At 43.7% G+C, this 144,040-nt stretch overlaps 3 protein-coding genes across 6 annotated transcripts; 2 read left to right on the top strand and 1 right to left on the bottom strand.

Moving 5' to 3' along the window:
* The first annotated feature begins 24,029 nt into the window (after positions 1-24,029).
* Positions 24,030-44,733, top strand: LOC310997917 (glutamate dehydrogenase, mitochondrial-like). Its single transcript, XM_083987758.1, has 13 exons — positions 24,030-24,590; positions 31,850-31,930; positions 32,035-32,090; positions 36,097-36,160; positions 37,167-37,261; positions 38,011-38,190; positions 39,012-39,149; positions 40,505-40,642; positions 40,752-40,832; positions 41,524-41,647; positions 42,498-42,589; positions 43,896-43,958; positions 44,464-44,733. Exons 1-13 carry the CDS (start codon positions 24,170-24,172, stop codon positions 44,581-44,583), a joined length of 1,653 nt encoding a protein of 550 aa, XP_083843884.1. The 5' UTR covers positions 24,030-24,169; the 3' UTR covers positions 44,584-44,733.
* A 4,882-nt stretch (positions 44,734-49,615) lies between these two features.
* On the top strand, positions 49,616-83,910 carry nfkb2 (nuclear factor of kappa light polypeptide gene enhancer in B-cells 2 (p49/p100)). 4 transcript variants are annotated; one of them, XM_083987745.1, is made up of 24 exons: positions 49,616-49,678; positions 50,923-51,014; positions 57,554-57,587; positions 58,379-58,454; positions 61,808-61,848; positions 64,160-64,258; positions 65,242-65,393; positions 66,411-66,523; positions 67,071-67,229; positions 67,924-68,028; positions 69,113-69,201; positions 69,340-69,478; positions 70,646-70,759; positions 71,595-71,816; positions 72,600-72,741; positions 73,612-73,726; positions 74,832-75,039; positions 75,741-75,910; positions 76,598-76,700; positions 77,752-78,038; positions 78,553-78,634; positions 79,274-79,446; positions 80,462-80,573; positions 83,164-83,910. In XM_083987745.1, exons 2-24 carry the CDS (start codon positions 50,998-51,000, stop codon positions 83,238-83,240), a joined length of 2,829 nt encoding a protein of 942 aa, XP_083843871.1. In that variant the 5' UTR covers positions 49,616-49,678; positions 50,923-50,997; the 3' UTR covers positions 83,241-83,910. The 4 variants fall into 4 exon arrangements, with proteins under 4 accessions (XP_083843871.1, XP_083843872.1, XP_083843873.1 ...); XM_083987746.1 differs by lacking the exons at positions 49,616-49,678; positions 50,923-51,014 and adding an exon at positions 57,281-57,441 and having other exon boundaries at positions 77,752-77,843; positions 77,901-78,038; XM_083987747.1 differs by lacking the exons at positions 49,616-49,678; positions 50,923-51,014 and adding an exon at positions 57,281-57,441 and having other exon boundaries at positions 77,752-77,870; positions 77,961-78,038.
* Positions 83,911-89,310: 5,400 nt separating this feature from the next.
* Positions 89,311-138,897, bottom strand: LOC310997910 (PH and SEC7 domain-containing protein 1-like). Its single transcript, XM_083987750.1, has 18 exons — positions 138,741-138,897; positions 138,107-138,215; positions 134,694-134,956; positions 132,881-133,188; positions 130,923-131,163; positions 122,255-122,514; positions 107,139-107,318; positions 106,104-106,184; positions 104,919-105,031; positions 104,142-104,200; positions 103,927-104,016; positions 97,466-97,509; positions 95,189-95,379; positions 94,203-94,273; positions 93,951-94,108; positions 93,156-93,300; positions 92,522-92,665; positions 89,311-90,265 (listed from the first exon to the last, which is right to left on the bottom strand). The coding sequence occupies exons 4-18, from the start codon at positions 133,183-133,185 to the stop codon at positions 89,921-89,923; spliced, it is 2,427 nt and encodes an 808-aa protein (XP_083843876.1). The 5' UTR covers positions 133,186-133,188; positions 134,694-134,956; positions 138,107-138,215; positions 138,741-138,897; the 3' UTR covers positions 89,311-89,920.
* Positions 138,898-144,040: the final 5,143 nt, after the last annotated feature.

The raw sequence follows: 144,040 nt of genomic DNA, 5'->3' as shown, positions 1-144,040 counted from the left end.
AGAAGTCAGTAAAAAGTTGTAAACCAATCGGAGAAGAGACAGAACACAGCTCATCGTCATCTTACAACAGATGTTAACGGTAGAAATGTGGACGTAACATTTGTTTTAACCATTAAAAACAAATCTGTTCCTCTGCAAACGAGTGTCTGTTGCTGTGGTGTGTTGTTCTAAAAACTAAATATTAACTTTTTTTTAAAGGGATAGTTCAACATTTAGTCAAACTGGCCCATTGCCATAATCCCTATAGTCATAGCAGTAGGTTCGTTACCTTTAATTGTCGGTGCAAGCTATTTTTAGAACGGCGGAGCAGAGCCGTGAGCTGCTCAGAGCTACGCTACGGAGGCTCATTATGGGATTTCTTGGTTTCCCTCATCAAACTCATCAAATACACAATCCAACAACTCCACAACGCTCTGGTGGACAAGTTGTGCGCTGCACATTCACCACGCTATGAGATAATAACACAACGTTACCACACAGAGTTGTTTTAGAGGGAAATACAGAGACTGTTGATGAAAAACTGTCCCTGAAGGCAACGTGCATCAGAGGTTTTACATGAATTTCCCTCTAAAACAACTCTGTGTGGTAACGTTGTGTTATTATCTCATAGCGTGGTGAATGTGCAGCTCACAACTTGTCCACCAGAGCGTTGTGGAGTTGTTGGATTGTGTATTTGATGAGTTTGATGAGGGAAACCAAGAAATCCCATAATGAGCCTCCGTAGCGTAGCTCTGAGCAGCTCACGGCTCTGCTCCGCCGTTCTAAAAGTAGCTTGCACCGACAATTAAAGGTAACGAACCTACTGCTATGACTATAGGGATTATGGTGATGGGCCAATTTGACAAAATGTTGAACTATCCCTTTAAAGAACACAGTGTTTTCCCATCCAGCTCTGTTATGTGTGTTTGGGGCGATCACAGTGTTTCTCTGTGTCTCTGCCAGCGAGGTTACTATGGTGACCAATGTGACAATAAAGCTGATTAGCCAGATGTGCTAACGTTAGCTAGCTCCCATCCAAAGTCAAAAAGTCTCTTTATCCTGCAAAAACCCAACATCTTTCCAAGAATATTTGTCTTATTTCTTGTCAAAATGTCTCATTTCTAGTCAAAACTAATCTCTTTCCACTTAAAATAAGAATCATCACCTAAAAATTAACTTGTTTTTAGATCATTTTCACTTGTTTCAAACTAATTTTCACTTGAAATAAGTAGAAAAATCTGCCAGTGAAAGGAGGTTTTTTGTGTTTGTAATAAGAAAGAAAAACTTGCTCCACTATCAGATTTTTCTACTTATTTCAAGTGAAAATCAGCTTGAAAGAAGTAAAAAGTGTCTAAAAACAAGCTGCTTTTAATGTGATGAGTCTTATTTTAAGTAGAATGAGATTTGTTTTGACTAGAAATAAGACAAATATTCTTGGTAAAATTTTGAGTTTTTGCAGTGTTGCTATGGAGCTCAGGCCTCGGTGACCCGGTCAACGGCCGGGAACTGGACGTCCAGCAGAGTGAAGTCCTGGAACAGGGGGACGCTGTTCTCGTCACACAGGAAGTGGCTGCGGACGGTGATGGTGAAGGTTTTCCTGGGGAGGGACAGGAGCGTCTGAATCCTCTCTGCTGCCACACGGATCAGCTTCACCTGGGAACCTGGAGCTGACGGCACAGTAATAATAATAATAATAATAATAATTTTATTTATATAGCATCTTTCATACATGAAATGCATCTCAAGGTGCTTTAAACAAATCAAACAATTAAAAACAATATTAATCAACAATCAGGCAGTAAAAATACACAGTGACAATAAAACAGTAGCAGTGATAAAACAAAACAATCATACAAATAAAATTAGGCCAAGTTAAAAACAAATCAATTTGAGGAAAAAATAAAAAGATAAAAGATACCATAGTCGGATCCCTAATTATATGCTCTATTAAAAAGGAATGTTTTAATAAATCAGAGTTGTTTTAGAGGCAAATTCATGTAAAACCACTGATGCACGTTGCCTTCAGGGACAGTTTTTCATCAACAGTCTCTGTATTTCCCTCTAAAACAACTCTGTGTGGTAACGTTGTGTTATTATCTCATAGCGTGGTGAATGTGCAGCTCACAACTTGTCCACCAGAGCGTTGTGGAGTTGTTGGATTGTGTATTTGATGAGTTTGATGAGGGAAACCAACTGAGAAATCCCATAATGAGCCTCCGTAGCGTAGCTCTGAGCAGCTCACGGCTCTGCTCCGCTGTTCTTAAAAACAGCTTGCACCGACAATTAAAGGTAACGAACCTACTGCTATGACTATAGGGACTATGGTGATGGGCCAATTTGACTAAATGTTGAACTATCCCTTTAACTGATCAGATCAATATGTTCTGTCGTCTCACCTGAGGTCCGGTGCAGTTTATCCGGCGGAGCGTCGAGGATCTTCAGCACAGCGAGAGGAGGAACCTGCACACACACCTGACTGTGGCTCCGCCCACTCACCGTCAGCACCGCCGCTCTGAAGCGCACACACACACACACACACACACACACACACACACACACACACACACACACACACACACACACACACACACACACACACACACACACACACACACACACCAAATTGATTGACAGGTGCTCGGTTGCATCAGCAGAATCATTGAACCATTATTACCTGATCGATCAATGTCCCATTGATGATCGCCATGATCGCCTCACCTTTGTATAGTACACTGCAAAAACTCAAAATCTTTCCAAGAATATTTGTCTTATTTCTTATCAAAATGTCTTATTTCTAGTCAAAACCAATCTCTTTCCACTTAAAATAAGACTCATCACCTAAACATGAACTTGTTTTTAGATCATTTTCACTTGTTTCAAACTAATTTTCAATTGAAATAAGTAGAAAAATGCCAGTGAAACAAGTTATTTGTGCTTGTAACAAGGAAGAAAAACTTGCTCCACTATCAGATTTTTCTACTTATTTCAAGTGAAAATCTGCTTGAAAGAAGTAAAAAGTGTCTAAAAACAAGCTACTTTTTAATGTGATGAGTCTTATTTTAAGTATAATTAGATTTATTTTGACTAGAAATAAGACAAATATTCTTGGTAAGATTTAGAATTTTTTGCAGTGTAGCTTGTATTCTGTGTATTTTATCACTTTTATGTTATGTGTAGAGGGACTACAGATGGAAATTAGCTGGGAGCTAAATCTGGTGCAACCATCTTTTCATTTTTTTTTTCCTTTAAAGGCCCCATGGCATGAAAAATGTGATTGTGGTTATTTTTTGGTGCTTGGGGAGGTCTCTGGGCCACGTATATAGATGATATAGATGTATATAGATAGACGTATAAACTGCCCCATGCATCAAACTGGTCATAAACGGAGAAACACACACCGCCCATTTGTAGGAACTGTCCCTTTAAGACGAGCAGATAGCTCTTCCTGCTTTCTGTGATGTCACACACAAGGTAACTCCGCCCACCGCAACCTTTTTTTTAAAAAATTTGATGAATGCAGCCTAGGTTTCAGTTACTTGCCTGTGATTGGCCCGACCACATGCCACTCAAAAACAGTGAGCCAATCAGAGGAGAGGTTCTCATTCTCTCTTCTGATTGGCCAAATGACCTGTGGCTGCTAGAGCTCCAGAAAGAGGCAACGGGAAGGGGCAGTATGAACGATATTAACCCTCTATGGTTACGCTGCATTATGATGCCAGTGGGGAAAAAATGTTTGGAGTGTTTTTATGTCTCAAAATAGACTAAATAAACATAATCTAAAGACATTTTTTTTTAATTATTTATTTTTGGAAGTTTTGGGGATTTGTTGCCTGTAGGCAACATTGTACCATTACGGTTCGTCATATACTGTATTAGAAACACCAGTCTCTGTAGACTTTCACCTTCACTGGCCTCATCCTCATCTTCCTCATCATAACAGCCTGATGTTTACTTTACTGCATCCAAAATCACATTTATTAAGGATAAAAAACAAAATTATGATGAATTATATGTTTTTGAACATTATATTTACACCTAAACACACACCACCATAGTCTCATAATGCAATATTGATTCCATAATGGTCCACTGTTGCCTCAAGGCAACATTGCAATTTTCTATAATGGTACGTTGTTGCTTTGGGGCAACAGGTGCATTTTAACAAGTTTCCATTATTTAATAAGTAAATAAATTGCATGGAACTATTAAAAATTAAACTTTACTAATCTATTAGTGTAAATATATTTTTTTCCAGATGAAAAAGGGCCAGGAAGTTACTGTATGTTTTCAGACCGTTTTAGTGGAGCAAAATGGCAAACCTGTTTCCTTTGAAAAAGTCTGCAGAAAAGGGTTTCAGTGGCTTCTTGAAAGTCATGTGATAAATTAAAGCATTGTTATTGGTTCTCTAAGGTCTCCTCTCTTTTTTAAAGTATTACAGCATTAAATGGGATGAATTGTGGAGATGTGACAGGCCAAAAAGTGGTATGTTGCCTGAGGACAACATGGTACCATAGAGGGTTAAACAGATCACAGGTACTCAAAACCAATGATACATCTTGTTAGGGAAATAAACCCAGAGAAAAGTGCACAGCATGGGCCTTTAAATGATTAATGTAATTGCACACTGTCCCTTGTTAAACTAATAAACTAAACTAAACGGTGAGGTCATCACCTGTAGTAGCGGCGGACGGCGGTGTGGGGCAGACAGGGGTAACAGGGGCCGTAGATCCCGTTGGCGTCGGTCTCCAGCTCGGCGCCGCAGCGGGCGCAGCCGCTGTAGGTGATGTCACCGCTCAGCGTCTCCATGACGACGTCCAGCGGGGCCGAGCCGTCCAGGACCGCCGGCCGAGGTGCATTCTGGGAGGACGGAGCGTCCCGGAAGTGGAAGGAGGTGACGTGGACTCGGAGCTCCACCTCACCTGGAGGAGGAGGAAGGAAGCACACGTGATGTCACCGTGATGTCACTGTGATGTCATCATGACATCAGAGACCAGGTGGGACATTAAAGGGTAATTACTGGGTTTTTTTTACAATCTGGACCTTATTTCTAGGATAAACTCCGATCATTTCCTCCCCCAGATAACTTTGGTGTCATTCCAAGTGGTTGTGATGAAATGAGCTCCAGCCGAGAGGCGCGTATATCCGTATAATGGAGTCTACAGGGCAGCAGAATGCAGCCTCTAAATAACACATTATCTGCAGAGAAACTCCTTCATTTCACCAAGATTTAGTTGTGATAGGCTAGTGCTATTCCCCTCTGAGTCCGGGGTTAGCTGTTATCAACATCCGGGGTCTGTAGGTTGACCTACTGACCTCTGACCTGGATGATGTCATCTCTGAGCTTGTTGCTACCGCTAATGCTACGGTCCGTTTCTACGTGTTTCTGACTTGTCAGAACAAAATGAGCAGCTGGATGAAGTTCAGCTTCCACACACTGCAAAAACTCTAAATCTTACCAAGAATATTTGTCTTATTTCTAGTCAAAACAAATCTCATTCTACTTAAAATAAGACTCAAAACATTAAAAAGCAGCTTGTTTTTAGACACTTTTTACTTCTTTCAAGCAGATTTTCACTTGAAATCATCTGATAGTGGAGCAAGTTTTTCTTTCTTATTACAAGCACAAAAAACTTTCTTTCACTGGCAGATTTTTCTACTTATTTCAAGTGAAAATTTGTTTGAAACAAGTGAAAATGATCTAAAAACAAGTTAATTTTTAGGTGATGAGTCTTATTTTAAGTGGAAAGAGATTAGTTTTGACTAGAAATGAGACATTTTGACAAGAAATGAGACAAATATTCTTGGAAAGCTAAAGCTCCGGCTGGTTGAGATAAAAATGGACCCGAATGCCGAAGCAGAATGATTATTATCAGAATGAGCCGCGCGGCGCTCAGAGATGACATCATCCAGGTCAGAGGTCAGTAGGTCAACCTACAGACCCCGGATGTTGATAACAGCTAACCCCGGACTCAGAGGGGAATAGCACTAGCCTATCAGAACTAAATATTGGTGAAATGAAGGAGTTTCTCTGCAGATAATGTGTTATTTAGAGGCTGCATTCTGCTGCCCTGTAGACTCCATTATACGGATATACGCGCCTCTCGGCTGGAGCTCATTTCATCACAACCACTTGGAATGACACCAAAGTTATCTGGGGGAGGAAATGATCGGATTTTATGCTAGAAATAAGGTCCAGATTGTAAAAAGATGGTAATTCTCCTTTAAAGAGGAGGTGACTCACCGCTGTGTCTCTGTGACAGCAGCGTGTCCAGGTCCAGCTCCACGCTGCTGCTGCTGCTGCTGCTTCCTGTTGGGCGGCGTGTTGCCGTGGTGATGAAGGCGAGCGCGCGGCGGTCGGAGCGGTCGAGGGGGCGGAGCCGAGTCCAGGGGGTGGAGTGAAGCTCCGGCTGCTCGGGGGTTAACCCCTCCCTCACCAGGAGCACACGGACGTCCCAGACCAGCGCTGAGGGAGACAGGTCAGTGTGTGTGTGTGTGTGTGTGTGTGTGTGTGTGTGTGTGTGTGTGTGTGTGTGTGTGTGTGTGTGTGTGTGTGTGTGTGTGTGTTACCTCTGCCTGTGTGTAGCCGTGGTAACCAGTCCACCGCCGCCCCCCACAGCAGCAGCGCCCCCTGCTGACCCCCCGGCTGCTCCACCGTCACCACGGCGACCGGCTGGCGAGCCGACCTGCAGCGAGACTCCGCCCCGCTGCGCCACGCTGACACACACACACACACACACACACACACACACACACACACACACAGACACACACACACACACACAGCAAGGTTATTATAGTTTTAAAATGTTCATTGGTTTTTTTTCATTTTGCTTTTTTGTTTCAGTTTAGTTTTGATGAAGCAGTTTTAGATTTTTTATTTTATTTTAGAGGAGTTTTTATTTAGTCTTACGGGGTGTTCCCACCAAACGCGATGACGCTTCATCGCGCGTCGAGATTACATGTAAAGTCAATGCAAACACGCGATTAGACGCGTCATCGCGCCGGGCGGCGCGATGGACGCGTTGGCCGCGAAAAATCGCCTCCATCGCGTCGCCCGGCGCCATGACGCTTCATCGCTCGAGTTGAAATAATTGAACTTTTGCGGCGAATTCGCGTGAAGACGCGCCGCGACAGCCAATCAGCTTTGAGATCGTCACCGACGTGCTGACGTACGGACGTACTGGTGTTCCCTTGGCAGTTTAGTCAGAGCGAGTCTGTTGACAACATTAGAAGTTATCAGGTTTAGTTTAGTTTATTATTCAGATCCCCATGAGCTGCAGCAAAGCCACAGCTCTTCAGTGCTGCTTTTCCGGTGCTGTTACAAACGTTTAAAAACGTTTTTGGTTTGGATATTCGGACCTGAAAGCACGTTATCACTGCTGTTTTCAACCAGCGGGCGCTGTGAGCCGCCGCCCCGTCCCAAAGCACTCAACAGGCGGTCAGTCACACAGTAGTTCTCGGAGCTGTCTCCTCCTCCTCCTCCTGCAGCCAGAGACTCGCACCGCTGTTCCTGTCCCATCTACAGGGACAGGAACAGTGCAGCGACGGTGGTTATCTCAGCCAGAGAATGAAATAGATGGAGAAATGTTGTTGTTTGGGCGGGCTCGTCGCGCGACACGATGGCGCGACGAGGCGTTTTTTGCATATTGAACCAGCGTCAAAACTGGAGCGTCTAGCGCGGCGCGATTTCACTTGACGCGCGATTCAATCACGTTCATCGCGTTTGGTGGGAACATCCCGTTAGTCGTAGTCGTAGTTGTAGTTGTTGAGGTTTTAGGAGAAAGCCTCTGTCAGACCTCTGAAGATGAACTTCCACTTTTGTGGGATTTTCCCTTTTAAGTTGCATCCCATAAATCAGTGGTTCTCAAAATCGGGTCCGGGGACCCCCAGGGGTCCAGAGAGGGTTCAAGGGGGTCCCCAACTTTTTGAAATTTTACCAGTTTTTTCTTAACATTTTTAAATGTTTTTTTTTTTTTTTTTAGAAATTGTATCACTTTTTTGTAGAATTTTTTTTTTCTGTAGAAATTTTATCACTTTTTCTAGAATTTTAAAACCTTTTTTCATACATTTTTCCACTTTTTCTTGACATTTTTAAACGTTTTTTTTTTTTTTTGAAATTGTATCACCTAAATTATTTTTTCACTGCTAGTTTTAGTTTTAGTGAACTCTAATACACACTGTTCCCCTCTGTGTGTGTGTGTGTGTGAAACTCACCTGAGCTCATGTGTGTGTGTGTGACGCGCAGTAGGGCGTGAACCAGCGTGTTGACCTCCAGTGACCTCAGTGCGGCGTACGGGAGGCGTGTCAGGTCCGGTGGGGGGCGTCGCCGTGGCAACGACGCTGCCAGCAGGGGGCGCCGCTCCCGCAGGTACTCACACAGAGCAGCGAGCGAGCGAGCATCAACCTGCTGAGGAACTGAAGAGAGAGAGGGAGAGAGAGGAGGGGGGGGGGGCTTCAGTTATTCAGTTGTGACCAAGGGGGCAGTTGTGGGTCTGAGAAGTGAAGCTGCAATCCCCTCTTCTTCCTCTGGGGGCTGGTGTCAGAAAGCAGCATTCTCCATAGACCCCCATGTTAAAATCACCCACTTTACATCCTCAATAAACATGATCAAAGCCTGGTGTCAGAACGTTTTCTGGTCTCAACCGATAGTTTCTACCCCCACACACACTCTGAGGGGGGTGAACTGTTTTTAAACTCTACCGTTTTACTGTTATTAGGTTAAAACTCTGGCCAATTAGGGCGCGGAAACGTTGAGTGACAGGTCCGAGCAGCTCCGTGGACAGCTGCTTCGAGGCCAGTGGGCGGGTTCTCGGCCGGCCAATCCAACATGGCGCTGTTCAGGCCGCCATGTTGGAGTCACAAAAACGACTCCCCAGAACCAGTGGGGGACGACACGGACGCTACGTCCATTCTTTTTACAGTCTATGGTTGTGATATTGTACCATGCTGTACGTTGTTCTTAATTTCGTCCTTGTATAATTAAGCATTATAAAACGGAAAGGTGAAATCCAGCTATCTGATTGGTTGTTAGCCGTGGTATATTGAGCATACACCATATATCACTCCAGGCCGTGGTCTCTGCTCATTCTACCACTCTAAGGGGGAACAACGCCCCTTAGAGTGGTAGAATGAGCATAGACCACGGAGTGATATATTGCTTTTATAAAACGGTTACCAATAATGACAATATGAAAGAGGAATAAGCATCAATTTCAATTTCAGTCCCCTCTACCATTGTTAACCCTCTGGAGGTCAAAGTTCACCTTAAACATGTCAATTACACTACTTTACTACATTTTTAACATCGTAAAAACATCAACTGTCTTTGTCTACGGACTGCACCAGTCCGTTGTCATGGATACATGACAACAACTTCCATTCATACCAGTCATACGTGCCTGACGCGGAGTGATAGCCTACGCTGTGATAAGGCTTTAGAATAGTAGCCGTGGTAACTGCTCATTATACCACGGTTAACAACCAATCAGATCACTGGATTTAATGAAATGAGTTGAGCAGGCTGCTGATTGGCTGCAGTAAAGCTGAGCAGGCTGCTGATTGGCTGCAGTAAAGGGGGCGGAGCCTAGCTGTACCTGGCGCTGAGGTGGAGGCGGCGACTTGTCCGAGGGCGAAGAGTTTACTGCTGAAGGTCGACTGAAGCAGCGTCTCACCTCTCCACCGGTCCTCACTCACCTGGAGGCCTGACACACACACACACACACACACACACACACACACACACACACACACACACACACACACACACGTGTCTTTGAGTCCAGATGTTTCCATGAAAATATGACGCTCTGGTGTGACATCACTTCCTGATATGTTAATGAGCGTGTAGTGTTAATTTCTTTTTCTTTTTTCAGTGACTTAGACGAGACGATGATGAGACGGCGCCGTCGTCATGTGACACTGTGACCGTTACCAACACGCAACATCGTTGGCGAAAAAAGACGGGACGAAAATGTAGTTTACAAAATAAAAACTTCAGCGTTTAGCGTTCCCGTCTAAACAGTAAAAACGACGCAAAAGTCTGTTCCGATCTGCTCACGTTGCGTACGCGCTTACGTCACAGGCGCCAGAGTCAGAGTCAGTTTATTTGCACACATTGGAAAAGGATTTGCAAAGCTCAAACAGGAACACTTGGAACTATAAGACAATAGACAACATTGTTAATAAAACAATAAATAAACAATAAATACATGGAATAAATAGTACAGCAAAATAACAACAAACATGTCGGATTATTTCCGACGAACTCCCAGTCCGACTTCACGGCCTGTTGTTCCTTTGTGGTTTTATAATCTAGCGGTGTTTGGAGCGATAACTCTCCAACAAAACACCTCCTCGTCTGTCCAGACAAAATTGTCAGTTTTTGTTCGTGTTGCCATGTTTTGGTTTTGATTTCTTTTTTTTTTTTTGCATACGGTGATGCAAAAGTTTGCGGAATTTTATGTTGTACGCAGATTTCCCCCCAAAAAACGCTCGTCTGAGCGCGGAATAAAAAGTGAGAACGCAACGCCACTTTTGCGTTTCTTGTTCAGATCATTTCCGTGTAAATATAGGCTAAATGAGCAAATCAGAACATTTTCCATGTCTGCATACGATGGAGTGTTAGAGCCACACTGAGAAAAAAAACACAAAAAAAACGCAGACTTCGCAGAATAAAGTCGTAAATTACGAGAATAAAGTTATACATTTCCTACGAGAAAAAAGTCATAATATTACGAGAATAAAGTCATAAATTACGAGAATAAAGTCGTAATTTACGAGAATAAAGTTGTACATTTCCTACGAGAAAAAAGTCGTAAATTTACAAGAATAAAGTCGTACATTTCCTACGAGAAAAAAGTCATAACATTACGAGAATAAAGTCGTAAATTTACGACCTTATTCTCGAAGTTTGTGATTTTTTTATTTGTCAATGTGGCCCTAATACTTCGTCGTACTATCAGCAGCTTTCATTTCCTAAAAGGAGACTAAGACAGTGACTTTTTTTTAAAAACTCATATAAAACTAAAACACTCAGACTTTTAGTCGACTAAAACTCGACTAAATAAAAACAGAGGTGTTTGTGTTAATATAAGTCTTAAATAGTTGTATCTTCCGACAGCAATCACTTCTATAGAGCGTTTGGTCTGAAACACGGGTCTGTCAGTCACTCTGCTCTGCTCTGAGCCCAGGAGAAAACTTTCCTTGTATCCTACAACCTTTATCCAATGAGGAGAGAGAACGGCATAAAGGGGCAGTCCTCTCTGTGTGTGCAGCCAAGGGATGCGCCTGAATGTGGTGACGTAGGGATGAGGACCAATAGATCCATGACGAGGGCGGGGGCTGCTAACTCCATCGGCTGACAAGAAGTTAGACAAAACCACCGGATCGCTTACTGAGAGCTTTAACTATGATGAAAAACTAAGGACATGTGACGACTGCAGGCGTTGAGCTGAGTCATGTGACCGACCTGTTTAGTTTAGTTTATTAGTTTAATAATAAATAATAATAATAACCTGTGATGAGCAGGATGTCTCCAGGACTCACGGTCAGCACCCAGAACGCCGCGCGCCGCCACAGCACCACCTTCATCTCCACGGCCGACTGGTCCGTCACCACCACGGTCGCCAGGGGGACGGTCGCCCCCGCCGACGGCCCGGACCTCACCTGGCAGCAGCAGGCCACAAACAGGAAGTGGTGAGATAATGATGGTAACTAGAAAATGATGCTGAAAGCAGCTGAAGATGGAAGCAAAAAGACAGAGAAAGGGGGTAGAAAGAAAGAAAGAAAAAGACAGAGAGAGAGGGGTAGAAAGAAAGAAAGAAAGAAAGAAAGAAAGAAAGAAAGAAAGAAAGAAAGAAACAGGGTAGATGGAAAGAAAGAAAGAAAGAAAGAAAGAAAGAAAGAAAGAAAGAAAGAAAGAAAGAAAGAAAGAAAAAGACAGAGAGGGGTAGAAAGAAAGAAAGAAAGAAAAAGACAGAGAGAGAGGGGTAGAAAGAAAGAAAGAAAGAAAGAAAGAAAAAGACAGAGAGAGAGGGGTAGAAAGAAAGAAAGAAAGAAAGAAAGAAAGAAAGAAAGAAAGAAAGAAAGAAAAAGACAGAGAAACAGGGTAGATGGAAAGAAAGAAAGAAAGAAAGAAAGAAAGAAAGAAAGAAAGAAAGAAAGAAAAAGACAGAGAAACAGGGTAGATGGAAAGAAAGAAAGAAAGAAAGAAAGAAAGAAAGAAAGAAAGAAAGAAAGAAGTAAAAAGACAGACAAGGGGTGTAGAAAGACAGAACGGAAGAAAGAAAAAGACAGAGGGAGAGGGGTAGAAAGAAAGAAAGAAAGAAAGAAAGAAAGAAAGAAAGAAAGAAAGAAAGAAAGAAAGTAGATGGAAAGAAATAAAGAAAGAGAGAAAGACAGACAGAGAGCGAGGGGTAGAAAGAAAGAAAGAAGGGAGTAAAAAGACAGAGAAAGGGGGTAGAAAGACAGAAAGAAAGGGGGATAGATAGATAGATAGATGGATAGATGGATAGATAGATAGATAGATAGATAGATAGATAGATAGATAGATAGATAGATAGATAGATAGATAGATAGATAGATAGATAGATAAATAGATAGATAGATAGATAGATAGATAGATAGATAGATAGATAGATAGATCGTCTCACCTGCACCTCCTTCAGGTGACACGGGTGAACTACGGCCACCAGGACCGAGCACCTCGACCCGGCGCTCTGACACTGGGCCAGCGGCGTGGTGTTACCGCGGCGACCGGCCAGCGGCGTGGTGTTACCGCGGCGACCGGCCAGCGGCGTGGTGTTACCGCGGCGACCGGCCAGCGGCGTGGTGGGACCTGATAGTTTGTCAGAGACTCGCGCTCTCTTGACATCGGGGGAGTCGGCGGCGGCGGCCTTTGGCTCCGCCCCCTTTGGCTCATTTGACTCCGCCCCCTCTGGCTCCGCCCCCTGTGAGCACAGCAACACGCCGTCCGTGGTGACCTCCAGGACCACGCCCCCTTCCTCGGCCCGGCGGGGGGAGGGGGGACTGAAGAGCTCGGGGGAGGAGGGGGAGGGGGAGGGGCCCTGGGGGGGCGGAGTCAGGGGGGAGAAGAGATCCGGCGTGCTGGAGGAGGAGGAGGAGAGGGAGGGGGGCGGGGCTTTCTCAGGGCTGGCTGCTGATTGGCTGCAGCGTCGGCCCCTCAGGACTAAGGCCTGACTCAGAGTCCAGGTGGACAGGAACTGAGTCCTGAGGCAGAGGGGGGGCTCTGGTCCTGGTCCTGGTCCTGGTCCTGGTCCTGGTCCTGGTCCTGGATCAGTAAGGCAAGGCATCTTTATTTATATAGCGCATTTCATACCAAGGCAACTCAATGTGCTTTACATAAAGACAAAACATTAAAAAAAGAAGCATAAAACAGAATAAAAACAAACAAAACACTAAAAACAGAGCAAATAAAAGTAAAATAAAAGAAAATAGATCAAGTTTTAAGCTCTTAAAGGGACAACGAGGAGTTTCTATTTGGTTATAAAAAAGTCTGATATTAATGTGGATGAATCTACGTTACCACTTGTTAATGGTCCATTTTAGATAAATCTATGGTTTTGTCTCTATGGTTATTTTGTTATTATTAGTGGTGGTGGAAATGCTGGGCGAGCCGACCAGCGTTTCTTTACTTTCGGTTTCGTGGCGAGTCATGAGAATAACGCCGCCGAATCTCCGTTTATGGTGGGAACTACGACGGTATGTGATCGTCTTCCAACCTCTGACTTTAATTCTTGATGAATGAAAACATGAGTCTGTCTTGCGCCGGTCAAAGAATTTCACGGTGCGGAGGCTCATAAATGTAGTGTGAAAACACTTCACTTTAACAAAACTCCTCGTTGTCCCTTTAATTCTGGATATGTTCTTAAGTTGATAAAAGTACCTGGTCCTGGTCCAGGTCCTGGTTCTGGTCCTGGTCCTGGTCCTGGTTGAGCTGCAGGGAAGCATCGGTCCAGATACTCGTGAACTGAGGCCGAACACTGACCCTCGTCTTCTTCTGGTTCTTCAGGTTCTTCTGGACCTGGTTCTTCTGCTTGATGCCGTGACGCCGTCTCTGTGGTCCAATCAGCTTCCGGGGGGGCGTGGCCTCGACCCGCGTTCGCTTCATCACCTCCTCCCTCTGATTGGTTTCCTGCCTCGTCTGGAAAAAAACAAACAAACCAAAATTAAAGCTGATTTGCAGCAGCGGTCGGGAAAATTTCAGACTTAGTTTCTAAAGTATTGGAGCGACATTTTGTTGAAAGTTGGATGTGCGGTTGGTTTGTTAGGAATTTTGGTCGTATGCGTTGGAAACAAACGCATACGACCGGGAGGAGGCAGGAAAACAGCGGAGAACTGAGCCACGTGTCGGCTACGGGAAGGTACGAATGTAAACAGAACGTTGACAGAAAGTCATTGTCGAGCCCGTCAAAAAAATTTAAAAACATTAATTCAGACTAAAAAAAATGTTTTTATGGAAAAGCAATACTTTCATTCTGTACCCCTCAAAACGCCCCGTGGATGTTTTTTTTTTTTTTTAAATATAGCTTTTAATAAAGATTCTACATATTCAACCTTTAAATCCCCCCCCCCCCCATGAGGAATACTGCCCATTGTTTGCATCTGAGCAAATCTGGCATGGGACTGGACCTTTGTGCAACATTTGTTGCTCGTTCATGTATGGGAAGTAGGATTTCCTAGGGAATCTGGTCCCTGAACGCCTCACCTGCTGCATGGAGCCGTCCGTCCGTCCAGGTGAGCTCCAGGTGTCTCCACCCAGCAGGTCCAGACACTGAGGGGGGGTCAGAGGGAGGAGGAGGAGGAGGAGGAGCCCCCAGGAAGACGTGGATCTTCCTCCGCTCAGACATCCTGAGGTGGATCTGAAACAGAGGGGCGGAGCTTAATCAGGGCCAAGACACTGTTGTTATACTGCTACTTTTCTCATAGAAAATGAATGGGAGGTCAAAAAATGAATTATTGGACTTTTTCAAACATCTACTGCTGCGGCATACTTTCACCTAGAGACTCCATTCAAACTTTAAAATGTAGACACAAGTCTTGTCTATAGAACGAATCGCCTTACTGTTTACAACTACTTCCTGGTAGAAAACCAGCATGAGGACAATAGTGAGTGACGAGAGTTTCGCTATCTCATTTTTCACGTCACTATGTCACCGTTTTAGACTAATCTGATGTTTGTAAAGTTTATAAAACCAATGATTGGACAAACATTAGCCTACTATTTCTGTGCGCACATTTTTGTAATTAGTCATGGTTATCATAGATTAGCCGGGCTAACGGTTAGCTACCTGTTTAACTTTAATAACTCAGTGACTCAATAAACGCTCCATGAAAAAATATTTTCTCCAGCGGATATCTGAGTTCCAACATGACTGAGCTAACGGGAGTAGTTTCATGTCGTGTCCCACAACGGGAGGTTTTTAACAGCTGACGTCCTGCTGTTAGCTTAGCTACCGCTGTTAGCTTAGCTGCTGCTGTTAGCTTAGCTACTGCCATCAGCTGTCCCTGTCAGCTGAGCCACTGATGCTTTCTAGACACCGTGATTCCCCCAAACTGAATAAATACAACACATAGCAACACAAAACACACACACAGAAATAGTAATGTTTCTTCAATCATTTCAGATTTGTCTAAACGGTGATAGGGCGTGAAAAATATGATATATAGCTAAACTCTCGTTCGTTACTGATCTCATTCAAATTACGTGCTGGTTTTCTACCCGGAAGTAGAATGGAAACAACAAGGAGATTCGTTCTATTGGTCGATTAATCCACATTTCAATAGCTCATATATTTTTTGACCAATCACTGTTCAATGACCATGATCACTTTTGGAGGAGTGTTGAGATTATAATGGGTGTGTGTTGCAGGGTATGTTTGTACTAGAATGGGTGACATCATCGGTCCTTTCTAGTTTTAATGCTGAGTAATGATGAGTGGTTAATGTGTGTTTTATGCTTTTTTTTTAAATGTTTTTATGAATTTTTGCACTGCAGGAGATGCACTTTTAATTTCGTTGTTGTGGAAATGACAGTGACAATAAACGTATCTATCTATCTATCTAGCTTAGCTTAGCATAAAGACTGGAAACAGATGGAAACCGTTAGCCGAGCAGCACACACTGAGGGAAACTACAGAGAATCGTTTTCAACAATATCTGACAGAACAGATCAATATGTTCAAAAGGGGGGAAGGGAGACCAGGACCAGGACCAGGACCAGGACCAGGACCAGGACCAGAACCAGGACCAGGACCAGGACCAGGACCAGGACCAGGACCGGTCCACAGACAGTGTGTGTTGTGTTGTTACATAAGAGTGAGTCTGTGTCTGAGCCGTTACACAACCATGAGTCAGCAGAACCTAAAGCTGCACAGCTGGAACCCATCACCACCACAGCTCCACCAATCAGAGCGCAGCGTGACGGGGAGGCGGCGGCTCGTCAACTTTAACGACCATGAGGCTCGGAGCGCTCTCTGTACATCAGCCTCATCTTCATCTTCATCATTTACAGAGTTCATACAAACAGGGAAAAGTTTCTGTGTCTCAGTCTGAGGACCAATAAGGATATAAAAGTCATATACACATCAGCCTATATAATAATAACAATAAGTAGGGATGTCACAATTACTTGTTTTCACAATTAATCGCGGTATTAAACACCACAATTAATTGATCGTAAAGATTCCTAAATACCGTCACTTTCCAAAAAAAGATGATGTATGAACTGTGTCGGCAGATGTTGCACCAAAGTAAAGGTCGATGCATTTACCTAACGTAGCATTGAATTGGTAGGAATTTAAATGCTACAGTGTCATTTGTAATTAAAAAAAAAAAAGATTAAAACTAACTTAAAACATTTGGTATCGATGACAATTAATGACTTGAATATTTCAAACACTTCCCCTGGCGGATTATTAATTGGTCATATTTTAATAGATATTTAAAATATTGTTATCATAATACCGTGATTATTTCTCTGACAATAATCGTACCAAAAAAATCTATTATAATATCGCAGCATCCCTAATAATAAGTTATTATTTCTTATCCGTAACTTTTTTGTTACTCAACCTTTGCTTTGTTTTTGTCGTGTTTCTGTCGTAGTTAGTCAACTACTGATGGATCATTCTGTGGGAAGAGGATGTACCTTTAGCCATCAGGCTTTTTGATTCTTTTGCAGACGGTAGATGAGCTGACAGATAAATATAAATGAATTTCCCTTTGGGGATTAATAAAGGGATTTGTATTCGTCCAAACTGACTTGAAAACTAAACTAGTGTTGGTAACCTTTGAATTTACAGGCCGCTCATTACGTGATAATGTCAAGAAATAACAATTAAATGAGTCACAATGTCTAGAAATAGCCTAGAAATAACGGTCAATTTCAAAGTAATGTCGAGAAATATAGCCAAGAAATAACGATTGATTGCAAAGGACTTGGTGGAGAAAAATTCTGGCCTTTCCCAAAAAATTCAATGCATGAAGATCATGTGTAATCTTTTGTCTGTATGAAAAACATGACATTACTGTGAAGTTGACCGTTATTTCTTGGCTTTTTCTTGACAATGTGATGTAATTAATGGCCTGTAATTAAAGGGTTACATGGATGTTTTCTATACGTGAGAAGAGGATGTGACTGGGACTATTCTGCGAGGCGGAGGGATACGACCATGAGGAGGAGGGAGACTCTGTGTGTGTGTGTGTGTGTGTGTGTCATGTGACTCTGCTCAGGTCCAGTTTCATTCTCCTTCTTCCTCTTCTCCTCTTCCTCCACCTGCTGCTGTCAATCATCCAGCTGAGTGGTCGACGTGATGAAAAGCGCTCCGTCAGCTGGTCGTCATGTTCCTGCACGTTCACACTGGAGCTCATCATGGTGTCACATCAACACATTAACGCCTCAGGTTCGACAACACACTCCCTCCACTCAGCTGTAACACACACACACACACACAGCCAGGACTGGCCGCTGGCATCAACCCTCTATGTGGTTGTTTAGGGCCACAGCCGTTAGGTGGGGGGCCACATGATCAGAAAGGTACCGGGGTTCATCAAGTCATTTAAACATCCTGAGGTCTGCACGTGCACGCTATGAGCTTTATATGTAATGTGAAGTCAATATTCAGCTTCTTTTATCTCACATTTGAGACATTTGGTGAAAATAGAACGGCAGAATGACAACATTTGTGCTCAAAAAGCAATCTTACAAAATTTCATTTTAGACTTGTTTTCTACACTTATCTATTACTGTATTCATATCCTATTTCAAGCACCAAAACAGTTCATTCTCATGACTGAAGGAGTGTTTTCACAAGGGATTTGACATTTTTCAAAAAGCAGACCTCAAATTTCCAGCATTTGTCCTAAATTATTTCTTTCTACAGTGTTGTAGGACAAACTGGCCTCAGTGTGCTTACAGCGGAGGTTCTAATATTTAGACATAAAACACTTGAGTATTGTTACATCTGCAAGTATCTTAAAAAGATACATTTAACCCCTTCAGACCCGCATTTTTTTGGCTGAGCAAAAAAAAATTTTTTTTATGTATTCTGACTCCTCTCAAACATAAAAACAAAGTGGAAAAAAAACATTTTTGCTAACTCATGTTTTTAATAGTATTTTTTCATGTCCATTCCAATGGACGCCAGGACTAAAAGGCTGTAAAATGTCAGAAAAACTTAAGAAAAATAAGGTTGTGTTTTTCCACATAGTAATCAATCAGTTATGACCTAAACATCTGGAACTGGATGTTTGCATGGTTTTGAGTTTGTGTGCAGTACTAAACATGTACATCAACTTGATAGAAGCCTGCAAGAAGAGAGGAGGATGTCGCACTTGTCACAAAATATGTGTTTTTTCATGTATAGTCTTCATCTGGTAGCCTCGTTGTTTTCATCATAATCTGGCATGATGATGTCAACCATGTCATACTGTACTTTAGGTAGAATATAGGTACAGTGGCAAGAAATAGTATGAACCCTTTGGAATTTCCTAGTTTTCTGCATTAATTGCTTTGCTTTCCATTGCAGGCCTGACGTTTGCCACTCCACAACACTAATGGGAAAATATTTTGTCGACTGTTGAAACTAAGATTTAATTTTTTGTATTTCTTTTTTAAAGTAAAAGTTTATCAAGACTTCCTACAGGATAATGTCAGGGTGGCTGTCCACTAGCTGAATTCAGTAGAATAGCATGATGCAGCAGGACAATGAGCCTAAACATTGAAGTAAACCTACAACCTAGATAATCTAGAGTAGCTTCAAAAAAAGAAAATCCACCTTTGGCAAGGCAAGGCAAGGCAATTTTATTTGTATAGCCCGTTTTTACAAACAGTTTGTCTCAAAGGGCTTTACATGGCATCGTAACAACATCCTCTGTCCTTAGACCCTCACATCCACTGAGGAAAAACTCCATGGAAACCCTTTTAACAGGGAAAAACAGGAGAAACCTCAGGGTGAGCAACAGAGGAGGGATCCCTCACCCAGGACGGACAGACGTGCAATAGATGTTGTTACAGACAAGATAGATGTTGTTACAGACAAGGAATGGCCCAGTCAGAGCCCAGACCTGAATCCAATAGGTATGCTATGGAATGACCTCCATTCACACCAGACATCCTAAGAACATGGCTGAGCTGAAGCAGTTCTGTAAGGACCAATGTGTTGTGCAGTTCTGATCTGCAGCTACAGGAAACGTTTGGTTGAGGTTTTTGCTGCCAAAGGAGGTTCAACCATGTATTAAATCCAAGGGTTCACTTACTTCTTCCACCTGCACTGTGAATGTTTATTGGACATGTTCAATGAAGACATGAACTATTATAATTGTGTGGAATTAGGTTAAGCACATCGTGTTTGTTTATACTTGTGACTTAGATGTAGATCGGATCACATTGAATTGCTAATTAATGCAGAAAACTAAGAAATTCCATATTTTTTCTTGCCACTGTATACAGTATATTGTTTGATGTCTTCATAGGGTCTATGGGATGATCCTCATCAATTGGAGCATTCTAAAAAGGATGTGCCTATTATTGTAGTGAATGGCCTGTGACGCCACTTGATTTCTTCCTTCCTTGCTACTGTCATCTCCTCCTGTCCTCCTCTTTCACTATACTGTCTGTCTCCTCATAAGCCACATAAGTTCTTCTGGCATGCATGTACTGTAACCTCTCCACTGTCCCTCTCTGAATCTAATAACAAAACAATCACATTTGAACTCATTTTATGTATTCTCACTCTCAAATACTTATCCATTCCATTTAGATAAGACATTAAATTGATGAAAACCACATACTAAGAATTAAAAAATTTCTTAATTTCTAAACTTAGGCCTACCACCTATCTCACTCCTGGTAACATCCTCCTCATTGCCTGAATTCAAGGAGTCAAGTTCAGATTTACGAGACGTTTAAGGGAGTCTTTGACACTCATTATTATGATTATGAGAACATTATGAACAAAAAATATATATTAAAAATGTTATAATCATGAATAAATAAACTGTTACACCATGGTTTACCTATGAAAAGCTTACAGGTATTTTGTTTCTTTATATACTGACACTAAGCATTTGAGTGTTGGCTTACCTCGCCTAACTCCTGATGTCCACTGCAATGGACATTGGACTTTGAAAAAATCCTACAAATTAATGATATGATATTTGTTTAAAATAACTTAAAATATTATGACTTGTAACAGTTAAAAGTATACTGACAGCAAATTGCTTTGGCCAGCATGAACATAAATTTATATTTTTGACTGAAAATGGGCACTTCCTCCTCCCTCTCTGCAGTCGGTCCACCATGCTTGTCTTGTCCGATGTCTGTCACTCTCTCAGAGTGTGCTCAAAGTCATAACATGATTGTGGTTGGATAATCAGGACCCAATCAGTAACTAGCATTGCTGACATCATTGAATTACAGAGTATTTATTTGTTTAGAGACAGAAATATGTCATGTCCATTCCAATGGACGCAGGGTCTGAAGGGGTTAAGAAAATATGTAAAAGTCGAGAAAATGGCCTCAAACCTCAGAGGGATAAACACGTCTGTATTCAGTTTTAACCAGTGATTTGGTGTTTGCGCTTAGAGTGCAGGGCCACAAACAAAAACCTTGTTTAGGGGGCCACCAACATCCTAGGGCCGGCCCTGCACACACACACAGCGCCCCCTACAGGCTGCACTGCTCTGCACACACACACACACACACACACACTCCATCCAGATGTTTTTTATATCTAGAAATACAGAGGGATAAAGTTTGGTGAAACTTTATGTAATAACTTAAATCATCAGTTAATCATCATTTATGCAGCGTTCCTCCTCCACTGACTCTAAACACAGTTATAAATCTTCAATCAGGCTCATGAGTGTGGAGTCATTCTACTTATTAGTGTTACAAAAAGCTTTGTGTTTATATAAAAGTGGTTTAAACTGATTTGAATATAAGAGAATATAAGAAATCGATTAGTTTTATGGTTCTTTTTCTGCTTCATCTATATGTTTTTCTTTTTTTTTCTTCTTTTTCTCATTATCTCATTCATTATTATTGTTTTGTATTATTCATTCATGTATGTATTTTTCCTTACTTCCTTATATTTAGTGTTCAGTCAATTACTTTTCTACTTATTTTTCGTTATCGTTTAATTATTTCCTATGTTCTTGTTTTTAACTTAAATTAAATTTGGTTTTTGAATATGTGGGTGAGGTTTTCATAGAGGCACTTTTGGGTTTCATAGGCTACCCCCTCCCTTGCACATCCCAGTCATGATGATTGTTCATGTTGTTTTAAATGATGTTCGTGCAAAAATAAATGTGTCTGTCTTTGTTTAAAGTTTAAGTAGGTGAATAGTTTTGATATCTCTCAGTGTCTAATAATCATTAAAGAAATCTCAAATCTATTTGAACACAAGATTAACGGACGAAGCTCCACACGAGTCTGCATCTGATCTGACACACTGAGACAGACATTAAACTGATTTAATGAGCACCAGCTCTAAACTTAGACAAGACGACACTGAAACCTCATTACCCACACTACACACACTACACACACACACACCTACACACTTCTGAATGTGTCTTATAGAAATACTCTTCACTTAAACCATCAACATCATAAAGACGCAGGATGTTAGATTTAAATTTCATGCATTAACGTGTCATTGTTTAGGATTCATACTTGGTAAAATCCTCTTTACTGATGAACCAAGAGGAATTTAAAATGTTACAGCTTTCAAAATAAAAGTGTCAATCAAACGTCCTCCCTCACCATCTCTTTTAAAATGTTTTTAAAATGAGTAATCACATTGTTTCCATTCAAATAGCAATAGAAATACTTCACACTGACTTAATATTAATATTCTTACTCTCTGACTCTCATTCCATCAGCCTAGTTTGTTTATATTTTGTGCTTAGGCTACATGTCCATCTTATTCTAGTGAACTCAATACCGTAATTCAACTCAAAAGATTTCAGTTCAGACAGGCTCATTTATTAGTTTTTCTTCTGCAATGAAAACTTTCTGAGCTGAATTAATTTTAAATTAAATGTAAAGATGTATTAAAAGTTAATTAGAAAAGAGGAGTGGACACCAAACTTATATGATATCTTATAGTATAGCCTATCTACATCTATGTATTAATAGAAGAGCTACATAATTATAGCACAAACTGAGTTAGTGGTTGTTTTGTTTTTCATGAATGTCTAAAGAGATTTCCCCTCAGAATCTTCACTTTTACTAGCACGTGCTTTTATTTTGAGTAAAAACCGCAACCGGAAGTCAAACTCGTTTACATTCTGGCGGGCTTAACCGCGTTAAACAGTTTAAAAATGTACAAAAACCGAGTCAAATAAAGTCAGAACTGTGAGAATAAAGACTTCTTCTTGTTGTCGCACACCTGTCTCCGTTTCCCGCCGCCTGTGTCCTCACTTCACGGAGTTTTAAGTCGTTGTTGTTGTCGGTGTAGCGTGCTAACTGTTAGCCGTTAGCTTCTCCTCCTCCTCCTCCTCCTGCTTCTCAGCGTCAACACGGCCGCCATCTTGGTACGGGCTTTCTGACCATAGACATTGATCAGACCCTTGTAGAACAGATTTTAGCATATTTATGCACGTGGGTGTGTGTCTGAGTATGTAAGTGTATGTTAATACATAAAAAAACAGAGCCAAATTTGGCAAAAAATTATGAAAAATGGCAAATGAAATCATAGGGAAGGAGCAGAAACAGCTGGGATGTAGGCTATTTATGATGACAGAGTCGAACGGAAAGCACACAGGATTTTGGCTGATCCCAGTTAGACGCCCCCTGGCCAATGAATTTCAAAAACTCCCCTCAGGAAAGGCTATAGAGCTGCCAAAACAACGGAAATATAAGAAATCATTCATATCGAATGCCTTTTTTACTCTTTTACTTTTTCACTCTTTTACTCTTTCTTTGTGTATTGAATGACATGTTATTCATTTAATGTGTGTTATTGTGGGATTTCATGTGTTTTTAATGTGGTTTTATGTGGTGAAGCCATAGACAAATTTCCACATTGTGGACAATAAAGGAAAGATTAAGAAAAAAAAAAAAAAAACGGCCTGAAAATCGGTTGAATATTCAGTGAGTTATGGCGATTTTAAAGGTGTACAGAAAAGAAAACTGAATTTGAGCCCACTCTGGATCATAAAATTAATGTGATAACTTATCTTTCAGACGATGTAGGCCAAACTTTGTGCAAAATTCTTTTTTTGAGTAAATCTGGGATGAAAGTGTGAATTTTTTGTTTCGCATTGGATAATGCAGGCGCACGGATTATACGTCAGCCTGTACACGATTGATGGGGGGGGGGGGGGGGGGGGGGGGGGTAGTGATTCGGTGAACGAATTTTTTGAACGACTCATTTTAAGGAACTGATTCTAGTGATTCAGTACAGTCAAAAGAACTTCCGATCCCATCACTAAAGTAGACGCGGCTTCCCCCGTACCAAGATGGCGGCCGCTCGGTGTAGTTTCAACAGGAAGGGGCGGCGCGGCGGGAAGGAGGAGCTGCCGCTGCTGCTGCCGCTGCTGCTGCTGCTGCGGGACAACTTTTTTAGTTTTTAGCACCGCTTCATTTCCTCGTCTTGTCTCCGTGTGTCAGTCAGTGTCACGGTGCTTCACTTCTCCCAGACCAGACCAGACTAGACCCGCCACCATGTACCGGTGCTTCGGAGAGCTACTCACCCGGGGAGCGAGCGGCATCAGCGGCTACAGCCAGTCCGCTCAGTCCGCTCTGCTGCCGCTGTCCTCGGCTTCTCTGCTGCCGCTGTCCCGGTCCCGGTCCCGCTGCTACAGCCAGGCCGTGGACAAGGACGACGACCCGAACTTCTTCACCATGGTGGAGGGCTTCTTCGACCGCGGCGCCGCCATCGTGGAGGACAAGCTGGTGGAGAGCCTGAAGACGCGGGAGAGCGCCGAGCTGAAGAGGAAGCGCGTCCGCGGCATCCTGCAGATCATCAAGCCGTGCAACCACGTCCTGTCCGTCTGCTTCCCCATCCGCAGGGACGGCGGCGAGTGGGAGGTGATCGAGGGCTACCGAGCCCAGCACAGCCAGCACCGCACGCCCTGCAAGGGAGGTGAGAGGAGGCTACAGCACCACACACAGCACCGGTTCAGGGTTAAGATTATTAGATAGATAGATAGATAGATAGATAGATAGATAGATAGATAGATAGATAGATAGATAGATAGATAGATAGATAGATAGATAATTTTATTGTCTGCCCCAAGGGTAGCAGAAATGTGTCTTTGACAGGGCTCATCACTTTACATACACTCAATAAAAACACAGTAACGTTAAGGCAATAAAAACATTTACAAAAATAGAAAGCACAATAGCAGCAAGTCAATTATTATCAATCAGAACCAGGACCAGGAAGTCAGTTCATGATGATGATGATGATGATGATAATGATAGTGGTTCACACAGGTAAAGGACAGGTAACATCACACTGAGCTCCTCCCACAGTGACACAGGATAATAATGATAAAAAAAAAAAGATATATAGCCTATGTTATCTGTTTGTTGAAATGAAGATGGTAAGACATAGGCTAATTCACTTGTAAACAGTATCAAAGAGTACAGGATGCATAAAGAAGTAAGGGATAAAAAATATAAATATATAAAATTTACTATACAAAAAAAACTCTATAAACTAAGATATGTATTGTTATGTACAAAATATGATTATGAACCAGAACCAGGAAGTCAACACGGTGTCAGTTCATGATGATGATAGTGGTTCACACAGGTAAAGGACAGGTAACATCACACTGAGCTCCTCCCACAGTGACACAGCTCTCTGTCTGTTTGTTAAAATGAAGATAATAAGACTTTTTATTGATCCCACATGTGGGAAATTCACTTGTAACAGTAGTAAAGAGTACAGGATGTGTAAAGAAGTAGCCTAAGGGATAAAAAAATATAGAGAATTTACTATGTACAAAAAGAAAACTCTCTCTATATATGAAGAGTTCATTTGCAAAAGCAGATAACTCCGTTTAAAAAATAATTCTAGAATCTTCTTTTTTTTTTTAACATAAGGTGATATCAGTCAAACCAAAGTTGAGTGACTTTGAGATGTAACAAAACAGACATCAGCTATCTCAAAAAAATAAAGTTTTATTGAAAACAACACTATGCAAAGAATAATTACAAAGCCTCAGCTCATTTTTTTTTTCAAAATGGCACTTATCTGCTTTTGCAAATGAACTCTTCATATATAAACTAAGATATTATGTATTGTTATGTACAAAATATGATTTAAATAGCAACTATACATGTTGTTTGGACAAAGATATTGCACAGTGTGGGTGGTCATGAAAGTACAGCTTGTATGAATGAGCATAAAATACACAAGAATAAGTGATGCAGAAAAGAACAACTGTATTTATACAAGTGGGTGAGGTGATGTAGTGGATGATCCAGGTGATGGAGGAGGGGGAGGAGTCTCAGCTGGACTTCCTGTACAAACACTGTTGTCTCAACCTGTGCATCGCTGCGTCTTGTCTTCACTTCACTTTTATTAACTCACAACCACAGACACAATAGAATAGAATAGAAACTTTATTTGTCTGAAACCGTAACAGAAATGAGTCTTTGACAGGGCTCAGCAACAACACCTTTACACACACACACACAATGCTCCTCTGACATGATGATCCATGATGTTTGAACCAGGTGACGTCATGACATCATCATCACAGTGTTTATATCAATATATTTATTTATTAAAGCAGATCAACTAAAGGTCAGGATTAGGGCTGTTCGATTAATCGATTTAAAATCGTAATCGCGATTATTTGCCTAGGACGATGTTAAAAACGTGAAATCCTAAAAATCGATTTTTTACTCTAACTAGGGTAATTACGGTAAACCCCCGTTCATGAATCTGCGCTGCGCTGAATTACCGTAATGACTGCCGTCTGCCGCCTCCTTCCTCTCATCACGCTCTCCCACTGCTCTCCCCACACACTGTAAACAAGCATGTCGGCATTCTGCTATGACCAGCGAGGATTTCATTGCCGAAAAGACCAACAGCCCTTTTCCACTACACAGTTATAGCTCTGCTCGGTTCGGCTCGACTCGGCCGTCATATCACAGCGGCGGGGTGGTCATATAACAGCGGCTACAGCCGTGTCGTCTCGATTACGGGCCGCGTGGTTTTCCACAGAGCAGACATTTAACTCAGGTGACAGAATAACAACAGTTTGTCGGTGTGTTTTTACTGTAAAATGAGCGGTATTGATTCTCGTGACGGACGTATGGTCGGACGTCGCGCTTGCGACTCTTCCGGTGACAACGCTCTGGCCAATCAGTGGAAGGCAGTCAGTTGACGTCACGTTTATAGATAGATAGATAGATAGATAGATAGATAGATAGATAGATAGATAGATAGATAGATAGATAGATAGATAGATAGATAGACAGACAGATGTGCTTTATATATTGCATATTATTTAGAAAAACTGTTTTGTATTGTGAAACAAAGTTTTGAATAAAAAAAAAAAATAGATAGATGGATGGATGGATGGATGGATGGATGGATGGATGGATGGATGGATGGATGGATGGATGGATGGATGGATGGATGGATGGATGGATGGATGGATAGATAGATAGATAGATTTTTTTTTTAAATTAGACTCTAGGTCCATTTAAAAAGACACAAACAGCACACAAAATAGTTTGTCATTTAACAAAAAAATCGGAATCGGAATCGGAAATCGATTTTTGAGAGAAGAAAATCGAGATTTTACTTTTGGGCAAAATCGAACAGCCCTAGTCAGGATGTAAATGTAGTGATGAGGAAACTTGACACAAATTAAAACCAAGCTCAGTAAAAACCTGAATCAGACCAGGTTTTGCTCCTGGTTCTGTCTGTGATGCCGAGGTCGGGTCAGGAGTAGGGATGTCACGATTACTTGTTGTGATTATATTTTGACTATATTTGATTTTACACATTCATAGTGTTGTGAAATGTATTGATGCATAATAATCGTGATAATCATAACACCGTGATTATTTCTCTGACAATAATCGTACCAAGAAAATCTATAAGCAGCTGAAACCTCCTCCTGGTTTCACACAGAAGAACCAACAACACATCTAATCATTTCACAATGTGACAGTGTGAAACCTCACAGCAGCATCATCATCATCATCATCATCATCATCAGTTGTGCTTTGTTAGTTTGAGGTATTATTTAAATGTTTGATTTTAGAAATGATAACTTAATTTATAGAAAAGTTTTCTCACTGCTGAACTCAAAAGTGCAACAAACAACTGGTGCAGTAAAATAATGATGAATGGAAAATAAACAATAGAAAGACTGTGTGTGTGTGTGTGTGTGTGTGTGTGTGTGTGTGCGTGTGCGTGTGCGTGTGCGTGTGCGTGTGCGTGTGCGTGTGCGTGTGCGTGTGCGTGTGCGTGTGCGTGTGCGTGTGTGTGTGGTTGTGTAACAGCTACAGTTCTGTGCTTGTTGAGAGCGGCATCAGACAGGTCCAACGTGGTTGAGTTTCCTCCTCTGACAGGAATGTTGAGAGTCCAGTCACCTGCAGACTCTGTGTGTGTGTGTGTGTGTGTGTGTGTGTGTGTGTGTGTGTGTGTGTGTGTGTGTGTGTGTTGTCATGCTACTCTTGCCTCACAATCTGTTAAACATGCGGTCGTCTCACACACACACACACACACACTGAACATCAGAATGTTGTCTAAACTGTTGAGTTGGTGTGTGACAGGTTTTACATTCAGAGTTGACAGTATTTATTTTGCAGTGTAGCACAGTAGACGTGTACCTGTCCTTCAGGTGAATCATTGACCTTTTCTACACGGTTGTGACGCTGCAGCTCAATGGACACGAGTCTAGAAGGTTTAAGGGGGTCCCCAACTTCTTCTCGAAATGTTATCACTTTTTCTAGAATTTTAAAAACTTCTTTCTTGAAATTTTTTACTTTCTTTTTAGACATTTTACCTTTTTTTTTTAATAGAATTTTTATAACTTTTTTTTTTTTTTTTTGAGAAATTGTATCACTTTTTATAGAATTTATTATTATTATTTTTAATTTTACCAGTTTTAATTTTTTTCAAATACATTTTTTAAACTTTTTTTTTAGAGAAATTTTACAAATTTTTTTCTAGAATTTTTTTTTTTCTTAGAAAATTTTACCAGTTTGAGTTTTTTAAAGCTTTTTTTTGATGAATTTCATTTTTTATTTGAATTTTTTTTTTCTTTTTAGATTTTTTAAACTTTTTTTTTTAGAAATTTTACAATTTTTTTCCAGAAATTTTAAAGCTTTGTTTTTGAGAAATGTTACCAATTTTTTTTTAGAGAAATTTCACAAAAAAATTTCCAAACATTCACACCATTGGCCCTAATTTGAACGTACATTGACTAAGAAAGTAATGTTCTTCAGTCTCAGAACAAATATTTGTGTATTTCTGGTGTTATAAATGTCAAAATTTTGTCCAATGGGGGTCCATGGTCTATTTTGTGTCTGTTTCGGGTCCTTGATGTGAAATAGTTTCAGTACCGCTGGTTTAGACGAAGCTGCTTGCAGGACAGATGGAGATTAAAAGACAAGGAAGTGTCAAAATAAAAGCCGCGTCAGGTGACACCCAGGTGAAGTAATGCACGTGTCTGCAGGCTGGATCAGTGTTGAACTCAGGTCAGTGCTGTGTGGGCGGTGTGGAGTCGTTTCCTCGACAACACTGACAGGAAATATCCCAGGAAGTGTCTCAGATTTTAGGATTACAGCTCAGAGTCTGACTGACACCGTGTGACAGACTGGCCCTCTGGTTTAACACGTTACACACACACACACACACACACAGTTACTGTAAAACACAACAACATGTTTAAGCTGTGGTGAGTTTGGAGCCGTTCAGCTGAACTCTGTCAGTCATGTGCTGCGCTGCCGTTAGCCTGTTAGCCCTGATGCTCATGATGCTAACTCAGCAGCAGCTATTTCTGCTCAGCCACACTGAGCTGACAGCACTGGTTCCTCAGGCTCAATGATAATAATAAATGAATGTTGATTAAATATGTATCTTGACTCTGGGGACGGAACTGCAGCCTGAAATAACCCGCTGAGTCTGACTGGGACTGTACCAGACTGTAACTGACTGTATGTTACTTGATCCGACTGCACCAGACTGTAAATGACTGTAACTGACTTTATCCGACTGTATCCGACTTTATCCGACTGTAACCGACTTTTATCCGACTGTAACCAACTTTATCCAACTGTATCCGACTTTATCCGACTGTAACCGACTTTTATCCGACTGTAACCAACTTTATCCGACTGTAACCGACTTTATCCGACTGTATCTGACTGTAACTGACTATCTGACTCTAACGAACTTTATCCGACTGTAACTGACTGTATCCGACTGTAACTAACTTTATCCGACTGTAACTGACTTTATCCGACTGTATCCGACTGTAACTAACTTTTATCCGACTGTAACCGACTTTATCCGACTGTATCCGACTGTAACTAACTTTATCCGACTGTAACTGACTTTATCCGACTGTATCCGACTGTAACTAACTTTTATCCGACTGTAACTAACTTTTATCCGACTGTAACCGACTTTATCCGACTTTATCCGACTGTAACTAACTTTTATCCGACTGTAACTAACTTTTATCCGACTGTAAATGACTTTTATCCGACTGTAAATGACTTTTATCCGACTGTAACTGACTCCTGTGTGTTATATTGAGTCCAGTGTGATGAGCTGTGTGTTAAACCTGTAGAGCAGGCGAAGGTGTGTAGGTGTGAAGGTGTGTAGGTGTGGATCAGGTCTGTCCTGTCTCTTTAAATGAGGCTGTTGTAGCAGGACCACACCCAGACTGACTCACCTCCTCTTCCTCCTCCTCCTCCTCCTCCTCACGCCACCCTGTCTGCCTCCTCTCTCCTCCACTCTCCCTCTCTCTTCCTCCTCTTCCTCCTCCTCCTCCTCCTCCTCCTCCTCCTCCTCCTCCTCCTCGTGTTTCTTTGTTCTTCCTGCTTCTCTCGTTTATTTTCTGTCTTTTCTTCCTGCAGCTGCTCAATAAAAATTCACCACAGTTTAAATTTGAACTTGTTTGTTTCCACTCGACTCGGAGCTGCAGCCATTTTGTCTGTGTGTCTTCACCACTGGGATGTGTGCGCGTGTGTGTGTGTGTCTGCAGTAGCAGCACTGTGTGTTCATAGGGATGTGTGTGTGTGTGTGTTTTTACAGTGGTGTGTGTTGGCTCAGCTCCACACTCATTTGCAGCATCATGCAGAAAGAACTGTGTGTTTTTATTTTCCATCTCTGCTGATCTTTGCAGAGAGGTTTGACCTCCGACTGTCAGTAATCTCTCTCTATAATCTGATTATAATGAGTTTAATCCACAGTTCATTTCACTTTATTAACAAGAAAAGAATCAGATAAGTGAAGATGTCTGAAGGTGTTTAGGAGGGTGATTCACATTAACCTAAACTATGTCTGTGAAGATTTTAGGGACATAGGCTACTCATGAAAACATGATATTGTTCATTTTCATTTGAAAGATAACTATGTCTATTATGTGGCACAGTTCATGGTTTGTTACCAAAATAGTCTTTTTTTTAACGTTTTTTAACTGATTTTGGAGTTGCAAATTAATTACCGTAATGCGTCCAATGAAAAATTTCATGGTTTCACCTAGGGATGTCACGGTTACTTGTTTTCACAATTAATCGTGGTATTAAACGCCACAATTAATTGATCGTAAAGATTCCTAAATACCGTCAGTTTCTGAAAAAGATTATGTTGGAAGCATATCGGCAGATGTGGCGCCAAAATAAAGGAAAATGCACAGATACTGGTCCATTTATCTAAAGTAACGCTGAATTAGTAGGAATTTAAATGTTAGCGTGTCATTTGTATTGTGAAAAAAATGATTAAAATTAACTTAAACATTTAGTATAGATGACAATTAATGACTTAAATATTTCAAACACTTCCCCCTGTGGATTAGTAACTGGTCCTATATTAAGAGACTAGTAATGTAATTACATTTTGACTATATTTTATTTTACACATTCATAGTGTTGTGAAATTTATTGATGCATAATAATCGTGATAATCGTAACACCGTGATTATTTCTCTGACGAATAATCGGACCAAGAAAATCTATAATCGTGACATCCCTAGTTTCACCTCAATATAGCATCATAAATATTCACGCAGTTTCATAAAAATGTATATGAATTTGTTTAAAACTATACAATTTAAAAGATTATGATAAGATTTAATGGTTTCCTGTGGAGGTCTGGACTAGAAACCGTACTCAGAGTTGTCGTTGTCGTGTGTGTTTCAGGGATCCGCTACAGCACAGACGTGTCGGTGGACGAGGTGAAAGCTTTGGCCTCTCTGATGACCTACAAGTGTGCAGTTGTTGGTGAGTACACACACACACACACACACACACACACACACACACACACACACACACACGGTGCAGCTGCTGTGGTTGTGGTGTGTAATGCAGTGGGTCTGTTCCAGATGTGCCGTTTGGTGGAGCCAAAGCCGGAGTGAAGATCAACCCAAAGAATTACTCAGTGAGTTCTCACACCACCACTCTGACAGACGCTCTGTTCTCCCACAGCCACAAGGCTCCTCAAACGCACCACGTCTGACTCACTGAACACACACAGAGAACACAACAACAAAGAAACAACAACATGGAGGAAACATTTTAAGTTGCAGAAGAGAGCTACAAGAAATATAAATCAATCGAATTTTACATAACCAACTATGTCAATTTAAAAACCCTTAAATGTCATGATTTAGTAGAACTTAAAGCAGAAGTAAGCAATATTTTTGTGTTAATATAAGTCTTAAATAGTTGTATCTTCCGACAGCAATCACTTCTATAGAGTGTTTGGTCTGAAACACGGGTCTGTCAGTCACTCTGCTCTGCTCTGAGCCCAGGAGAAAACTTTCCTTGTATCCTACAACCTTTATCCAATGAGGAGAGAGAACGGCATAAAGGGGCAGTCCTCTCTGTGTGCCGCAGATTTTCTCACAGACTTGATGACACCTGTCGTCGCCGAGGGAACCACCACAGATTATTGTAAAAGGTTTGAAAGTCCGAGGCTCGATCCAAAAACGCTTTCACACAGCAGAAAATCACGTTGCTGCTTGATCCGAAACTGTTTAACACGACAAAAAGCTGAACCACGGCATGATGATGTAGTTTGATCCGACACTAGACTGTTGCTCTAACGTGCCGTTTTTTTAAGCCGAGGTTAACCAGATAATAAATTCATAACTGGATAGAAGATTGCCTACACGGGTACCCGGGTACTCAGGTAACCGTGCACATCCCTATACAGGGTTCTTACGGATCCTTAAAAAGTCTTAAAAGGCATTGAATTCATTAATCTAAAAACAAGGCCTTAATTGGCATTAAAATGTCTTAAATCAATGTTTCAAAAGTCTTAAAAATGTTAACACATGATAAGTGGTATTTTATAGTTGTAATTAGTCTCAAATCTCAAAATAATTGGTAACATTCTGACATAGAGAAGTTAGTGGCGGCCGTCACCGCTAAATCTCTCACCGCCTCCAGCTCCCGAGTCAGTTTTTTTTTTTTTTCAGACTTTTTATGCATTTATTTTGAAAGGACAGCTGTGGAAAACTCGTGCGAGTTTGTAGTTTTCACCAAAGTCCGTACTTTTAATGGAAACACACAGAACTCAAATTTCTTTTAATGCTCATCATTTCCCAGTTATTTGAATCACTTTGGATGGAAACATACGAACGAGCAAACGTGACCTTTTTAGTTTATCATCTCCTCTCCACAACTACACAGCTGTTAAATGATGTCACTCACTCACTCATAGACCCCTCCCCCCCAATGATTCATGTAGCAGTCACTTTACCTTGGATCACATAGGAAAGTGGGTAAAATTGTCCCTAACCCTATGTACTGTATGTGGTGACGTTTTTATTTTTTTTTCTGCATTTGTGTTTAATGTGAAGTCAGTCTTAAATTTCATTTCAAGTGGCTTTAAAAACGTCTTAAAAAGTCTTAAATTTAACTTGGCTTAAGCTGTAGGAACCCTGTTATAACTGAATAAACTAAACTACACAGTCAAAGCTGCAGGTCATGACCTCACCTCTGTCATGATGTCATGATGATGTGCTGCTTCTCTTCTCTCTCTGTGTTTCATCACCGGCTGCTGCCTCGGCCTCGTCCAGTCTGAGTCGCACACACGTGTCACACACACACTCCTGAACCGACAGTGTGTGTTCCTTTCACTGCTGATAACACTGTTGACCCCCACTACACACACACACACACACACACACACACACAATCTGCTGTTCAGGGCATCGGTGCCGGCAGGAAACGCTGAGTCGTCAACTGGCAGAGAGACACTGGGATTCTCTCTCTCTGTCTCACACACACACACACACACACACACACTCTCACACACACACACACACACACACACACACACACACACACACACACACACACACACTCACATGTTTTCTTGACCTTCGCTCTCTCTCTCTCTCTCTCTGTTGAACTCGTCGTTCTTTCTCACACGTGCAGCTCTGAGGCCCGGTGACCTCTGACCTCTGACCTCTGACCCCGGTTCAGTGTGAACAGGCAGAAACAGGAGTCAAACCGGTTCTTGACGCCTCTGACTCGTTAATGACATCACAACCACCTGCTACGTCACACTTTTGCTGCGTTCAAGACAACTCGGAAGTCGGAAAAAAACGAGCTCTGAGTTGTAAAAAATGAATTGAACGGCGTGGAACTCTGAAATTACAGGTGGGAAACTCGGGTATCATATCAGAGCTCCGACTTTCTGACTTGACGTCACAACAACATCAAAACATGGCGGCCCTCGTCTTAAACTAGTGTTGTCACGATACCAACATGTTGGTACCGGTATCGGTACCAACATGTTTTTCGATACTTTTCGGTACTTTTCCAAATACAAAGAGAACACAAAATGTCATTATTGGCTTTATTTTAATAGAAAATCTTAGAACTATAACCTATGCATCAGTAAATCAGTAAACAGTCACTGCTGCTGCAGGATTACATTTCCATCTATATTAATCTGAACTCTTCCTAAATTAAAACATTAGTGGTCTGTTGAATATGAATGAATATCAACTTGTTTTCTTTGCAGAAATTGTTATCAGTAGTTTATAGAATGAAACACAAACGTTCATGTTACTCAAACACCCCCCACCCCCCCCACCCCCCCATCAACGCAATATCGTTCCGTTAATTCATCTCCGCGTCGCGCTCCTTCGCTGTGCTCACTCACACACAGAGAGAGAGAGAGAATGCATGCCAATGGTAAAAAGGAAACTTATCCACCAGCAGTGTTTGCATTAATTAACGAGTCTGTGGCGGCCGTCTCTCTCTCTCGTGCGCTGGCGCACACACACAGACACATAAACACAGGCACATGGACAGGTGAAGCACCTTGCTTCGTTTGTGACTCACTCGCTCGCGGCGACTTCACGCGGCGACGTCACCGCTGCCGGCGGCACAAAATGAAAGTACCGGTCCCATCTAAGCCCAGTATGGTACCTTTTTAAATGTCTCAGTACCCCGGTACCACTCTAGTACCGGTATACCCAACAACCCTATCTTAAACGGTTAGAATTTAGACATTTTAATTTATTTGTTGAGGTTTGAATGCATATTTTTGTGTAGTATTGCAGTAGCCTGTATGAAATATGTTTATATTTAGCTGTGATTGTTGTATGGTGTGAAATTGTGTTCCTCGTATGTGATGAAATAAGGTTTAACTGTTATCAAGGCTGTAACATTATATGTGCACTCATCTGCAGCGTCTCCTCTCCTCCAGAATAAACATCATTTCCTGCTGCATTGATTTTTCATATTCAGCGATGAGCCACAATACGACAAACTTCCTTCAGGTAGCCATGTTTTTTTTTCTCCCGAGTTCCTGCAGCGTGAACGCAATGATGTCGGAAATTTCCGAGTTGGGAATCCCGACCTCGGAGTTGTTATGAACGCAGCATAACACCCCGACTCAGCAGCTTTTTGTCCGTGCTGAGTCGCCGTAGTCTCAACAGTCTGACCTCACAGGCTTCATGCTGCTCAGAGAGTTGTGTGTTGTGTGTTGTTACTGTTGTTGTTGTTGTAAAGGTTAAAGTGTGACATTTTAAACAGTGTAGGAGTCAGGACAGGTTCGCCTTGTTTCCATTGGATGATTGATCGTCAGAGTTGCACCACTGACGTCTAAACCTGGTGACACATAGTTTCAGTGTTAAAGTGGTTAAATAATTAGCTACTGTCTGTGGTTCCTTTAGGGCTGTGGCAGTAGTTTATAAAATAATATCTCGCAGCAACGTATTGGAGAAAATAAGGAACTTGGACTAATTAACTTGTTCTCACGCTGATTAAACATCCTGAGGGTTTTATTGGATTAAAGGAGCTTTGTGATAACACCAACAGGACACACACCTGGCCACACCTGTACAGGAGCATCCGGTGTTTCAGGTTTAACAGTGTTGAAACTGAACTGAACTGAACTGAAGTTTTGTTTTGTTTAATTTCAGGACACAGAGCTGGAGAAGATCACCAGGAGGTTCACCATCGAGCTCGCCAAGAAAGGCTTCATCGGTGAGACGGAGCTCCGAGATTCTTCTACATGTTTCATACAGTTGATTATTAACTGAATCTATATCTGAGTATAGATTGAGATCTACACCCCTAGGGTTCCTTGAGAGGGTTTAAGGGGGTCCCCAACGTTTCCTCGAAACTTTACACTTTTTTTTCTAGAATTTTTAAACTTTTTATGACTTTTTCTCGAATTTTCCCTTTTAAAAAAACATTTTCTCGAATTTTTAAACTTTTTCTCTTTTTTTTTGGAGAAATTGTGATAGGCCTACTTTTTTTCAAGAATTTTTACTCTAGAAAATTTTACCAGTTTGAGTTTTTTAAAGCTTTTTTTGATGAATTTCATTTTTTATTTGAAATTTTTTAAACTTTTTTTTTTTAGAAATTTTACCATTTGTTTTCTAGAAATTTTTATCCTTTCTTTTTGAGAAATTTCACTAAAAAATTTCCCCAAAATTCACGCCAGTGGCCCTAATTTGAACGTACATTGACTAAGAAAGTTACATTATTCAGTGTCAGAACAAATATTTGTGTATTTCTGGTGTTAGTTTCTAAATTTGGTCCAATGGGGGTCCGTGGTCTAATATGTGTCAATTTAGATTTGGATTGGATTGTACTTTATTGTCCCGAAGGGAAATTTGTTTTGGGCTCGGAGCCACTGCATACACAAGACAATACATAGACATCCATACAAAATACTTTCACACCTTTAACATGCATTCAAAACAGTGAAGGGTGCTTCCACTCTATCACAAATAGGTCAGTAAAACAGTCTGTAGAACTGATCAGATCAGCAGCTCTTTAAGTTAAAGTGCTACAGTATGTGCGCTGTGGTTCAACATAGAGAAAAACTAAACTAATGGAATAATTTAAGGTCCTTGATGTAAAAAGGTTTGAGAGCCGCTGCTGTACAGAGTCTCTCGGTGTCTGTGGTCTAATATAGCAGCAGTAGTAGTAGTAGTAGTAGTAGTAGTAGTATTAGTAACCTGCTGTCTGTGGTTTTGTTCAGGACCAGGTATCGACGTTCCAGCTCCGGACATGAGCACCGGGGAGCGGGAGATGTCCTGGATCGCCGACACCTTCGCCACCACCATGGGACACTACGTGAGTCTGAGCGTCCGCCTGCACTCGCCCACAGCGACCAACAAAAACTTTAATACCTATTGAAATGTGGATTAATACACCAATACACAAGACTTGTGTCTACTGTACCAGCAGAGGGCGCCATGCGGCTTCTTCACAACCTTTATTTTGAAATCCACTGGTCCCTGCAGTCAGGGTCCTGGTGACTCAGCTGGTGTTTGATCCCAGCTCAATATATCAACATCTTTTTAGATTATTAATTAACTTTAAAGGGACAGGTCAACATTTAGTCAGATCCTCCTCTCACCATAACTAAACCCCTACAGTCATAGCAGCAGGTTCATCACCTTTAATTATCGGTGCATGTTATTTTGAGATGCGCGGTGAGTGCAGAGAGTGCAGCTACTCCCGTTTACTCAAGAAAGTAGTTCTGTGTATTTTAGGGGTGGGAATCTTTTACTATCTCACGATTTTTGGGGCTACGATTCGATTCAAAATGGATTTTCGATTCAAAACGATTTGATTCCTAATGATTTCTGCTTCAGTCTATCGGTGTGCAGAGGATCCTCATGATCTACTCCAGTCTGCTTTGCAAGACCGAATGACTCGAAAACGTTTGTGCAAGTGCTAAATAAATCACTGTGACCTCCTTTAAGAGTGTGCGGCCGGGCAACCCTCTCTTTTTCTACGTTACTTTTTATTGCCCTGCACCTCAATAGCCTACAGCATGATGTGCGTATATAAAAACCTCCTTTTCCCTCCCTCTTCAGGACATCAACGCTCACGCCTGCGTGACGGGGAAGCCCATCAGCCAGGGCGGGATCCACGGACGCATCTCCGCCACCGGCCGCGGAGTTTTCCACGGCATCGAGAACTTCATCAACGAGGCGGCGTACATGAGCCAGCTGGGAATGTGCCCGGGCTTCCAGGACAAGACCTTCGTCATCCAGGTACGGCCCCGCCCCCTCCACGCCATCCTGTCTGTGTGTGTGTGTCTAAAATTAGTCTCAAATCTCAAAATAATTGGTAACAATCTGACATAGAGAATTTAGTGGTGGCCGTCAACACTAAATTTCTCACCGCCACCAGCTCCCAAATCTTTTTTCCCCCAATCATTCATGTAGCAGTCACTTTACCTTGGATCACATAGGAAAGTGGGTAAAATTGTCCCTAACCCTATGTAATAGATGTGGTGTTTCATTTATTTATTTATTTATTTTTTGCATTTGTGTTTATTATGAAGTCGGTCTTAAATTTCATTTCAAGCGGCATTAAAAACGTCTTAAAAAGTCTTAAATTTAAGTTGGCTTAAGCTGTAGGAACCCTGGTGTGTGTTTGTGTGTGTGCGTGCAAGCGTGCGTGCAAGCTTGTGTGTCAGGGTTCCTACGCAAGTATGGAAAAGTATGGAATTTGATTTTATACATTCCCAGGTCTGGAAAAGTATGGAAAATGGAAACTATTATATGGAAATATATTTTTCTTAATACTTCTCTGGGTTTGGTCTCATCTGAAGTCATTTGGGTTAATTACTTTGTATGCGCTATTGTACCTACAGTAGCTACAATCTCCAGGAAATTATTTGGTTACTATTAATGGCATACACATTCAGAATAATGAAAACAAATGGTACCTGTTATGCTTTTTTATATTATGTACATCTATTTACTCAAATATCACAAATAATATGAATATTTTAACGAGAAGTCTGGAAATCAGGGTCTGGAAAAGGTATGGAATTTGGAAATTAACGTGCCCTCTGCTCCGCCTGCAGGGCTTCGGGAACGTCGGCCTTCACTCCATGAGGTATCTTCATCGCTTCGGAGCAAAGTGCGTCGGCGTCGGAGAACTGGACGGAAGCATCTGGAACCCCAAAGGCATCGACCCCAAAGAGCTGGAGGACTACAAACTGGTCTGTACCGGTTCAGCACCACACACACACACACACACACACACACACACACACACAAACTGGTCTGTACCGGTTCATGGTGTTGCTTTTCGTCAATTATGATGAAATATTGTCGTCAACGAACCTTTATCACGTGACGAAATAATATAAAACATGTTAACGAGCGCCAGGTGGATTGTTTATGAACCTTAACGAGCTCTGGCCTGAGGATCAGAGGTTACCACGGCAACTTGAGGTGGTTACCGATGACGATAGGGGCCCCCCAGGCTGAGACAGACAGAAACGTGGAGAAAAAGAGCGATTTTCTGCCTCTGCACTGCTCTCGCATTTAGGTTTACTGTGACAAAACGGTAACTCCTATCAGAACAAAACACAGACCGTCATCGCTGTAAGGACTTCCTGAACGATTTGGTACGATTTGGTGTTTCTACAGTAAATATTTTGGAGACACGTGCGAGTTTAAAACATCGGTCCGTTCTGCTTCTCTCAGAAAATCTTTGTATTGGAGTCAATGAGGAGCAGAGACAGACGTGGCCGCACTTAGAGGCTGACAATTAAAATTCTGTAAGTCTCTCTGATATTTTGAGCACATTGTGAGAGACAGAACAAGTTTGTCTACAAATTTGGAAAAAATCATGTGTGTAGAGTGTAAATTGTGGCCAGGAGGAGTGTGGAAAGAGAAAAAATGTAGAATTTTTCTGGGCTCTCTCCCACTCTGACCGATGATGTCACGCACTCTGACACGAACATTCCGTCCAATACACACCCATTATAATCTCATAATTTCTCCCAAAAATGATCATGGTCATTGAACAGGGATTGATCAAAAACTATATGACCTATCAAAACGTGGAGTAATACGCCAATACACAAGACTTGTGTCTACTGTTTAAAGTTTAAATGGAGTCTCTAGGTGAAAGTATGCCTGAGCAGTAGACAGCAGTGGCAGTACGAAAGGTCCATTGATTTGTTCGTTTTTTGACCTCCTCCCATTCATTCTCTATGAGAAATTTTTCGCAGTTTTACGTGACTTACATCGACAAAAATTTAATATTTAATATAATATTATATAAAATATAAAAATATAAATTATTAGGCAAAAATGAGAATGTATTTGAACGTCCGATGAGAGAGAGATTCTGGCCCTTCGACATATATGGTATATATAGTTGGTGACCCTGCTGCTCTACACAGAATACTTATATATTAATGATAACGCTGCGCCACCTGCTGGAGGAACAGGGTCAAAGCTGCACTAACTGATGCCCTCTGTGTGTGTGTGTGTGTGTGTGTGTGTGTGTGTGTGTGTGTGTGTGTGTGTGTGTGTGTGTGTGTGTGTGTGTGTGTGTTGCCAGGCCAACGGCACCATCGTTGGATTCCCCAACTCGACGCCGTACGAGGGATCGATCCTGGAGGCCGACTGCGACATCCTGATCCCGGCCGCCGGCGAGAAGCAGCTGACCAAGAGCAACGCACGGAAGATCAAAGCCAAGGTCTCTCACTCTAAAACACACACACACACACACACACACACACACAGCTGCTGTGGCTGTTTTCCCATCATGCCTCAGTGCTCTGACCTGGCGTCTGTGTTTCCTTCAGATCATCGCTGAAGGAGCCAACGGTCCGACGACGCCTGAAGCCGACCGCATCTTCCTGGAGAGAAACGTCATGGTGATCCCAGTGAGTGATGATGATGATGATGATGATGATGATGATGATTTTTTTTTTTTTTTTTTTTTTTTCGGTGTTAAATCCTGCTTGTTTTTTTGTGTTTTTTTTTTCAACTTTATTGAAAGTTGTAGCAACAACAAACCTTTCAGTCTTTCCAGCTCACATTCGTTACAATAGTAACAGCAAAGTTACAAATATATGACAGTATAACAAAGGTTAAGCAAAAGAGAAAACAATCAAATTAACAATAAAAGAGAATTATAATTAGACAGATTATTGGTTGAACATTTCTGAATGTATGTTCATTATGTATTGATAAACATTTCTTATTTGTAATTATTTTTAAGAGACTTAAAATAATAATCAACTTCAATCGAATTGAAATGGATAAGGAATTTCCCCAATAAAATATAAAGGTTTACTATAGCACATAGTTTATTTTCTTTGAATTCAAAATAAGTGAAAATGTTCTTCCCCTCAATGTTGATTTTATGTTTAGTTTTACATAATATATAGTTCTCAAGTTCTTTCCAAACCGCTATATGAACAACCATAAAACAAATGAGTTACATTTTCAAGTTAAATTTCACATGATGATGATGATGATGAAGAGTTAGTTATGATGTCACCCCCCCCCCCCCCCCCCCCCCCCCTCTAGGACATGTACCTGAACTATGATGTCACCCCCCCCCCCCTATAGGACATGTACCTGAACGCCGGCGGTGTGACGGTTTCCTACTTCGAGTGGCTGAAGAACCTGAACCACGTCAGCTACGGTCGACTCACCTTCAAGTACGAGAGAGACTCCAACTACCACCTGCTCAGTGAGTCCTACTACCACCTGTCGCCATGACGACCTGACCCCCCACCGAGGCTGGGATGGCCTGGTCGCCATGACAATCTAACCCAGTGATCCTCACTATTTTTTTCACAAGAGCCACATGGGCAGTGCAAAATCAAGGGGAGAGCCACTTTTGCGACAACATACTAAGTCACTTTTACAAATGTGCATTTCTACATATAAATTGGACATCCCACAAAAAAAGAAACAACACAGCCAATACATTTTCATTTAAGACCATATTTACCTTAATACTGGGATGAGGGGAAGCTGAGCATGTCCTTGACTTTCTTCATGTAGTTTGTTGTCAATCACAGTGAGGGTTTGTTGCATATTAAACACAGAGGGTTCATGCCGAACAAATAAAAATGTGTCTGCCCACTTTTTCTTGTTAAAAACGGTCCATCACGCTGGCTAGCGGAGCTAACGGAGCTAACGTAGCCTACCTGCAAACGTGAGCTGTGGTCAAGTGTTGTAAACAAAGCCACAAGGCCTGCGGGCTGCGTTGCCAGGTTTGACAATGCCCCCTTTAGGGATCACCATTAGGCCAATATTAGAACGTCTCTGATTAGGCTAAGGCTTAAAATACTTCCTTTCACCTTCATTATTTGGGTGAAGGGAGAAGTATAATTCGGATGTTTGTGTTTTTGTAGTGCAGTGTTGTATGTTTATGTAGCACATTAGAAAAAATGTATTGGCTGTGTTACCACATAGGAAGCTACCATGCGAGCCACCAGTTATAGCTTGATGAGCCGCATGTGGCTCGCGATCCGCGCAACGAGTAACACTGCTCTAACCCCTCCCCCTTCCCCTCCCTCCCTGTCTGTCCTCAGTGTCGGTCCAGGAGAGTCTGGAGAGGAAGTTTGGGAAACACGGTGGCGCCATCCCCGTCGTCCCCACGTCTGAGTTCCAGGCCCGCATCTCTGTGAGTATTAATACTGATACTACTACTAGTAACTAATAATACTACTACTACTAATACTATTACAAGTAACTAGTAATACTAATACCGCTGCTGCTGCTAGTGATACTAATACTATTACAAGTAGGGTTGCAAAGGGGCGGAAAATTTCCCATACATTTCTGGAAAATCTCCATGGGAAGAGTTAAGCTGGGGAATTTTGGAAATATTCCAAATTGGAAACCTTCTATGGGAATTATGGGAATTTATGGGAATTAACTGGAAATTGGGGGTAATTTAAACAAACTGTATCATATCCAAACATAAATGTAAATATTTAGTTTTGTCATAAGCAGCTAGACATCCATGCAAAATAACACAATTAAAAAACATTTCAACAGTAGAACTTTATCAAGTTTTAATTCTTGTATGAACAATCAGTTCTTTTACTGAACAACAAAAACATGAATGTTGAGTAAAATGTTACTCCCCCCCCCCCCCCCCCCCCCGTAAGCAGTGTGCTTTGTGCATGTGATTGAGGAATAGCATATAGATATTAAAGTGTACTTGCATTAAATCTGGTTGTTTTATTCCCGTGAATTCCCATGGAAAGTTTCCAACTTTGAAAATTCCCGGAATTTTGCAACCCTGATTACAAGTAACTAGTAACTAGTAACTAATACTGCTGCTAATACAATACAATACATCACAAGTGACGTCTCAGATCTTTAAAAAGACAGACGACTGTAGGACAGTGACGAGGAGCAGGACGACGTTTGACCGATCGTCCCTCTCAGTGCAAGACAGATAAGTCCACGGTCAATGTTCTGACTGTGATTGGAACTTTTAAATAAAGTTTTGAAGAAAAGAAAAAAAGTGCAAGACAGATAAACACCTGTAGAATTATTTACCATCAGAAATGAACTAAAGAGGTTCAGTGTGAAAGTTAAGTTATCGTCAATACAACAACAACAACACGTTGCTAATGTTTAATGTTAAATTTAACTTGTGTTTTAATCTGTAATTTACAACTGCAACTGTGTTTATTTATTCATGGTTTTATTCACTGTGTTTGTATGATTGCATTTATTTTATTTATTGTATTGAGTATATTTTATTCTATTCTAAAGCCTGAACAGAGTCTCATATCTATCACATCAGTTCTACTACTGCTGATGCCAATACTATGACTACTACTACTACTACTACTACTCATACTGAGAGTACTACTATGACTGATACTAATGATGCAACTACTGGTACTACTGTACAACCCATAATAATTATACTACTACTGCTGCTACTCACCACTGTGTCGTGTTGTGTTCAGGGAGCGTCGGAGAAAGACATCGTTCACTCCGGTCTGGCCTTCACCATGGAGCGTTCTGCCAGGGTAACACACACACACACACACACACACACACACACACACACACACACACACACACACACACACACACACCGCTCTGCCAGGGTAACACACACACACACACACACACACACACACACACACACACACACCGCTCTGCCAGGGTAACACACACACACACACACACACACACAGACAAAAAGTCGTACATTTCCTAAGAGAAAAAAGTCATAACATTACGAGAATAAAGTCATAAATTTAAGAGAATAAAGTCATAACATTACGTAAATTTACGACTTTATTCTCGAAGTTTGTGATTTTTTTATTTGTCAGTGTGGCCCAAGTAAAATTAGTCGTTTTTGTTTGCTTTGTTTTGTTTTATCTATTCTTTTTTATTTTTTTTCTCTGATTACGGACACTTAGTTTGTTTTGATTTCTGTGTCCACTGCATTGAAATAAAGATTTTAATCAATCGATCAATCGATTGATCAAAAGATGATCATCTGTTCTCTCTCTCTCTGTGATGCAGCAAATCATGCGAACAGCCAACAAGTACAACCTGGGTCTGGACCTGAGGACGGCGGCGTACGTCAACGCCATCGAGAAGGTGTTCCAGGTTTACAGCGAGGCCGGACTCATCTTCACGTAGACACAGACGAAGACGAAGACGATCCTCCATCCTCCTCCACATCTGTTCCCTGTCCTCCGTTATTATCTCTGCAGGATTTCTTAACTGACCTCTAAACCTTTTCTTCTTCCTCCTGCTGCTCCTCCTCCTCCTCCTCCTCCTCCTCCTCCTCTTCCTGTGCGTTCACACCAAAAGCTTCCAAAGCGTCAAAACGTTGGAAGTCAATTCAGAGAGCCGGCGACACTGAGCGACCAAAGTGTCCAAAGCTTCCAAAGCGTCACCAGACCAGAAGTTGAGCCCTGGTTAAAGCAGAAGTAAGCAATCCGGTGGTTTTGGCTAATGCTGCGTTCCAGGCAGGCTTTTAATACCGTAAATTACAGCTTCAAGTCACGACTTACGACTTTGTAGCGTTCCAGGCAACCCACTCGCGTTTTTCCGACCTGTTTTACCTGTGAAAGTCACTATAACGGCCACTCGTAACTTCCGACCCGTGTTTCAGACCAAACACTCTATGTAAGTGATTGCTGTCGGAAGATACAACTATTTAAGACTTATATTAACACAAAAATATTGCTTACTTCTGCTTTAACTTTAGGGTAATTAGCTATGACGCGGTTCGGCGGCAGCCTGTCAGAATAGAGATGTCCGTCGGCTGCCTTTTTTTTCTTCTTTTTTTTGTATTTCTGCTCCCCAATGACCAGTGCGATCGAACTTCAACGTCAGTCACGTGACGAGCGACCAAAGCGGCTGAAAATATTTGCCGTTTTGGAAGCTGTCTTGTCTGAAGCACAGCCTCGAGTGTTTTTAACGCTTTGGAAGCTTTTGGTGTGAATGCACAGTTCCTCCTCCTCCTCCTCCTCTCTCACCTTGTTTACGTTCTGTTGAACCGACACTCTGCTGCTGCTTCCTGCTTCGTCGCTTCGTCACTTCGTCGTCTCACCTGGAAACTCACAAATCACCTTAAAGCCTTAAACACACAGAAACCAACCGGTCCCGACCTGCAACGCTCACCTGGCCAGAAGCGTGTGGACGCCATCAGTCACCTAATGATTACTGATTATTGATTATTAATAATGCAGTAGGGCAGTTAATCCATTGTTTGATCAATCACTAATTTATTAACCTTTTTATTTGAGAAGAGTCTGAGACAATCGACACAGCTGCTGAATCCTTTTACATGACGCACGTTTACATGAAGTGGTCGGTGGTTTTTCACTGGACACTAATTAGTTGAGTTTCCTGTTTTACATGAATCTTTTTTAAAAACCCAGATGTTATTATTATATTTTATAATTAGGGATGTCACGATTACAGATTTTCTAGGCACGATTATTGTCAGAGAAATAATCACGGTGTTACGATTATCATGATTATTATGCATTAATTAATTTTGTAATTAATGTGTAAAATCAAATATAGTCAAAATATAATTACATTACAAATTATTTACACAAAGTATCTATTAAAATATGGCCAATTATTAAAGTGTTTGAAATAATATAAGTCATTAATTGTCATCTATACCAAATGTTTAAGTTAATTTTAATCTTTTTTTATTATTACAAATGACACTGACTGACCAATTCAATGTTACGTATGGACCAGTATCTGTGCATTTACCTTTTACTTTGCCGCATATCTGCCATATTATATTCATACATAATCTTTTTTTGGAAAGTGACGGTATTTAGGAATCTTTACGATCAATTAATTGTGGCGTTTAATACCGCGATTAATTGTGAAAACAAGTAATTGTGACATCCCTACTCATAATAAAACCCCGTCAGCGTCGTCCACAGACTTCTGGCCGTGTGTAGTTCACTGTCTCCAGGTGACGAGCTTGTAAAGATATTTTTTTATTCTACTGCACATGTGCCTCAGGACTTGAGCTTTAATATTTTTTGCGGAGACGTGGTTAAAGGAGCGTTCCGTGTTTTTTTTCTTTTTCTTTTCTTTTTTTCTTGTTTTTTCAGTCGTCTGGTCACAGTTTCACTTCGGCTTTGAAACGAATCAAAATCAGTTTGTAAATATTAGAAGGAAAAAAAACAGCTGATTTATCGTGTTTACAGCTTAGTTACAACTCGTCTGTTACATCTTTACCTGCTGCTAGGCAACGGTGACCAGGCGACTGAACACACTCATCATCATCATCATCATCATCATCATCATCATCATCATCATCATCGCCGCTCCTTTAGCCGTCGTCTCCCGGTTTCACTGCAGGTAGAAGAGTCAACAGGAAGTTGACTGTAGATTAAAGGGATAGTATCATTTTTTTTAAAAGTGGGGTTGTATGATCTACAAATAGCCCCCAAGTACTTTAATTGCAGTAGAAGACTCTCTGCACTCCTCCCGTTAGCAACGCCAGCCCATAATAGCCCTGCCCAGAGATTTACTGTACAACATACAGTGTTGTGAACAGACCCATAGAAACGGCCTATTTTCACGGCCTAAAAGAGGTTTTATGTGAAAAAAAATACACAGTTCCATTGTTCACTATAATATAATTTTTTCCAGGAAAAACACAGTTTTTATTTGGACCTAACCAACTCACGTATCCCTCCGCCCAGGGTTAGCGCCCACCGATCAGCAGTTGATTAGGTCCAAATAAAAACACAACAATGTATGTTGTAAATCTCTGGGCAGGGCTATTATGGGCTGGCGTTGCTAACGGGAGGAGTGCAGAGAGTCTTCTACTGCAATTAAAGTACTTAGGGGCTATTTGTAGATCATACAACCACACTTTTAAAAAAATGCTACTATCCCTTTAAGACCCTCTGTTACAGCTCACGCTAAAGCTAAAGCTAATGCTAATACTCATGTTAATCTATGCAGTTGAACTGTTACGACTCTGGATGAGTGTGTGTGTGTGTGTGTGTGTGTGTGTGTGTGTGTGTGTGTGTGTGTGTGTGTGTGTGTGTGTGTGTGTGTGTGTGTGTGTGTGTGTGTGTCGTCGTCTCACATCAGGAACATCTGGAGGACACAAACACGTTCCAGATGTTCATGTACATCATCATCATCAAAGACATTTCAACATGTCACAGCTGTTCAGTTTCTCACCAAAAACTATGCAAATATTACTGATGTGTAATCACATGTGAACCAAAAATAAACTCATCATATGGAAAACTGTTGATTTGATTCATTATTGATTAATTAATGATTAAATAAAACCAGGAAGTGCTGAGAAAGAAAATGTAAATCTACCTGGAAACATCTCACAAACCGCTTCATTAAATCAATTAAAAACACATTTTTACTTTTTTATTTATACATAAGAACTTTTTATTGTTTAGAGAATTAGTTTTTTATATTTCATTATTAATTCTTTCATAGTTTGACTTTTTGTAAAAACTATTTTATAACACCAAACATTAAGACATATCTCTCCCAAACTGCTTCATTAAATCAATAGAAAACTGACTTTTATTTTTTATTTATATACTGTATTTTGAGTTTTTATTGTTTGCAGGATTCATTTTTTGATAGATAGATAGATAGATAGATAGATAGATAGATAGATAGATAGATAGATAGATAGATAGATAGATATACTGGGAAATTACAGTGAATTATGAATTCTCTCATTAATTTGACCTTTTTTTGTATTTTACTTAGTTTTCATTTAATGAAAGAGACAGAAAAAAACGATTTCATAATCAAACATTAACTTCAGAAACATTTCTCCCAAACTGCTTCATTAATAAATCACATTTTAACTTTTAGTTGTTATGAAATATGTTATTTTTGTACAAAAAATATTAAATTTCCCCCTATTAAAACATGTATTTGACTTTATTCTTAATGTTATGAAACAGTTTGTTTATAATGTTTCATTGAGTCTCTCCGAGCGAAGGGGGGGGGCGGGGTTTCCCTCCTCTCTGCGTCCGACCAATCAGCGAGCAGCATCCGACCAATCAGCGAGCAGCATCCGCCGCATGGCGCCGGAATTCCCCTCCAGCTTCGGGGGCTTTCCGCCCTGACTGACAGCCCAGCGGTCGCCATGGCAACAGGGCCGAGCTGCGTCAGGTCGCTGGAGGACAGCGGAGACGTGGCTTCCGGTTAGCTGGGGCGACTGTCAAAATAAAAGCCCTTTATTATAACAGAGCTGCAGGAAAACAAAGTGAAGAGTTCAGACAGAGAAGTTTTATTTTGATACGTAGTCTCCTTTAGTCTAGTTTACTTTATGGCAGGGGAAGATCATTTTAAAGGGTAGCTACGTGGGTCTTCAATTAATAGCCTACTTTTTGTCTATTCAATTCAATTTTATTTATAAAGAGCATTTCATGCCCAGGGCAAACTCAGCGCTTATAATACAATGCAATAATAGTGCAAACAATTTTTAAAAAGTGCAAATTTAAAACAAGACAAAACAAAGCAAAGTCAAAACAGTAGCCTATCACATACACATCTAGGCCTACATACATGCTCAGGGGACACATTGGTAGGCACACGCACACACACACACACACACACACACACACACACACACACACACACACACACACACACACCACATCTAAGTATTAAATATATTGTCATGTGATTTTCTGACCAGACTGAAGCTCAAACTAAAGTCATTTTATAAAGGCTATCCTAACTTATATATAGGCATAAGATATATGAATTAGGATGATGATGATGATGATGATGATGATGATAATTATCACTCATTTAAATTCTGCTCTGTGTTTTTGTCTTTTATTTTCTGTTGTTTTTACTGGAATGTGTATCATCTGGTTCCTTTTTATTTCAGTTCTGATTTTATTTCCCCATTTTTGTTTGTTTTGTTTTCCTTTGTTTTCTTTTCCTTTTTCTTTCTGTGACTTAACTTTTTGTTAGTTAGTTCGTTTATTTAAACATTTTAACTGAATATGAGTTCTATATTTTAGGACCAAAACTACAACTGGCTGAATTAGGAGCCCATTATTATTATTATTCTCACTCAAATTGCAGATGTAACCAAGTAAATGAGCTGTGTTTTATTTTGAAAAGCAGAGACAGGAAGTGTGTGTGGACGGTTTTGCAGCATTTTCTCCTTCTCCTCAGGTCGGTTCAGTTCAGTTCAGTTGAGTCCTCTGCAGCGGACGCAGCGTCGATCGGTCGCAGCTCTCAGGTAAAAACACCTTTAAACTTTTTATTATCGCTAAAATAAACCGATTTAAATCTTCACGCGAGCACCGGAAACGTTTTGACCTGTCAGAGTAAAGTTCAAACCAAACAGAGAAGGAGGTCAAAGATGGAGGAGATCGATCATCGATCATCGGTCAGTTTGAGTTTCTCTAAAAGTTTCACTGAAGAAGCGACTTGTTGTTGACCAGCAGCTGATTTATAGGTTTATCGATTGATTGATTGATTGATTGATCGATACATTGATCGATCGATCAGCTGTGTGTTTGTTATGTTGATGAAAACAAAGTGAACTGTTCGATCAGAGGAATCAGCTGTTTTTCTTTCTGTTTCTTGGTTTATGTTTTAGTTTCATACGCTTTTATTCTGAAAACCAGACTGAAAGAACCCACTTAACAACTACTCAGATTATTTTATTTTGAAATAATAAATCCTGATCAGCTGTGTATTGATCAGTTCAGACAGAATCTATCATCTATCACCTAATAATAATAATAATAAATTTATTTATAGTGATAAATAATGATCACTGTCATTATTGATCAGTCATCTGGTTAGTTTCTCTCTCAGTGTCTGTGATCTTCACGTTTTGTTTTATTCAAATTTATCCTGAAAAATGTTGTTTTTCCTTTAATACAAATGAAAATGATTCATCGGATCAATTCTCTGTTGATCAGTTATTGATCAGTGTGTTTGTATTCAATGAGCTGATCAGAGAGAGCTTCTGTAATGCAACATTTAAATATTATTTTCATAGGCTACTATAAATGTAAAATAAAGCAGATAATAATTCACTACTGAGTCAGAAACTAGTGTAGTGGACGATCCAATCAGCTGATGGTGTGTGTGTGTACGCTAACAGTTTCCCTCCGTTCCCAGTGCTTGTGCTAAGCTAAGCTAACAGTTTCCCTCCGTTCCCAGTGCTTGTGCTAAGCTAAGCTAACAGTTTCCCTCCGTTCCCAGTGGTTGTGCTAAGCTAAGCTAACAGTTTCCCTCCGTTCCCAGTGTTTGTGCTAAGCTAAGCTAACAGCTGACAGTGGAGGAAACAGAGATGTGTTTGTTCAGCGAGGAGGAGGGAAAGAAGGGATTGACCAGGAGGAGGAGGAGGAGGAGGAGGGGGGGGGGGGTTCCCACTGATGTGTTACTGCATCACACACACACAGACACACACACACACACACACACACACACACTCTGCTGCGTGATTAACTCTTGATTCTGCGTCGGCAGGAAAATCCCTGAAGGAGGAAGAACAGAGCGGAGCCTTCATCACCACCTTCCTCTTCATCACCGGGCGGCTGAGTCATGGCCGGAGCGCTGAGGTGAGAGAGGAGGAGGAGGAGGAGAGAGGAAGAGAGAGGAGGAGAGAGAGAGGAAGAGGAGGAGAGAGAAGAGGAGAGAGGAAGAGGAGGAGGAGGAGAGAAGAAGAGGAGATAGGAAGAGAGAGGAGGAGAGAGGAGAGAGGAGGAGAAAGGAGGTGAGAGGAAGAGGAGAGAGGAGGTGAGAGGAGGAGAGATGAGAGAGGAAGAGGAGGAGAAGAGGAGAGAGGAGGAGGAGAGGAGGAGAGAGTAGGAGAGGAAGAGGAGGAGGAGGAGGAGGAGAGAGGAGGAGGGAAGAGGAGGAGGAAGAGGAGGAGAGAGGAGGAGGTGAGAGAGGAGGAGAGAGGAGACAAGGAGGTGAGAGGAGGGAAGAGGAGGAGAGAGGAAAGAGGAAGAGGAGAAGAGAGGAGGAGGAGAGAGGAAAGAGGAGAGAGGATGAGAGGAGGTGAGAGGAGGAGAGATGAGAGAGGAAGAGGAGGAGAAGAGGAGAGAGGAAGAGGAGAGAGGAGGAGGAGGAGAGAGGAGGTGAGAGGAAGAGGAGAGAGGAGGTGAGAGGAGGAGAGATGAGAGAGGAAGAGGAGGAGAAGAGGAGAGAGGAGGAGGAGAGGAGGAAGAGGAGGAGAGGGAGAGGAGAGAAGAGAGAGGAGAGGAAGAGGAGAAGGAGAGAGGAAGAGAGAGGAGGAGGAGAGAGGAAGAGGAGGAGGAGGAGAGAGGAAGAGGAGGAGGAGGAGAGAGGAAGAAGAGAGAGGAGGAGAGGAGGACGAGAGGGGAGGAGAGAGGAGAGGAAGAGAGAGGATGAGGTGAGAGAGGAGAGAGGAGGAGAGAGGAGGAGAGGAGGAGGAGGAGGAGGAAGAGAGGAGGAGAGAGGAAGAGAGAGGAGGAGGAGAGAGGAAGAGGAGAAAAGGAGGAGAGGAGGAGAGAGGAGGAGGAGGAAGAGAGGAGGAGAGGAGGAGGAGGAGGAGGAAGAGAGGAGGAGAGAGGAGGAGAGGAGGAGGAGGAGGAGGAAGAGAGGAGGAGAGAGGAAGAGAGAGGAGGAGGAGAGAGGAAGAGGAGAAAAGGAGGAGAGGAGGAGAGAGGAGGAGGAGGAAGAGAGGAGGAGAGAGGAAAAGGAGGAGAAGGAGAGAGGAAGAGGAGGAGGAAGAGGAGAGAGGAGAAAGAAGGAGGAGGAGGAAGAGAGGAGGAGAGATGAGAGAGGAGGAGGAGGAGAGAGAGGAGGAGAGGAAGAGGAGAGAGGAGAAAGAAGGAGGAGAGATGAGAGAGGAGGAGGAGGAGAGAGAGGAGGAGAGGAAGAGGAGAGAGGAGAAAGAAGGAGGAGAGAGGAGGAGACAGGAAGAGAGGAGAGAGGAGAGAGGAGGAAGAGGAGAGAAGAGGAGAGAGGAGGAGGAGATAGGAGGGAGAGAGAGAAGAGGAGGAGGAGGAGGAGGAGGAGAGAGGAAGAGAAGAGAGAGGAGGAGGAGGAGAGAGAGGAAGAGGAGACAAGGAGGTGAGAGGAGGAGAGAGAAGAGAGGAAGAGGAGGAGGAGAGAGGAAGAGGAGAGAGGAGGAGAGAGGAGGAGGAAAAGGAGAAGATAGGAGGGAGAGAAGAGGAGGAGGAAGAGGAGGAGGAGAGAGGAGAGAGGAGGAGGAAGAGGAGAGAGGAAGAGGAGAGAGGAGAGAGGAGGAGGAGAGAGGGAGAGAGGAAGAGGAGAGAGGAGAGAGGAGGAGGGAGGAGGAGGATGAGAAGAGAGGTGGAGAGAGGAGGAGGAGAGAGGAGGAGGAGGCGTCTGATGGTTGTTGTGATGTGACGTTGAGCGTCGCTCTGGTCTGGATGAGATCTGGATTCTGGTCTGTTCTGGTTCGGTTTTTGTTCTGTATTCTGTATTCTGCCCTTTGACCTCCAGGCTCGAGGTGCTTGGCGAGGTGCCGCTGTTCGATTCCCTTGTTGTTGTTGTAGTTGTAGTTGTTACCATGACGACTCTGATGGTCCAGCGTTGATGAACGTTCCCTAAAAACCATAGATATCTACACGTAGCTGCCGCCGCTGACCCTGCTGCACATTGGAACAAAACGTCGTCGCGGCGGCCATCTTGGGAGGGTGGAAGAATGCGTTTTGTTATGTTTTGTTTTACCTCGTACTGCTGTTGGTGACATGCATAGATATCTACACGTAGAAGCTGCATTCGGGCTTGTGAGGGATGTCTGACGGCGGCCATCTTGGGGGGGAGTTCCTCCTGAGCAGCATCAACAGTCAGACCTTCAGACCGTTTGACAGCTGTGAATCTGGTGAAATGCAGAACTTTTGTGCCGCGTACGGATGTTCCCATGAAAGAAACACCAAAACCAAGAGACATGGAATAACTTTTCTCAAGTAATAAGTTGTTTTATATTATAGAACTGTTATGAACTTGTTGATGTGATGTAGGTGAGTTATCTGACATAAATTAACGTATCATAGGGTGGATATGTGTTACATTTAGTGCATATACCAGTAGTTAATATAATAATAGTTTGTTATTTTGGCTTATCAGCTGTTTCCTCCGGCTGTGGTAGTTGTGAGTTTGTGGTTGCCATGGTGATGAGGCCGGCGAGTGAGTGTAAACCACTGTAGGCTACCTATATTAAATCAGTTTCATGGCACTTACATTAACCCTATAACTGCTAAGGTGAGTTATGTAGCTGAGTTGTAGTGTTTATATTAAAACAAAGAGCTTCAGTGATAGACCTCTGCCTCTGGAGATACAGGAAGTCAAAGTTAGACACCAGCGGCGACGACAATCCGTTCCAATGGGCAGCAGCGTCAGAGGCATCTACGTATATATAGCTATCTATGTGGTTTTTACCATAGATAATATACAAGGAACTCCCTCCCAAGATGGCCGCTGCGACGACGTGCCTGACAAGCCCAAACCGAATGCAGCATCTACGTGTTTATATCTATGCCTAAAAACGACCAAATAATTAAATACATTTAAAAAATGACCCTCAGGTTGTTGCCTGGCGATGACCTTTGACCTGTCCAGGTGTGCGTGATGTCATCATGAGGTCACGTGACCAGTTTCAGGGAAACAGAGAATAAAATCACCTCTGTAGATTCCTCCCCCCCCCTCCTCCCCCCCAAACTTCCCCCGGGGTTTCTCTCTCTCTCTCTACCTGATGCTGTGGGTTTATGTTAATGAGGCCGGCTGTGCTGCGCTGTGATTGGCTGAGAGTGTGGGAGGGGCCGTCCCCCCCGCTCAGTTCAGTTTAGTTCAGACAGAGACAGGAAGTCAGAGACGAGACGACATCATCAGACGCCGCCGAGGCCGAAGCATCAGGTCAGTCCGCTCGGCCGGTCGCTACGACGACGGCTCACTTCCTGTCCTCCTTCTTCTTCTTCTTCTTTTGTTTCTTCTGCTTTTACCCGAACAGACCTTAGAGACCGTGTGTGTGTGTGTGTGTGTGTGTGTGTGTGTGTGTGTGTGTGTGTGTGTGTGTGTGTGTGTGTGTGTGTGTGTGTGTGTGTGTGTGTGTTGTGCAGTGAACTCTTCAGTGATTGGACGATTGGGGAAGTTTGATGAAGTTAAAATGTTTGTTGTTTCTTAAAAGTCGGTCGTTGTGAAGGACGAAGGAGAGGAAGAGGACGCGGTCGGGACAGGAAGTGACTTATTAACCCGTTATTGATTGATCAGTGATCAGGAGCGACCTCATCGATCTGACCCGTGATGTCATCATGATGTCATCACTGATCAGAGGCGTCCGGTCAGAACTCGTCAGTAACCGGCGGTTGTGTTGTATAAAGTTTTACTGGGACTTTTATTGTGAAGTGAAACCAAAACATCCCCCTGCAGCCTGATTGGTCGTCGTCGTCGTCGGTGGCAACAACACAGCTGCAGCTCTGCAGCTTTTCACCCATCTATCGTTCTATCTATCTATCTATCTATCTATCTATCTATCTATCTATCTATCTATCTATCTATCTATCTATCTATCTATCTATCTATCTATCTATCTATCTATCTATCTATCTATTCAAACTATCTATCTATCTATATATCTATCTATCTATCGTTCTATCTATCAATCGTTCTATCTATCCATCTATCCATCTATCCATCTATCTATCTATCTATCTATCTATCTATCTATCTATCTATCTATCTATCTATCTATCTATCTATCTATCTATCTATCTATCCATCTATCCATCTATCCATCTATCTATCTATCTATCTATCTATCTATCTATCTATCCATCTATCTATCTATCCATCTATCCATCTATCTATCTATCTACAATCTACTATCTATCTATCTATCTATCTGTCTGTCTATCTATCTATCTATCTATCTATCTATCTATCTATCTATCTATCTATCTATCTATCTATCTATCTATCTATCTATCTATCTATCTATCTATCTATCTATCTGTCTGTCTATCTATCTATCTATCTATCTATCTATCTATCTATCTATCTATCTATCTATCTATCGTTCTATCGTTCTATCTATCTATCTATCTATCTATCTATCTATCTATCTATCTATCTATCTATCTATCTATCTATCTATCTATCTATCTATCTATCTGTCTGTCTGTCTATCTATCTATCTATCTATCTATCTATCTATCTATCTGTCTGTCTGTCTATCTATCTATCTATCTATCTATCTATCTATCTATCTATCTATCTATCTATCTATCTATCTATCTATCCATCTATCTATCTATCCATCTATCCATCTATCTATCTATCTACAATCTACTATCTATCTATCTATCTATCTGTCTGTCTATCTATCTATCTATCTATCTATCTATCTATCTATCTATCTATCTATCTATCTATCTATCTATCCATCTATCCATCTATCCATCTATCTATCTATCTATCTATCTATCTATCTATCTATCTATCTATCTATCCATCTATCTATCTATCCATCTATCCATCTATCTATCTATCTACAATCTACTATCTATCTATCTATCTATCTGTCTGTCTATCTATCTATCTATCTATCTATCTATCTATCTATCTATCTATCTATCTATCTATCTATCTATCTGTCTGTCTATCTATCTATCTATCTATCTATCTATCTATCTATCTATCTATCTATCTATCTATCTATCTATCTATCTATCTACAATCTACTATCTATCTATCTATCTATCTATCTATCTATCTATCTATCTATCTATCTATCTATCTTCTATCTATCTATCTATCTATCTATCTATCTATCTATCTATCTATCTATCTATCTTACAGTAAAACAAAGACGTTTGTGTTTTTTACAGTGTAGAAGAGGAGATTTTCAAAATAAAGCTGATGCAACAGAGAGAACAGGAAGTTAAAGAGTCTAACATTTATTTTTGGGCACAAATCTATAGTCTAAACTTGTCTAAAAGTTGTTGAAAAAGGTGATTTTTAGAGGCTTACCTATTCACCGTAGGGATTTTAAGACAGGAGGGTTGTCTTAAAGTTAAGAAAAAATACCATTTGTTCTAAAGTCTTTTCTTAAGAAGAAACTTAAGAACGAAAGTTGAGAAAATACTTAAGAACTTTTTTGGAGAATATGACTTTTTCTCTTTTTTCTTCTTAAGACAGAAGTTAAGAAAAAATGACACTTAAGAAGATTTTTTTTCTTAAGAACGTTTTGTGAATCTGGTTCTGGTTTTTTTTTTTTTTGTGCTTTATTATAAGCATAACATAATTATCTAAACACATAACATAGCATATGTTAACATTATGCATTATACAGAGAGATAGAGGTGGACAAAGCAGACAGGGGGATAATGCGAAAAGGAAACAAAAATGACAATGACAGTACAAATAATGACATTACAAATAAGAAAAAATAAATAAAAATAAACATGACCAGATTTGGAGGAATCCATTTACCTAGTGAAAAGTTCTTAAAGAGGGGCTGTTTATATGTTGAATCTTTCAAAAATACAGTTCGTTTTCAAAGCTTTTTTTATTTTGAATGTCTTTTATTGTAGTTGCATATTGGAGAATTTCTTGTGTGAAATGATCCAGGCTGGTTTGGATTCTGTCCATTTGTTTTGTGGATATGAAATTTGGCCATAAGTACTGTACTCCTCCTCGGTCTGTGTTGCTATCGGCAGCAGCAGCAGCAGCAGCAGCGGTGACATCATCATGGTGTGTGTGTGTAGCCCCGCCCCTCCCCCAGCGCTGGTCTGGAATTCTGGGGGTTTTCCTCGGCTCGGCCACTTCCAGGAAGTGACTGAGAACAGAGCGAGGGAGGGGGAGGAGGGGAGGGGGGGGTGAAACGACACTGACAAACAGTTACAGAGAGAGAGAGAGAGTAAAGAGAGAGAAAGAGAGAGAGAGCGACGGAGGAGAAGAAGTTTGTCTTCATGTGAAAGTGAAAGTGTTGCAGCTTTTTGTTTATTTATCGTTTCATCGTCGTTTCATGGTCGTCGAGTTTGGACAGAAACTCAGGTCTCACACACACACACACACACACACACACACACACACACAGAGAAACACACACACACACCACCAGCAGCAGCTTGACTTCATGTGTGTGTGTGTGTTGTGTGTTTTGCAGGATGAGTGACGCTCCGTTCATCTACGACAACGACGTGAGTTTGTTTTTTCTTGTTCATCAGATTAAAATCTAAATGTTTGAGATGTGAAGTAGAAACTTTGATCCGCAGCAGCTGAAGCTTCTGGTGCGTTCACTGACCGTGGGTTAGTTCACCGTCAGCTTCCTGTTTGACTGTTTGATCGTTGTTTTCATCAATTATTTATTATTTAACTCAAATCTTCACTAACATTTAAACTTTTTATTTTAAAATTAATTAATCAGGTTAAAAAAGACAAAATGAAACAAAAAAGTAGACGACAGCTCTACACTGCAAAAACTCAAAATCTCACCAAGAATATTTGTCTTATTTCTAGTTATAAATAAATTGCGTTGTACTTAAAATAAGACTCATCACATTAAAAGCAGCTTGTTTTTAGACACTTTTTACTTCTTTCAAGCAGATTTTCACTTGAAATAAGTAGAAAAATCTGAGAGTGGAGCAAGTTTTTCTTCCTTATTACAAACACAAAAAAATTGCTTTCACTGGCAGATTTTTCTACTTATTTCAAGTGAAAATGATCTAAAAACAAGTTAACTTTTAGGTGATGAGTCAGTTATTTTAAGTGGAAAGAGATTAGTTTTGACTAGAAATGAGACATTTTGACAAGAAATAAGACAAATATTCTTGGAAAGGTTTAGAGTTTTTACAGTGTGAGGAGTCTGATACCAGCTGACACGAGCTAAAGGCTAACACCAGCTAACGTGAGCAGCATGTTAAACAGCAAATCAGAAGATTCAGATTGATCATTGATTGATTGATGGATTGATTCTCTTCTTCTCCTGCAGTTGCAGCTCAACCTGATGACCTACGACTACATTCCTCCAGTCGACATTAAGACTGAACCCTACATACCTGAGACAGGTAGGATGACATCATCAGCTTCACGTTTCATCCTCTCATGTTTTTACTTCCTGAGATTTATTCTCCACAAACTCTAAACTAAAATCTGTTGGTTTGATTTTCATGTTTAGTTTTTTTTTTTTTTTTTTATCAATATTTGTTTTATTGGAACAAAGTTCTGTTGCTCGGGGTCAAAGGTCGTCGGACTCTGCTTAGTGTTTATTTATGGTAACACTTTACTGTAATAGGTGTTCATCAGATTGACATAACACTGTCATAAACATCAATGAATACTTATGACAGCTGTGGTTAAGTGTCATTCAGTAAGTTATGTCACTTTTGATGCAAAGTTGACATTGTTTGAGATGTTTTTGTTATGAGAACTTGACATAATTTTTTATTTTTTTGGCCATTAGGTCTGCTATGACAGTTTAAATTGTCTTTATGTCAAGTTGTCAGAACAAAAACATCTCAAACAATAGCCATGTTTCCATCCAAAGTGATTCGAATTAGTGGGAAATGCGCATTAAAAGAAATTCGAATCCTGTGTGTTTCCATCTACGGACTTTGCACCCCCCCCCCGGGCGGATTGACGGTCTGATTTGAACACATTAGAGCGATTTAGCGCATATGTTTATTACCGTCACAATGCAACCTGTGTGTGTGTGTGTGTGTGAGAGAGAGAGACTTTATTAATGATAACCGCTGGATGCGCTGGTTGATAAGTTTGGTTTTTACTGAGGAGGAACTATGAAGAACTGTGCAGTAACATCATTATGAAGGTGTGTGGGGGCTTTTATTTTGTAGTGAAACCCTGATGTTGTCTTGTGAGTGAACTGCAACACGGGAGCAGTCGGGGTGAAAGTGGCTACATCACTTGATTCGCATACAGCTGTTTCTATCCCATTCGAATCAACCAAAACCCGGCCATAGCGAGCGTATTTCAGTTTGTGCGAATCAGGGGATTTTAATTCGAATCACAGCGTTTCCATCATCATTTTCCAATGCGATACATCTAGATGATCTAAACAGCTGATGGAAACACAACTACTGTCAACGTTGCATCAAAAGTGACATAACTTACCGAATGACACTTAACAACAGCTGTCAGAGGTATTCATTGATGTTTATGACAGTGTTATGTTAATCTGATGAATACCTATTACAGTAAAGTGTTACCTTAGTTTTTTGTGCGGCTGCAGCTTTGTGCTGAGAGTCGGGAACGTTCAGAACATCTGGAGAACCTGCAGGAGTTCTGTGTTAGAACTTCCTGTTTCAGAGGTGGATTCAGGTTCTCAGGAGGTTCCTCTGCTCCTCAGTGTTTCACCGTTAGAACCGTTCTGGTCCTTCGCGTCGCTCTATAATCTGATAAACGTCGGCAGCTTCCTGTTGGAGCGTCGAACCGAAAGCTTCTTCTTGCAGAACTTCCTGTTTGAGAGAGAGAGACGTTTAAAAACCTCCTGGCTGCAGCAGTTCTACAGGTTCTACAGGTTCTACAGGTTCTACAGGTCTACGGGTCTCAGGCCCAGTCCATATGAACGCAGGTGTTCTTGAAACCGTGTGTTTCTCTTCACGGTTTGTTCTTTCATCCACACGTAGCTGCAGTCGTCGGCTCATGAAACCGGAGTTTTTTGTAACCCGAGTCCAGGGTGAACTGAAGTCCGGTTTCAGCTTCATGTGTGGACCGAGGAAAACCGCAATTTCTTGACGACATTGTTCAACGTCACACTGTGCGAGGGTAAACAGTAAGTTGTATCCATGGAGACTGCTCACCCTGAGGTTTCTCCTGGTTTTCCCTGTTAAAAGAGTTTTCCATGGAGTTTTTCCTCAGTGGATGTGAGGGTCTAAGGACAGAGGATGTTGTTATGATGGGATGTGAAGCCCTTTGAGACAAACTGGTGGTAAAAACAGTCTATACAAATAAAATTGCCTTGCCTTGCCTTGCCTAGTGGAGCTCTAGACGTGACCAGCTGATGGAGTCGCTGCTACTGGTGCTATTTAGCATTTAGCATTTAGCATAGCCATAGCCATTTTCCAGCCTTGCGATTGGCTAAAATGGCCTTCCTGTTAGGAGTGCTATCACCACCTACTGCTTTGGAATGTGTATGACATTGTTTGAGGCGGATTTTGCGGTTTCATGTGGACAGAGTTATTTTTTTATCACACCGGTGGTTGTGGACGCGAAATTTTATTTTAACCGGGGTCCATAAAAGTTCGGTTTCAAAAATCCCCGTGTTGGTGTGGCCTATAGGCCTCAGACTCTGTAGAACCTGATGACGGAACAGTGGATGGAAAGTTCATAGTGAAAGTGAAAGAGACGCTGCAGAAGAACCGAGGTCGGGACGTAGAGACGATTCAGAGCTTTGATCAGCAGAAGAAGAAGAAGCTTACAGGGGTGTCAAACACGCGGCCCGTGGGCCAGAACCGGCCCTGCAGACGGTCCAATCTGGCCCTCAGGATGAATTTGTCAAGTGTGAAAAATTGAAATTGCACATATTTTTATCAAGAAATTTCAAGTGGTTCATAATATGTTTTGTAAAAGGATAGTTCAGTAACTGTAAAACATCTTATTAATGTACTAAAACAGAGGAAAATTTCAATTTTAAAAATATATTTAAAGGTTATTATGCTATTATTTTACTGGTCTGGCCCACTTCAGATTAAATTGTGCTGTTTGTGGCCCCTGAACTAAATTGAGTTTGACATCCCTGGTATAGAACCTTCTCCCCCCCCCCCCCCCTCCGTCTGTTTACACACCGTTCAGCAGCTCGACCTGTGAGTCTAGAGCCAGGCTTCTCTACAGCTTCTCTAGAGCTGAGTCACGGGGAACCACCTCCTCTCAGCTCCTGTAAACATGAAGAACGAAACCGTGTGTGTGAGTTCTGAGGAAAAACCTGCAGCTCATTCATTAAAGGGGACATACGTATTATGCAAAACTCACTTGTTCATAGCTTTAGTAGGCTATAGTGTGTATTTGCCTCCTCACCCCTTCAACGTCAGTTTTGACAACTACGTCAACATTTTGTAAACTGCCATAGTCAGAAAATGTGTCTCTTAACAAGCCGTTTTAATTTCACCCGACTTATTACATCACAAGCCGGGTGATGTGAATATTCAAGCCCTTGCTCCCATGGTTACCATGGTTACCTCAGCTACCAGAGCGAAGCTTCTAAACCGACCGTTTAGAGCAGGGCTGTGAAACCCAGTTGTGCTCAATCTTTTGGTTTTTCTGACCAAAGCTTGTTACTAACATTACTCTTAGACATCAAGGCACCATGTCAAGAAGCAGGAATGAGCAGAATATGTCGCCTTTAACTTCATTAACGTGTGTGTGTGTGTGTGTGTGTGTGTGTGTGTGTGTGTGTGTGTTTCAGCTCACGGTCCGTACATCCAGATCATCGAGGAGCCCAAACAGGTGAGAGACTCGTCCGTCCGTGTCTGTGGTTATTGATGCTGATTATTATTGATATTGATTGGTTCAAATTCTAAATTCCAGAAGTTTTACTGCCTTCAGAACAGGAAGTTTCATGTGGAAGAGTTTATTATTCATTCATATTAAATTAAATAATACAGACACGTCATATTATGACTCATAAAAAAACCTTTACGCTGACGACACCGGTGTTTACATCTCTGGTCTCCAGGCTGCAAAAAAAACATTTCTCAAAAAGAAAGTAAAAAAAAAATTCTAGAAAAAAATTGTAACATTTCTCAAGAAAAAAAAAGTTTAAAAAAATCTAAAAGGAAAAAAACATTCAAACCGGTAAAATTTCTTTTAAAAAGTTTTTAAAATTCTAGAAAAAAAATGTAAAAAGAATTATTTAAAAAAAGTAAAAATTCTAGAAGAACAGTGATACAATTTCTCAAAAAAACATTAAAAAAATGTTAAATATATGTAATATAAAATGTTAATATGTTAATATAAATGTTAGTGTGTCATTTATAATTAAAAAAAGATTATTAATGAATGAATGAATGTTTTATTTTCGTGTCATGCCACCACTGTGGCCCATCCCATATGAGATGACAAGACACAATAACAAATACAAAAACAAAGACTAGACAGTCCTTCCTGTTGGTGTCACCTGCCACACAGGTGTGACATAAATAAACAACTTCAGATTACTTTCAGTACTCAACTATACATCGCTCTTCGTCTCATTGCCCTTTTCAAGAAATAAAGAAAATGCTAAAATTTCAAATGAAAAAGAAGTTTTAGCTTCTCAGCATCGTCCAACCACACTAATTCGTTATTTGGATCTACTTTACTGAACAATTTTTGTCTTATAGAATCATAGAAATAGTATATAAATAGATACTTATATAAATAATATAATAATAATAATATAATTAGTAATGTAATTATATTATATTTGATTTGATTCATAGTGTTGTGAAATTAACTCATGCATAATAATCATGATGATTGTAACACCGGGAATAATCGCACCAAGAAAATCTATAATCGCGACCTCCCTGTTGAGTTCTAAAGTTGGAGAATCGTGTTGTGAGTAAAGAACAGATTGAACAGGAACATGAACAAACACCAGAGCAGAGGGAAACAGATTATTTACCGTGTCAACAACAACAACAGGACAAACAGGAACAGAGCAGCTGGTTGTAGAGTCGGACTCGGAGGTGATTCCCCGGCCTGCAGCTCCTGTAATCCAGGGTTTTCCCAACAGTCATAACAACATGGGACCCAACAGGAAGTCAGGGAGTTTCTGCTGCGAAAGGTCGACTGAGTCTCTATGCAAATCACCTGTCACTCACCATCACTCATCACAGCTCGTTAACCAGAGACATTAACATTACTGTAACACCTCGTGGAGGAAGAGGAAGTGACGCACAAAGTCACAACAGTAACACAGACAGTCGATCGATTACTGATCAGTCTGCAGATTGGCCCATCACCATAATCCCTATAGTCATAGCAGTAGGTTCGTTACCTTTAATTGTCGGTGCAAGCTGTTTTTAGAACGGCGGAGCAGAGCCGTGAGCTGCTCAGAGCTACGCTACGGAGGCTCATTATGGGATTTCTTGGTTTCCCTCATCAAACTCATCAAATACACAATCCAACAACTCCACAACGCTCTGGTGGACAAGTTGTGAGCTGCACATTCACCACGCTATGAGATAATAACACAACGTTACCACACAGAGTTGTTTTAGAGGGAAATTCATGCAAAACCACTGATGCACGTTGCCTTCAGGGACAGTTTTTCATCAACAGTCTCTGTATTTCCCTCTAAAACAACTCTGTGATTGACAGTTTGATGAGGGAAACCAAGAAATCCCATAATGAGCCTCCGTAGCGTAGCTCTGAGCAGCTCACGGCTCTGCTCCACCGTTCTAGAAACAGCTTGCACCGACAATTAAAGGTAACGAACCTACTGCTATGACTATAGGGATTATGGTGATGGGCCAATTTGTTGAACAAAATGTTGAACTATCCCTTTAACAACTTTAATTAACACAAGACATTTAAAACAATCAATTTATTAGTAAACCGACAAAAATGAAATGAATCGGCTTCTATCGAGATGATCGGCTCTGATCGTAAACTGTTTGTTTCATAAAAACAGAATAAAAGTCTGAGTGTGAAGGTGCTAACCCAAGTGTGTGTGTGTGTGTGTGTGTGTGTGTGTGTGTGTGTGTGTGTGTGTGTGTGTGTGTGTGTGTGTGTCTGTGTGTGTGTGTGTCTGTGTGTGTGTGTGTGTCACCAGAGGGGTTTTCGTTTCCGTTATGAGTGTGAGGGTCCGTCCCACGGCGGGCTACCTGGAGCCTCCAGCGAGAAGAACAGGAGAACCTACCCGACGGTGAAGGTGTGTGACATCACTCTGACATCACTCTGACATCACTCTGACATCACTCTGACATCACTCTTAGAGCACTGTAAAAGAGAGTAAGGACACCACCATTGACTCCCGTGGTAAGGGTTTAGGGGTTTAAGGGTTTAAGGGTTTAAGGGTTTTGCGCCCCTAGTGGCAGGATATGGGTATTGCAAAAGCGCCCAGAAAACCCATTCACTCCAATGTATGTGTGTTGTCCACTTGCTGCTAAATTGATGAAAACGGCCGTGTTTTTGTTTTTAGGTGTCTTGGTCATATCAAATTATACTTATAATTTATTTATTATAAAATGTAGATTGAAACATTCATGTAGACAACTGTTTTTTTTTTTACTAGCCTATGTGTTAATGTTTATCTGTAAAGGCGCTTCCATTGAACCAATGCGGAAAAGAGTAAGGACAGCATTGGTTCAATGGAAGCGCCTCCTGGTGGAGGAATATGGGAATTGCATTACATTTTGTAATAAACAAATTATAAGTATAGGTGGTAGCGGGAACTGAGGCACTCAGAGTAGGAAGGTGATTTTAAAAAGCCTTTATTGCAGCATGGCCAAACAAATTAAAACCAAGCCAAGAGACAAAGACAATTGATACCCATGCAGCACTCCATGCATGTTTCTTGATTAAATTCTAAGTATAATTTGATATGACCAAGACACCTAAAAACAAAAACACATACATTGGAGTGAATGGGTTTTCTGGGCGCTGTTGCAACACCCATATTCTGCCACTAGGGGCGCAAAACCCTTAAACCCTTAAACCCTTAAACCCTTACCACGGGAGTCAATGGAGGTGTCCTTACTCTCTTTTACAGCGCTCTAGTTTCTCTGTGTTGAGCCTGAGCTGCTGTAGCGTCTGTGTGACCTCACCGATCAGTCAGCTGATCAATCGATCGATCGATCAATCTGTTTCCTGTCACAGATCAATAACTGATCGATCGTCTGTTTCCCGTCACAGATCAATAACTACATGGGTCACGTGCGCGTGGAGGTGCAGCTGGTGACGCACGCCGACCCGCCCCGCGTCCACGCCCACAGCCTGGTGGGCCGCCACTGCAACGACAAGGGCACCTGCATCGTGGACATCGGCCCCAGCGACCTCACCGCCTCGTCAGTACCCAATCACAGCACAGCAACGATGACATCACAGGCAGGGGGAGGAGTCAGGGTCAGGGGGAGGGGTCACAGGCAGGGGGAGGAGTCACAGGCAGGGGGAGGAGTCACAGGCAGGGGGAGGAGTCAGTCACAGGCAGGGGGAGGAGTCAGGGGCAGGGGGAGGAGTCACAGGCAGGGGGAGGAGTCACAGGCAGGGGGAGGAGTCACAGACAGGGGGAGGAGTCAGGGCATCTCAGGGGTTTCCTGCTCGTCACATGTTTGTGACACAGACAGAAAGTCCAGAGAGGAATTTTTATTTTTTTTATTTAAAGCAGAAGTAAGGTGAATATTTTTGTGTTAATATAAGTCTTAAATAGTTGTATCTTCCGACAGCAATCACTTACATAGAGTGTTTGGTCTGAAACACGGGTCTGTCAGTCACTCTGCTCTGCTCTGAGCCCAGGAGAAAACTTTCCTTGTATCCTACAACCTTTATCCAATGAGGAGAGAGAACGGCATAAAGGGGCAGTCCTCTCTGTGTGTGCAGCCAAGGGATGCGCCTGAATGTGGTGACGTAGGGACGAGGACCAATAGATCCATGACGAGGGCGGGGGCTGCTAACTCCATCGGCTGACAAGAAGTTATGGTGCGTTCAAGGAAACCCGTAACTCGTGTTTTTCCGACCTGTGAAGTCGTACCAGTTCGATCTGGTACGAGTTCACGGGTCAGAAGTTACGAGTGGCCGTTATAGTGACTTTCACAGGTAAAACAGGTCGGAGAAACACGAGTGGGTTGCCTGGAACGCTACAAAGTCGTAAGTTGTGACTTGAAGCTGTAATTTACGGTTTCAAAAGCCTGCCTGGAACGCAGCATTAGCCAAAACCACCGGATCGCTTACTTCTGCTTTAACCTTTATTTACCCAGGAAAGCAAATTAAGAATAAAAAACAAAGGAAGTGAGGAAACAGGAAACAGGAAGCAGTCAGTATGTTAATGAGACGCTCTGACACCATGATGATGTCACTTCCTGCAGCTTCAGTAACCTGGGAATCCTCCACGTGACCAAGAAGGGCGTCGTCGACATCCTGTACAAGAGACTGAGAGACGAGAGGACGAGACAGAAGGGACAGAACAGCTCGCTGACAGGTAACACAACACACCGTAACACACCTTAACACACCTCACAGGTAACACAACACACCTTAACACACCTGACAGGTAACACAACACACCTTAACACACCTGACAGGTAACACACCTGACAGGTAACACAACACACTGTAACACACCTTAACACACCTGACAGGTAACACAACACACCTTAACACACCTGACAGGTAACACAACACACCTCACTAGGGCTGGGACGATATGCTTTTCTCCCGATTCGATTCTTCTACGATTTCTTGGATGGTGATTCGATTTAAATTGCGATTCTACGATATTGCCGATTCTCTCTATGATTTTTAGTCTTTAGCATTTTTAACATTTATCTGCACACAAATACTGTAGGAGCCTATAAATTAACATACTCCATTATAAAGTGAACTTAAACCCCTTTTTAAAACCTGTACTCTCTGTATGTAAAAAAAGGCGAACAAATGCACATTCCACAATATTAAAAAAAATTACCCCCAAAAAAACATAGATTTTTCGTCAAAAAAGTGTATCTGTGTGTGTGTTGTGGCTGCAGACCAGGAGGAGGGGGCGTGTCAGAAGGAGGCCAAGGAGCTGGGGAAGGTGATGGACCTGAACATCGTCCGGTTGAAGTTCACGGCGTTCCTGCAGGACAGCAACGGCTCCTTCTCCAGAGCGCTGAAGCCCGTCGTGTCCAACCCCATCTACGACAGCAGTGAGTAGAGCAGCGCCGGTTTAGAAACCAAGACGCTCCACTACACTGTCACAAGGGTTTATTCATGGCTCCGCCCCTTTAGGACAGTGGACAGGAGTCCTTGAGAGGGTTCAAGGCGGTCCACAACTTTTTACCACTTTTTTGTAGAATTTTAAAAACTTTTTTCTCAAAATTTTACCACTGTTCTCAAAATCTTTAAATTTTTTTCTAGAATTTTTACTTGTTTTTTGAGACATTTTACAAGTTTTTTCTAAGATTTGTAAAACTTTTTATTGTTGTTGAAATTTTACCACTTTTTTCTTGACAATTTTAAACGTTTTTTTTTAGAAATGACTCCGCCCCCTTTAGGAGACCAGCAGCAGCAGGTCTTGAGTCTATTGACTCCAATGGGAGAAGTGAACTTGAGCTCAGATTATGGTCGAGTCTTTCGCTCCATTTGATTTGATTTGATTTGATCAACTTTATTGATTCCAGAGGGCCCATTCATACACACATAAATACATACAGGTGCATATATTTACAATGCCAGTGGAAGCGAGCAGGTGTCCTCTGTGTCACCCACTGAGACTACAAGCTGTGCATAAAACAACAGGCCAAGAGAGGCGCTCTGATAAATAAATCTGGTCCAGATTGTAGGTAGACAGTGTAAATAAATAACACTCTGACTCCACCCCCTGTTCTGTTTCACCTGCAGAGTCTCCAAACGCGTCCAACCTGAAGATCTCACGCATGGACAAGACGTGCGGCTCGGTGCTGGGAGGAGACGAGATCTTCCTGCTCTGTGACAAGGTCCAGAAAGGTGAGAACACCTGCATCATGATCCAGATAGACCAGAGCGCCATCTTTATGCAAATGTGAATGACTGATGCATCCTGGGTAATTTAGGGGCAGCGCCCGGCAACCCTCCATTGTAAAGTTCAGCCTAACTGGCTTAACAAACTAACTAACAAAAAAGTTGTCTATTAACAGGCTGTTTACAGACAACACTGAGCCAAAACCTCCCGGTGATTCCACCACATACGTGTAGATGTCTGGGTCAGACATTTCTGGCCACTGTGTGGAGTCATTGATCACTGTGGGAGGCTAAAGGAGCATACCGCTAGATTCATTAAGTTTTATAAAATGGTTACCAATAATGACAATATGAAAGAGGAATATGCAATCAATTTCATGTAGTTTTATTCAACCAGAAATACATATTATCCAATAAAATAGCCTCACTGTGAAAAAGCTGTTCCCAGCTGTCCAGACGTTAGCTCCAAGTAGCTCTGCATCTGGTCTCAGTCCCCTCTACCATTGTTAACCCTCTGGAGGTCAAAGTTCACCTTAAACATGTCAATTACACTATTTTACTACAGTTTTTAACATCGTAAAAACACAGACTGTCTTTTGCTACGGACTGCAACAGTCCGTTGTCATGGATACATGACAACAACTTCCATTCATACCAGTCATACGTGCCTGAGGCGGAGTGATAGCCTACGCTGTGATAAGGCTTTAGAATAGTAGCCGTGGTATATGCTCATTATACCACGGCTAACAACCAATCAGATCGCCGGATTTCACCTTTCTGTTTTATAATTCATTGTAATTTTTCAAGATAGCGTGAACGGTGGGTTTCAAAGAGGGTGTCAAAATAATTATGAGACATAGTGCTACAAAAGAAACACAAAATAAAACATTCAAATTGATTGTTAGTTAGTCTACGCTCCATCAAAACACAAAAAGCCACTGAGTGCAATGTAAAAATGCCCCTAAATTACCCAGGATGCATCAGTCATTCTCATTTGCATAAAAATGCCGCTCTGGTTGGTCTATTCTGGTTTCCTGTTGGTCTGGACTTCATCTCCCATGATGCTTTGCTCCGTGTGTTTTTACAACAGACGACATAGAGATCAGATTCTACGAGGAGGACGAGGACGTCGGGTGGGAGGCGTTCGGAGACTTCTCCCCTACTGACGTTCACAAACAGGTACAGAGTGTGTGTGTGTGTGTGTGTGTGTGTGTGTGTGTGTGTGTGTGTGTGTGTGTGTGTGTGTGTTCACCTCTGTGTGTTTACCTCTGTGTCACCATGGTAACGACCTCCTCTCCTCCTCCTCCTCCTCCTCAGTACGCCATCGTGTTTAAGACCCCGGCCTATCACAGCCCAGAGATCGCTCGTCCCGTCACCGTCTTCCTGCAGCTGCGCAGGAAAAAGGCCGGCGACAGCAGCGACCCCAAACAGTTCACCTACATCCCTCAGGTCCAAGGTAGAGACAGCACCTCCTCCTCTACTCCTCCTCCTTCTCCTTCTCTACTCCTCCTCTACTCCTCCTTTACTCCTCCTTCTACTCCTCCTTCTCCTCCTCCTTTAACCATCCCCCAGACAAAGACAGCAGCGACCCCAAACAGTTCACCTACATCCCTCAGGTCCAAGGTAGAGACAGCACCTCCTCCTCTACTCCTCCTTCTCCTCCTTCTCTACTGCTCTACTCCTCCTTTACTCCTCTACTCCTCCTCCTCTACTACTCCTCTACTCCTCCTCCTTTAACCATCCCCCAGACAAAGACAGCAGCGACCCCAAACAGTTCACCTACATCCCTCAGGTCCAAGGTAGAGACAGCACCTCCTCCTCTACTCCTCCTTCTCCTCCTTCTCTACTCCTCCTCCTCCTTTACTCCTTCTCTACTCCTCCTTTACTCCTCCTTCTCTACTCCTCCTCCTTTAACCAGACAGCAGCGACCCCAAACAGTTCACCTACATCCCTCAGGTCCAAGGTAGAGACAGCACCTCCTCCTCTACTCCTCCTTCTCCTCCTTCTCTACTCCTCCTCCTCCTTTACTCCTTCTCTACTCCTCCTTTACTCCTCCTTCTCTACTCCTCCTCCTTTAACCAGACAGCAGCGACCCCAAACAGTTCACCTACATCCCTCAGGTCCAAGGTAGAGACAGCACCTCCTCCTCTACTCCTCCTCCTCCTCTTCCTCTACTCCTCCTCTACTCCTCCTTTACTCCTTCTCCTCTCCTCCTCCTCTCCTCCTCCTTTACTCCTTTAACCAGACAGCAGCGACCCCAAACAGTTCACCTACATCCCTCAGGTCCAAGGTAGAGACAGCACCTCCTTCTCTACTCCTCCTCCTCCTCCTCCTCTACTCCTCCTTTACTCCTCCTCTACTCCTCCTTTAACCATCCCTCAGGTCCAAGGTAGAGTCAGCACCTCCTCCTCTACTCCTTTACTACTCCTCCTCCTCTTCTACTCCTCCTTTACTCCTTCTTTAACCATCCCTCAGGTCCAAGGTCAGAGACACAACCACTCCTCTACTTCTCCTTTAGTCCTCCTTTACTCCTCCTTTACTCCTCTTCCTGCTCCTCTCCTCTTCCTCCTCTTCCTCCTCCTCCTCCTCCTCCTCCTCACCTCTCTCTCCCTCTCTCCCTCAGACAAAGAGGAGGTGCAGAGGAAGAAGCAGAAGCCGCTGCCTCACTACGAGCCCTGGAGAGGAGGAGGAGGACGAGGGGGAGGAGCCAGTGGGTATGGAGGCGGAGCTGGAGGAGGTGAGGAGGAGTTGTTGTTGTTGTTGTTGCCATAGATATACATAAGAAGACTAGATGACTCACCCGCAGCTGTTTCCCAATGACACAGCGTAGCCAGTACGGCGGCCATCTTGGTGAGGTCAACTCTCTCCCTCAGAGCATTAATGGTGCGTTCCAGTTGTACTCGGAAGTCGGGATTTCCAAGCTCCGAGTCGGAACTTTCAACTGGAACGACCCCCGAGGTCGGATTTCCGACTCGGAAAGTCGGACGATCCACATAACCCCCGAGTTGAAATTTAAACATGGCTGCCCCGGTTGTAAACAGTCATAGAAGCTCCTGTAATAATCCTTTTATTAACACTTTTTACTATTTGCCATCACAATATGTCAGCCGTATACACAGTATTGTTAGATGCAATGCTGTCACAGTGTCATTTACATTTTTCATGTTTATTTATATGTATTTTTCATGTTTATATGCGAACTACAAAGCAGACCGTGCTAACAACGGCTAACCGTTAGCCTGGTAGTTTCAGCCGGGGTTTTTGACTGCTTTTTTCCGACTTAGTAACTGAAACGCTGACAACTAGGGTGTGACGTAATTCCCAGCTCCGACCTCTGACTTCCGAGGTATATGTAATGGAGCAATAGTCCGATCCACCCCCTTGGTTGTTGCTACGGGGGAGTGGGTGGGAGGAGTCACATGAGGGGGCGGGGCCATGTGAAAGGGGGCGGAGTCAGACTGTGAAAGGGGGCGGAGTCAGACTGTGAAAGGGGGCGGAGTCAGACTGTGAAAGGGGGCGGAGTCAGACTGTGAAAGGGGGCGGAGTCAGACTGTGGGCTGTGTCTCCTGCAGGATTCCAGTTCAACCAGCAGATGAACGGAGGAGGAGGAGGAGGAGGAGGAGCGGGAGGAGGAGGAGGAGGAGGAGTCTTCTTCACCGGGGGGTTCCCGGGCTTCGGCGCCGGGGGAGGAGCCCAGATGTCCGGCCCCGCCCCCCAGACAGACGTTGCCCAGCAACAACAACAACAACAGACGGGAGGACAGACGCCACTACAACAGCAGCTCATTCAGATCGGTGAGGACGACGTGACATCATCACGTGACCTCATCATGTGACCTCATCATGTGACCCACCTCACTTTTTTTTGTGAACAACTTTTTCATTGCTTTTAAAGGGAAACAAGTACATTAGTCCGATAGAGGTAAAAGGTACATTGCAACATAGTAAAAAGTAAAAAAGATAAATAAAAGAATGAAAAATAAAAAAAGAGACAGGAAAAAATGAAAAATAAAAAATAAAATAAAAAGGGGACCAGGCGGCGACCCTCCCACCCCCCCACCCCCCCAACTTGGATCTCTATAAAACTCTTACAGGGCATGAGAGACCATGTTTTAACAACAAATGCAAATAAAAATAGTTTTTACAACAATTCCTGGATCTTATCTGCCATTGTTTGCCATGCTAGAATAGTATCAGCTCCAGCACCGTGCATTCTTCTGCCACTGAAAGCTCCATATTTATTATGTCAATGTATAAATGTCTATGTGTTAATCCAATGGGGCTTGGTAACTGTATGTGGAGGTTTCCAGTGTAAAGCCAGCATCTTTTTTGGCAGCAGTGATGCCGGTTAGGAGAATACGTCTTTCCCAGCATGTCAGTTTTAGTGAGGAGGTTTCATTCAGGAGTAACACAATGGGAGAACATGGTACAACGACTCCCAGTACATTAGATAAAGTAGAGCAAACTTCACCCCAAAAAAAACCTTCACATCCTTGCATTCCCAGTACATATGTAGATATGAGCATGTGACCCACCTCACTGACCTCTGACCTTTGCCCCCCCCCCCCCCCCCTGCAGCCACGGCGCTCCACAGCCGGTCGTCTCACAGCGCCCGGCAGACGGCCGCCGCCCTGCTGCAGTACTGCAGCACCGGGGACGTCCGCGTCCTCCTCGCCATCCAGAGACACCTGTGTGGCGTCCAGGACAGCAACGGAGACACGTGAGGCCCCGCCCACCTCACACACACACACACACACACACACACACACACACACACACACACACACACACACACACACACACACACACTCACACACAGGGCCGTTGTCTAGGGGAGAAAGGTGATGATAACTCTAGGGGCCCAGCGCCCAGTGGGGCCCATAAAAAACCCCAGTAGTCTAATCTTTGTATGACTGATTTATTCTGCGTAAGACCCTGACTAATACTCATAGTACACTGTAAAAACTCAACATCTTTCCAAGAATATTTGTCTTATTTCTTGTCCAAATGTCTCATTTCTAGTCAAAACTAATCTCTTTTCACTTAAAATAAGACTCATCACCTAAAAATTAACTTGTTTTTAGATCATTTTCACTTGTTTCAAACTAATTTTCACTTGAAATAAGTAGAAAAATCTGCCAGTGAAAGTAAGTTTTTTGTGTTTGTAATAAGAAAGAAAAACTTGCTCCACTGTCAGATTTTTTCTACTTATTTCAAGTGAAAATCTGCTTGAAAGAAGTAAAAAGTGTCTAAAAACAAGCTGCTTTTAATATGATGAGTCTTATTTTAAGTAGAATGAGATTAGTTTTGACTAGAAATGACATTTTGACTAGAAATAAGACAAATATTCTTGGTAAGATACTTGAGTTTTTGCAGTGTAATGCTGCATTAGCATCAAAACAAAGAAGGCTAAATAAAAAACAATAATACATACGTAGTCTAAGAAAAAAAAAAGGAAAAGTTAGGGGGAGGGGCCCACTTTAGTATTCTTTAAGGGGGTCCAGAATTCCTAGCAACGGCCCTGCTCACACACACACACGGTTGATGCACATGCGAAGTATCTGATGTCATGTCGTGTTTTTTCCCACAGTCCTTTGCACCTGGCCGTCATCCACCAGCAGACGAGTGTGATCCAGCAGCTGCTGCACACGCTGCTCAGCACGCAGCAGCACGCCATCATCAACACGGCCAATCACCTGCGACAGGTAGCACACTGACTCCGCCCCCCACGCATCTAATTACTCTCAAACCAGGACCACTGGTGTGAATTATTTGAATACATTTCTGGGGAAAAGTGGTAAAATTTCTCCAAAGAAAGTTTTAAAAATTCTAGGAAAAAAATTGTTAAAGGGACAACGAGGAGTTTCTATTTGGTTATAAAAAAGTCTCATCTTAATGTGGATGAATCTATGTTACCACTTGTTAATGGTCCATTTTAGATAAATCTATGGTTTTGTCTCTATGGTTATTTTGTTATTATTAGTGGTGGTGGAAATGCTGGGCGAGCCGACCAGCGTTTCTTTACTTTCGGTTTCGTGGCGAGTCATGAGAATAACGCCGCCGAATCTCCGTTTATGGTGGGAACTACGACGGTATGTGATCGTCTTCCAACCTCTGACTTTAATTCTTGATGAATGAAAACATTCTTGGCGAGACGTCCGTAGGCTCATGGTAAATGTAGTGTGAAAACACTTCGCTTTCCAAAACTCCTCGTTGTCCCTTTAAGATTTCTCGGATTCTTTTTTTCTAAAAAAAGAAAAATTGTAGAAATAAGTGGTAACATTTCTAGAAAAAAAAAACTTAAAGGGACAACGAGGAGTTTTGTCAAAGCGAAGCGTTTTCACACTACATTTATGAGCCTCCGCACCGTGAAATTCTTTGACCGGCGCAAGACAGACTCATGTTTTCATTCATCAAGAATTAAAGTCAGAGGTTGGAAGACGATCACATACCGTCGTAGTTCCCACCATAAACGGAGATTCGGCGGCGTTATTCTCATGACTCGCCACGAAACCGAAAGTAGAGAAACGCTGGTCGGCTCGCCCAGCATTTCCACCACCACTAATAATAACAAAATAACCATAGAGACAAAACCATAGATTTATCTAAAATGGACCATTAACAAGTGGTAACGGAGATTCATCCACATTAATATCAGACTTTTTTATAACCAAATACAAACTCCTCGTTGTCCCTTTAACACATTTCTAGAAAAAAATGGTATAGAATTTCTCCAAAATTGGTTACAAAAATTGTATATAAAACTGACTCCGCCCCTCGTTAACACTGACTCCGCCCCCTCCCGTCCAGACGCCGCTGCACCTGGCCGTGATCACGCGGCAGGTGAAGGTGGTGGAGGTTCTGCTGAAGGCCGGCGCCGACCCGGGCCTGGTGGACAAAGATGGCCGAAGCCCGCTGCACCTGGCCGCGCTGGCCGGGGACAACGCCACGCTGCGCCCCCTGCTGGCTCACCTGGGAGAACGCCACGCACACCTGGTCAACACCCCTGACTACCACGGTGGGAAACCCCAGAGATTATTGATCATAAACTATGATTGACTAACTGTTAAAGGGATAGTTCACCCAAAATTGAAAAATTTCACTCATTATCTCCTCCTCCCCCTCATGTGGACTAAGGGCTGGGAGAAGTTTCAGAGTCCTCCGTGGCTTCTCTGAGTTACAGGGGGTCTCGGCGTAGCAGTGCATGTCCATATGACGGTTGCAAATGGATACCAACTGTCTTCGTAACAAAAAGACACACCAAAAAACATCCAAATACCTCCATGCTGCTCGTATGTAATGTCCGTCTTGTATTGAAGCCCTGAAATGCAAAATAAGTCTATATTTCAAGCTTGTTTGTAGCGGAAGCTTCTCGAAGCTCCTCTTCCCGGTTCGTCAAGAGGAGCTTCCGCTACAAAACAAGCTTGAAATATAGACTTATTTTGCATTTCAGGGCTTCAATACAAGACATACATTACATACGAGCAGCATGGAGGTATCTGGATGTTTTTTGGTGTGTCTTTTTGTTACGAAGACAGTTGGTATCCATTTGCAACCGTCATATGGACATGCACTGCTACGCCGAGACCCCCTGTAACTCAGAGAAGCCACGGAGGACTCTGAAACTTCAATTTTGGGTGAACTATCCCTTTAATAAGTGTTCAGACAGGCGATCCGCTTCAGACTGAACTGACCTGTGTCCTGTTCGATCCCCCTCAGGTCTCCACCCGCTGCACCTGGCCGTGCGGCGGGACGGCGAGCGCTGTCTGCGCCTGCTGGTCGAGGGCGGAGCCAAGATCAACGCTCCGGAGCAGAAGAGCGGCCACACGGCGCTGCACCTCGCCGTCAGAGAAAACCTCTTCAAGGTGGCCTGCACGCTGATCACAGAGGTACGACTCACCTGGCCACGCCCCCTCACACATCTGGCCATGCCCCCTCACACACACACACTCACACCTTTTTTTTTTAGACATATATTTAGGGTGAAGTCAGCTAAAATGGGCCAGATCAGGTTGGAGCATCATAGCTCTTTAAAATTTAACAGCCAATCACAATAACTGATCTTGCATTGTTGCTACAACTCTTCTTGACATGTAACAATAGTTTTGATTGGTCTGATGTTGTGAAGGTGGGCGGGGCCAGAGCGCCACATGCAACACATCTGGGCGACTGAGCAGAAAGTTAGCATGGCATAGTGAATTTCACTCATAATTAGTACGGGTGATAAAGGCAAATATAAGTGATGTTACCAACAAAGAAAAATGCTTATGAACAATGTATTGACAGGCTGTTTCAAATAAAACATTTTAAATTTAAAAATAAACATTGATTTTTGTGAAAAATGCCATTTTAGGTACCGGCCCATTTTAGCTGAGTCGACGAGCTAAAATGGGCCACATACAAAACCCAGTCTCACACTGAAGTTACACAGAGATTGAGGTGCAAAACCGGAGGAGGAAAATATTTGTCATCTTTTTTTTCTGAATGTCGTTAACACCTATTTGTTTGGGATGGAACTAGAAGACGTGTTTACATGTTTTTGACACACTCACACTCACACCTGTGTGTCTGTGCAGCTGAAGGCCGACGTCAACGCCGCCACGTTTGGAGGAAACACGGCTCTGCACCTGGCGGCGAGTCTGGGGTCTCCCACCCTCTGCTCCATGCTCATCGCTGCAGGTGAGACACACACACACACACACACACACACACACACACACACACACACACACACACACACACACACACACACACACATCCTTGTAAATCTATCTTTGTGAGGACATGTCGTTGACATAATGTATTCCCTAGCCCCTTACCCTAACCTTAACCATCCAAAACAAATGCCTAAACTTAACCCAGGAGTTCTCCACTAGTCTCACTCTGGGCTCCACATGGTCATTAAGTCGCGACCCACTTTTATAGAATTCAAACCAAGATTTTTTTTTTTAAAGCCTTTAAAAACTCATTTAGCTCTTTATTGAGCAAAGTGCATTTCAGAGCACATGAATGAAACTGAGGAGTTACCATGACGACTGCATGTACGGAAGTGAATAAATAAATATCAAACTGCACAAAATGGAGACCAACAAAACAATATATTTGACTTCTAATGCATCTCTGCATTCAGAGCATGTTCACAAAAGTGAATAAATATCAATTTGCACAAAATAAAGACCCACAAAACAAAACAAGATTCACTGCATCAGGCCACATTAATAAGAAACTGATATCTTTGCATTCAGAGCAAATGGAGCAAATAATAAGAAAGTGAGGAGGAGCATTACAACTGCATGTGTTCACGTGTCTCGTGCCTTTCAAAATAAGTTATTTTTCAAAATAAAAGACATGTCCAACATCAGATGTGCATTAAATATTATTTACTTTTTTGACCAGCTGTCCACGACCCATCCAGAACGGGTCTAGACCCACTTTTGGGTCCCGACCCACCAGTTGAGAACCACTGACTTAACCATTAACTCTAAACCTAATTTAAACCTAATTATAACCTAACGTCTTAAACCTCAAACAGCCCTTTGAAAAAGTGAAGACCGGCCAAAATGTCCTCACTTCCCAAAAATGTCCCTTAGTCTGTTGGTTAAAAACACGTCCGGTCCTCACAATGTAGCATTTACAAGAACACACACACACTCACACACACACACACACACACACACACACACACACACACACACACTCCCCTGCGGTCACTGACGGTCTCGTCCTCCAGGCGCCGATAAGAACGTGGAGAACGACGAGCCGCTGTTCAACGACTCGTCGGAGGAGGAGAAGGAAGAGGACGAGCCAATCAGAGAGCAGCTCGTTGCCTCTCGGCCAATCAGAGAGCAGGTCACTGCCTCTCAGCCAATCAGAGAGCAGGTCGCTGCCTCTCGGCCAATCAGAGAGCAGGTCGCTGCCTCTCGGCCAATCAGAGAGCAGGTCACTGCCTCTCAGCCAATCAACCCCCTGAAGAGACCGGCAGGCCACACCCCCCTCGACCTCGCCAAGTGCCAGAAGGTAACGAGACAATACACCCTTTCAAAATAAAACTACATGAAGGAAGAGAAACAGATGCTGAACTCCTCTTCTTCCTCTTCCTTTCTCCTCCTCCTCCTCCTCCTCCTCCTCCTCCTCTTCCTCCTCCTCCTCTTCTCCCTCTTCCTCCTCCTCCCTCCTCCCTCCTCTTCCTTTCCCCTCCTCCTCCTCCTCCTCTCCTCCTCCTCCTACTCTTCCTCCTCCTCCTCCTCCTCCTCCTCCTCCTCCTCCTACTCTTCCTCCTCCTCCTCCTCCTCCTCCTCCTCCTCCTACTCTTCCTCCTCCTCCTCCTCCTCCTCCTCCTCCTCCTCCTCCTCTCCTCCTCCTCCTACTCTTCCTCCTCCTCCTCCTCCTCCTCCTCCTCCTCCTACTCTTCCTCCTCCTCCTCCTCCTCCTCCTCCTCCTCCTCCTCCTCCTCCTTCTCCTCCTCCTCCTCCTCCTCCCTCCTCTTCCTCCTCCTCCTCCTCCTCCTCCTCCTCCTCCTCCTCCTCCTCAGGTGAGGAACCTGTTGAACTGCAGACAGAGCCCTAAGTCGTCTCGTCACTGCAGTAAAAGGATCAAACCGAGCAGCGCCGCAGGTTCGTCTCTTCTGCTGCATTAATCAATCAATAATATAATAATTGATATAATATTGATTAATGTAATTAATTATAATATTATTTATTTCCATCTTTTCCTCTGACAAAATGTTCAGAATCTGTGTATTTTAGCCAAATGTTACGTCCATTAAATGAAACAGTTTTTTTATTGTAACGTTAGAATTTAAAATATAATGGACTTAAACTATAAAATTTAAAATCATAAACTGGAAAAAAAAACGAATATTTATTATATTTGAAGAGTTCATTTGCAAAAGCAGATAAAAAATTCTAGAATCTTCATTTTTTATTTTTTATTTACATAAGGTGATATCAGTCAAACCAAACTTGAGTGACTTTGAGATGTAACAAAACAGACATATCTAAAAAAAATAAAGTTTTATTGAAAAGAATAATTAATAAAGAATAATTACAAAGCCTCAGCTCATTTTTTTCAAAATGGCACTTATCTGCTTTGCAAATGAACTCTTCATTTATATAATATACAACTTATATTTATTGAACTCAGATTCAAACGCAGCCTTTTATTGTTGTGTTTGTTCAGTAGAATTGTTAAATAAAGTTATAAAAGTCCGTCAGGTGTCTGTGGTTCTGACCCGTGTGTGTGTGTTGTCTCAGAGGTGTCGGGGGACTCGAACCTGGACGAGGACACTCTGTCCCGGCTGGTGGACGTGCTGAGCGTGGGCGACGTTCCCTGGAGGAAACTGGCGGAGAAGCTGGGAATGATGACGCTGACTCACCTGTACCAGGACAGCAGCACGCCGTGCACACACCTGCTGCAGCACTACAAGGTGCACACACACACACACACACACACACACACACACATACACACACACACCTGCTGCAGCACTACAAGGTACACACACACACACACACACACACACACACACACACACCTGACTCAACCCGACATCCTGCTGGAGTTTATTTCATTTTACCCTGGACACTTTCTCAATGTACAGTAATATACAGAGCTTCATATAATATATATACAGTGGGTACGGAAAGTATTCAGACCCCTTTAAATTTTTCACTCTTTGTTTCATTGCAGCCATTTGCTAAAATCAAAAAAGTTCATTTTATTTCTCATTAATGTACACTCAGCACCCCATCTTGTTAACAATGGTAGAGGGGACTGAGCAGTGACAGAGCTACTTGGAGCTAACGTCTGGACAGCTGGGAACAGTTTTTATCCTGGTTGAAGAAAACTACATGTCCTCTTTCATATTGTCATTATTGGTAACCGTTTTATAAAAGCAATATATCACGACAGTTCGTGGTCTATGATCATTCTACCACTCTAAGGGCCGTTGTTCCCCCTTAGAGTGGTAGCTCTGCATCTGGTCTTTTCCTCTGTCACTGCTCAGTCCCCTCTACCATTGTTAACCCTCTGGAGGTCAAAGTTCACCTTAAAATCTATTGGGAAAACTGGGTTAATTTTGTGTCTCCATTGAGAACAGACTTTGTGCAGTACAATGTAAGAGAGGTGTGAAAATAAGGACAGGAGTGAAAAAGTGTTTCTTTTATTTCTTCAGATTTACTCTACGGTAACTTTCTGTGAGAATGTATGTTTATATATGTCTCTGCTCCCTGGTGGGGAAGTTGTTGTATACTGTTTGAAAATTGTATATGTGAAATGTTAAATATTGATAAGTGGAATCAATAAAAAACGTTAATTAAAAAACTAAAAATAAAAGAATGAAAAGACCCCAGGAAGAACAGCTGCTGCTTTGTAAAAGCTAATGGGGATCTGAGTAACTAAACTACCCCCCCCCCCCCCCCTCCTCCTCCTCCCCCCTCCAGCTGGGCGGCGGCGCGGTCGACGGCCTGGTCGACGCCCTCGAGTCCCTCGGTCTGTCTGAAGGCGTCCGGCTGCTGCGACGCTCCGAGCTACAAGACGACAAACACAACGCAGGTGAGTTGACACTTTTTCTTTTTTTCCCCCAAATATCTATCCTGACCATCCAGACTACATTATCAACATGTCTAGTCTGGCAACGAGCGGTAGACCTCGGCTCAATCCAGGGGGCGGGATGAAGGCTGTCTTTCAAACTGCCTCTGCACCAATAGGGTAGCGCTACGACCAATCAGAGCAAAGAGCAGGATGACGTTAGTCTGACAAGCCAATTAAAATGTATGTCGCCATCCAAAATTAACATATCTGACAACCCACTTGAACCCCTGGAAATAATTGACAACATAATTCGATTTACAAATTTAAACAAACTAACCTCCAAAATATACCGATTAATATCAGCCTCAGATAACTCAATAACACTCCCAATAGCCCACTGGAACGCAGACTTGGACATCCCTCCCTCACCAGAATTTTTGCCATGACATCATATTATCATATCATGTTAATTCAATACAAAATCATCCACCGAACACATATCACACAATACAAAAAAAAAAAAAAAATGTATGTCGTCATGGCGTTAAGCCGCCCAACGACTCTCTAAACAGATAGAGCGCTGTGATTGGTGAACACAAACGGTGTTCCAGACTCAAAAAGTTCCTATGGCTCGTTTCTAGACCTACGGAGCAAAGAGATCTGCTGCTGCCGCTAGGGGGCAGAGAGATTTATAGGCTAGTAATATCTTTATCTGAGAAGGAAAACGGTCTGTGACGTCCCTGCAACGTGTCGTACAACATGTTAGCTGCCGTATTATAATGAAAACACAACATGAAACAAAACAATCGCATAGAGCAGTGGTTCTCAAAGTGGGGTTTTAGAAATGTTACTACTTTTTTTAAAACGCTTTTTTGAGAAATTGTATCACTTTTTTCTAGAATTTTAAAACTTTTTTGAGACATTTTACCGTTTTTTTTCTAGATAACTATCTTCTAAACTTTTATGTTTTTCTTTTTTAGATAAATTTTATCACTTTTTTTGAGAAATCTTTACCAGTTCTTTCTAGAATCTTTAAAGTTTCTTTTTGAGAAATGTTACCACTGTTTTACAGAAATTTCGCTAAAAATATTCCAAAAATTCACAATTTGAACGTACATAAGAAAGTAACGTTATTCAGTCTCAGAACAAATATTTGTGTATTCATGGGTTGCAGTGACGTCACGTCGAAGGGACCGCCGCCATATTTGTGTCCGATTTGACAGGTCTCCTCATATGACAGCATGTAAACCGCAGGATGGAAATGACAGTTTCTTGACAGAATGACTGGGTTTATATCTCTATAACAACAGACTAACTCTATATTATCCCACTTATTACACAGTTTATGAATTAATTAATTAATTTGAGACGTAATGTTGATCAAAGTCCTTAGTCCGGTCACTTCTCCGCTGTTTGCTCCTCACCCTCCTCCCGGTCGACTCGTGTGTAGTTGTTTTCAACGAGCTTTTGATAATCAATCAGTAGATTGATGAATTATCATGTAAATGTTACGATGTGCGCATTTATGTCGTCCTGTCTGTCATAAGAGATGACGGTTATAACTTTACGTCTTTTGGGATGGAATAAAACTGCAGTCCGGGGTTTCTTTGGCGACTGCTATCACAGTCAACAGCACAATATAATCCTGGCATCTTTCAAATAACGTCAATTTTCGGTCTCTTGCTGATTTCCTCCTACTACTCCACTTGTTCTGGTAACGTGACGCTATGATCTGTGTGGTGTTAGCCTGCCTCCACCTAAAGTCGCTAATTAGCTTAGCTCAAACACTGGAAGTGTATGGGTAGTGTTAGCCTGCCTCCACCTAAAGTCGCTAATTAGCTTAGCTCAAACACTGGAAGTGTATGGGTAGTGTTAGCCTGCCTCCACCTAAAGTCGCTAATTAGCTTAGCTCAAACACTGGAAGTGTATGGGTAGTGTTAGCCTGCCTCCACCTAAAGTCGCTAATTAGCTTAGCTCAAACACTGGAAGTGTATGGGTAGTGTTAGCCTGCCTCCTACCTGAGCTGAAATCAGCAGTCAGAAGCTGATTTCATTTTAGCTCTAAACTCTGTAAATATATCACTTTATCCACATTTCAAACATGTTTAGGTGAGAAAGTAGCCGTTTAGATCAGCAGTGTGTCGTTAATTTGTCTAAATACCAGCTGTTTACAACCCTAACCCTAACCCCTAACCCATAATCCTGGCATCTGTCAAATAACGTCAATTTTCGGTCTCTGATTTCCTCCTACTACTCCACTTGTTCTGGTAACGTGACGCTGTGATCTGTGCCCAGATCGCCCTGATTCGGACACAAATATGGCGGCGCAGAAACACAGTGACGTCATGTGAATCTAATGAATTTCTGGTGTTTGTTTCAAAATTGTGTCCAGTGGGCGTCCGTGGTCTGATTTGTGTCAGTTTATGGTCCTTGATGTAAAAAAGTTTCGAACCAACTTGCTTCTTCTGTCATTTACACAACATTTTGTACATATGTCTGGTGTATTTTGGGAGTCGCTGCTTTTTACCGATGCACCTGAACGCCTCGCCTCGCTCCACCTGCGGCTGAACTCTGAACCTGTTCTTATTCTGTTCTTCTTCCCGTCCAATCAGACGCCACGGTGGACAGCGGCTTCGGCAGCCAGCCAATGGAGGGGGAGGAGGAGGAGGAGCCTGTGGCCAATCAGTGACGTAGGACGACGTCATTCATCCGTTCATGAACAGAACTGGACTTTACTGTCGCTGCGTTTCCATGGAGACGGGGAGCAGGTTACCACAGGAAGTCGCTCGTTTGGTTTTTACAAACATGTAAAAAAAATAATAATGGTTTTTGAAAAGTAATTGAATTTTTACAATAAGAGCTTCATGAATTTAACAGTGTTCCTCATGATTTGTCCGTTTTTATTTTTCATCTTCACGTTTCTTGTTATTTATATTTAGTTTGATTTTTCCTCTAAAACAAAAACCATCATCAGTAAACTCTGTTGTGTTTACAGTGTGTGTGTGTGTGTGTGTGTGTGTGCGTGTGTGTGTGCGTGTGTGTGTGTGCGTGTGTGTGCGAGACATTCATCTGCTTCTTCACCTCCACGAAAACTGGAATTTCCTATTTTCTGTCCTTCTCTGGAACGCATCATGTCTCACCTGTTACAGTGACATCATCACCTGTTACAGTGACATCATCACCTGTCAGTGACGTGAGACGTCGTTTAGAAGCTCGTTAAAGTCAATAAACTGTTGAGTGAAATTAAAACGTGTTGGTTTATTGAGACAAATGATGTTTTATAGAAAAATAATAAAAGTTTCACTGAAAATGTCAAATATTTGTGAAATAATGTGACTGAAGGTGAAATAAAAAATAAAGTCAAAAACAATTAAACAGAGCTGTAAATAAAATGTAAAAAAAAATATTCTTCAGTGTCTGATCAATATGTTTTATACGTGAATTGATGAATAATAGTGACAATATGAAATGAGTTATGAAAATAAATTTTACTTTAAAATGAAAAATCTGCGTTTCTTCAATTAAATTCATCAAGTTTTACTTTTTTTGTCTAATCTTCAACTTTTTGATCAAAATTATTGATTAAATGCAAATCACCAAATTACAGATAAAATCTTTTCACATGCGAGTCAGAACGATGAAACGTTTCCTTCAGGTTTGTAGTTTCACTGTTGAACAGAAGTATCTCCCCTAATTAGCTTAGCTCAAACACTGGAAGTGTATGGGTAGTGTTAGCCTGCCTCCTACCTAAAGTCACTAATTAGCTTAGCTCAAATGCTGGAAGTGTATAGGTAGTGTTAGCCTGCCTCCACCTAAAGTCGCTAATTAGCTTAGCTCAAACGCTGGAAGTGTATAGGTAGTGTTAGCCTGCCTCCTACCTAAAGTCACTAATTAGCTTAGCTCAAACGCTGGAAGTGTATGGGTAGTGTTAGCCTGCCACCTACCTAAAGTCGCTAATTAGCTTAGCTCAAACGCTGGAAGTGTATAGGTAGTGTTAGCCTGCCTCCACCTAAAGTCGCTAATTAGCTTAGCTCAAACACTGGAGGTGTATAGGTAGTGGTTTAGGGGTAAAGGGAGTAGGCTACTGGTTGTGGATTGGATAGTGTTTGTGCATATGTGCGTATGGGTGGGGGTTAAAGTGTAATGTTGCTGTTGTAGATATTGTGCTATTTGTCTTAATGTAATTTGTATACCTTTATTATAGGTCTTATTGCCATGCTCCATCCGGCAGGGGGACTGCCAACAGAAATTAGCCTATTGGCTATAATTGGGTGCATTTACATTTTATCCTTTTAAAATGTTCATTAATGTACACTGTCCCTCTCGAACAAATAAAGGAAAATGAAATTAAATAAAGTCGCTAATTAGCTTAGCTCAAACACTGGAAGTGTATAGGTAGTGTTAGCCTGCCTTTAGCTCTAAACTCTGTAAATATATCACTTTATCCACATTTCAAACATGTTTAGGTGAGAAAGAAGCCGTTTAGATCAGCAGTGTGTCGTTAATTTGTCTAAATACCAGCTGTTTACAATTTTGTTGGGACGAATTTGGCGCTACTCAAGCTAGCCGTGACCAACGCACTTCCGGTTACTTTCACAAAATAAAACACCCGTTGCCCTTTACATACAGAAAACCATGAGGATAGAATTTGTGCTTTTACTTTGAAATAGGAAGCTAACCTACCCTCGATGTAGCTAGCTTGAACCAAAATAAAGCGTCTTAGCTTGAACCCTCCGTTTTGACCGATCTCGTCCCGTTAGCGGCATTTGACCGCTCAAGATGCCTTACCGGAGAGTTTTGTCAGCTCTGAGACCAAGATCGGCCCGCCGGTTTCCGTTTAGAGTTGCTGAAGAGTTTCTCTGATGACTTTAGGTGGAGGCAGGCTAACACTACCTATACACTTCCAGTGTTTGAGCTAAGCTAATTAGCGACTTTAGGTGGAGGCAGGCTAACACCACCTATACACTTCCAGTGTTTGAGCTAAGCTAATTACGGCGATACGGCTCTATCTCCCTTGTTACTGCACACACAGTCGAAAGGATGGTGTCTATCTGCTGGTCATGGACTCGGGAGTGTGGCAAGACACGAAAACATTTTTTTTGGCATATCCCTTTAAAGCAAACATTCTGCCATAAGTAATAAAAACTGATCAAATCAATAAAACATTAAATCCTTTGTTCATTTGTGAATAAAAAAAATGAGAAAACTTCAGATGTTTCTTGTTTTCAAACTGTTTTTATTTTTGCTCTAAGCCTCCGACGACACAAACATCGTCTTGTTTGTTTCTCTACGACCTCACAGGAAGTGGACACAGGAAGTAGGAAGAGGACACAGGAAGTGGGAAGTGGACACTGTCAGTGCCCGATCCGTACCCGGAACACGATCTGTTCCAGACTTCTGCGCATGCGCCGTTTTACGGCATTACCTTCAAAGCTATGCTAACTGCTAGCCTAGCAGTAGAGCAGCTAAAAGTCGCCGTAGCGTTGTTAAAATATCACTTTATTAATTTTAAATATTTTTTCATGCGAGAAAGTCACAGTTTAGAGTCCTAATCTGTGGTCAGTTTATCCAACTGACGTCTGTTTGGAAGTTTGCTCCGAGGTTTTGGGAGAAGTGCAGAGCTACCTGCAGCTACCTGGGAGCTAACGTTAGCTCGCTGCTCGGCTCATCTCAGAGGCAGCAGCCGGCCGGCTGAGGGGATCGAACCTGTGATCGACCGGTCACCCAGACGTCGTCATGCCGGTGGAGAAAGCGAGCAGATTAATTTATGGTCTCATTGATTAGTTTGTGTAAATGAAAAGTGAAGCTTCAGGAGGAGCTGGTCAGAGGAGCAGTGCTGACTTGCTGCTGTCTGTATGTGCAGAAATCACCACATTTACATCAATAAATAAATGTTTTACAATTAACTGATCGGTCTACATTACATTTAATTTAATCAGAAACAGAACAGAGGGGAATTCGTTCGGGTACGGATCGGGCACTGACAGACACAGGAAGTAGGAAGTGGACACAGGAAGTAGGAAGTGGACACAGGAAGTAGAAGTGGACACAGGAAGTGGAAACAGGAAGTAGGAAGAGGACACAGGAAGTAGAAGAGGACACAGGAAGTGGACAGTATGTACAGCTATTGATCAACTCGCCGGCACCAGAACCTCCAGGCGGTCGACGTCGAAGCCAGAAACAAAGGGTTAACAGGAAGTCGTCAGGAGGAAACAAACAGAATAAACAGAATAAATAATAAACGACTAAAATCTAAACAAAGTTTCTAAAACGGCCGCGAGCGAATGGGCGAGCGAGGAACAGAGAAACAGAGAGAGAGAAACAGCGAGGCGTCCGGCGGCCTCGGGACAATATGGCTTCTCAGTGTCGACGTTTATTTACAGACGTCACCGAGGGAGCGATGACGTCATCATCTCATCGCTGGACGAACCGCAGCCTCTGATTGGTCCAGAGAACAGAACAAAAAGCAGTTCTACGGTGGCCCTGAAGCTCCACGGGGAATAAAACTACTTCCTGTTCGTTAGAGTTCAGTCTGTTCACCTGAGTCCTCCAGGCCACCGTACTGTCCATCCAGGGGTGTGTGTGTGTGTGTGTGTGTGTGTGTGTGTGTGTGTGTGTGTGTGTGTGTGTGTGTGTGTGGCAGCTCCAGCTGATCTGAGCTCAGGTCAGATCCTTGAGGTTCCAGATGTGGATTATTATTATTATTGATCCGATTATTGATCTTGATCAGCATCGATCGGTTCCAGCTGTTTGTGTTTCAGTTCACATGGAAACAAAACAAAAACAAAAAAAACTAAACTAAACTAAACAGTCTTTATCTTCTGGTCGTTGGATTTTCTTTTGATGAATAGGAATTAAAAAGACAGAAAACAATTGGTTTATTTGATTTTCATTTTGAAATACAAAAAGTCAAATTGAAACACGAAACATTCTTTTTGAGCGTCAAAGAGCAATTAAAGCAGAAGTAAGCGATATTTTTGTGTTAATCTAAGTCTTAAATAGTTATATCTTCCCACAGCAATCACTTCTATAGAGTGTTTGGTCTGAAACACGGGTCTGTCAGTCACTCTGCTCTGCTCTGAGCCCAGGAGAAAACTTTCCTTGTATCCTACAAGTTTTATCCAATGAGAACGGCATAAAGGGGCAGTCCTCTCTGTGTGTGCAGCCAAGGGATGCGCCTGAATGTGGTGACGTAGGGACGAGGACTGTTATGGTGCGTTCAAGGCAACCTGTAAGTCGTACCAGTTCGATCTGGTGCGACTTCACGGGTCAGAAGTTACGAGTGGCCGTTATAGTGACTTTCACAGGTAAAACAGGTCGGAAAAACACAAGTGTGTTGCCTGGAACGCTACAAAGTCGTAAGTTGTGACTTGAAGCTGTAATTTACGGTTTCAAAAGCCTACCTGGAACGCAGCATTAGCCAAAACGACCGGATCGCTTACTTCTGCTTTAAAAAACAGACCAAAAACATGACATCTACAGAAATCTGTGCACATAACACACAAGAGTGGGGGCAGAAGAGGATTTTCTGCAACAAGTTTGAGGAGATTTTGGGCTGAAAATGGCAGAAACTCGATGGGAGTTCCCAACGTATCTGGAGTTAGAGGTGGAAAAAGTCATAACTGATGTTTGAAACTGCTTTTCTTTTCTTCTACAGACCAGTCCAGCCCAAAACGACAACTTCTGGTGTCGGAACATGAAAAAAAAAGGTTGTTTTTGGTCTGTTTTTTAGTTTCTGTTGTCTAGAGATTTTATTTTTTGTCGTATGGAATACAACATGAAAATCAAACTGTTTTTAAAATGTAGTTAATTGCTCTTTGACACTCAAAAAGAAGAATGCTGCGTGTTTCCATTTTATTTCTTGTATTTTAACATGAAAATCAAATGAACTAATCTTTTTCTGTTTTATAATACACTCATCAGAAGGAAATCCAATGAACAAAAGATCACCATCATCATCATCATCATCATCATCATCACCACCACCAGCAGCTGGTGTGTGCTGCCCCCTGCTGCAGCATCAACCTCATTGATTCATTAGTGCAAATACTTTGATAATGTTCAGATTTATTGAGTCTTTTTCAATCAAACATCAGATATTTGATGTTTTTCAGCTTCTTCAACGTTTAATTCATTTTATTTTATTTTATTTTTTTATTCTATTTATTATTTAGTTGATGTCACACCTGTCCTCAGTGACATCATCATGGACGGATTCAAAGTGAACTCAGTTTTTTTTTTTTTCCAGCAAAGAGAGAAAAGAAGAGGAAACGGATCAGAGACAAAAAGTAAAGTCTGAAGGTTCAGATCAGTCGATTATTGATTATTGATCAGCTTTTTTCACCAAGAAGAATTTAGAGAATTGTTTTTTGTCAGATTAATTTTTCCCTTTTGCATTTTTTTTAAAATAAAAGTTTTTACTTTTGTTCATTGAAACTGAAACTGACTTTGCTTTTTGTCCCTGACGAGCCTCCGTAGCCGCGTGGCCGTCCAGCACAACGTGAAACTAAACACAAAACTAAACTAAACAAAACAAACAGCAGCGACGCTTTGATGCCTCCACACACACACGCTCACACACGATGCACACACACACACACACACACACACACACACACACTCTGAGGAGGAGGTATCGTCTGTCTGTGGCCGTCTCACCCAGCATCCCCTCCTTCCTTCCCTCCCCCCTTTTTTACTTGATCGCTGCGGCAACAGTCCCACGCACTCCTGTTTGTCACATGTTGTCGGCATGGCAACCTGCTGCTGCTGCCCCGTTGGTTGCTAGGAGAAGCAGAGTGAAGAGCGATGGCGAAGCAGGAGGAGGTCAGTCAGTGTTCGTTGCTCCGAGACACAGAGAGAGAAAAGAAAAAAGTACCTACAATATAATCTGATCCAGGACCATTAGATCAGTTTGTGATATTTAACAGAACGTCCCTGAAATGAAGCTGGACCAGGAAGTCGCCTAAAGCTTTTATTGTGAAAGTCTCCAGCTGGTCTGAATGTTGATGTTTGGAGGCGGAGCTAAGAGACAGCTGATTGGTTGACAGCTGATTGGTCGACAGCTGATTGGTCGACAGCAGCTGACTGACAGCTGAGAGTGACGTCATCACTCTGTAACCGTTAGCGTTAGTGTTTCTGAACCGTGTGTGTGCGACGAGCGTCTCTTCTTCTTCTCTCCCGTCGACCTTGAACGTCTCAGCTCCTCAGCCAATCAGAGCCGAGCCTGACTCCTCCCTCAGCCAATCAGAGCCGAGCTGAGCCGAGCCCGACTGACTGAGCTGCAACAGAAAAGGTGTGAAGGAGGATTAGATGTTCGGCCCGTTACCCATGATGCCTCATGTCCGTCCGTCTGCAGCCGCGTTGCTACGGCTACGGCTCCTCTTCCTGTTTGCTGCCTTGGCTCTGAAGCTCCGCCCCCTGGCTGCTGCCGTTCTTCTTCCTGTTTCCCTCCCGCCCGCCAACGCCAACGCCGCCGGCCTTCGAGGTGGACGAGGACGAGGACGTGGACGTGGACGTGACCTTTAGGCTCTTGGACGTCTTGGTGCCGCGGGTCTTCTCCTTGGCGGCGCCGGCGTCCAGCGGCAGCGTGGGGCTGGAGTGCGCCCGCTGCAGGCCGCCGTCGTCAAACAGACGAGACTCGAAGGCCGTCAGGTCCTCGTCGCCGCTCGCCATCTTGGCTCGGAGCAGCATGGCGTACGTACCGTAGCGCGTTTTCTGTGTGGGGGGGGGGGGGGGGGGGCAGAGGGGAGAGACGGTTAGTGATGCAGGTGTAACAGGATGTGATGTCACAGCAGAGGTGTGGCCTTTAACCTGTGACATCACAGAAACTCTACGTACAACAACAACAATTTTATTTATATAGCACATTTCATGCGACAAGCGCAAACTCAATGTGCTGTCACAAAAATAAAACAACATTACAGCTCGTAAAATACGTATAGAAAAAACACAATAAGAAAACAATAAGAAGAAAGTGTTGCAGATTAAAAACAACAATTAAAAACTAAAAGCTTGTGAAAAAAGAAATGTTTTTAGTCTGCTTTTAAAAGAAGATACTGTTGTAGAGAGGAGCTGCACCATTCAGAGCTTTAAAAACAATAAGTAAAATTTTAAAATCAATTCTCTGCTTCACTGGAAGCCAGTGGAGAGATGCTAAAATCGGAGTGATGTGTTCACATCTTTTGGTTCTTGTTAAAACTCTGGCTGCAGCTTCAGTTCTGGATAAGCTGCAGTTTATAAAGTGCTTGTTTTGTTAGTCCAGGTAAAAGTGCGTTGCAGTACTCTAACCTACTTGAAATAAAAGCATGAACCAACTTTTCAGAATCAGATAAGGATAAAATGGGTCTAACTTTAGATATGTTCCTAAGATGGTAGAAAGCCTTCCTACTAATTAACTCCAGTAAAATGTATTCAAGTAAGAGTAATAAGTACCAAAGAAATCTAATACTCAAGTAAAGTACAAATCCTCTGGATATGTACTTAAGTACAGTACTAAAGTAAATTTACTGTCCACCACTGGTGACGGGGGGCGGGGCTACGACACAATCAACCTGACGCTGCTGTGATGTCATCAGTCTGACAGGAAGCTGAGGTCACGTGACTCAACACGTTGGACGAGTTCCTGTCACGATGCGTTCGAGTGTCAGCAGAGAGTTGGAAACGGGACAACTGAGCCTGAGAGAGACGGAGCTGCAGCCTGTCGCCTCCATCACCACGGCAACCACAAAGACTGAGCTCTGAGCTTCATCACCATCATCATCATCATCGTCGTCTTCTTCACCATCACCATCGTCTTTGGTTGTGTCCGAAACCACTCCCTCATTCCCTCCTCCCTCCTCACTATATAGTGAATTCAATATAGTGAATTCAATATAGTGACTATATAGTGACTCAATGGTCAAATTAAAAACACTTTCGCACACTACTCCGCCGCACAGTTAATGACGTATTACGTTGCGTAATTAAAACGTTCCGACCGCGATCGTAACGGCCGGTGTAGGTAAAGCAATATATTAAGCGGCAATATATATTTAAGCATCAAAGATGTTAAATCAAACCCACATAGTTTGAAACAACGTTCAAAACAAACACAGCCACTCACAACTATGCATAAAGTCTGCTAGCTTAATGCTAACGTATAATGTAAAAGCTCATAGACAGGCTAACAGAAATTAGCATCGCTATCCAGAGTCTGTGGTCAGTTTATAACGCTTGTTAGGAAATTTGCTCCGACGTTTGTTGTGGGAGTCTGTGGAAGCTGCAACCGGGCAACTCTGGCAGCTGGACACATTTATTGAGGCTGCTGCACTACTGCATTTATTTGGTAGCTACACCGGTCACTACTTGCATTTATTTGGTAGCTACACCGGTCGCTACTTCATTTATTTGGTAGCTACACCGGTCGCTACTTGCATTTATTTGGTAGCTACACCGGTCGCTACTGCATTTATTTGGTAGCTACACCGGTCACTACTGCATTTATTTGGTAGCTACACCGGTCACTACTTCATTTATTTGGTAGCTACACCGGTCGCTACTGCATTTATTTGGTAGCTACACCGGTCACTACTGCATTTATTTGGTAGCTACACCGGTCACTACTTCATTTATTTGGTAGCTACACCGGTCACTACTGCATTTATTTGGTAACTACACCGGTCGCTACTTCATTTATTTGGTAACTACACCGGTCGCTACTTCATTTATTTGGTAGCTACACCGGTCACTACTTGCATTTATTTGGTAGCTACACCGGTTGCTCTGGGCCAGTGTGTTAACGGCGTCGATCCGTGACCGCAATGCATGATGGGATATCTTGCTCCGGTTAGTAACCATGGGATGTTCACTACATTTGGCGGTGAATTGTGGGATAGATTCAGTCACTATATAGTGAACATTAATAATCACTAAACATTCGGACACCACTACAACAACTGTGTGTGTGTGTGTGTGTGTGTGTGTGTTTCTCACCTCGAACTCCAGGTATTCCTGTCGGAGCTTGTGCTCCTCCAGCTCTCGACCTTTGACCTTCCTGTCGGGGGTGGCGGCCAGGAGGTCGGCGAGCTCCGAGGAAACCGCCCGGAAACGGTTCTCGTGGGACTTGACCTGCTCCTCCTGTGGAGACGACGGACGACAGAGCAAAAATTGTGGGTAAAGGGTAGAGGGAGGAGTCGACCTGGTGGCTCAGGTGGGGAAAAGGGGGCGGAGCCTATGGTAAAAGGGGGCAGAGTGTGGTAAAAGGGGGCGGGGCCTGTGATAAAAGGGGGGCAGAGTCTGTGGTAAAAGGGGGCGCGGTCTGTGGTAAAAGGGGCGGGACCTGTGGTAAAAGGGGGCGGGGCATATGGTGAAAGGGGGCAGAGTGTAGTAAAAGGGGGCAGAGCCTGTGGTAAAAGGGGGCAGAGCCTGTGGTAAAAGGGGGCAGGGCCTGTGGTCAAAGGAGGCGGGACCTGTGGTAAAAGGGGGCGGGGTCTGTGGTGAAAGGGGGCAGAGCCTGTGGTAAAAGGGGGCGGGGTCTGTGGTGAAAGGGGGCAGGGCCTGTGGTAAGGGGGGCAGAGTCTGTGGTAAAAGGGGCGGGGCCTGTGGTAAAAGGGGGCGGGGCCTGTACCTGGGTCAGTTTGGTGTTGGAGCCCGGCAACAGAGGACGACTGAAACGTTTCTGAGAACCGATCGCCGCCGGAAACGGAGGAGCGGAGAACATGGCCGCCACCACGTTGATGCGCGTGATCCAGGACTGCATCTGTTCAGCGTTACTACGGAGACAGACAGGTAGAGACAGACAGGTGAGAGACAGACAATAATAAATTGGCCGAATACGTCCACTCTGTTAGAGACATAAAACAAAGACTGAGTGACCAGCTCGCTGTAGAGAAAGGACGACAGGGACAGACATGGCTGCCCAGAGAGCAGCGGATATGTGCTCACTGCTCCACAGGAGAGACAGAGACAGAGATGCACTTCCTGCTCCACTGTGAGAAATACTCTTTAATAAGAGACGCTCACTTTAAAGAAATAACTAAGAAAATCAAAAGATTCCACCTGCTAACACCAGAGGAGAAGATGTCCGTCCTGCTAGGAGAAGGGACAGCAGCATCTCTGGCAGCCAGGTATGTGTCTGCTTGCCACAACCTGAGGGACTCTTTAACATCTTAACTTTACCATTATTTATACCTGATTGTACTAAATTCTATTGTAATGTAGTTTATATGGAATATTGTTTATTTGTTATTGAATATTGAAATATGTAATACTGTATATATATTTGTTGTATTGAAATGTCTTTGTGAATGGTTTGTACAATGCTTTGGCAACAACAAATTCCTGTTCATGCCAATAAAGCTGTTTGAATTGAATTGAATTGAATTGACAGGCAGACAGACAGACAGGTGTCTTGCTGTCTTACGGGGCTTGGAACAGGAAGACTCTCCAGTCGGCCGTCCTCAGGTAGAAGACGTTGGGTCTCTTGCTGTAGTCGGCTGCTCTCATGGCGAGCGAGTGGTGGATGGAGACGGCGTTCTTCACGTCCTCCTCCGTCAGCTCGCGCTCCGCACGGTACTCGTCCTGTCGGCCAATCACAGAGCAGAGAGAGTCGTCAGCGTCCAATCAGGCTGACCCTCACCATCAAACTGACCTGCTGTTAGTGAGTGAGGTTTACCTTCTGCAGGTAGAGCACCAGCCCCTTCAGCATGGCGTAGAACGACTTCCAGCCGCGCTTCCCCCGCGGCGCTGAGGAGCAAGGCATCATGGGAAATCAGACATGATACAGCAATAAAGACACCGCATACTACCGTACTGCCTACTACATACTGCGTTAGTATGTACTGTATACTGCTGCTACTTCAGCAGACCGACACCGTTCACACCGCAATATACAGTATACAAGTTTCCCAGAATGCATTTCACAGCAACCAGTAGCAGTAGCTGTAAAACAGGCTAAAAGCTGTTTTATTTCCCACTCTAGCGCTGTTATTATGTAACTTTATTAAGTTTTAATATTTTTTCAAGCGAGAAAGTAACTGTTTAGATCCCAAATATACGGCCAGTTTATCCAAATGACGACTGTTTAGTAGTTTGAGACAGCAGCCGGTCTGCAGAGCTGCTCGGCCGGCCAACCTCCGTCGTCATCCCGGGGGGAGAAAACCATCGCTAATTAACTTACCCGCAGGTTTTTAGAGGTTTACCACCGGCTGGTTAAACTATTTCTAGGAGATGAATGTTGGTCTCAGTGATGAAATCTAACACCTGTATCAGTAGCATTAGTTTGTGTGAATGTAAAGTGAAGCTTCCTGTGTGTATTGGACAGAAGAGCAGCGCTGCCTCGGGGCTCTGGAGCCTACGGACACAAACCACCACATTTACATCAAGAAATACATGTTTTACAATGAACACATCAGTCTGTATTAAGTTTTATCTTATTAAACTATATAACATAGTTACGGTCCGCGGTAAAGATACTTCACTACTCTAAACCGTCTTTGGTTACGGTTAGACGTCAGGGGTGCATTGCATTGTGGGATACAGTACGCAATGTAGACTGGTCAGATACTGGAGATATTTTCCAAATCAATACGACATCCGGGAATTTTTCGCATACTGCAGATTTAGCTTTTGTTTGCATACTGCATACTACCTACTACCTACTTCTCTTGCCGTCGGGGTCGGCGTGGACTTTGCGGACCAGGAAGCCGTTCTTGTAGAGCTCGCCGTCGGCCTGCTGGGCCACGCCCACCAGAGGGTTCCCGCCGCTGCCCAGGCGCTTCATGGTGTGGGAGGCGGAGTCTGTCCGCACGTCGGCCAGCTCCGACATCGACTTCCTCAACTCCTCTTCATCACTTCAACACAGAGAGACAGAGACACGATGAAGATCTGCATCATCATCATCATCATCATCCTCTTTATCTTCTTTAGTCTGCCATCCAGTCCTCCCATTAAGCTGGTCTGTCCTCTCTTCCTATGAACCAGTCTGCCACCCAGTCCTCCCATTAAGCTGGTCTGCCCTCTCTTCCCATGAACCAGTCTGCCATCCAGTCCTCCCATTAAGCTGGTCTGCCCTCTCTTCCCATGAACCAGTCTGCCATCCAGTCCTCCCATTAAGCTGGTCTGTCCTCTCTTCCTATGAACCAGTCTGCCACCCAGTCCTCCCATTAAGCTGGTCTGCCCTCTCTTCCCATGAACCAGTCTGCCATCCAGTCCTCCCATTAAGCTGGTCTGCCCTCCCTTCCCATGAACCAGTCTGCCATCCAGTCCTCCCATTAATCTGGTCTGCCCTCTCTTCCCATGAACCAGTCTGCCATCCAGTCCTCCCATTAAGCTGGTCTGCCCTCCCTTCCCATGAACCAGTCTGCCATCCAGTCCTCCCATTAATCTGGTCTGCCCTCTCTTCCTATGAACCAGTCTGCCATCCAGTCCTCCCATTAAGCTGGTCTGCCCTCTCTTCCCATGGACCAGTCTGCCATCCAGTCCTCCCATTAAGCTGGTCTGCCCTCTCTTCCTATGAACCAGTCTGCCATCCAGTCCTCCCATTAAGCTGGTCTGTCCTCTCTTCCTATGAACCAGTCTGCCACCCAGTCCTCCCATTAAGCTGGTCTGCCCTCTCTTCCTATGAACCAGTCTGTCATCCAGTCCTCCCATTAAGCTGGTCTGCCCTCCCTTCCTATGAACCAGTCTGCCACCAAGTCCTCCCATTAAGCTGGTATGTCCTCTCTTCCTATGAACCAGTCTGCCACCAAGTCCTCCCATTAAGCTGGTCTGCCCTCTCTTCCTATGAACCAGTCTGCCACCAAGTCCTCCCATTAAGCTGGTATGTCCTCTCTTCCTATGAACCAGTCTGCCATCCAGTCCTCCCATTAAGCTGGTCTGCCCTCCCTTCCCATGGACCAGTCTGCCATCCAGTCCTCCCATTAAGCTGGTCTGCCCTCCCTTCCTATGAACCAGTCTGCCACCAAGTCCTCCCATTAAGCTGGTCTGCCCTCCCTTCCCATGAACCAGTCTGCCATCCAGTCCTCCCATTAAGCTGGTCTGTCCTCTCTTCCCATGAACCAGTCTGCCATCCAGTCCTCCCATTAAGCTGGTCTGTCCTCTCTTCCCATGAACCAGTCTGCCATCCAGTCCTCCCATTAAACTGGTCAGCTCTCCCTGCCTCCCTTGCCTACCAGAAACTTCCTTCTTCAACTCTTGTTAACATTTACATGTTTCCCACATTCTGTGTCATAAACTATAAACTGTTTTCTTGTCTGTAACAACATCTCTGTCCCGTCTGTCCGTCCTGGGTGAGGGATCCCTCCTCTGTTGCTCACCCTGAGCTTTCTCCTGGTTTTCCCTGTTAAAAGGGTTTTCCATGGAGTTTTTCCTCAGTCAATGTGAGGGTCTAAGGACAGAGGATGTTGTTATGATGGGATGTAAAGCCCTTTGAGACAAACTGTTAGTAAAAACGGGCTATACAAATAAAATTGCCTTGCCTTCTTCATCATCATCATTATCATCATCCTCCACCAACAGAACAATCAACTAAAGGGTTAAAGTGATGAGGCTGAACATGAGGGAGGACAGATGCTAACGACGTGCGTGTGTGTTTCTGTGTGTGTGTGTGTGTGTGTGTGTGTGTGTGTGTGTGTGTCTGTGTGTGTGTGTGTGTCTGTGTGTGTGTATGGGCGTTGGGATGCTGACCTGTAATTACAAAGAGGAAAGAAGCAGGGAACGGTTGCCATGGCAACAGAGGCTTAAATATGGGAGTCAGGGCAGCGGGGAAAAACACACACACAGACAGACAGACACACACACACACAGAAACACACACACACACACACTGACAGACAGACACACACAGAAACACACACACACAGACACACACACACAGAAACACGCACACAGACAGACACACACACACACAGAAACATGCAGCAGCAGAGATGAACTCACATCGTCCACTGCAGCTTCTCGTTCTTGATGGAGCTGTAGAGAGTCTGAAACACACAACACAGCACGTCAGAGTGTGTGTCTGTTCGTGTGTGTGTGTGTGTGTGTGTGTGTATGTGTGTGTGTCTGTGTGTGTGTGTGTGTATGTGTGTGTGTCTGTGTGTGTGTGTGTGTGTGTGTGTGTGTGTGTGTGTGTGTGTGTGTGTGTGTGTGTGTGTGTGTGTGTGTGTGTGTGTGTGTGTGTGTCTGTGTGTGTGGGACCCTTGGCTTCAACAGTGGAGACAAACAAGTTTCAACTTTAACAAAACCTTCGTCGTTCAGACTTTTAAAACTTTTAACTTGGAAATACTGATCATCAACGTGACGAGCTTTTATTGTGAAAAACCTGCAGTGGTGAGTTCAAGAGCAAAGTAGTAGAACCAGTAAAAAACAGTCACTTCTACTTCTAAAGCTGTTTATCTGATTTAAATAAATTTTCACATTACAGGAAAAAAACACTGATGACATCACAGCGTTAGATAATGTGATGTCATCAACTGACTCAATTATGAAGGAAACGACTCGTGTCTGAAATTATTGAACGAATCGTTAAGATAAAGAAACGATGAATTTAGATATGACGTTAATTAGATTCATGATGAACTTCCTGTGTTGGCTCCGCCCACTGACCAATCAAACCACCTCCTGCAGACAGGTGAGTGCCAGCTGCAGGCGGCCAATCAGAACGCAGACTGAGTGACTGACAGCCGAGAGTCGTCTGCATAGAGCAGAACCTTCAGAATCCGTCTATCATTCGTTCTTTCTATTTTCAATTAATCACATATTAAAAAAAAGGAAAAAGTGACAGATTATTTTGTTTTTTGTTTTTTAATCTACTGAATTTCATTTTAATATTTAATTGGTCGGGTTTACGTGACCTGGTTACTGTTGCTATGTCTGTCAGGCCTTCGCTCCCAGCCAGGCTCCTATAAGAAGTATTGAGTTTTCAGCGTTTTGCCGTCGGTTTCAAAGGAAACATCAGGACATTCATTTCTGGAAAAACAGTTGGTAGATATCAGAGAGAAGCCGTCAGAGAGATCGCTCATAGTTTTCAGTTACGTGACCGGCACAGCTGGAGGGAAAAACATCTGTTAAAGGGACAACGAGGAGTTTTGGAAAAGCGAAGTGTTTTCTCACTACATTTATGAGCCTCCGCACCGTGAAATTCTTTGACCGGCGCAAGACAGACTCATGTTTTCATTCATCAAGAATTAAAGTCAGAGGTTGGAAGACGATCACATACCGTCGTAGTTCCCACCATAAACGGAGATTCGGCGGCGTTATTCTCATGACTCGCCACGAAACCGAAAGTAAAGAAACGCTGGTCGGCTCGCCCAGCATTTCCACCACCACTAATAATAACAAAATAACCATAGAGACAAAACCATAGATTTATCTAAAATGGACCATTAACAAGTGGTAACGGAGATTCATCCACATTAATATCAGACTTTTTTATTGTCACAGAATTTTTCGTTCTGCCGACGGAGAAACTCCTCGTTGTCCCTTTAACGACACGACAAGACTTTTAAAATCAGACTTCAGTCCTGTGGTCCGTTTCTCCATTTGGTATTTTTGATCTGAGCCTTAAACTGAAAAATGAAAAACCAAACACTTATTCATTTGTAGTGTTCGATTAAAAAATAAAAAAACGAAATAATCCGTCACTTTTTGATTTTTTGATTTTTTGATGCTAATTGAAAATAGAAAGAACGAACGATACACGGATTCTTCAGAACCAGTTCAGTTGGTTCACATCACTGGTTCTGGTTCTGGCTCTACCTTCTTCTTGCGGCTGTGCAGGTGCTGCTGTCCGTCCTGGGTCTTCCCCAGCAGGTCTGGGAACGCCAGCGGCTTCAGGGAGCGGGACCGCGGCGTTCTGGGATAGCGGAACGGGTCGGTGTCCCGGGCGTCGCGGCCGCTCCGCACCGAGCACAGCGACCGGGACCGGTTACGGCCGGTGGAGTGGATGCTGTTCACCCCGATCATGGCGCCGGCGTTCTGGGTCTCCGGGGTCAGAGGAAGTCCGACTGGACCTCAGAGTCTAGTTGGTCCAGATGTTGGACAACGATCCAGATGTTAGAGAAAGGTCCGGATGTTATAGGACGACGATCCAGATTTTAGACGATGATCCAGATGTTCAACAACGATCCAGATGTTCAACAACGATCCAGATGTTAGACGACTATCCAGATGTTCAACAACGATCTGGATGTTATAGGACGACGATCCAGATGTTCAGTGACCATCCAGATGTTAGACGACTATCCAGATGTTCAACAATGATCCGGATTTTAGACGACGATCCAGATGTTAGAGAAAGGTCCGGATGTTCAACAACGATACAGATGTTAGACTACGATCCGGATTTTAGAGAAAGATCTGGATGTTATAGGACGACGATCCAGATGTTCAACAACGATCCGGATTTTAGAAGATGATCCAGATTTTCAATGGTGATCCAGATGTTAGACGACGATCCGGATTTTAGCGATGATCCAGATTTTCAACGACGATCCAGATGTTCAACAACGATCCGGATTTTAGCGATGATCCAGATTTTCAACGACGATCCAGATGTTCAACAACGATCCGGATTTTAGACGATGATCCAGATTTAGGAAGACGATCCAGATGTTATGACTTTATGACTTTATTTTACAGGATAGCCCCTTGAGATGTGCCATCTCATTTTCGAGGGGGTCCATAGTTAGAGAAAGATCCGAATGTTATAGGACGACGATCCAGATGTTCAACAATGATCCGGATTTGAGCAGATGATCCAGATGTTAGAGAAAGATCTGGATGTTATTGGACGATGATCCAGATGTTAGAGAAAGGTCCGGATGTTATAGGACAACGATCCAGATGTTCAACGATGATCCAGATGTTCAACAACGATCCAGATTTTCAACAACAAACCGGATTTTAGACGACGATCCAGATGTTAGAGAAAGATCTGGATGTTATAGGACGACGATCCAGATGTTCAACAACGATCCAGATTTTCAACGACGATCCAGATGTTAGACGACGATCCAGATTTGAGAAGACGATCCAGATGTTAGAGAAAGATCTGGATGTTATAGGACGACGATCCAGATGTGTGGCGACATTGATCCAGATGTTAGACGACGATCAAAAAGTGCAGAAAAACTTTAAATATAGAGTTTTTGTCCCAAATAAATAAATAACTCTTAACTGGCCGACAGTCACTTGTTCTTCACCAGCAGCACCTGAACGCACCACGGGGATGTGGCGTTCAGGGACCGGTGGAGATCAGAGATGTGGACGTTCCCAGAGCAGACGGAGGAGTGTCGGAGCGTCGGAGCGTCGGCTGCTGCATTATGGATCAGCTGGGTTCATTATGCACCGAACCGCAGCAGAGACTCATCGTGGTGCGTTCAGGTGTTCACGGGAAAACACAAACACACACACACACACACACACAGAGAGGAAGGTCCAGCCTGACTCCACAACAGCTGATCACTGATTAACGATCAATACTGTCTCATCTCATCAGACTCTCTCACTGCTTAAAGTTTGATTCATGAAATAACATCTGATCTTCATTTATAACTTTATACATTTATCTTCTGATCGACGCTGAACTGATCAATACGTCTGATCGATGGATGATGTCACAATGTTTCAATGAGACAGAATCACATAACGTAAACGAACGGACACACTGGATCATTAAATAGTTCAATAATTAGATTTTTATAAATGTTAAATATATAAATGATTAATTATTCAGTGAGGTTTGTAAGCAAATAGAATGAGGAGATGAATTATTGATGAATTATTGATGAATTATTGATGAATTATTGATGAACGCCACAGAAACCGATCAGAGTTAACGATCCAGATGAAGTCGCTTTTTTTTAATTGTTAAAAAAAAAGTCAAAGTGGAGTCAGAAGAGACTTCCTGTTCACGCCTCGTTAAACAAGTCACAGCGTGTGTGTGTGTGTGTGTGTGTGTGTGTGTGTGTGTGTGTGTGTGTGTGTGTGTGTGTGTGTGTGTGTGTGTGTCAGTCTAATCCATCAGCAGGTCACTGATGCGTTTTTCATCGGCTCAGAAAAGAAAAAATGTGTCAAAATCACACAAACACTCGGTGGAAAAAAATCCAAACCACAGACGAATCCAACTCCTCTTCCTCCTCTTCCTCCTCTTCTTCCTCCTCCTCTTCTTCCTCTTCCTCCTCTTCCTCCTCTTCTCTTTATTCTTCCTCTTTTTCTTTGGTCTTTGACTCGTCTGTTGTTGAACGTCCTGCTGCAGCGGCGGCGATGAAGACGATGAAGGTGGAGAATCCCCTCTTCTTCGTCGAGCGAGCACACCCACACATGCAGACGGAGAGAGAGAGAGAGAGAGAGAGAGAGAGAGAGCGAGAGAGAGAGCGAACCCCAAAACTGACGTCAGCCTCCTCCTCTTCCTCCTCCTCCGCCCGGTGATGGAGGGATGATGAGGGAGGTGAAAGACGAGTTCTGAGATCTCCTGTTGCTCGGGAACAAAATAACAGAGAGAGATAGAGAGAGAGAATCCCTCCTTCCTCCTCTTCCTCCTCCTCTTCCTCTTCCTCGGATGTTGATGTCTTCGTCCTCCAACTTCACTCCCACTCTTCTCCTTTTTCTCCTCCTCCTCCTCCTCCTTCGCTTGTTATGTTAGAATCCCTCCATCCGTCAGGTGGACTCACTCACTCCTCCTCATCCTCCTCTTTTTCTTCTTGTCTTCTCTTCTCTCCTCCTCTTCTCTCTGCTGAGACTCTGAACTGTTGAGGACTGTTGCTCACCCTCCCCTCCTCTCCGCTCGCTCTCCCTCTCTCTTTTCACTCCCTCTCTCTCTCTCTCAATGCGCATTTTCCCCTCAGCTGCAGCGTCCAATCAGAGCGCAGCAACGGCAGCTTGAGCCCGCCCCCTCTGCTCTCCTTGGAGCTGTCAATCAGGAGGAGGAGGATTCACACGGCTCAATGTGAATGTGTGTGTCTCTCTGTGTGTGTGTGTGTGTGTGTGTGTGTGTGTGTGTGTGTGTGTGTGTGTGTGTGTGTGTGTGTGTGTGTGTGTGTGTGTGTGTGTGTGTGTGAACAGACACACACGATCGTCACAGCAGCTGATCAATAATCAATCGGCGCAACAAGATGTGAACAAGTCGGATTCACACAGACGTTTTCTTTTTAACCTTCAACTGAAGGATTTATACACACACACTCATACATAAAGGGATAGTTCAACATTTTGGCAAATTGGCCCCATTGCCATAATCCCTATAGTCATAGCAGTAGGTTCGTTACCTTTAATTGTCAGTGCAAGCTGTTTTTAGAACGGCGGAGCAGAGCCGTGAGCTGCTCAGAGCTACGCTACGGAGGCTCATTATGGGATTTCTTGGTTTCCCTCCTCAAACTCATCAAATACACAATCCAACAACTCCACAACGCTCTGGTGGACAAGTTGTGAGCTGCACATTCACCACGCTATGAGATAATAACACAACGTTACCACACAGAGTTGTTTTAGAGGGAAATTCATGTAAAACCGCTGATGCGTGTTGCCTTCAGGGACAGTTTTTCATCAACAGTCTCTGTATTTCCCTCTAAAACAACTCTGTCTGGTAACGTTGTGTTATTATCTCATAGCGTGGTGAATGTGCAGCTCACAACTTGTCCACCAGAGCGTTGTGGAGTTGTTGGATTGTGTATTTGATGAGTTTGATGAGGGAAAAAAGGTCGGAGGTAATGGTAAAACCTAAATAGATAGATAGGTAGAGGTAACGAACCTACTGCTATGACTATAGGGATTAATATGGCAATGGGCCAATTCGCCAAAATGTTGAACTATCCCTTTAAGTCAATTTAATCTAAACACAATGAGGGGAATGCGTTGCAACGTGGCATCGTCTCTTCAGTGTGAACACTTCACTGTTCTCAGGAAAATAATTCATATTTTCAGTTATAAATATTCTATAGTCACTGTCAGAGTCAGAGCTGCTGCCCACACACACACACACACACACACACACACACACACACACACACACACACACACACACAGACACACACACACACAGACACACACAGTAAGAGAGATGATGATGATGATGATGATGATGGAGGTGAAGAGGTGACGCAGATTCATGGTGATCGCTCGGAGGCTGAGATGGAAAAACTGAGACAGAAACAAAAGAGTGGGAGAACGACACACACACACACACACACACACACACACACACACACACACACACACACACACACAGAAACACACACACTTGTTCAGCAGCCCGAGGTCATGAGAAGTGAAATTATAATGCATCTCTCTCTCTTTCTCTTGACGGTCTGAAAATCACAAGCCAAGGATCCCAGTGTGTGTGTGTGTGTGTGTGTGTGTGTGTGTGTGTGTGTGTGTGTGTGTGTGTGTGTGTGTTACGTTACCTTCAGCAGATCTTTGGGGAAGTCTTTCCCGTCGTTGAGACCTTCCAGGTTGGAGATGAACTGACTGCAGGACATCCTCTTCCCCACGTTCTACACACACACACACACACACACACACACACACACACACACACGAGTCAAACACCTGCAGCAGGTAGAAGACGACGGGTCAGAGGGGGGCGGGGCTACAGCTACAACCTGCCAGTCAGACTCACGTTTCCATGGAGATCTGTGTTCAGCAGCATCACAGCGCAGGTCAGAGTGTGGACACTGTCTGAGAGACAGAGAGACCATGTTAAAATATATCCCATAATAGTTAAATATATTGAATATTACAGACAGATTAACAGTATTTTTACATCAACGACCCTAAATATTGACACAAATTAGACCACGGACAAAGGTACGTTCAAATTAGGGCCATTGGCGGGAATTTATGGACATTTTTTTGTGAAATTTCTGGGGGAAAAAACTGGTAAAATTTCTCCCCAAAAAAGTAAAAAAAAAATTCTAGAATTTCTTTTTTTAATTTCTCTAAAAAAAAGTTTTAAATATCTAAAAACAAAACAAAACAAAACAGCACCAAAAAAAGTCTAGAAAAAACTGGTAAAATGTCTCAAAGAAGTTTACAAATTCTAGAAAAAAGTGATACAATTTCTCCCTAAAAAGTTTTACAATTTTTTTTTAGAAAAGAATGGTAAAATGTCTCAAAATAATTTAGAAATTCTAGAAAAAAATGATAAAATTCTGAGAAAACAGTGATACAATTTTTCTGAAAAAAGTAATTGTTATTCATCTAGCCCCTGTTTTTTTTTTTTTTATTTCCTCTGCCCATCTGTGCCTTTTTCTTTTCTTTCTTTGTACACTGTAAAATAACTGAAAATGTAAATAAAAAATCACAATATATCACATAATAGGCTACTTATTGAATATTACAGACAGGTGGACAGTCAGACAGGTAAAGACAGGTAAAGACAGGTGAAGACAGGTACCATCGTTGTCCAGACTCTCCGGGTTGCTCTGTCTGTATCTCCTGGAGAAGTGAGCCAGGACTCTCTCTCTCTCCTGAGTTTCTCCCATCAGAGCAAACTGACTCAGGAACGCTCTGGAAACACGCCGTGACATCATCAGTGACATCATCAACTCATCACACAAGACGCACTGGTAACTGGTAGGATACCCCCGCCTTCCCCGCCTCTGATTGGCTAGATGAACTCTCCTCCGATTGGTTGTTTGATTTGGCCGTGTAACGTCATCTCACAACAGTACTGTAGTAAACTAAAATACACAACTGAAGATCTAAAAGTAATCAGACGCCATGGTGTAGTGGTTTGTGTTTTCTCCTGCGGTGTGGTGAATCCCAGTTCGATCCCCGCTGGTTTCACACTCCGAAAAATGTAGTTTTTAAATTTATATTCCAAGTTTACATTTTGAGTTTGAGAGAAGTGTAATTGTGCCGTTGGTTGGGTTTAGGCAATGAAGAAGGAGTTGGTTAAGTTTAGTAAAAAGACCAGGTAGAGGCTAGACAGGCCAGATAAGTAGAGAGAGTCCAGGTAGATCTAGGCTCTTATCACACTTTGCCAACAGCCTGCGTTTCACAGCCGTTTCACAGCCAAAACAAACAACCAATCAGGCGAGAGCCCTTCTAGCCAATCAGAGGCGGGAACGGCGGGACTTTCCCGGACCTATCCTACGAAAAAAAATATTGCTTACTGGTATTAATAAAGTGTATTCTATTCTATTCTATTACCAATGGAGGAAGAGAAAGAGGAGGAGGAGGAGGAGGAGGAGGAGGAGGAGGAGGAGGAGGAGGAGGAGGAGGAGGAGGAAGAGGAGGAGGAGGAAGAAGAGGAAGATGAAGAGGAGGAGGAGGAAGAGGAAGAGGAAGAGGAGGATGAAGAGGAGGAAGAGGAGGATGAAGAGGAGGAGGAGGAAGAGGAAGAGGAAGATGAAGAGGAGGAGGAGGAAGAGGAAGAGGAGGAAGAGGAGGTGGAGGAGGATGAAGAGGAGCAGGATGAAGAAGAAGAGGAGGATGAAGAGGATGAAGAGGAGGAGGAGGGAGAGGAAGAGGATGAAGAGGAAGAGGAGGATGAAAAGGAGGAGGATGAAGAGGAGGAAGAGCAGGAGGAAGAGGAAGAAGAGGATGAGGATGAAGAGGATGAAGAGCAGCAGCTGACCTCAGCGCCTGGTCGATGCTCAGTCCTGTGAAGTTAAAGTGACTCAGATATTCCTCGGCGACCATCTGGCTGAACTCGTTGCTACGGAGACAGAGACAGGAAGTGTTAAGGAGGACGTAGGGAGGGAGAAGGGGGCGTGGCCAACGGGTCTGTGATGTCACAACGTGTCATGGCGGCGGCGGCTACAATCAAGGACATAACAAATAAGAAAGCCGCCAAAACGTAGCGACTCTATTATGGAGAAATGTTCTGTAAGTGACTTGTAAAGGCTTTCAGGGCGCCGCCATTTTTGATTTTTGGAGCCAGAAGAAACAAAAAACAAAAAAAAGGCTCACTTTTTTTTGTTTTAAAGTATAAAAATAAACAACACTGGCATTTTTCATAGTGCATATACCATAAGTGTGAAGGGAATGCCAGATGAACATCATTCAACATTAGTGCAAGTTAACTCACAATAGGAACATACACATTAGTGCTTCAATAGAATACATTTAGAGCAGTTGAAATAAAAGTAAAATTTAAATAAACATCTCAAAATAAATAGTCAAAAATAAATTAAATATAAAATAGAATAAACACTGATTTCATAAGGGAGATTCTAATCAATTTTAGTTATTCATTTCAGTGGGAAAACTCTTTAAATTATCATATAGTTTCTGTGCCTTTATTTCTGTTATAAGTTTTAGTGATTTCATGTACAATTTCAATTCATTCATGAAGACAATAAAAGTCTCACTTCTTTTTTTTTCTTCTTTTTTTTCAATCAAACTTTATTAACATAAACAAACATGACATAGAAGCGGAAACAACAGTGAAGTTTTTTTTTTTTTCTCTTCTATTCTATTTGATATGAGTTTGTTTTGTTTTTTACTCACTTATCTTAACTTTTGTTTATTTAATGTTGTTCTTAATTCTTATCTCTGAAACATGATGTCTGCTCTGCTCTTGTTACATTTTGGACAGATATAATATTTGCCTGACTAGTTTGTAAATGCATTTGTTTAAAATAATAAAAAATAAAAAAAAAAGTCTCACTTCTTGCCCAGGTGTCGCGCCACGTCCGACTTCCTGAAGCCGTCGAGGCTGTAGAGGCGTTTGGCCAATCGGCTGGCAGCCTGCAGGTCGGCCTTCGTCCCATTGGCCAGCGCCTCCTCGCTGCCGCCGAGCGCCAGGCGCTCCGCCACGTCGGCCTGGGGGCGGCTGCCCGCGCGCTCCCTAGCAACACACACACACCATCACACACACACACACACACACACACACACACACACACACACACACACACACACACACACACACACACACACACACACACACACACACACACACACACAGACAGAGAGAGAGAGAGGTCAGAGCTTTCACTTCCTGTTCTGTCTCATAGTTCCCGTTCACGGTTCCTCCTGCTCACTCGCGTCTCCATGGCGACCACCAACACAGCCACACCCCCCTTATTATTATTATTTGAGAAAACAGCATCAAGAGTTTATAGAAACATTATAAAAAACAAAGCGACAGACATTCAGGACATGATGAAGGTCTAAACTGAACAAAGATGATATAAAGACAATTAAATCAACTAGAGAATACATTTCCTGAAGGAAGTCCGGGTGAAAGCTGGAAGCTGGAAGCTGAATGAGCTGAATAAATTGTTGAAACTATGCTGAATTAAGTTGAGAAACTGCTGAAGAAATCTTGAAGAGATGAAATAATATATGAAGAATATGAAATGGTTTGAAATTACTTGAATTGTTGAAGATCAGTATGAAGAAATTGTCTACTCAGATTTACTTAAAACTGACAGTTTGAAAACATTTTTGAACCATTAATAATGTAGATTAAACAATATCTGAATAGTAAAAGTAGAAGATGAAAGGTGGAGGATGTATGAAATGGGTGGTAATTACTTGAATTAGTGAAGAATAGTATGAATGAATTGAAAGGTTAAAGTCTACTCAGATTTATTTAAAACTGTTTGAAATCATTTTTTGAACCATTTCTAAACAAGATGAAACAACATCTTAAGTGTAAAAGTAGAATAATATAGAAGTAGTTACAATCCGTTAAAGGGCAGAATAACTAAAAATAACCACAACATATCTGAATGACATTAAAATTAGAAAAAGAGAAAGAGATAAATAATAAGGTAATTTAAAATGACAGACAACTTCACTTTTTTTTGTAATTTGAGTAAAACTGAAGCATTTCTTGTGTCAGAGACTCAAAACTCATTTTCAGTTCAGTTCAAACTACCAGAGATGAGGAGGCTGGAGGATCCATCCAATAATATAATATACCTACTAACCTTATTATTGAGATAAAAATAGACCAAGATAATGATTTTCTCATCAAAGTAATGATGAGTTTAATTTTCTTCACTTTTTTTCCCTCAACATCAGCAGTAACTCACTGACTCACTGTTTGTTTCCACGGTAACGGCGTAGCTACACAGGAAGTGCTAACAGCTGACACGAGCTGTGACACCGGTGCAGCTCACAACTTGTCCACCAGAGCGTTGTGGAGTTGTTGGATTGTGTATTTGATGAGTTTGATGGAGGGAAACCAAGAAATCCCATAATGAGCCTCCGTAGCGTAGCTCTGAGCAGCTCACGGCTCTGCTCCGCCGTTCTAAAAACAACATGCACCGATAATTAAAGGGACAACGAGGAGTTTCTATTTGGTTATAAAAAAGTCTGATATTAATGTGGATGAATCTCCGTTACCACTTGTTAATGGTCCATTTTAGATAAATCTATGGTTTTGTCTCTATGGTTATTTTGTTATTATTAGTGGTGGTTGAAATGCTGGGCGAGCCGACCAGCGTTTCTTTACTTTCGGTTTCGTGGCGAGTCATGAGAATAACGCCGCCGAATCTCCGTTTATGGTGGGAACTACGACGGTATGTGATTGTCTTCCAACCTCTGACTTTAATTCTTGATGAATGAAAACATGAGTCTGTCTTGCGCCGGTCAAAGAATTTCACGGTGCGGAGGCTCATAAATGTAGTGTGAAAACACTTCTGTTCCAGATGTTGTGATCTGTTCCAGATGTTGTGGTCTGTTCCAGATGTTGGTCTGTTCCAGATGTTCCAGATGTTGTGATCTGTCCCAGATGTTGTGATCTGTTCCAGATGTTGCAGGTTGTAAACAGTCGTGTTGCAGTCTCAGCTTCTGCCTCGTCACTGACTCAGTCTATTTATAACCCCCCCCCCCCCCCCCCTCCCCCTCAGGGATCAATACACAGCGCCGAGCGCCAGGAGGAAGATATTAAACGTAACGCACCTCTCCGTCGCTCCGTCCTCCATCGCTGCTCTGGTTCAAACACTGAGCTCAGCTCACACTGAGGAAATGAGGTCACTTCCTCTCAGCAACACACACTTCCCCTCAGAGCTCACTACACACACACACACACACACCATGACACACACCATCACACACACACACACACCATCACACACACACACCAGGTGCTGCTGCTTACAGGTGACTCATCACCAGGTAACGTCTCAGTCTCAACACTCTGTCAGGTTTCTGTAGTTTACTCTTTCTTTACAGCTGCTGTTTGTTGTCCTTTGGATTAATCAATCAATCAATCAATCAATGATCAGAAGCGTTCATACTACTGTGCATAGTAGCGGTAGAACCAAACATCCTCTTTATTCTATCATGATGTCCAGGGGACTTCATGCAATCCAAAAATTGGGGGGGGCACACGAGTGAATGTGAATGTGCTATTGCGTGCGCAAAACTTCTTTGTGGATGCCGAAAAGTTGGTAAACTGAATTTCAGAAACGTTATGCAACAATGTCGAACAAAAAGGTGGATGCACTTCAAAAAACGTATTTCACCGCTCCCTGTATTGATTTTTCGCCGCTTCTTTGTAAAAAAAAATGCACATGGCCAGGCGGAAGGCTACAGCAAGACAGCAGAAAGTGACTGGACTTGCATAGTTCCTCTTTGATTAAACATTTGAAATCCCTAGTTTAATGTTACACTGCTCTCACATTTCCATCGAAGCTAGGCTACAGCTTAGCCGGTTTCCTAAAGTGGCCGTGGTCACCGGTCTCCTAAAGTGGGCATGGTCACGGGATCTCCTAAAGTGGGCGTGGCCACCGGTTTCCTAAAGTGGGCGTGGTCACCGGTCTCCTAAAGTGGGCGTGGTCACGGGATCTCCTAAAGTGGGCGTGGCCACCAGTTTCCTAAAGTGGCCGTGGTCACCGGTCTCCTAAAGTGGGCGTGGTCACCAGTCTCCTAAAGTGGGCGTGGCCACATGTCTCCTAAAGTGGGCGTGGTCACCGGTCTCCTAAAGTGGGCGTGGTCACGGGATCTCCTAACGTGGGCGTGGCCACCGGTTTCCTAAAGTGGGCGTGGTCACCGGTCTCCTAAATTGGGCGTGGTCACCAGTCTCCTAAAGTGGGCGTGGCCACCTGCCTCCTGTTGTGATCGTGTGTGTGTGTTTATAAAAGTTGTCGTTAGAGGAGAGTGAGATGTTTATATTTTCTTATGATAACATTAAATATTCACACAGCTAACAGTCGTATTTGCGGGCGTTCATTAACGTTAGTTGACGTTACCATGGAGATCTGAGCTGCTGTGTGCAGTAGCCCACTGCTGAGGCTGTAGTAGTCATAGATATATATAAGAACAATGACTCACCCGCCGCTGCTGCCCAATGACAAAGCGTAGCCAGAACGGCGGCCATCTTGGTAAGGTCAACTCTCTCCCTCAGAGCATTAAGCCTCTGCTGCATGTTCTGCTATAACGACCATAACTTGCTCAGTTTTTGTCCAATTTCAAAACGGTTTGATTTTTTATGAACGTTTATGCAGTTATGATGCAGCATACTTAGAATCACGGATCATTTTAATCATGTATTTTCTTTTGTAAAAGTAACATTATAGTGACATAGGATCACCTATCTACTGCACTGTAACTGCAGCCAGAGTCAGAGCAAGTTGCCCGTTCAAATATGGCCGACTGTGAGCTACGCCTGCGTGTAGTCAGATCCTCCCCCTTGGTAGTACTTCCTGGTGGCGGACGTCCACTTCCTGTCCACTTCCTGTCCGTCTCATTCATCAGGACTGAAATAACTCAGATCAACAGGACGTCAGGAAGTCTTTGTTTGTTTTTACCCAGCAGCCACTGGGGCAGCTCCACCTCTGACCTCTGACCTGGAGGGTCAGACCAGAACCTGAACCTTCACTGATGATCATCAACTCTGATGAACTTGTTTCATTTTAAACAACTTGAACTCTTCAGTGTTTCCTCATCCTCATCAAACAACAACATGAACCTGGTTCTGATCGTCCAATCAGAGCGCTCTGTCTGTCACCACAGTGTCGGTCCTGCAGTTCCTCTCCCGACCACTAGAGTGAGTCTCCATCACCGAGTCAGTCCCAGTTAAAACTCTAACACTGCAGTTTTCACTCTGTTTGATTCTTTATGGAGGAAGTTTCGTACTTTTTCATTTTTATGTAAAATCTGATGTTTCATCATCATCATCTGAACTCCAGAATCTCTTTCATTGTGACAGACGGAGAGAAAAACACTGTGGACACCTGGCTGAACCACCCCCGTCTCTGAGTCCAGATGGTTCGACCCAACAGAGGGAGAGAGGGAGAGAGAGATGAAAACACTGAGTCACTGACCAGAGAGAGAGAGAGAGAGAAAACAGAACGGGAGGAAAACGAATCTGAGATTAAAGGAGTGAAAATAGGAGGTTGTTATTTTCCACCAGGGTGTGTCAGCTTCATTCATCCAGACTGAACCACAACACACACACACACACACACACACACACACACACACACACACACACACACACACACACACACACACACACACACACACACACACACACACACACACACACACACACAGGTCCGTCTCTAAACACCGTCCCTCCTCTGTCAGAGAGTCTCAGCTCATTGGTTCCTACTCAAACACCATAACCAGAGACTATTGAAACACAACGACTCGACTCACACCTCAGAGCAGAACCAACATGTTTCCTTTGGATCTGAGTTAGTAAATGGTAAATGGACTTGCACTTATAAAGCGCTTTTCTAGTCTCTTGGACCACTCAAAGCGCTTTACAATGTAATGGTCACATTCACCCTTTCACACACATTCATACACAGCACTGGGCATAGTGCAGGAAACTAAGCATTCACACACATTCATACCCCGATGGACACATCGGAGGGCAAGTGTGGGTTCAGTGTCTTGCCCAAGGACACTTCGACATGTTGACTGGAGGAGCCTGGAATCGAACCACCGACCTTCCGGTTAGTGGACGACCCGCTCTACCTCCTGAGACACAGCCGCGACAGTTCATTGTCCATCATGTCCATCATGTCCATCATGTTCTCAGAGTGGACACAGAGCAGAGTTTAGAGGAGGAAACAGGATTTCTGTTGGTCTCAGTACTACAGTGGCTCAGAGGGCTCAACCCACTGCAGCTGAAGATACAGAAAACAACTTCATCAGTTTGACAAAACCTGGGGACACAATAAAGCGAGGGACCGGTCACAATAAAGTAAAAGTGAGGGACCAGTCTGGGGACACAATAAAACAAGGGGCCGGTCACAATAAAGTGACCGGTCCCTTGTTTTATGCGACTTCAGAAGTTGTGCTGCTTCCTGTTAGTTAGTTTGGTTTATTACAACGTCAGTATCACATGATTCACATGGTATTGATCACATTGATCACATTGATCATTAGCCTTCAGCCTTTGGTCCGTCACCTTATCGTGTCCTCCAGAAACACACTTCCTGTTGTGTTGTGAGATTAGGTGCGTTGGAGATGAACTGCGCCTCGTCTGGACGGTCGGCGAGAGCAGGCGGCAGCAGCAGCAGCGGTGACAGAAAGCTGCAGTTTGTATTGAGTATGTGTTTTCTGTATGTATTTTTTGTTTTATGTATTAATGTGTTGTGTGTTAATGGTTTGCATTTGTCATTTATTATGATGAAAAGACCCCAGGAAGAATAGCTGCTGCGTGGCAAAAGCTAATGGGGATCTAAATAAACTAAACTAAGTCGGACAGTTTCCAGCCGCCATCAATACAAACAGGAAGTCACCAAAGTATGTATTTCTTATGCTGTACTGCAATTGTCCAATAAATAACCAATATATTTCTCAGGACAGAAGTTTGACTCAGTGTGAATATTTTTTTAGCAGTAGAACATGAGATTCATATAATCTATCATTATACAACAACACGTGTTGTGAATTTGCAGTCCTAACTAAGAGCCAATCAGATCATGATCCGGTGCGTTTCCCATCATGCCCTGGGGCTGCAGGCGGTTGCAGTCGGTGGAGAGCAACTGCGGCGCCTGGCTCTAAAAGCTGCGGCCACCTTGATCTCTGAGGTTATCGTTGCAGGCGCGTGCATGACGTCAGAGCAAGTCGGGATCAAGTCGGACACAGATCTAACCAGCTGCACTGTGCGCTGGTCACCGGCGATCGATGTTGCGCACGCCTGGCTCATCTCCAACGCACCTAAAGATCATTAGCCTTCAGCCTTTGGTCCGTCACCTTATCGTGTCCTCCAGAAACAACACTTCCTGTTGTGTTGTGAGGTTCTGTCAAACTGATGAAGGAGCTGCAGAGAGCTGAGCCTTCAGGGCCACCGTAGATTATTACAGCACAGCAACACCATGTCAGGGTAACCACGGTGACACGTTGGTCTCTGATCTATAATAGATGCTCAGTAGAAACCTCCTCCTCCTCCTCCTCCTCCTCCTCCTCCTCCTCCTCCTCCTCCTCCTCCTCCTCCTCCTCCTCCTCCTAAAAGGGTTTTCCATGGAGTTTTTCCTCAGTGGATGTGAGGGTCTAAGGACAGATTATGTTGTTATGATGCCATGTGAAGCCCTTTGAGACAAACTGCTGGTAACAACGGGCTATACTAATAAAATTGCATTGCCTCTTCCTCCTCCTCCTCCTCTGCAGCTCGTTGCAGCAGCTTCCTCACACATTCTGTTTGAAGTGAAGCAGAGCGAAGCCTCAGAGCCTCAGAGCCCCATCCAGCTGCTGCTGCTGCTGCTGCTGCTGCTGCTGCTGCTGCTGCTGCTGCTGCTGCACCAGAACCAGAACTACTGCAGGTCCCGGTCCTGCTCGGTGAAGCTGCAGGTCTGAACCGGACCACATCTGATCCTCCAGAGATCTGATCAACTCAATAACAGGAACTGAAATGTCAGTTCTGATCATTGATCCTTCAGCAGTACGGTGAGTTATAACAACCGACTTTCACTGGTTTTCTCAATCGACATAACGAGGGGGCACAATGATCAATGATCAATAATCGATCGTCATCGTTAACATAGATAGATAGATAGATAGATAGATAGATAGATAGATAGATAGATAGATAGATAGATAGATAGATAGATAGATAGATAGATAGATAGATAGATAGATAGATAGATAGATAGATAGATAGATAGATAGATAGATGACAGGTGCCATGGAACTGAACTGAACGTCCAGCGACACAGGAGGAAGAAACTAAACCGATCAATGGAACTGAGTGAGAAGTTTGGTTTTGGTTCCACGTCCATGAAGGTTTCACAGCGTGTGAAACAACTCGCAGACGCAGCAGAGCATCATGGGAAATCAGACAGATGACCTCAGACCAACAACACACACACCAACACACACAGACCAACACACACGCACACTCCTCCAGCTCATAAGTTGTAAAGAAAAATTAAAAACTTCTGACGACCTCCTGAGGACTCTTATTTTGGCGGGAACAGAGTCCGAAGACCTGCAGACTTCCTGCACTGCAAAAACTCAACATCTTTCCAAGAATATTTGTCTTATTTCTTGTCAAAATGTCTCATTTCTAGTCAAAACTAATCTCTTTCCACTTAAAATAAGACTCATCACCTAAAAATTAACTTGTTTTTAGATCATTTTCACTTGTTTCAAACACATTTTCACTTGAAATAAGTAGAAAAATCTGCCAGTGAAAGAAAGTTTTTTGTGCTTGTAATAAGAAAGAAAAACTTGCTCCACTATCAGATTTTTCTACTTATTTCAAGTGAAAATCTGCTTGATAGAAGTAAAAAGTGTCTAAAAACAAGCTGCTTTTAATGTGATGAGTCTTATTTTACGTAGAATGAGATTTATTTTGACTAGAAATAAGACAAATATTCTTGGTGAGATATTTGATTCTCCCATCTCACCTGTAGACGGCGGGGTAGGGCGGAGCGTACAGGTACCTGTCCTCCAGAGCCCCGCCCCCCCAGCACAGCAGGTAGCTCGCCATGACGACGAGGCCCCGCCCACTTTTCCCCCTCGCTGACGTCAGCGGTCGACGACGGTCGCTGGCGGCGAGTTCAAAAACGACGACGTCCACATGGAAGGAAGAGGAGGCGTCACCGAGGTAACCGGAACAACGACATCATCATCATCATCGTCGTCATGGAAACGTTAATCTGATGACATCACAGCGACACGCCTGATGACGTCATGTTGTTGCAGCTGCAGCTCCGAGCGTTTCCTCCTCGTCTCTTCTCCGTCCGTCTGACTTTTCCTCTTCAGCGCTTCACTGCTGTGTCAACTCCTTCCTCCTCCTCCTTCTTCTCCTCCTTCCTCCTCCTTCCTCCTCCTCCTTCTCCTCCTTCTCCTCCTCCTCCTCTTCTTCTTTCTCCCACTCTTTAAAAACTTCTCTCTCTACAACTTTCACCACACAAACTTTCTCTCCTTCTCTCCTTCTCTCCTCGGTCAGAGCTTCTTCTCCTCCCTCCCCCTGTCGTCCATCAGCCCGGTTATTTTTCCTCCACTGAGGAGGGGGAAGGAGCTTTGTGTTTCCTCCCTGTTTGACCCGGGAGGCCCCTCCTCCTCCTCTCCTCTCCTCCTCCTTCTCCTCCTCCTCCTCCCCCCTCTGTCCTCTCCTTCCCCTCTTCTCTTCCTCTCTTTGTCTCCTCTCACCTTCCTCTCACTCCACTGACTTGCCTTCCTTCAGTTTCTCCTCGGCTCTAACAGCATCTGGCTGCAGCTGCAAAGAGGGAAAAAACTAAAACATATAAATACTAGACTCCCTCTCCCTCTGTCCCAGTGGGGGGGGGGGTTCAGTTATGTTGGGGGGAGGAGGGGGGGAGGAGGAGGGGGATCACGGCCTACAGTCTCGGTCTCCTGGATGCGTGTTTTAATTCCTAAACCAGCGGCCGACTGAGTGAAACCAGGTCACAGGTCGGAGGTCACGACTCCCAGACAACAGATGGAAAAGATCCACATGAATGATGAAGGGAGGAGGAGGAGGAGGAGGAGGAGGAGGAGGAGGAGGAGGAGAGAAGAGGAGGAGGAGGTTTGTGTCTGAGCTCAGGGAGTGTCTCTAGTTTTCTGACAGGAGGAGTGGGAGGTCGTTCTTTTCTTTACATCCCGTCTCTGAGACGCTGGCTGAATGAATCCATCTGGAATTTCCCTCAATAGGCTGATAAACTCTGTGTGTGTGTGTGTGTGTGTGTGTGTGTGTGTGTGTGTGTGTGTGTGTGTGTGTGTGTGTGTGTGTGTGTGTGTGTGTGTGTGTGTGTGTGTGTGTGTGTGTGTGAAGAAGCAGCAGCCTCAGTCTCAGTCTCTCTGGGTGTGATCCTGTTTTTCATTTCCAAGTCTGTGGAAAAACTGTCGCCGCCACAGCTCGAGATGTTTTCAACTGGAAACAATAAAGTTGTGTTTGAATTTGAATTCTGCGTCCGCCACACCCAGGAGGAAGCTGAGAGACGCCGTCTGGAGACAAAACATCTGTCTGACCCTAAACTACTAGCAGCCATTTACCAACACAACCAACAAACATTACATGTATTTTATTGTTAGCATGTTAGCATGTTAGCCATAAAACAACCAGACGACGTCGGAGCATCACAGCGTTTCAGAGTCAGAAAGTGCAACGATCCCAAATAAATAGTGAATCCAAATATGTAAAAAAAAGCCGACATAATAGATCTAAATATAAATCCTGAGGAGAAACAAAGTGCGTTGACAGCACATTGTGGATAAACACGACAACGGCTGCAGCTCTGGAGATAAAACGGCTGCTAATGCTAATGCTAATGCTAATCACAGAGAACCAGATCTTCTCCTTTTAAAACAAACTCAACTTCCTGCTCCTGGTAACTTCACAATAAAGTTCAATCTTCACGACTCCGACTCGACGTTTCCTGCAGACTAAACCTTTATATTAAGTGGACTTTTAATTTGAAAAAGAAAAAGATTTAGCTCTTTGTGACTCTGTAGCTAAAGAGCGTTGAGTCTTTAGCAGCAGTTTAGTTTCACCAGGATCTTCACTGTCTTCACAATGCACTGATTGACTGTCCGACACACACATGCACCTGCACTTTTTTAACTAACTGCAACCGGCTCACTTTATTTTTTAATGTAATTTTTAATTAATTTTATATTTTTGCTGTCTTTTTAGAATTATAGAATCATTGTCTTGTTTTAAACATGTCTCAAATTTTTTATCCTTACATACAACATAACAGGGAGAACGGCTTCTCGCTCCCATGTTAAACAAATGGTTTCTCATTAAAGTGACAAAAAAAACTGAGTTGAATTGAATTGTTTTGTTGACTTTAGCCTACAAGACATAAGAGAGCGGTAGCTAGTAGAAGAAAATACAAAAAACTACACATCTGCTAACGCTAACATTAGCTACGCAGCAACAGCAAAAACACTTCCTGATGCTTTTTTCAAATTAAAAGCCTAATTATAAAGGTGAGGCTGGAGAAATCATTGGGTCTGATTGGTGGAAGGTTTGACACTGGTCAGCTGATGAATTACTGATGTGAACGTGATGTTACCATGACGACAGGACCTGCAGACGTCTGAGGATTTAAAAACTATGAGATCTTCATCTGAACATGTGAAAGGAGCCGGAGAACAAACAGCTGTTCTGATCAGATTAGGGATGTCACAATTACTTTCTACTTTTTCACAATTAATCGCGGTATTAAAACACCACAATTAATTAATCGTAAAGATTCTTAAATACCGTCACTTTCCAAAAAAGATTATGTTGTAAACACAGAGGCAGATGTGCACAAAAGTGATGGTAAATGTAAGAAATACTATTGGTAGGAATTTAAATGTTAGCGTCTCATTTGTGATAAAAAACAAAAAAAACAAGCAAACAATTAAAATAAACTTAAACATTTGGTATAGATGACTAATAATGATTTGAACATTTAAAACACTGTCAACACCCCTGGAGGATTAATAATTGGTTATATATTACTGTAATAGTAGATAGTTAAAATGTTTAGTGTAAATAGTTAGTAGGCTAATGTAATCATATTTTGACTGTATTTGATCTTACACATTCATATGTTGTGAAATTAATTAATGCATAATAATCGTGATAATCGTAACACCGTGATTATTTCTCTGACAATAATCGTACAAAGAAAATCTATAATCGTGACATCCCTAGATCAGATTCTGGATCAGACTTTAGATCTGGACCAGATTCTGGATCGGACAGCTGACTGAACTCTCTCTTTATAAAACCTCTGAGCCTCTGTTTCTGATTCTGTGCAGCTCCAAACAAAGGTTTCCTGAATAATAAGATGCTGAGTCATGTTTAAATACAGAGTGTGTAATAGCAGAGCAGCCGAGCCGAGTCGGGCCGAACCAAACCCCCCATCATCATCATCACAGACCGGCTCAGGGCTAAAAGCAGACCTGGTCCCGGCCTCTCAGACCGGGACTCGTGACATGTGACCGCTGTGGTTCGTTCAAAGTCAAAGTGACCGACCGTGCTGAGTGGGCGGAGACCAGCGAGGACGTGGAACCAAAACCAAACACTGATCCCAGACCAGATCCAGAGACCACAGAGACTCCAGACCTGGACCTGGACCTGGTCTGAGTCTCATCTGGACCAGCAGAGACCCTGCATCTATTAACAGTGTCATCTATGACTCTGCTTTTACATTCAATAAACAAATCAACTTGGCAGCTCAAGCTTCTCCCACCAAAAATCATCACTCCTGTCCATCACAGACTGAGAAACATAAAGGAATAGTTCACTAGTGCCTCCCCCTCATGCTGATTAATACTCTGGAGTAGTTTTTTATTCCTCAAAGTGCATCTGGGAGGCCGGTTCCTAGTCCAACCAAAACTTTATATGAGATGTAATAGGGCCAGACACAAAAACGTCCATAAAACTACACAACAACCATTATTCCTCCACACTGCTCGTCCACTGCAATCCATTTACGTCGCGAAAAATTCGTAAACCGTTGAGAAAAGTAATAGCACACCGATCAAACCGCACATTTTGATATATAATTTGTCCTGCAACTCGAATCGAAAATCGTCCGGAAGTAGGAAAAATAATATTATGTAGGAAAAAGTCCACACAATAACAGTAGTGCCCGGTGCGACGGCCCGTGGCCCTAATAATAATAATAATCCTCTTTACTTTATTTTACCCACTGTTTTTAAATGTTCTTTCTCTCGGTCTTTTTTAAATGTGCTCTATGAATAAAGCTGACTTGACTTGACTTGAACTGCAGCTGCTTCCTCCTGCTGAAGCTCATCTGTCTGTTTGACCTGACGACACCTGAAGGCAGCACGCCGAGCCTCGCCGTGAGCTTCACCGTGAGCTTCACCGACGACCACCAGAAGGGTTGGGTACTGATTCTGGTTCTGGTTCTGGTTCTGGTTCTGGTTCTGGTTCTGGTTCTGCTGTGTCTTCTTCTCCTCTGGCTCTAATGTCAGTGCAGCTCTGAACCAGAAGAAGTCACGTCTACATGAACATTATGGTCTGTAATTACTGACGGGCTGCTTTGTAATTAGTCAGAGAACTGGAGAGTGAACGGAGGACACACACCGAACTACAGCACGCACACACACACGCACATGTTTACATTAAATCATCATAGCTACAGTGTCAAGCAACACAACGACTCATCATCATCATCATCATCATCATCATCATGACATCGTCTGACACCAGAGCTGTGAGTGTCTGGTCAGTTGTCAATCACAACTGTATAGATTATATATATATTTTTTTTTTACAATTTAAAGAATCATGTCCAACCCTGTAACTATGTAAATGTACCTTTCCTGTCATCTACTGGTCCTCTGTCTTTATGGACTCTTTATGTTAATAGTTGTATTGTTTTGGGGACTACGGATGTAATTTAGCACCAGTGCTAAATCCGGTGTATTTACTGTGGGTACTCTAATACTCACTGTCCATTAATATGCAGCATTGTCCCGACTAAATAAACTAATACAGTAAAGTAAAAGTTCAGCCGGATCTGAGCTGTAAGCAAAGAGCAAAGGAGGAAAAAAAGTAATAAACACACATGATATAGCGCTAACGAGCTACTAACTCTCTCACTCTGACAGCACTAGTAGCGTGGACACTACTAGGAGCGGACGCCGAAGCCGTTAGCGGCTCGTTAGCTCGTTAGCGCCGGATTTCCATTCAGGCTGCTAGCAGCCGTTAGCCGCAGCAGAGCAGCTAGAGTGCCTAGCAACCGTTAGCCGTTAGCCGCAGCAGAGCAGCTAGACTGCCTAGCAACCGTTAGCGGCAGGCAGCAGCCGGTGCTGATTGGTCGGGGAGCTGGTGACCGGTGACGAAAGCTGCCTCCAAAACGTCATCTGCCTCCATCTCAGCCAATAGAAAGATTAGATTGTAATAGCCGTGTTTCAACCCATAGAGGGAAGTCACTCTACATTTTTACTACAAAATACACCAAGTTGAAATATTTTGACTAAAATGTCAAAAGTTGGACCAGAATCAACCGACAACACTACCTTATACCCAAATGTATTTGTTTTCAGCAGAAAGAAGTGGTTTAGGGGTTTAGTTGCTCTTTAAGTTCACATCACATACAAACAACCACAGAGAAACCACCAGATAAACATCTGCAGAAGAGGAGAAGAAGGAGGAGCAGGAGGAGGAGGAGGAGAAGAGGAGGAGGAAGAAGGAGAACAAGAAGAACTCTTCAGGTTTAAACTCTGAGGTTTCAGTCTTCAACAGCTTCTTCTGCTGAAACATGAAAATGTGGAATGAGCTCCAGTTTGTCAGCAGCTTGAAAACACACACAGTCCTCCTATACAGGGTGTGTGTGTGTGTGTGTGTGTGTGTGTGTGTGTGTGTGTGTGTGTGTGTGTGTGTGTGTGTGTGTGTGTGTGTGTGTGTGTGTGTGTGTGTATGTGTGTGTTCAGCTCGGCTACACGTCAGACACACTATAATTAAACTCATGTGTCGTCTCACAGCCGTTAGGGCGTTCAGTCCAGTCAGACCCACACACACACACACACACACACACACACACACACACACACACAGTAGGCTACTGTACTAGTGAGTCTCCACCTTGTGGCCGCTCCACGTCACTGCAGCTTCTCTCACACTGATTCACCGTCGTGTTTCACATCACACATCAACACACACCACACATCCATGTTCAGGACACACACACACACACACACACCAACACCTCTGACTCACAACAACAACAGCAGCCTCCTCCTCCTTCCTGTGGTGTTGTGTCGCCCTCTGTTGGCTGAACCCTTATTAAAGGGATAGTTCAACATTTTGTCAAATTGGCCCATTGCCATAATCCCTATAGTCATAGCAGTAGGTTCGTTACCTTTAATTGTCGGTGCAAGCTGTTTTTAGAACGGCGGAGCAGAGCCGTGAGCTGCTCAGAGCTACGCTACGGAGGCTCATTATGGGATTTCTCAGTTGGTTTCCCTCATCAAACTCATCAAATACACAATCCAACAACTCCACAACGCTCTGGTGGACAAGTTGTGAGCTGCACATTCACCACACTATGAGATAATAACACAACGTTACCAGACAGAGTTGTTTTAGAGGGAAATTCATGCAAAACCTCTGATGCACGTTGCCTTGTTGGAGTCACAAAAACGACTCCCCACAACCAATGGGGGACGTCACGGATGCTACGTCCATTCTTTTTACAGTCTATGGTTTTTATCCCTTTGGTAGCAGTTGTGTTGACATATGTTTTATTGTTTTTAAAACATTCTGTATGTTGCCAATAAAGATGTCTATCTATCTATCTATCTATCTATCTATCTATCTATCTATCTATCTATCTATCTATCTATCTATCTATCTATCTATCTATCTCTATAGCCTTCTGTCTCTCTGCTGTGACTCACCGGGAGCTGCTGTGGAGCGAGGGGGCGGAGCTCGCCTTCCTGAATCCGTCTTTGACGCTGGAGCGACGCCAGGAGTCCTTCTCGGAGCGGGAGCGGAGCGGCGGCCCGGCGTCGTCCTTGGAGCCGCCCAGAAGCCCCGCCCCCGAGGCACTGAGGGTGAGTTCGGAGCGCGAGGTCTCCGAGGGGGCGGCGGGGTCGGGACGGGCCAGCGGCGCGAAGCTCAGCTCCATGATCTGCTTGGCGCTGTCGCAGATCTGACTCTGAACACAGGAGAGACGTCACCGTTAGAGATGTTCTTGGTACGATTATTGTCACAGAAATAGGGATGTCATGATTACTTGTTTTCACAATTAATCGCGGTATTAAACGCCACAATTAATTGATTGATCGTAAAGATTCCTAAATACTGTCACTTTCCGAAAAAGGTTATGTCAGAACCGTGTTGGCAGATGTGGCGCCAATGTAAAGGTAAATGCACAGATACTGGTCCAATTAACTAATTAGTACTGCTGAATTTGTCCAAACAAAATTGTAAACAGCTGCTGATCTAAGCAGATAGACACCATCCTTTCCACTGTGCGTGCAGTAACAAGGGAGATAGAGCCGTATCGCCCGTAATTAGCTTAGCTCAAACACTGGAAGTGTATAGGTAGTGTTAGCCTGCCTCCACCTAAAGTCGCTAATTAGCTTAGCTCAAACACTGGAAGTGTATGGGTAGTGTTAGCCTGCCTCCACCTAAAGTCACTAATTAGCTTAGCTCAAACACTGGAAGTGTATGGGTAGTGTTAGCCTGCCTCCACCTAAAGTCGCTAATTAGCTTAGCTCAAACGCTGAAGTGTATGGGTAGTGTTAGCCTGCCTCCACCTAAAGTCACTAATTAGCTTAGCTCAAACACTGGAAGTGTATGGGTAGTGTTAGCCTGCCTCCACCTAAAGTCGCTAATTAGCTTAGCTCAAACACTGGAAGTGTATGGGTAGTGTTAGCCTGCCTCCACCTAAAGTCGCTAATTAGCTTAGCTCAAACACTGGAAGTGTATAGGTAGTGTTAGCCTGCCTCCACCTAAAGTCGCTAATTAGCTTAGCTCAAACACTGGAAGTGTATGGGTAGTGTTAGCCTGCCTCCACCTAAAGTCGCTAATTAGCTTAGCTCAAACACTGGAAGTGTATGGGTAGTGTTAGCCTGCCTCCACCTAAAGTCGCTAATTAGCTTAGCTCAAACACTGGAAGTGTATAGGTAGTGTTAGCCTGCCTCCTACCTAAAGTCGCTAATTAGCTTAGCTCAAACACTGGAAGTGTATGGGTAGTGTTAGCCTGCCTCCTACCTAAAGTTGCTAATTAGCTTAGCTCAAACGCTGGAAGTGTATGGGTAGTGTTAGCCTGCCTCCACCTAAAGTCATCAGAGAAACTCTTCAGCCGATCTTGGTCTCAGAGCTGACAAAACTCTCCGGTAAGGCATCTTGAGCGGTCAAATGCCGCTAACGGAACCAGATCGGTCAAAACGGAGGGTTCAAGCAAAGACGGTTTATTTTGGTTCAAGCTAGCTACATCGAGGGTAGGTTAGCTTCCTACTTCAAAGTAAAAGCACAAATTCTATCGTCATGGTTTTCTGTATGTACTTTACTTAACTTTATTTGTTTATTTGACTGGGACAGCGCACATCAATGTACATATAAGAAACATGTAAATGTGCCGGATTATAGCATCGATGCTAATTTCCATCCGGAGTCCCAGGACATAAATACAATACAGTAACAGGGGGACACAGTTATATACACGACATGACGAAGTAGACAACAAGCAATGTAAAGGGCAACGGGTGTTTTATTTTGTGAAAGTAACCGGAAGTGCGTTGGTCACAACGGCTAGCTTGAGTAGCGCCGAATTCGTCTGAACAAAATTGTAAACAGCTGGTATTTAGACAAATTAACGACACACTGCTGATCTAAACGGCTACTTTCTCACCTAAACATGTTTGAAATGTGGATAAAGTGATATATTTACAGAGTTTAGAGCTAAAATGAAATCAGCTTCTGACTGCTGATTTCAGCGCGAGCAAAACCATAGAAACAGTCTTTTTTTTTTTATCTGGGTACACAAAGTATCGATTGACAGGTGCAGTTTCGATACTACTTGGTACTGGGTTGTTTCGGTCGGTACCTGAAAAGTATTGAGTACCGATACCCAGCCCTAGGCAAGACACAAAACTTTTTTTTTGGTGTATCCCTTTAATACTGCGATTAATTGTGAAAACAAGTAATGGTGACATCCCTAGAACACAGACAGCACAGTGAGACCAGACAGACTGGGCTCAGACAGGAAGCAGCTGCAGCGGTGAGGTCACAGTGATGTCATGGTGATGTCACGGTGATGTCACGGTGATGTCACGGTGATGTCAGGGTGATGTCAGGGTGATGTCACGGTGATGTCAGGGTGATGTCACAGTGATGTCACAGTGATGTCAGGGTGATGTCACAGTGATGTCAGGGTGATGTCACAGTGATGTCACAGTGATGTCACAGTGATGTCACAGTGATGTCACGGTGATGTCACGGTGATGTCAGGGTGATGTCAGGGTGATGTCACAGTGATGTCAGGGTGATGTCAGGGTGATGTCACGGTGATGTCACGGTGATGTCACGGTGATGTCACGGTGATGTCACGGTGATGTCAGGGTGATGTCACGGTGATGTCATGGTGATGTCATGGTGATGTCACGGTGATGTCAGGGTGATGTCACGGTGATGTCACAGTGATGTCACAGTGATGTCACAGTGATGTCAGGGTGATGTCAGGGTGATGTCAGGGTGATGTCACGGTGATGTCACGGTGATGTCAGGGTGATGTCACGGTGATGTCACAGTGATGTCACAGTGATGTCACAGTGATGTCACAGTGATGTCAGGGTGATGTCACGGTGATGTCACGGTGATGTCAGGGTGATGTCACGGTGATGTCAGGGTGATGTCAGGGTGATGTCAGGGTGATGTCACGGTGATGTCATGGTGATGTCAGGGTGATGTCAGGGTGATGTCAGGGTGATGTCACGGTGATGTCATGGTGATGTCACGGTGATGTCAGGGTGATGTCACGGTGATGTCACAGTGATGTCACAGTGATGTCACAGTGATGTCACAGTGATGTCATGGTGATGTCACGGTGATGTCAGGGTGATGTCACGGTGATGTCACAGTGATGTCACAGTGATGTCACAGTGATGTCAGGGTGATGTCACGGTGATGTCAGGGTGATGTCAGGGTGATGTCACGGTGATGTCAGGGTGATGTCAGGGTGATGTCACGGTGATGTCAGGGTGATGTCACGGTGATGTCAGGGTGATGTCAGGGTGATGTCACGGTGATGTCAGGGTGATGTCACGGTGATGTCACGGTGATGTCAGGGTGATGTCACGGTGATGTCAGGGTGATGTCAGGGTGATGTCAGGGTGATGTCACGGTGATGTCACGGTGATGTCAGGGTGATGTCACGGTGATGTCACGGTGATGTCACGGTGATGTCAGGGTGATGTCAGGGTGATGTCAGGGTGAGGTCACGGTGATGTCAGGGTGATGTCACGGTGATGTCACGGTGATGTCAGGGTGATGTCAGGGTGAGGTCACGGTGATGTCAGGGTGATGTCAGGGTGATGTCACGGTGATGTCACGGTGATGTCACGGTGATGTCAGGGTGATGTCATGGTGATGTCATGGTGATGTCATGGTGATGTCATGGTGATGTCATGGTGATGTCAGGGTGATGTCACAGTGATGTCAGGGTGATGTCAGGGTGATGTCAGGGTGATGTCATGGTGATGTCAGGGTGATGTCACAGTGATGTCATGGTGATGTCACGGTGATGTCAGGGTGATGTCAGGGTGATGTCACAGTGATGTCAGGGTGATGTCAGGGTGATGTCAGGGTGATGTCAGGGTGATGTCAGGGTGATGTCACGGTGATGTCACGGTGATGTCAGGGTGATGTCAGGGTGAGGTCACGGTGATGTCAGGGTGATGTCAGGGTGATGTCACGGTGATGTCACGGTGATGTCACGGTGATGTCAGGGTGATGTCACGGTGATGTCAGGGTGATGTCACGGTGATGTCAGGGTGATGTCAGGGTGATGTCACGGTGATGTCAGGGTGATGTCAGGGTGATGTCAGGGTGATGTCACGGTGATGTCATGGTGATGTCAGGGTGAGGTCACGGTGATGTCAGGGTGATGTCAGGGTGATGTCAGGGTGATGTCACGGTGATGTCACGGTGATGTCAGGGTGATGTCATGGTGATGTCATGGTGATGTCATGGTGATGTCATGGTGATGTCATGGTGATGTCATGGTGATGTCATGGTGATGTCACAGTGATGTCAGGGTGATGTCACGGTGTCAGGGTGATGTCAGGGTGATGTCACGGTGATGTCAGGGTGATGTCAGGGTGATGTCACGGTGATGTCAGGGTGATGTCAGGGTGATGTCACGGTGATGTCATGGTGATGTCAGGGTGATGTCAGGGTGATGTCAGGGTGATGTCAGGGTGATGTCAGGGTGATGTCAGGGTGATGTCACGGTGATGTCATGGTGATGTCATGGTGATGTCAGGGTGATGTCAGGGTGATGTCACGGTGATGTCAGGGTGATGTCAGGGTGATGTCAGGGTGATGTCAGGGTGATGTCACGGTGATGTCATGGTGATGTCATGGTGATGTCAGGGTGATGTCAGGGTGATGTCACGGTGTCAGGGTGATGTCACGGTGATGTCACGGTGATGTCACAGTGATGTCACAGTGATGTCACAGTGATGTCACGGTGATGTCACAGTGATGTCAGGGTGATGTCACAGTGATGTCACGGTGATGTCACAGTGATGTCAGGGTGATGTCACGGTGATGTCACAGTGATGTCACGGTGATGTCACAGTGATGTCACGGTGATGTCACAGTGATGTCACGGTGATGTCACAGTGATGTCAGGGTGATGTCACGGTGATGTCACGGTGATGTCAGGGTGATGTCAGGGTGATGTCAGGGTGATGTCAGGGTGATGTCAGGGTGATGTCAGGGTGATGTCACAGTGATGTCAGGGTGATGTCACGGTGATGTCAGGGTGATGTCAGGGTGATGTCAGGGTGATGTCACGGTGATGTCAGGGTGATGTCACGGTGATGTCAGGGTGATGTCAGGGTGATGTCACGGTGATGTCAGGGTGATGTCACGGTGATGTCAGGGTGATGTCACGGTGATGTCACGGTGATGTCAGGGTGATGTCACGGTGATGTCAGGGTGATGTCAGGGTGATGTCAGGGTGATGTCAGGGTGATGTCAGGGTGATGTCAGGGTGATGTCAGGGTGATGTCACGGTGATGTCAGGGTGATGTCAGGGTGATGTCAGGGTGATGTCAGGGTGATGTCACGGTGATGTCAGGGTGATGTCACGGTGATGTCAGGGTGATGTCACGGTGATGTCAGGGTGATGTCACAGTGATGTCAGGGTGATGTCAGGGTGATGTCACAGTGATGTCAGGGTGATGTCAGGGTGATGTCAGGGTGATGTCACGGTGATGTCAGGGTGATGTCACGGTGATGTCAGGGTGATGTCACGGTGATGTCAGGGTGATGTCACAGTGATGTCACGGTGATGTCAGGGTGATGTCACAGTGATGTCAGGGTGATGTCAGGGTGATGTCACGGTGATGTCAGGGTGATGTCACAGTGATGTCAGGGTGATGTCAGGGTGATGTCAGGGTGATGTCAGGGTGATGTCACAGTGATGTCAGGGTGATGTCACGGTGATGTCAGGGTGATGTCAGGGTGATGTCAGGGTGATGTCACGGTGATGTCAGGGTGATGTCAGGGTGATGTCAGGGTGATGTCACGGTGATGTCACAGTGATGTCAGGGTGATGTCAGGGTGATGTCACAGTGATGTCAGGGTGATGTCAGGGTGATGTCAGGGTGATGTCAGGGTGATGTCACGGTGATGTCAGGGTGATGTCAGGGTGATGTCACAGTGATGTCAGGGTGATGTCAGGGTGATGTCACGGTGATGTCACGGTGATGTCACGGTGATGTCAGGGTGATGTCACGGTGATGTCAGGGTGATGTCACGGTGATGTCAGGGTGATGTCAGGGTGATGTCAGGGTGATGTCACGGTGATGTCAGGGTGATGTCACAGTGATGTCAGGGTGATGTCAGGGTGATGTCACGGTGATGTCACAGTGATGTCAGGGTGATGTCAGGGTGATGTCAGGGTGATGTCACGGTGATGTCAGGGTGATGTCAGGGTGATGTCAGGGTGATGTCAGGGTGATGTCACGGTGATGTCACGGTGATGTCAGGGTGATGTCAGGGTGATGTCACGGTGATGTCAGGGTGATGTCACGGTGATGTCAGGGTGATGTCACGGTGATGTCACGGTGATGTCAGGGTGATGTCACGGTGATGTCAGGGTGATGTCAGGGTGATGTCAGGGTGATGTCAGGGTGATGTCAGGGTGATGTCAGGGTGATGTCAGGGTGATGTCACGGTGATGTCAGGGTGATGTCAGGGTGATGTCAGGGTGATGTCAGGGTGATGTCACGGTGATGTCAGGGTGATGTCACGGTGATGTCAGGGTGATGTCACGGTGATGTCAGGGTGATGTCACAGTGATGTCAGGGTGATGTCAGGGTGATGTCACAGTGATGTCAGGGTGATGTCAGGGTGATGTCAGGGTGATGTCACGGTGATGTCAGGGTGATGTCACGGTGATGTCAGGGTGATGTCACGGTGATGTCAGGGTGATGTCACAGTGATGTCACGGTGATGTCAGGGTGATGTCACGGTGATGTCAGGGTGATGTCACAGTGATGTCAGGGTGATGTCAGGGTGATGTCAGGGTGATGTCAGGGTGATGTCACAGTGATGTCAGGGTGATGTCACGGTGATGTCAGGGTGATGTCAGGGTGATGTCAGGGTGATGTCACGGTGATGTCAGGGTGATGTCAGGGTGATGTCAGGGTGATGTCACGGTGATGTCACAGTGATGTCAGGGTGATGTCAGGGTGATGTCACAGTGATGTCAGGGTGATGTCAGGGTGATGTCAGGGTGATGTCAGGGTGATGTCACGGTGATGTCAGGGTGATGTCAGGGTGATGTCACAGTGATGTCAGGGTGATGTCAGGGTGATGTCACGGTGATGTCACGGTGATGTCAGGGTGATGTCACGGTGATGTCAGGGTGATGTCAGGGTGATGTCAGGGTGATGTCAGGGTGATGTCAGGGTGATGTCAGGGTGATGTCAGGGTGATGTCACGGTGATGTCAGGGTGATGTCAGGGTGATGTCAGGGTGATGTCAGGGTGATGTCACGGTGATGTCAGGGTGATGTCACGGTGATGTCAGGGTGATGTCACGGTGATGTCAGGGTGATGTCACAGTGATGTCAGGGTGATGTCAGGGTGATGTCACAGTGATGTCAGGGTGATGTCAGGGTGATGTCAGGGTGATGTCACGGTGATGTCAGGGTGATGTCACGGTGATGTCAGGGTGATGTCACGGTGATGTCAGGGTGATGTCACAGTGATGTCACGGTGATGTCAGGGTGATGTCACGGTGATGTCAGGGTGATGTCACAGTGATGTCAGGGTGATGTCAGGGTGATGTCAGGGTGATGTCAGGGTGATGTCACAGTGATGTCAGGGTGATGTCACGGTGATGTCAGGGTGATGTCAGGGTGATGTCAGGGTGATGTCAGGGTGATGTCACGGTGATGTCACAGTGATGTCAGGGTGATGTCAGGGTGATGTCACAGTGATGTCAGGGTGATGTCAGGGTGATGTCAGGGTGATGTCAGGGTGATGTCACGGTGATGTCAGGGTGATGTCAGGGTGATGTCACAGTGATGTCAGGGTGATGTCAGGGTGATGTCACGGTGATGTCACGGTGATGTCACGGTGATGTCATGGTGATGTCACGGTGATGTCAGGGTGATGTCACGGTGATGTCAGGGTGATGTCAGGGTGATGTCAGGGTGATGTCAGGGTGATGTCAGGGTGATGTCATGGTGATGTCATGGTGATGTCACGGTGATGTCAGGGTGATGTCACGGTGATGTCAGGGTGATGTCACGGTGATGTCAGGGTGATGTCAGGGTGATGTCAGGGTGATGTCACGGTGATGTCAGGGTGATGTCACAGTGATGTCAGGGTGATGTCAGGGTGATGTCACGGTGATGTCACAGTGATGTCAGGGTGATGTCAGGGTGATGTCAGGGTGATGTCAGGGTGATGTCACAGTGATGTCAGGGTGATGTCACAGTGATGTCACGGTGATGTCAGGGTGATGTCACGGTGATGTCAGGGTGATGTCACGGTGATGTCAGGGTGATGTCAGGGTGATGTCAGGGTGATGTCACGGTGATGTCAGGGTGATGTCAGGGTGATGTCAGGGTGATGTCACAGTGATGTCAGGGTGATGTCAGGGTGATGTCACGGTGATGTCAGGGTGATGTCAGGGTGATGTGATGGTGATGTCAGGGTGATGTCACGGTGATGTCACGGTGATGTCAGGGTGAGGTCAGGGTGATGTCACGGTGATGTCACGGTGATGTCACGGTGATGTCACGGCGAGGTCACGGTGATGTCACGGTGATGTCAGGGTGATGTCACGGTGATGTCAGGGTGATGTCACAGCTCCTACCTGTATCTCGGGCGTGAGCGTGGGAAGGTCGAAGGTGAAGACGGACGTGGAGCCGGAGGTGAGCAGCTCCACGCTGTCCAGGCTGCTGTAGGACGTCCCCTTGGCGCGGTGAGACTCCATGATGCTCTCGAAGTGGCGGCTGAACGAGTCCAGGTTGCTGTCGGACGGCCGGCGCGGGTTGCCCACGGAGACCGGAGACTTCAGGGCGCCGTGGTGACCGTCGGGGGATAACTCCAACGGCCTGAAGGAGCAAACACAGAGAAAACACACAACGATGAAGGAGCAAACACACAGAAAACACACAGAAAACACACAACGATGAGCACGGAGCTGCAGGAGGACCTCATCAACCCTGTGTTTCTCTGTCTCTTTGTGTATTAATCCTTCTAAAACCAAGTTACTGACGTCCGTTACTTCAGGACAACCTGGGCTTTCTGAATATTCATCCTGTAGTGGCGTCATATGAATGTAGACAAAGATTATGATCAGGAACAGAAAGGAAAATAAAAAACGGAAAATAAATTATTATAAACTTCTTTTAACCTTTGTCTTGTGTCAGCTTTCTGCTACCATCTCTGGTGTTAGGGTCAGTTTTGACCCGTGTTTTAAATCAGCTGTAGAATACACTAAAAACTTTTTTTTTCAGCCAATTTGTTTTTCATCTCTTGGTTACGTTAGGCTTCCTTATCCATGGAAATGTTGGTTTTAATATTTTTGGTGTGGCCCCCTGGGCCTTTTTTGTCAGTATACCCCTTGACCTAAATTTCACTTGTTAGCTTTCTGCTACAGTACCATCTCTAGTGTTGGGGTTGGTTTTGACCCGGGTCTTAAATCAGCTGTAAAACACAGTAAATTATCATTATCATCTCTTGGTTACAGTATGTTGTGAGGCTTCCTTATCCATGAAAAGGTTGGTTTTGCATATGATTTCAGTTTTAACTCTAAAATTGTTTTTATCGTTATAACCTGGTCAAAACCGACCCTAACACCACAAATATCTCAATTTTAACCAGAGCATTTTAGAATTGTGTGAAAAAAAAAGTTTTTTGTTTTGTTGAATAGAGGTTCCTGACAAAGGCGTAAAGCCTTGATACAATAAACAAATTTATGTTGTACTTTTATGCATTAAAAACCTAAAAACAGGTCACTGGCGACCCTAACACAAGAGGAAGGTTAAGATACTGTATAACTGTTCTTTTAGGTCTTGGTGATTAGGGCAAAAAGAATAAGGGCAGTATTAAACGTCACAATTAATTAATCGTGAAGATTCCTAAATACCGCCACTTACCACAGCAGATCATGTCGGAACCGTATCAGCAGATCAGCACAACTCGAGTCAAGGTAAATGCACAGTAACTGGGTTAAATGATGTTAATGTTAATTTACATAACGTAACAATGAATTGGTAGGAATATAAATGTTAGCGAGTCGTTTATAATAAAAAAAAAAGATCAAAATAAACTTAAACATTTGGTATAGATGACAACTAATGACTTTAATATTTCAAACATTTTCCCTAGTAGATTAATAATTGGCCCTATATTAATAGATACTTGAAATATATTATGTAGATTAGTAATGTAATGAAATGAAATGAAAGTGTTGTGAAATGAATTAATGCATAATAATCATGATAATCGTAATACCCTGATTATTTCTCTGGTAATAATCGTACCAAGAAAGTGTATAAGCGTGACATCCCTGTTCTAACTATAATACAAAATATATTATTAACATTATTTATAAATAATGGGATTCCTATAGGACTTTAACACATGATGTGATGGGGACACAGATGAACTACTCGGCTTCTGAGCTACAGACTCTTTGTCTCCTGCTTTCAATAAATAAAGAATTATGTCGCCATCATTCGGTGGAAGAGTAAAACAACACTTGAAGCCAAACCGCTGGTGCATTCAAGTGTAGCCTGTAAATGTGAGCGCTGCCGTCCCACTCACCCCCTCAGCAGCAGACTGAAGACCTCGTCCTCTTCTCTGGTGGCTTTCTGCCTCTGTCTGTCTCCCTGCATCCTGACGCTGGCCCAGCTCACCACTCCTTCTTCCTCCTCCTCCTCTTCTTCCTCCTCTTCCTCCTCCTCCTCCTCCTCCTCGGTGCCCTCCCCCCTCCCCCCACCCCCACCGGTCCGGGGCTTCGGGGAGGCATCGGCCGGACTGAAGCTGGAGTTTCCCAGGAAGCTGCGGTTGCTCCCGAAGGCCGAGTCCTCCTCCTCCGCCTCGTCAGCTGCCTCGGCCTCGGCCCGCATCACCTGCACAGAGGGAATCAATAATATAATATTAGTGATAATCAGTATCAGTGGTGTCGTCTATGTCACACATTTCACATCAAGGACCCTAAATTGACACAAATTAGACCACGGACCCCCATTGGACAAAATTTTGAAGCAAATGCCATTTGTTCCGAGACTGAATAACGTTTTCTACATTCAAATTAGGGCCAATGGTGTGGATTTTTGGAAATATTATGGAGAAATTTCTGGAAAAAAGTGGTGCAATTTCTACAAAAACCTTCAAACATTTTCTAGGAAGAAGTGGTCAAATTCTCCAAAAAAATAAAAAAAATAAAAAGTTTTAGAAAAAGTGGTAAAATTCTCAAAAAAAAAATAAGTAAAAAAAAATCTAATATATATATATTCTCAAAGAAAAATAAGTTAAACTATTCTAGAAAAGTTAGTAAAATTTCAAGAAAAAGTTGGGGACCCTCTTCAACCCTCTCAAGGACCCCTGGGGGTCCCCGGACCCCACGTTGAGGACCACTGGTCTATGTGATACTCAGGTTTACTCAGTATAAAATAAAAATACATAAATACTTCAGTATAGCCAGTACAACAAAACTATCTAACTAAAGTAAATGTCAATGGTTCTCAGAGTGGGAGGTTGACAGGGTTCAAGGGGGTCCACAACTTTTTATTGACATTTTACCACTTTTTCTTGGAATTTTTTCACTTTTTTTCCAGAAATGTTATCACTTTTTTAATTATTGTTTGACTTTTTTTTTTTTTTTTTTTTTTTTTTTTAAATTGTACCACTTTTCCTAGAATTCTTTTGAGAACTTTTAACAGTTTCTTCTCAATTCTGAAAATTTTACCCCTTTTTGTGTTATTGTTTGCCCCTTTTTTTGAGAGAGAAATTTTGCCACATTTTTCCCAAAAAATTTTGCGAAATCTTACCACTTTTTCTAGAATTCTTTTGTGAAATTTTACTATTTTTTCTCAATAAAAAAAAACAACTTTTTACTATTTTTTTTTTTTTAATTTTACCACTTTTTTCTAAAAAATCTTAAAGGTTTTTTTGTTTATTTTTTTGAAATTTTACCACTTTTTTCCAGAAATTTCTCTATAATCTTTCAAAAATGTAGCTACACCTAATTTAAACGTACATTGATGTTTGTGTATTTCTGGTGTTTTGCTTCAAAATGTTGTCCAGTGGGGGTCCGTGGTCTAATTTGTGTCGATTTTGGGTCCTTGATGTAAAAAAAGTGTGAGAACCAGCGGTCTATGTGATACAAGTATGAGAAATGAGAAATTTTAACAGTTTCTTCTCAATTCTCAAAATGTTTACCCCTTTTTGTATTATTGTTTTATTATTTGCCACATTTTTCCTAAATTTTTTTGCGAAATCTTACCACTTTTTCTAGAATTCTTTTGAGAAATTTTACTATTTTTTCTCAATTAAAAAAAAACAACTTTTTACTATTTTATTTTTTTTAATTTGGTCAGTATTGATCATCACAGCGTGATGGCGTGTTGGTCACCTCGTCCAGGTCGGTCTCCCTGTAGCAGCGCAGCGGCACGGCGTCCAGGTCCGTCTCAGAGTACTTGATGCTGCGGCGGATGATGCCGGTCTTGGCGGCGGCGGCCCTGTGGCCTCGGGGGTCGGGGGTCACCAGCTCCACCTCGATCTGACGCACGTTGTGATGCGACGACCTCTGACCCCTCCGCTGGTACGTGGTGGCCTGAGTCAGGCGGAGGGAGGAGGGGGGGGCGGGGGGGCCGGGCGCCGGGGGCGGAGCTTCAGCTGGGGGAAGGAGGCAGAGTCACGTTTTAGAGAAACATCATCAAACTGGAGGGAACTTTAAAGGTACATTGTGTAGGAATTCCTCCCATCTAGTGTTGTGGTTGTATATCTCAAGCAACTCAGTCGTATTTTTCATGCTGCATTCACATGAAATTGGGCAGACGGCAGACGGACGACAACCGCTGCACGTAACCTAAAATGCCAAAACTTAGCACCTACTAAGCACTTTAAAAAAAATAATAATTCTGCCTAGTCAAGAGTGTCATTGATTTACCATCAAAGTTGAGCTATACATTGAACCAGGAGAAAAATACAGATATGTAGCCTAGTTATTGTGCATCGGATCAAGTTGAAATCTAAACGCCAGTCCCCATTCACTTTCACCATTACAATAACACATGTGTTTATAATCACAACACTTCGTTTGAGGCGTTCTCAAGGTGTTAAAAAATAGAAAAATCTTGGCTGAAACATTAAAAAAAACACCAGTGTTGAAGAAGAGAACACTTCTGTCCATAGATAAACGGCTGGTGTTTAGGTCTTACACACCGGTGTTTAAGTTTTAAAATTGTCACATGTTCTACGGATTTACCTTTAATTGTCGGTGCAAGCTGTTTTTAGAACGGCGGAGCAGAGCCGTGAGCTGCTCAGAGCTACGCTACGGAGGCTCATTATGGGATTTCTTGGTTTCCCTCATCAAACTCATCAAATACACAATCCAACAACTCCACAACGCTCTGGTGGACAAGTTGTGAGCTGCACATTCACCACGCTATGAGATAATAACACAACGTTACCACACAGAGTTGTTTTAGAGGGAAATACAGAGACTGATGATGAAAAACTGTCCCTGAAGGCAACGTGCATCAGCGGTTTTACATGAATTTACCTCTAAAACAACAGTGAATGTTACACAGCGAAAATGCGACATAATTGTGAAGAGTGAAGTTGATTTTTTCCACCATTTGACAAAGGACACAAACTTTACAAAGACAATGAAATGAAGGAGGATGTGGTGAAGCTTGGATGAGCAGCTCGTCTGTCAGGACAGAGATCAGACAGAGAGCTGCTGTGTTGTGTTGATATAGTAAAGCTGGTTACAAGACGACGGTGGCACAGCAGGTGTTGAATTATACGTGAGGGAGAATCAACATGTAGTTGTGTTAAAGGGATTTAAGAAACGGAAAATATTCCTTTATTCACCACGACCCTGGTGTGAAAGGGCCTTCAGAATCAAAACTGAGCTGTTTTTTTATGTAAATCAGTTCAATTATCTGTAAACTTGAGAAAGAAAAAGTGTGATGTAACTATTAGGTGAAGATTTTATACTTCCTGTTTTATAAAAACAGTCATGATGATCAGGAGAGAAGTCGTAAAGTTAAATTAAAAACCTACAGGACCTGTCTTAGAGCTGTGAACTCCACTGTTTTTTGTATTTTAGTGTTTCCTTAGTTTGACCCTAACTAACCCTAACCCTTTCACTGTGACTCACCAACAGTTCAGTAGTAGTATTAGTAGTATTAGTAGTAGGGGATTATGGGTAATCCGCTCTGTTTATTAATACAGAAAATGAAACCTTTCTACCAGAGTGGAGACTCATGTTTCAATGTTTGAATGTTTCTAATCAACTACAATGATCGATCATCAACACAATATCATCTCAATCATTCATTCATTCATATTTGGAGGCCAGTGGCCACACGTCTCCATGGCGACCGACCAGCGGTGAGTCCACAGACAGTTCAGAGTCAGTGTGGGTCTAAATAAAGAACAGGAAGTGAGTAGTGGTGTAGTGGCCGCGCTGAGCCGAGCTCTGAGCTGCTCGTTAAGCTTCAGCTAATTGGATCAAAGAGGCCGAAGCTCCTGAAGCTGCTTGTTTACTTCACTGAGAGAAGACACGACCCCGAGGAAGGCAGAGTTAATCAACCCAATTAATCACATGGTGACTACTGTCTGGACCCAAACACAACAAGGTGACTACTGTCTGGACCCAGTTAAACTACTGTTAAAGGGACAACCAGGAGTTTCTATTTGGTTATAAAAAGTCTCATATTAAAGTGGATGAATCTCCGTTACCACTTGTTAATGGTCCATTTTAGATAAATCTATGGTTTTGTCTCTATGGTTATTTTGTTATTATTAGTGGTGGTGGAAATGCTGGGCGAGCCGACCAGCGTTTCTTTACTTTCGGTTTCGTGGCGAGTCATGAGAATAACGCCGCCGAATCTCTGTTTATGGTGGGAACTACGACGGTATGTGATCGTCTTCCAACCTCTGACTTTAATTCTTGATGAATGAAAACATGAGTCTGTCTTGCGCCGGTCAAAGAATTTCACGGTGCGGAGGCTCATAAATGTAGTGGAAACACTTCACTTTAACAAAACTCCTCGTTGTCCCTTTAAACTACGGTTAATAACATGGTTACTACTGTCTGGACCCAGTTAAACATCATGGTTCTCTACTCTTCTGTACTGTCCTCTATGCCAGTGGTTCTCAACGTGGGGTCCGGGGACCCCCAGGGGTCCTTGAGAGATTTGAAGGGGGTCCCCGATTTTTTCTTGAAATTTTACCACCTCAAGTTTTTTTTCTAGAAAATCTTTACTTCTTTATTTTTAAAATTTTTTACAAGAAATTTTACCACTTTTTTTTTAGAATTTTTTTTACTTTTTTTTTTGAGAATTTTCACCACTTCTTCCTAGTAGAAATGTTTAAATGTTTTTGGAGAAATTGGATCACTTTTTTCCCAGAAATTTTTCTATAATATTTCCAAAAATTCACGCCATTGGCCCCTAATTTAAATGTATTAAAAAAAAGGAAAGTTCTTCAGTCTCAGAACAAATATTTGTGTATTTCTGGTGTTTACTTCAAAATTTCTGGGTTCAAACATTTACAGGATTTATTCAGGAGAATTTCAGCTCCTTCGACACGACGCTAAGAATCAGTCAAAACTAAATGTAATATTTGTTCTTCTGTCTTCTCTTCTCCTAATTATTTTTTATTCAGTCTCTTACTTTGACACACACACAGTCCTCTGCACGACTCCATGTTCTAATTGCCATGTATTTGGAGACTTAATGAGCTGTAAGCACCAATCGAAAACAGAGGTAAAGACAGATAAGTGATCATTGATCATTGATCATTGGTCGTCACCTTTGCTGCAGTGACTCTCCTCCGTGTGCTCTCCGAACAGGAACTCCCACTTGGCTCGAGCGATCTTCAGCGAGCGAGAGGACGGCGTCGACGCTGAGCCGCCGTCCGACTGCAGGAGGAGGAAACACAGCACCGATCAAATCATGTTTCTGTCTCTGATTATCTCATTAATCAAACAATAAACAACCAATCATTCAATTAATCGTTTTAGTTGGTTTTCAAGCAAAAGTGCCTCGATGTGACTGTGGTTTTGTGATTTTCTGACATATTAAAATATTAATCTTTTAATTTATTAAGGAAATGAACAGAAAACTAACCAATAACCAAAGCTGCAGCCCTGGACAGACTGAATCAGATGGAACATGTATCATGTTGTTAGTTTATTTATGGTTTTTCAGATCACTTCATAGTTAAATGATCAATACAGAAGAAAATTGTTTACGGACGGATTACAGACAGAGAGAGAAACAGACTAATGAAGTGTTGAGGAGCGACTGCGATGTTATTTTTTATTGTGATCAAGGTGAATTTGAAATTAAGACGATGAACACAATCTTAACGCACACACACACACACAGACACACACACAGGGTCTCGACCCTCATCATCATCATCATCATCGCGTCCAGCCGACCTGAAGCCCAGACCCGGTGTCCGTCGTCGTGTCGTGGCTCGACTGACTCGAGGTTTCGTTTCTGTCCAGCGGGGAAGTGTCTCCCAGGCTGCCCGTCACTCCGCTGGAGCTCTGAGACGACGACGACGTTCCCGCTGCTGCGCCGCTGGAGCTCTGAGACGACAATCCCGCTGCTGCGCTGTGATCCTGCACCTCTGGCTTCCCCTGCTCTTCCCCCGGCTTCAACACTGCGTCACGTCCGTCGTTGCTCGGAGCGTGAACTCTCCAGATGAGCTGCTGCGTGCGGTCGTCGTCGCTCTCCCTCCACTCCTCCTGCTGCCGGGACGTCCAGTCGTTCTGGCCGGAGAGAGTTCCTCTGGAGAGTTCGGGGCCGTCCGGAGGGGACCGGTCCTGGTCCAAGAGGTGATCGTACTGCTTCGAGAGAGTTCCTCTGGAGAGTTCGGGGCCGTCCGAAGGGCACCGGTCCTGGTCCAAGAGGTGGTCGTGCTGCTTCCTGTCCGTGCCGGGTGGCGGTGGTTTGCTGCGGTCTCTTGCAGTGTACTGCGGCGGCTGGTAGCGGTGCAGGTTGGACGTGTCTTTACCGAGCGATGAGTCGCTCTGCTGCCGTGGGTCTAGAACCGGCGACGGTGAAGCGGCGGCTCGGTGCAGCTGCGCCGGAGCAGCTGGAGACGCCGGTATGGACAGAGCTGTATGGGACAAGAGGGGGGAGACCCGTCCTGGTCTGGTCTGAGGTGTCGGTTTGTCTGGTTTCGACCTGTGGTTCTGGTTCTGGTTCTGGTTCTGGGTGTGTGGCTGCAGATGTTCGGGGGAGTTTCGCCCTTTGAGGGTGAAGGTGGTGGTGTGAAGGTGCGATTCGCTCAGGAACGACGCCGCCGTCTTCGGACTCTCCGACAGTAGAGACTCGGCTTGAGACGGCGTCGGAGAGGGAGTCCGTCTGCCCGCAAAGATGGAGGACAGTTTCGTAGCCTCCACGGCTAACTGACAAGCTAGTTCAGGATTAGCGGATGGAGAGACGCTTCTCCGGCCGCTGGCGGGGCTGCATGCCGACCGATCGCTGGCTCTGCTGCTGCTGCTGCTGCTGCTGCAGCGCTGCGGTTTGGAGTGATTCCTGCCGGATGCATCGATAGCATTGTACTGTAAACTGTCTGTAGCATTGTGACTGGTGTTGGTGACGGAAGCTCTACAGCTGCTGTTGACGCTGTGCTGCTGGGAGTTCCCACTATGCTGGGAGTTCCCACTGGGATGCTGGGAGTTCCCACTGTGCTGCTGGGAGTTCCCACTATGCTGGGAGTTCCCACTGGGATGCTGGGAGTTCCCACTGGTCTGGTAGCCGGTCCTGGTCTGAGTGCTGCTGCTGCTGCTGCTGCTGGTGGGGAATATACTTGTTGGGACTTCATGCTGGATATCCGTAGGTCTCCCTGCTGGTAAAGGTGGATGAAACTTGCTGGAGAACTTGGAGCTGTCGTCCCCCAGCCGAGGCCTTTGCTGCTGGCTCTGGGGGGGGCCGTGGGAGTGGAGGGTTGAGGTTGGCGCCATCGGGTGGGAGTGTCCGTGGGAGTGGAGCGTTGAGGCCGAAGCCGTCGGGTGGGAGTGTCCGTGGGAGTGAAGCATTGAGGTTGGCGCCATCGGGTGGGAGTGTCCGTGGGAGTGGAGCGTTGAGGTTGGCGCCATCGGGTGGGAGGGGCATCGGGTGTGGGCACACAGGTGGTCCGAGGCGGGACTTCTGGGAATGCCGTTCATCGAACCGCGGCAGATTCCCCGGTCCATTTCCAGCAGCTGGGCCTTGGACGGCAGCGTGAGCGTTCCCCGGGGAAGGACCGGCGATCCGCCCCACGACCGACAGCGAGGGGACTGGTGGTGGCGGTGCTGTGGGGGGGCGGGGGCGGGGCTGCAGCTCTCTGACCCTGACCCGGGACCGGCGAACCGTCGCCTGAGTTCTGGGGATCCAAACTCCTCCAGGGCCCGATAGGTGGCATCTCTGGCGACTGCGTCCATGGCAGCCCTCTGCAGGCAAGGCGAGCCCCGCGGGGACTGGTACTGAGCCGGGTAGGGGTGATTGGGGTGATTGGGGTGATTGGGGTGATTGGGGTGATTGGGGTAAGGGTAGTAAGGGTAAGAGTCACCCTGTGCTGTCAGACCATTGTACCACACCGGGTCACTGAGCCGTTTCTGCAGGTGGGCTGCCGGATGCCCATGCCCCTCCGCTCTGTACAGAGGATTGTCCAAGTCGGTTTGGCACACGGAGCTCCGCCGGCCGCCGCCGCCCATGCTGTGGACGTTGGCTTTCTCTATGTAGCCGTAGGAAACCACAGACGTCCTCCCGTCGTCTTTCCGTGCCCCCGGCCCCGGGAGGAGCTCACAGGACCTTCGGCTGCAGACGGGAGTGGAGGGGACGCTCAGCCTCCCCGAGCACGTCGAGGACGGAGAGAACGGGACTCTTCTTCCCTGGTAGGGATCTAAGTCAGCGGAACGGGTGCGTCCCAGCGTGCCGTGTTGCTGGACTGGATTATTAGTCGGAGGCGCAAGAATCTGGAGCAACTGACCAAAACTGTCAGACAACGCATCCTGCTGATGGAAGTGGGCCGGAGATCCCGGTGCGTTCGGTGCGTTTTGGAATTGGTAGCTGACCGAGGAGTGCCTAGAGGAGGACTTTGGAGGGGGTAAGCTGTGGTGAAGCTGATGACCGACCGGGGAAGATGCCGGACTTCGGTTGGGGCTGGAGTGGGCGGAGCTCCTCTGGGAGTGAGGGAGGACGTCTGGGCACTGAAGCATCAGGTGACCGGTCCCATCAGCTCCTCCTCCTCCTCGCCCCAACAGCTTCCCTTCCTCCTCAGCCACAGACCTCACCTCCACGTACAGGTGGAGGACTTTACCCGCCTGAGACATGGTGGCAACTTAAGTCGCCTACAGGGCCTGATCTTCCCTTTCTGAGGCCCTTTGCTATTTGCGCAAAGGGTCTCTCAACCTCACGGTGCCCATCGAAGTGCACATCAAAATCATAGGCAGCATCGGAGCGTCGGGTCTATCCTCCATCTGCTCATCACGTCTTCAGCCTGCAGCAGGAAGCAGAGACAGACACACAGTTATTATCACGTAGTTAAACCATTCAAAAACACAAGTTAAGTGGATTTACAGAGGAGAATATAGTAAACATTCACATCTTCAGCTTCCGACTCTCTGAACTCTTCTCACAAACACACTTTCAAACATACATCCAAACTCATCCAACCACATTTGGACCATGTAGTCTCTGAATTCTTAGATGTTACAAACAGTGAGAAAAAAGCTGTTTCCACTCCACTACTGTCCATGAACCTTGGAGCTCATGACTACATTTGATCCTTAGCAGCTCCATCAGTCTGCTGAGTATCCTCTATGTAGGTCGGCTGGTCAAACCGGTTCACTGCTACAATCAGACACCAAAGATCTCTCATGTTTTATTCATCAGGGCCAAGTCAAACGCTACGGTCGCTTCTCTACAGTGTGAAACCAGAGGAAAGAACTTGGACAAACATTCACAGCGTCGTCCATCGGATCTAAACCAAAGCTGACCCCTACGACAGACCTGCTCATGTTCATCATTGTATAAATTCTGATGCAACTGTATGTAAACAACAGCCTGGTGATGAAGCCTAGACTCCATGTCAGCATCTACAGGTTTTAAAACATCTATAACAAGTTCTACATGGCCAATAGGGGTCATTTAGAAGGTTCTTGTGGACGTTCTTATACCCCTTTCCCACTGGTCAAAAAACCCATTTAAACCCGCTAACAATCGGCTTTTGGTGGCAGTGGGAAAGGCACCGAGCAACGACTCGGCAAGCGACGCGGGTTAAAATCGCCTTTAATCGGCTCGGCTCTGCTCGGCTTGCAGTGGGAACGCCAGACCTGAGTCAACCCGCTAATTTACGTGATGACACTGAACGTTACGTGACGCCACATCATCGCGCCGGTCGCGTCTCATATCACGTACCAAAACAAAGCTCTGCTCCGCTCTGCTCTCATCCGAGACTGGGATCAAAACATCAAACAACACTGACCAAAAACGATTGAAAAAAAGAAAAGAAAAGTGACAGTGTGTTTAACTGATGTGTTGTGCCCATGGATGTATTATATTAACGGTTGTGCCGCGGACGTCCGTCATCCGGCCGCAGCAGACTCTCTGTCCTCCGCGGTCCTGGTGCTCCAGGTCAGCCAGCCAGAGAGTCTGCCTCGGCGGACGGACACTCCGCGGCGGGCGGCTGTGGCATGACTGTGTGTGTCTCTTGCACCGCGGATGAGAGCGGGGCGACTGGTTTATGCTCTGTCTGATCCCTCAGCAGGGGGGCAGACGCGGCTCATTTTGGTCAATGGGAAAGGGGCCAAATGCCGATTGCTAGCGGGTCGACCCGTGTTTAAAAAACCCGCGTCGACCCGCTACTTTTAGTGGGAAAACGGCTTTAGAGATCTAGATTTTCTGGGATTCCAGTGGCTATTAAGGAGAACCCAGGGGTCCTTAGGTCCTTTAGGACATTGAGAGGGTTCAAGAGATTCTTTAAAGGGACAACGAGGAGTTTCTCCAGCGGCAGAACGAAAAATTCCGCGACAACAAAAAAGTCTGGATGAATCTACGCTAACCACACTTGTTAATGGGCCCATTTTCTATAAATATATGGTTTTGTCTCTATGGTTATTTTGTTATTATTAGTGGTGGTGGAAATGCTGGGCGAGCCGACCAGCGTTTCTTTACTTTCGGTTTCGTGGCGAGTCATGAGAATAACGCCGCCGAATCTCCGTTTATGGTGGGAACTACGACGGTATGTGATCGTCTTCCAACCTCTGACTTTAATTCTTGATAAATGAAAACATGAGTCTGTCTTGCACCGGTCAAAGAATTTCACGGTGCGGAGGCTCATAAATGTAGTGTGAAAGTGCTTTGCCTTTCCAAAACTCCTCGTTGTCCCTTTAAGAAGATCTGTCGGTCAATTAAAAGGCTCTTGTCATCACTAAAGAGGTTATAGGGTATCTAGGAGTTTTCGTTCTAGGGTTCCCTGGGGATTTTCGTCTAGAAGTCCTTTGGGAAGATCTGGGAATCTATCAAAAGATCCTAGTGGTAAGTGAAGATGTACTGAGGTGTTTAGGACTTCTGATGGTCAGTGAAAAGGTTCTAGTATCAATCAGTCAATCAGATTATGGAGTGCTATGTTTGTATTCCTCACTTCATTGATCTAAACACCGAGAAATGAGTCAGTATCTTCGGAGAAAATGACGGTCCAGGTTCAGAGACTTGGACAAAGAGCAGTGGCGCTGCTCAGATGGTT

The sequence above is a fragment of the Trachurus trachurus genome (assembly GCF_905171665.1).
Source record: "Trachurus trachurus genome assembly, chromosome: 15".
NCBI classification, from domain to species: Eukaryota; Metazoa; Chordata; class Actinopteri; order Carangiformes; family Carangidae; genus Trachurus; species Trachurus trachurus.
This window is presented reverse-complemented; position numbering and strand designations above follow the sequence as displayed.

What these genes read in the sequence shown, in the direction of transcription:
- nfkb2 (XM_083987744.1), top strand. Translation starts at nt 57,413, where the DNA reads ATGGTCGTCGAGTTTGGACAGAAACTCAG. An exon ending in CTACTGACGTTCACAAACAG is followed by an intron (nt 69,202 to 69,339) that starts GTACAGAGTGTG and finishes CCTCCTCCTCAG; the next exon opens with TACGCCATCGTGTTTAAGAC. An exon ending in ACCTGCTGCAGCACTACAAG is followed by an intron (nt 79,447 to 80,461) that starts GTGCACACACAC and finishes TCCCCCCTCCAG; the next exon opens with CTGGGCGGCGGCGCGGTCGA.
- LOC310997910 (XM_083987750.1), bottom strand. Translation starts at nt 133,185, where the DNA reads ATGCGGGCCGAGGCCGAGGCAGCTGACGAGGCGGAGGAGGAGGACTCG. An exon ending in CGCTCACGCCCGAGATACAG is followed by an intron (nt 122,515 to 130,922) that starts GTAGGAGCTGTG and finishes TCCTGTGTTCAG; the next exon opens with AGTCAGATCTGCGACAGCGC. An exon ending in GCGCGACACCTGGGCAAGAA is followed by an intron (nt 106,185 to 107,138) that starts GTGAGACTTTTT and finishes CTGTCTCCGTAG; the next exon opens with CAACGAGTTCAGCCAGATGG.
- LOC310997917 (XM_083987758.1), top strand. Translation starts at nt 24,170, where the DNA reads ATGTACCGGTGCTTCGGAGAGCTACTCACCCGGGGAGCGAGCGGCATC. An exon ending in CCGCACGCCCTGCAAGGGAG is followed by an intron (nt 24,591 to 31,849) that starts GTGAGAGGAGGC and finishes TGTGTGTTTCAG; the next exon opens with GGATCCGCTACAGCACAGAC. An exon ending in CTACAAGTGTGCAGTTGTTG is followed by an intron (nt 31,931 to 32,034) that starts GTGAGTACACAC and finishes GGTCTGTTCCAG; the next exon opens with ATGTGCCGTTTGGTGGAGCC.